Source organism: Tachypleus tridentatus, chromosome 13 (assembly GCF_004210375.1).
Source record: "Tachypleus tridentatus isolate NWPU-2018 chromosome 13, ASM421037v1, whole genome shotgun sequence".
Lineage (NCBI taxonomy): Eukaryota > Metazoa > Arthropoda > Merostomata > Xiphosura > Limulidae > Tachypleus > Tachypleus tridentatus.
In genome coordinates this window covers 240,637,199-240,781,377 of record NC_134837.1, presented here as the reverse complement: position 1 = coordinate 240,781,377, position 144,179 = coordinate 240,637,199, and the positions used below count along the sequence as shown (strand labels likewise).

The following is a 144,179-nucleotide window of genomic DNA, read 5'->3' as shown; positions in this document are numbered from 1 at the left end:
TAACTCTAACAATATACACATGCAATGAATTGTGTATTATAGTACATAGATTAACATTATTCGTGGTTCGTACGGATCCAGGTCTAGTTTTCTAGGACCATCTTTTAGAATAAAAAAGTAGAACGTTAGATTGAAAAAATTGGCTTTTATCTTTATATGTTTTTATCAAAGTGTGTGTTATATATAAATTAAGTGCAAGCACACAAACTGCATGTGAAGATAATTAATATAAATTAAATTATTTTGATACATTTTATAAAGTTCAAGTAATAAATAGTTATTCAAATGTATTTTTTGAAAAATAAAACAAAGTTATCATTGAAGTTACATCATTTTTGTTTAAGTGCTTAGAGGAATTATAACATGTTGAGAAATATTCAAATATAACTTTAGGAAAGTTTGATATGTTTGAGGCTTATGCTTTCATGGCAAGAATACTTGATGTACAATGGACTATTTGAAAATGTCTCAATTTTGTGTAAGTTTTCATACTTAAAGTTTTATTTTACCTAGATTGTCGAAATGCAAAGTTATTACCTGAGTTTACAATTTGAGTTTAAATATATTTCATGTGCATATAACCATACTCAATGTTTATTCTAAACTGCGCGTTATTAACCGCATATTAAGCAAAAAATGAATTGTTTCACACGCATTTGTTTGTTATCATTCACATTAACTGTAAAAATAGAATTTTCGAACTGGAATTATGTCATCATAAAAGGAAGCATATACAACTGTTGATTCAACCAGATAAACCTGCCCACAGGAAATGGTGTTATTAACCATATGGTTTCTCCAAAATAATTCGACAGTGCAATCTATTCACGAATATTAAATATGTATCTCTAAGTTATCCCTTTAACATATATGTAAATTAGTTGGTTAAAAAATTATTACACTAACAAACTAACTACTTTGCTTAAATTCGTATAAAATTCATTCCTTCTTACCCAGTGGCTCAGCATTGTGGTTTACAATATAAGACATATGACGTACAATTCCCTCGATGGACACAGCAAAAATAGCTCATGTGGAGTTTTCGGTAAAAAAGAAACAAACACGCTATTGTTTTCACTTCAATATTCTTTTTATTGTTGTAATTTCAAACTAAATTAAAGATGAAACATATCAGAAGTGTTTTTTGTTCAAAGGTTAACATAAAATTAATTGTAAACCTAATACTGACATGGATATGTTAATGCTTTTCGGAAATGGTACGTATGATTAATCACTTTTATGTTGTACAATAATTACACTTTAACATCTACTGTTTTTTATTGGCTGATTCTGATAACATTTACCGCATCACGTACACGTGCAGACGACGAAGATAATGCTGTGATCTGTGTAACAGACGATATTCGTTTTGGTTGAATATATTTTTTCGTTAACTGTTTCTGATCTGTTATTCTGGCAGTTTGTAATTTAGAAGAGATACGTATCTCCGCCAGCACCCGTAAAAGGATTACTGTAAAAGCTACTCTGTGTTGATTAAAAGAAAAAGAAAATACATACTCCTCGCATCCTCACTTATACGATACATTAACCTCCAGCGCAAACTATGATTTTTGGCTATAGAACAAAATATGTGATAAATTTAGATATCTTTAGTTGGATTATACTGTTGAACTAATACCAAATATTTGAAACTTATCTTCACATAAAATGGATTCACATGTGTTGTTTTTTTGCATTCAGACTGGCAACACTATGCTTTTAATATATAGTGCTCTGAAGTCTGATAGATATATCGCTTTTATGTATTTTGATTTACTTATAGAGTGATAAAGTGCTTTAACATAAGAAAGTGCTTCTCCTTTCTTTCTTTCTTTCTTCTTTCTTTTAAGGATGTTCTGCTGTCACCATTTTATTCGAGTAATCGCTTGCTTAGTGAACTGACTAGCCAGGTTATCCATTGCGGAGAAACTATGCCATGATTGCGTCATGATGAGGTCAGGCACGTGTTGTTTCTCGCAATGCGCAAACTATAAATACTTCAGTCTCCATTATTACATAATGAGGATTAGGACGTTTTTGTGTCTGGCTGGGAATTATCGAATTTCTGTAACTTGTAAACGAATTATAAGAAATTGACAAAAAAGCAAAACAAATTATTGATATAAGAATGAGATACATGTTTTTCGTTGTCTTGATAAAAATAAAACTGACCAATAAAAATATGTGTTTATATTAAAAAAATGATAAAAATGTTTTCATTGAATATAGTTACAGAATTAAAAATTTTAAAATTCTACCTCTTCATGCGTGACAGTAAAAATTGATTAGTATAATGTGTTATTTTATTAAAAGCATGATATTAGTATTAAGGCTAACATATTTTAACGCTACGTAATTTATCCAGTTATTTAATGATTTTCAAAAGGAAGAGTATACAGTATTTCAACCGTACTGTGTCCACCACATCCATCGCCAACGTCGTGTTTCGCTCAGTGCAGAGCTCATTTGGCCGATTGGGAAAAAAAAAACACAGGATTGGACTAAACACTATTTAAATGAGCCATTTGTTACAGCAAATGACTCATTTAAATAGAACTTCATCAATAGTACTGCTATGTTTATTATGTCCCAGACAGCCTGATGAGCTATTTTTTAAGCTAAACGCGTTGTCCATAATGGATATGGCAGATACAGCGTGGCTAAAATACTATTATATTCCCATTCTTGAAAACCATTAAGTGACTGGAAAATGTATGTCGTGTTAAAAATATAATAGACCTTATAGTAATAGCTCATGGCAAATATAATTAATTATAATCATGTTTCGACACTTTAGAAAAACATTCACACTACCATAATTGCTGTATTAACAATAGGCTTTAACTGACACAAATCAAGCTATCCTCTTCACACAGAAATAATAACATTTGTTTCTCAATCACAAGTAATCAACACAGAGTGTTTTCTGCTTTTCTTACGTGCGTACATGTATTTTGTATCAATTATAATCAAGTTGCCATCCGCTGTACGCCCACATTATGTACATAACATATTTTAATGTAGGTGAAGGAAGTTTCCAGGTAAGTCTTATTATCTGGTCATGCTAGTTAACCCGTATTGAGCTAACTCAAATGTTGTATGTTATGAAAACTGGAAAGAAGTAAATCATTAGAATTTATTAATTATTCGAAATTTTTAATGATTAATTATTGCACTCGTAGTAGTAATGTAAGTTTCAACCAGCTATATTTTTGTTAGCGAAACTCAAAAACTTTCAACAAAATTTTTTCATCTGTTTAAAGCTTATTTTAAAATAATTGCAAAATTTCCGTTTAAAACGCTTATTTTATTATTCTTTGTGATACAGCTGACGATGTATTTTGAACTTCATTACACTATCACGCAGACATCACGTGGATCGACGTCTCCCATGTTTAGGTCCTTTAATATAAAATAAGTATGCATCAAGCATTAATGTCACTTTCGTATCACATTACTTCTCTTTTTTACGTTAAAGAAAAACAGAACAAAACCTTATTGGCTAAGTAAGTATCCTGCCGTCCCTATGTATGATTTAAGTGAAAGGTTTCTTAAGATATCAGGTTTCGTACTCGTACTGTTTCTCCTCAGACGCGCATCTAGTACGATTATCATCCTTCTAGATCATTGGCAAAGGGTGACTCAGTAAAGTTCGACCAAAGCGCCACTTGCGGTGATTTTTTGGCATGCTCTAACTAAACAGCACGCAGAATAAGATACTACACGAAGAATCGCGGTTCTTCTCTTACATTTCACATTTTTAAAAAACAATGGGTGGTTTTTTATCCAAGTTTCGTTGGAAAAAACAGGAGTGTACTGAAGGTAAGTCTTCGCAAATGTTACATACTTATCGATAGTTGGTTTCCTTATATATATATATAAATCTTCAAATTATAATGGGTTAAGCAAAACGTATTACCAAGTGGACACCCTTTGATGAGCAATTATAAAAAAAAACATTCAGTCGTATTATTTTACTTAATTTGTCATTCAAATAGATTATTAAAAAGCGAAATACTAACAAACTGTATAACCAACGTTAGTGTTTTTTCAGATAGGTATTGATATAGTTTAGCGTGTACAGTTTGCATGTGCTTTCTTTATAAAATTATCGTAAAGAAAATATTCTATTTTTGCTATAATTTTCAAACTTGTGCTGTATTGCCTAGTATGAAGTTTTTGTAATGTCTTTCACAAAGTATCTGCCCTAGTCTAAAAGATACCGTGTCGGTTTCGTGAAACCGGTCTAGGCATAACGGTAAGAACAACAAGATTATGAGATCAAGGATTAGTGGTTCGCAGCCTGTTGCTGCAAAAATGCGTTCCGCTCTAAGAGGAACGGTCAAATTCCTGAGATCTTTCAAACAAGAGTTGGATTTAAGTGCTGTTAAAAAGCTATGTTTTATTTAGTCTATTAGGTTAAGAATGGTTAGGACTTATCTAAAGCTTCTGTTATAAATCCAATCTATAAGCCAACGCAACCTGTTTTACACGTCCAAAAGAAAGAATTTAAGCCCGCTTTCATTTTCAATCATCTTACATCAAAATAATCTTTAGTATTTTGGTCTCACATACAAGCATTGTACTGTGGAAGATGTTACGTTCCCTATTTTACGTGGTACTTTCTTTGTAAGGAGAAGTATTTGTTGAGTCACTATATGCTACATTAGTTTTAACATTTTCATGAGTTCTGTATTTGTTTGTCCCCTCGTTTATAAAGGTAATATATTAAAGGGACAGTATTTGAACGTTTCCTTTCCTATAGATGTCTTCAATAGTTACGGTTCAGTATTTATTCTCATTCTATCTCTTATAAAAATCACCATCTTTAAGATGATGTATATATGAGAATCTCTTCCCATGTTTGTCAGAGAGGTTTTCACTTGTTTAATGAACAATATTTTTCTTTCTCCTTATATAAATAGATTCTTATTTTTTTGGATAGAGTAGTTGATCATTCCCTTTTTAGCAAAGATTCTCACATTTCAAGACACAATATTTTTAATGTTAGTCGTTTCAATAACGTTTTGGGATTCGCAGGATACACGTTTATCCATCTCTTGGTCTAAAAAAGTTCTCGTTACTTTTAAGGTTCGATGTTTATATGTTTGGGACTTGAAATTCGCAAATTTTCTGACTGATTTTTATCAGGTTTAACTGGTCAACACCAGGAACATCAGCGTTAATTTCATTTTATCCATTGCAGGTGTGAATCTTTCAAAGAACACGATTGAAAATATGCATGTGTATAAACGTGTTTGTTTTGAAGTTAAGCACAAAGGTACACATAAGCTATCTGTGCTCTTCTTACCACTGGTATCGAAAACAGATTTTTAGCGTCTTAAGTCAGTAAACATTCTACTGTGCCATATACATGAGTAACATTAAACAAGCTATTTCTGAAAGCAACAACTTTCGATTATATCTCTCTTGGGATGTCTATAATATTTATATTATACAGATAAACACAAAAGAAATTGACTTGAGATTACTATTTCAGTTCCTACCAAAGGGTAAGATATTTCTCCATTGATATGTTAATATTCGTCACGCTATTTTGGATTGATTCCACCATTCACAGGTACTTTCTTTTCATTGCAGACGTAAGGATTTCTCATGATGTTTAAAAGTAGGCTTGGGATCTCCAGAAAGCTGAAATAAATATGATACTTCAACGAGATATAACATAGCTATGAGTTTTAGGAAAAATATAGAGATATAAATTTTATGATAAAATATACAGAGAAAAACGTTTAACAGGGCCCATTAGATTATTACTTTTTTGCTATTCAAATCAGCCCACGTACCTTCTGGCTGGCCAGGGTCGACTAAAGGATGCGAATTTTGGAATCAACCCAGGTTTGTGCTATCTGTACAGAGTTTCCTACTTTATAATGTTTATTATTTATCTATGTCCTTTCTTTTTCCTCATTAAAACCGCACACACGTTCACACATACACATGCTCATACAAAAAAGTGTAAAAAATAGGACTCTTTCTCAGATCCGCCCGGCATGGCGAGATGGGTTAAGGCGTTCGACTCGTAATCCGAGGGTCGCGGGTTCGAATCCCGGTCGCACCAAACATGCTTGCCCTTTAAGCCGTGGGGGTGTTATAATGTGACGGTCAATCTCACTATTTGTTGATAAAGAATAGCCCAAGAGTTGGCGGTGGGTGGTGATGACTAGCTGCCTTCCCTCTCGTCTTACATTGCTTAATTAGGTACGGCTAGCTAGCGCAGATAGCCCTAGAGTAGCTTTGCGCGAAATTAAAACAAACAAACAAATCATCAGATCCTCAACACTTTAATACAATTAAGAATACACCATTCGAGACAAATCTTAACATCTACTATCTTCAAGATGTGATGAGGTTTAAGGTAAAATTCACAATCAAGTAACACGTATAATTGATCAACGAATTTACATTTTTCATATATGTTGCGTGGGTCTTCTGAAGCAGAAAAGTTTAAATTCAGTTCTTATTTTGTAATTCCATATCTTGAAGCTGCGTCAAGAACACTTCCGCTATGTATTATCCGGTGTAGATGTACCATCCATATCCTATACAACATAATTATAAAACAAATTATTCAGTACTGTGTTCTTAGCTCATAAACGAACAATAGTTACCAAATAAATAGTGGGCTGGGTGTGCAAAAGTAGACTTGTTGATTGTGTTCTTTAGGAGTTAGAAAAGTTTTCACACCAAATGTTTGAAACAGTTTTGTTGATATTTCCATACCAGGTATGTCTCCTTCACTTATCACTGATATCTTTTCTCAAGTCACAAGAAGAAGTAAACATTTAAAACATTATTTAGTATTACTTATAACATTTAGAAATGAATTAATCATACACACCTTTATAGTTAGTTAATTAATTATACCTCTATCTTTAAAACTTTGGAAATCTCAATTATAGCTTTATTTGCTTTACAGTTGATATGACATTTTTGTAAGACTTCACCCTGTCACATAAGAATCATAAACTGGATTTGGATATTTAGTAAAACAATGTTGTTACTAAACATTCAGCTCTATGATTTTCACCAGCATCATAGACAATTTTATTCTACATTTTCCTTCAATAACAGCGAGATAAGTCTAAAATCAGGGGTTCGATTTCCCTCGGTGGACTCAGCAGATAGCCCGATGTGGCTTTGCTATAAGAAAATACACGTACACAAATAAGAAGCAAAAATACAACTTATAAAGTTTTACACTAAGGCCTGCCATCAGGTGTCTTAATTCTTAATGACGTTAGAATGTCTTTGACTGTATTAGGAGTGAAACTGTATGAAGCAAGTACGAGATATAGAGGTATATGCTGATGTAACAAAATCAAATGAGAACAGCACGTTCCAGTTTAAAGTCTAAGCTCATTTTCTTGCTTATATTTGTGAAATGTCGAACAAGCTTATCATTATTAAGTTCAGCTGCTAACAACAGTATTTTGTATAATCAGTGATGTCGAGAAACCCACTTGTTGAGAAATTTATATGCAAAAAACGGCTCGTTTGGGTTGAGAAAATATTTTACATAGAAGAGCGAACAACGTTTCGACCTTCTTCGGTCATCGTCAGGTTCACAAAGAAGGAGGTAACTGACCGGAAGCTGACCACATGTTTGAAAGGGGTTGTGTAACTGTGTGTCGAAATGTAGAGGGCGGTATTAGATGTTTGAATATATAATTTTATTTATTTTATTATATTAATATAGGTATAAAGGCGTTCCTTTATATTGGTTTATTTTGGGTTTAAGTTGTTGTATAAGTAAGGTTTCTTTAATTTTGCGTTTGTTTATGTTTGTTTCTTTATTTAGTATTTGAGTGTTTTCTATGGTTATGTTGTGTTTATTTGACTTGCAGTGTTCGAAAACGTGTGAAGGTGACTTTTTATGTTCTTTGAATCTGGTTTCCATTTTTCTACTTGTTTCTCCAATATAGAAGTCGTGGCAGTTATCACATTGTATTTTATAAATAATGTTGGTGTGGTGTTTGTCAGTGTAGTTTTTACATAGTATAGACCTCAGTTTTGTGCCTGGGTTTTGAATAAATTTGGTATTAACTGGAATGTCATATTTTGTTACTACTTTTTGCCAAACGTTGGTTATTTGTTTGCTGATGTCAGGAATATATGGTATACAGCAGTATATGGTTTTGTGGTTTTTTGATTCGTGAGCTGTATTTACTTTAGTTGGTGGTTGATTTTGCTTTTTTGTCTAGGTGTGTGCGTATAATGTTTTCTACGGTTTGTGGAGGAAACTTATTGATGTTGATGAAGTATTGTTTTATTTTGTCTAATTCATCGTTAATTTTATCTGGTGAGCATAGTTTTATGGCTGTGTTTATTTGGTTTCTTAGTATGTTGAGTTTTTGTTTTGTTTCATGTGCTGAGTCCCAAGGAATGTATAGTCCAGTATGGGTGATTTTTCGGTGGATTTCTGTTTGGAATTGTGTGTCAGTTCTTGTAATTTTGAGGTTAAGGAATGATATTTGATTGCTTTCTTCCTGTTCACATGTGAAGTTAATGTTGGGATGTATAGAGTTAATGTGATTGAAAAAATTAAGTATGTGTTCTGTAGATTTGAATCCCGCAACCGTGTCATCTACATATCTGTACCAGTATAGTGGTGGATGTAATGCTGTGTTAATTGCTTGTGTTTCAACTTGTGTCATAAAAATATTGGCTAGAACTGGTGATACTGGGTTGCCCATGCTTAGGCCATTTGTTTGTATATAGTTTTGGTTGTTGAACATGAAGTTTGTCTTTATCGTGGTGAATTCTATGAGGGTTGCTAACTGGTGACTGGGAATTTCTATAGTTGGGTTAGGGTCTCGGATATAGAGTTCTAAGGCTATCTTGCAGGCTTCAGTGGTTGGAACTTCTGTAAAGAGGGATATAACATCGAAACTGGCCATTAAGGCTTTATGATTAAGTTGATTTAGATTAGACTTGAAATTAAAAGAGTCTTTGATGAATGAGCTGGCTGATGTTACATATTTGGAGAATGCCCATGCTATGTATTTACCAAGATTGTAATTAAACGATTCATATGTGGACATTATTGGTCGTAATGGACAATCTGGTTTATGAGGTTTGGGGATGCCGTATACTTGCGGTGTGCGTGAGTCGGTTTTACGTAGGTAGGAATAAAGTGTTTGTGAAATTGTGTTGGCTTTTTTCATTTGTAGTAGTAATTTGTTCAGTTGCGTCTCGTGTGTCTTTGTTGGATTTGTGTGTATTGGTTTAAATTTGTTCGTGTCTGATAAGATGTTATTCATATTTTGGATGTATTCATTCATGTTCATTATGACTATAGCGTTACTTTTATCTGCTTTTAGAATTTTTATGTTTTTTGTCTTGTTTTAGGTTTTTAATGGAATTAATGTCTCTTTTTGTAAGGTTGTTTTTTAGTTTTCTGTTTTGTGAAATTATGTTGATGGTTTTGATTTTTTCAAAGAATTTTCTCACAAATTATGTAGACTGTGGAATAGTTGCTATTTGAAAATCAGTATTCGTAATTTTGTTCTCAAATGGTGTAATAGTTTCGGTAAATTAACCGGAATTCTTTGAAAATATAGTTGGAAATTTCTGTCAGTGTTCAAAAACTAATGAACAATACATCCTTTTATGATTATAGTGTCGGCAATGACTAGTCATCAAGCAAGGCTAGAACCAAAACTTGTAAATTTCCTTAAAAACAAGTTCTTGATATCATACGATTAGATCTAAACATCTCATATCCTATACGTTCATAGTTTATATATATATATATATTGTATATCGTAATGAATCTATCTTGTAACTGATTTAATATTATATACTTATTTTAACATATACGTTTGTTTTAGTTCAATGCACGTAATTTACAGTGTTAAATATGTGTTGCGAAAATCCAGTTTATTCTCTAAACTTATAGAAGATTCTTGAGTCTAAGAATCAACTGTGTATTTTGTGTGTATGTAAAATATTAGTTATTGGTATTATTACCAACTGAACTTTCGAAAACCTCGCCTTCAAGCCTATAAAAGATGAGCAATGCAAAGCTGAAAGACAGTTTTATATATATTGTTGGTTTGCTACAGTAGTGTAATTTAAACCTTGGAAACTATAACTGTGATTAACACCTATTACTTGGGAAACTACAGATATTTGATCAAGAACATTTATAAATTTCGAACATTACAAAGCATTTAACAGTGAAGTAACTTCGTACGTTAATATGTCTACGAGGACATTAGACATTTTCGTCGGTAATAAAACGCACATGTTAAAAACTAGCTGGCTTCCCATCCAGTGAAATATACCTGTGTTTCAACGGTAGAAGACTCGGTATTGTTTGAGGGTTTGTAAAACATTTGCATATAAATCATTATTTGTAATAATTATATGGAATAACCGTTATTATAAATTGTATTACTGTTTGTATATTAAAATATATTTGTGTTAAGAAAGAAAATTGTGTGTATCAATCTTGTTGGCAAGTACCATAAGTTTGATATATAACGATATTCAATTAACTTTCTAAGTAAAATAAAAAATTCAGGCTATTCGAGGCCGTAATATCTAAAATAATAAATCAGAAACTCGCCTGAGATAAGTTAAAATGCGTAACATAACAAACTGGAGGACGTACGGTGATTTGAATCAGAGAAACAATTCTATCTAAATTCAAATTATAATTCAATTGATATTTATCACTCCCAAAAAAATTTGATAGTGTGTGATTATTAAAATCTCTTAAATCACTCGAACAAAAATCTTAGAACTAGAGCTTAAAAAATCAATGAAAAAAATGAACTAAAAAGATATCATTGAAATACTAGTCGATGATGATTTGTTGTCTGATGAAGGGGAGTACTCTAGTGTCTCTACTAGCCAATCAGAGTTGATTGATAAAGATAACTAAGAAATGCAGTTAAAATTCAAACAAATCGATCTTGAACAAACTCGTATCAAAGCAGAAAGAGATAGTACACATATCGAAGCTGAAAAAGAAATGTGACTAAAAGAAATAGAGTTTAGACGTAATAGAGATCGACCAAGGTAAAATTACAACTTTGAACTCAGTTGACATATTTAACTACTATCGTTTAATGAAAAGTAAGTTAATAAATACGGTTAAAATTTGGAGAAAATTGCCAAAACCATGAAATGGCTCACCGAAAAATGGTTATCATTGTTACAGCGTGTTTTAACAGCTAAATCACAAGAAGCTTATGCTGTTCTTTCTTTACAAGATTTTATAGATTATGATAAGGTTAAAGCAGCTATTCTCAAAGCATACTAGTTATTACTAGAGGCTTAACGCCAAAATTTCAAGGTTATCGCAAGTAAGATAATTAAACTTATATAGAATTTGCTCAAAAATAAAAAAAAAGAGGTTTATTTTGATCGATGGTGTAATTTTATGCATATTGGCAACAGTTTCAACAAACTGTTGAAATTTCACAATACAATTATATATAATAGACGTATATAAACGTTGTGCAAGTGATGACCTCAAAACTTACTTGGGTGAAAAGAAAGTTGAAACACAACAGGAAGCAGCTGCTCTTTCCACTGATTACACTTTAACACATAAAATTACTTTTCCTGAAAAGAAATCCCTCCGACCAAGTACAAACCTATATCTGTTCAGTCCACTAAAGTTGAAGATTCTTTTAAAAGAGAAGTCCATCTCTTCTAGTTGAGAATCTTCTGATATTCAGGAGATAACTTTATCAAAACCATCAAGACCTGTCTGTCTTTTCTTGCAAAATCCTGTTCATGTTATGTCCGAATGTTGGTGTTTGAAAAGGAGAACATTTATTCCCGTAATATAGAGGCAACACCAAGTGTGTTTGTATCCACATATAGACATAGTTTCACCAGATCACCTGATGTTGTTGATTTGTCTGCTGATGAAAAGGATGATTTAGTTTGGGAGGAATATGGACCTTTTGTATTTGTTGCTTCTGTGTTTTTGACGAATGACAATGCTAGTTCCATAACTATATGTATTCTATGTGATACTGGGGTGACTCATTCTTTCTTGTTAGAAGGTATATTGTCTTTAGATTCGGATTCTGCCACTGGTGAATCTTTTATTGCTCAGGGTATTGAGAGTAGCTTTACTAATGTTGCACTTCATAATATTATTCAGTATCAGACCTAGTTTCGGTACAAGCTGTTGTTTGAGTAACACCTACTGTACTTTGGTAATAGAGGGTATATCATTATTGTTGGTAAACGATTTGGTTGGGGGAAGAGCATACATCGCTTCTTATCCAATACAAATACTAACTGAATATCAGGATTCTTTATAAAGCTTTAAGTTGTATCAGAATTCTATAGAAATATATATAGTATATAGATGATACCTAACTCGCAATCATATAATTTAAAGGGTAATAAAGAATCCCGGTATTCAGTTGATGTTTGTATTAGATTAGATATACTTGATGAAGCACAGACTTGTAATATGAAGATCGAGGATCAAAAGTTCGAATCTCCGTCATAAAACATGCTCATCCTGTATAATTGCAAGCTGGGCCAGTCACTCGAGTGTAAGCACTATCGGTTTATAATAATTCCTCTCGACCTCTAAATAGTTAGAATTAAAATAGTAAAGGAGGAAGAGGGGTGGTCACGAACATGCAATTAAAGTTCAAAAAGAACTTATTTATTTAGATAAATCTATTACAATATACAATGTACATACATAAACTGGAAATTAGATGTGAAATACCTGAATTTGAACGTTTGATATAAAGAATTTTATTTTTATCGAAAATCACAGGCTTTGGTTCTAGCGTTGCTTTATGACTGCTCATTGCTGACACATAGCTACTAAAGAAAGCATCGTTCATTAGTTTTTGAACATTAACATAAATTTTTATCTACCGAAATAATGGCTGACGTGCGTAAAAAATGGAAGAGTAGTTCATTAAATGAATTACAAAAACTAGAATTTGGATAACCTCTGCACTTTTATGGTTATTTTACTTCTAACAAAGCCACATGGGGCTACCTGCTGATCCCACCTGGGAGAATGGAACTGCTGAGTGAAGCGTTGTAAATCTGTAGACTTACCGGTGTACTAGCGAGGAGCACACTTTTTTGGAAAATACATAGAAAATATTTATACATATATGTATCAAATTAGAAAAAAACAAGGAAAACCAAGCGGTTATAAAAATTTTATAAAATGCTGAGAATTATTAATGATTCTTAGGTTGCACAATGATTTACTTCTACAAGTCAGCTTTTATTACAGTTTCTTATTTTAATAGTCACGAGCTTTAATGTCTGGTAGATTTTGAAGTGCTTAAACGTCTATCACATTATCGTATAAATTGGTAAAGAAGTTCTATTATTTCTCTTAAGAACCAATATTCACTTAGAGAATGACTGTTCTTCAGTGGCAAAGCTAGCACTTGAAATTCATTAATTATATATTGATTTGAATTGAAACGCATATTTTGAACTCAGAATTTCTTGTAATGGTTAATTTAGCTCAAGTGTGTACAGTTACTTATTAAAATGTTTCTCCAACCTAAATAAGCAATCGGCTATATAAACGAAACTTAAATTTATTACCCCGTTAGTACAGCGGTAAGTCTACGAATTTATAACGCTAAAATCAGTGGTTCGATTATCCTCAGTGAATACAGCAGATAGCCCGATGTAGCTTTGCTATAAGAAAGGACATAAACACAGTCCATAAAATTTATGTTTTGTATATAAAAAAGAATGGTTATTACTACACTTAAGAAAATATTTCTGGTTATAGGTCACTTGTTTCACACATGCGCAACAAACGCTGAAATACTTATTTTCGAACACATACACCAGTCAAGTAATAATATGGATCTGGAAATAGCCTTGTTATATATAAAGTTAATATAGCAGTAAACTAAACCCTATATGAATACTGGGATAAATGCAACCAATTTTCTCGAATAACCTAAATCTGTTTTCTACTTAACATAAAGGATTAGTTAACTTGTGTATAAGTCTACAAAATAATTTATTTGTTGAACAACCTATTTTTTGTTTGTGCAGTGTGCATACATGCATGACATGCTAACAGCTCGGGGTAACATAAGGAAGCGTATATGGGACCCACGCATGTTGATCAGGTTCCTTTCAGTGACCGCCAAACAGTGAGTCATAGTGAGAACTGTGCAGTCTTTAAAAGGTAAAGATCTGTATCCTAACTGAATATGCTTCTTACGTGAGTGTGTTCTCCTCTGGTGGCTTAGCAGTAAGCTTAGGCGCAAATAACGATAAAATTCAGATTCGATTCCTGCGGTTGGAATATCACAAATAGCTTTTGTACGATTTTGTGTTTTACAGATACACAAAAAGAGAAAACAAAAAGCATTTGTAAACTGTTTCTAATGCACAAATGGTTAAACGTTTAGCTTTTGCAGTGCGTTTATATATGTACAACACGACACATTAAATTTATAAAATTAGCAGAACTTCAAACGACTCATACTTATATCTCATATGAACAAGAGTTGTTTTATATCGTACAATTTTATTGTTGTATTTTGTGACCATAGAGACATCTGTAGAAAAGCAATAGTTAAAAAAGGCCTATTTTGAACAATACAGGGTTTTAAACAATGTGTTTACTTGTAACTGCTAATTAAGAAGCTAGTAAATCAATCAAGAAAGAATTTGTTTTATTAAAATAAGTAGTACCTCGCTGAGACAGTGGTAGGTCGACAGACTTACAACACTAAATTCTGAGCGTCGATACCCTCGCAATGGACATAACTTATAGCCAGTGTGTCTTTGGTCTAAAAGTAACAAACAAAATAACAGTATGTTTGGTTTTTCACATTTGTTTGTGAAGTCAAATCATGTTCCTGTCTGTTAAGAAACCAATTTTCATTGAAAATGTAAGAAAGTCTTAACTTTAATCAAGTTGCTTTCGGAAATTTATATGTTCATTTAGACTCAGGTTATAGTTATATTATAAGCTACTTATATATAGCCAGACATTCATGGAAACACGCAACTAACCTAGATCAAATTTCCAGGGAATGACTAATGTTTTATCCTTGAAGCGAGAACAACAACTCACTGAAAGTACAGGTGGAACGTTTTTATTCAACGATCCATAACTATTCAAACATTTCATGGAAACTAACTTGGAAAATACATTTTGATTTATTTAAGGACATTATAAAAATGGAATGTAATCTGTAACGTCATACAGTATTGGTATTAGGAAAATGCAGCGTCAAATATATTATTTTACGGACTGTTTTAAGTTAATTATCATCCGATGGGTCAGCGGTAAGTTTAAAAACTTACAAAATTAAAATTCTGGGTTCGATGCTCCGCGGCGTACATACCAGATAATATAAGGTGGCTTTGTTTGAAACGAAGAAGCAAAATATTCATGTTTGTGTATGGTATGCCCTTCACGTTTACATTTGACACAGCAGTCTGTAAAGTAAATAGCTACAGAGCCCAAACACATAATTTTGTCATTTAGTTTAAAAATACTCTATGAATTTCCTTAACCTGTTGACTGCCAAGTATTTCAGCTGCTACAATACAACTCTAATTCTTCTTCATTTTGTAAGTTTTATCGTGACGCCATTTTGGATCGAAAGTGAAACAATTTGTAAGTAAGTCAAATGCATGTATGGTGCTGACATTTAGCGTTGAAGTTAGGTATTATTGAGAACGAATTAACTCGTCCGTGGCACTGTGCTACCGATCGGCTTTGACGAGTTATCTCGTCTACGGCACTGAACAGGTTAAAAAAATTACAGGCACGGACAAGCAAAAATTTTGAAATACTTGCTTTATTTTACACATAGAAATAGTATATTAAGGAAAACACACACACACAAAACTAGTGTTTAGATATAATCGTACGTTTGTTCGAACAAGTCGCCACACCCATTACTCTAATGGTTTTATTCCACTTTGAAGTTATTACAGGGCTTAACTCTTACTCTTATGATGCATCCACACATAAATGGGGAATATGCTTAGTTTTCTTGGTTCTACTTTGTTGCCACTTTTTAATGAATATTAGAATTTGCGAAGAATATCTTTATAAAAATGAAAGCACAACAAATTATGAAAATAAGTTATTTATTCAATTAATTAACATTTTCGACTGTCTCTGAGATTATGAATAAATTAATATTACGTTTAGTTAATTCGTCATTCGTCACAAATGTGAAAAATAAAAACATGTCGTTTGTCTACATTTTATTTGAGTGTTTGAAAACCCATCTGAAACAAAGGGCTCGGAGAAGTCTCTATTTATTTTTATTTTTGACGAAAACCATTTGCAATTGAATCTTGTCATTTTTAGTTGTCACTTTTTAATTCCGAGTATATATATATATATATATATACATATAAGTAGACCAGCTTCTCTTAATGACAGTTACAACAAATGGTAACCACCAAATAATTTTATCTTCATTAAATCAATAATGCTTTGAGCCAATGAGATATTTATCCAATAAGTGACTCAGTCTTTTCTCAGTGTTTAAGAAGTTGAACAAGTTTGTTCTAGATTTTCTTTTCAGTTTATTAAAAGACAGTTCGATGACTGGTATTTGTATCTTTGTGTAAAAGGTTGATATTCTTTTTGTTTCTAAGTTCACCCACACATCTAGTTTAGGCTAGTCGTTTGAGCTTCGACATTTACCATCAGTCACACTTATTTATTTAAATAAGGATACAGTCGCGAGTGGAACACACGTCACTAACTCGAGGAGTTTACAGTTAGGATAAAGAATAACTCAGAGATGGTGATCACGTAAAACATTGATATTTAACAACACTTTCTTTAAAGCCAATTACATTAGTTGTCGACTTAACTCAATTAATTTATCAGCAATTTCTAATGGCTACTTTATTATTCTTAACAATTCTTCAACCACTGTACTAATATAAGTATACTCTGATATAGTCAGTTACTAGTGATATTATACATTTAGTTTCTTGATTACATTAATCGACTGAGAGAATTAACGTGAGTAACTCACATCAAAGTTGAAGTAGCGAACTAGCTTCCTTGAATATTAGCTACTTTCAAAATCTTGAACTTGTTACTTGTTTTCTGTTCCAAAGAACTGAACTGTGAACAACTTCTCAACAGAACTGAACTTTCGTCCTGGGAAGAACAGCTGAACAGCACGAATTTTTAAATATTTTCTCAGTGTTCTTAGGAATTTTTAAATAGTGAGCATAGCTAACCGCAGATAGTTTTCACACTTCATTGGTTAATTTCTACAATTCATCATAGTTCCCAAAAACAAAACAAAAACTCTCAAGTAATTGGTTGCCTTTTGGGAGAAGTAAATCGATGGCTTTCTAACTTAGATGACTACATCACAATATGTAATGTATACTGCTCCAAGAGTTCTGACCATGGTAGTTAACCCCGACTTTTTTATAGTTGCCACTGTACTAAGAGGTTAGCGTCATCAGTTCTTCATGGTTTATTTATATTGTGTTTTTTTAGTTGTATTAAGTGTCGTTATTATGGCTATGAATAATATTTTTTGTATTGCTAGTTGGTGAACTGTACTTTGCCGGTTTTAAGATAGATCTAGGCAATTTTTCGTACGCTATTTTCCTTGTATGACGACATGAAGACCATAATCTTTCTTTACTGTTTTTTCTCAATTTTTATTTATTTATTGGAGCAACTGTATGAAATGTCTACTATTTCCAATTGTTTCACTAATCCATCAACGTGTCTCCCATTTTCCTTACTATCATATGTTATGAAAACTCTTGAACATGTTGCCATTAAATAACATAGATGATCACTTGTTACCAGATGGACATACAGCGCTAAAGATCATGGTGGGCAGAGCACAGATAACTCATTGTGTAATTTTGCTCTTAACTTAAAACAAACAAACAAATAAACGGAGTATCCTTCAACTATTTGGTCAGCCTAAAAACATCTGTAGCTATAACATTTGCCAGTAAGAATTTTGCTTTTGCTATCTTCTTGAACCATTAGGTACCTTTTGATACTATGAGGGTTGAGGGGTTGCTTCAGTGATTCAGCAATAAGTCTAAAGGCTTGTAATGCTAAAAAGCGAGCTTTAGTACTTGTGGTTTACACAATGTAGATAGTCTATTGCTTGCTTTGTGCTTACCAACAAACAAACTTCAAGAACTTCAAAATATATTAAGGATAAATATTCTGCTGACTGATAATAGTTTTTGACAACAGAATATTCTGTGTCAAAGTAGATAAAATGTGGTTTTCTTCTTTTTAACAAAATAAAATAGAGTTTCTCAGGCTTGAAGCTTAGTGCAATTATTTTCAACGTTTATTGATGAGTTTCTTAGTTTTCTTAATGCAAAGATTCTGTAAAAATATTTATTTTTGGTTACCAACAAGAAACAGAGACGAAACTTTGGAATGGCGTGTTTCTCACTTATTATTTATCATCTAAATATTAAAAGAATAAGAAATCACAATGGATAAGTTCATTTAGTCGGTTCACTTCACTTTTAGAGTCTGTTTAACTTTAACCAGTGCTTAAGTTTTCTGTTCAAATCTCTTTCTGAAGAAGGGGTAATTACCCTTCCCTGCTTATTCTACACTAATCTACAGTATTATGCACTATTTTTATTATACGGATTCTACTGCTCTTTCAAGGTGAATACATAATTTTGAGTTTACTGTACTATACACCTGCTTGAAAGTTTCGAAATGTGTTACTGTCTCTACACTGCAAATTTACAAATGAAGTACCTTTAAATCATTGTAGGCATTTCTTTCTGGCTTTTTTTTTTACTTGATTATTTAATGAATTTTGGGCAGACTACTTTTACACTTAGCAATCGGTTACGACATTGTTACCTGAGTATCTAATGAATTTTGGGCGGACTACTTTCACACTTAACAGTCTGATACGGCATTGTTACCTGATTGTTTAATGAATTTAGGGCAGACTTCTTTCACACTTAACAATCTGTTACGACATTGACATATTGTTTCCTGCTGTAACAATTTATTTTCACTGATAGATTAAGCACGAGACCTGTAGATTGAATGTCTCGTACTCTAACCACCAGGTTGCTCCAAGCCGACAGAGGAAGAATTGTTACATTTAATAAATCTTGTATTCATACAAGATCATAAATATAAATAAAACATCCTTTAATAGAATCGGGATGAATTAATACAACAGAACAGATATTTATCTTCTATACCCTGTAAACCGGATGATGAATAAACTTACAAACGAAAGAACACGACAATAAGTTTTATTCATTTTACCATCAGATAACGAGACAAATCAATTCTTCCCGTCAAACCAAATATGCTCGCTCTTTCAGCCGTGGGGGCGTTAATACGTGACGGTCAATCCCACTATTCGTTGATAAAAGAGTAGCCCAAGAGCTGGCGATGGGTGATGATGACTAGTTGCCTTCCCTCTAGTATTACACTACTAAATTAGGACCGGCAAGCGCAGGTAGTTCTCGTGTAGCTTTGCGCGAAATTAAAAAACAAACAAATCAATCTTATACCTCCTACTTTGTCTAAAACGTTGTCGTTTGTGTTCGCCGTGCTAACAATATGTTTGTTTGTTTTGAAATTTCGCACAAAGCAACTCGAGGGCTATCTGTGTTAGCCGTCCCTAATTTAGCAGTGTAAGACTAGAGGGAAGGCAGGTAGTCATCACCACCCACCGCCAATTCTTTGGCTACTACTTTACCAACGAAAAGTGGGAGTGACCGTCACATTATACGCCCCCACGGCTGGGAGAGCGAGCTTGTTTAGCGCGATGCGGGCGCAAACCCGCGACCCTCGGATCACGAGTCGCACGCCTTACGCGCTTGGCCATGCCAGGCCCCTAACAATATGTAAATATTTGTTTATTTATGTAACTTGATAATACAAGAAAGAAGTGACAACAAATATGAATTTGAAAAGGGTTAAATATTTATAATCGGCAATTGTAAAAGCACATTTTACAAAACTAATGGCTTTCTCAAAATCAAGAAAGACCAACATCATAAATATATTTTTAACTGATTGGGATTCTGCATATGAAATGTTTATGAAAGAAAATACGTAAATCATTCCTCGTTCTACAACAGAAACAGAATTACACTGAAACCAAAATTAATATATGAGCTATCTTCATTGCCTGCAGCATTTTACTCATAATATTCATACATATATTTTTTTATGTAGTGTGAATAGCGAAGAATCAACTGAAATGCGTATTTAACAAAGACATAAAAAGTGTTCGCGTGGCACAAATGATCTTTTATTGAATTTTCCCTTTAACGTGGCCACGTGGTCAAGGCGCTCCACCCGCAATCTGATGGTTGCCGGTTTGAATCATCGTTCTACCAAACATCTTCGCTCTTTTAGCCGTGGGAACGTTATAATGTGACTGTTACTTCTACCAACTATTATTTGGTAAAAGCGTAGCATAAGAGTGACAGTAGGTGGTGATGACTAGTTGCCTTTTCTCTAGTCTTTCACTGCAAAATTAAGGACAGCTAGTACAGATAGCCCTCTTGTAATTTTGCGCAAAATTCAAAACAACCCAACCTTTTAAATAAGAGATAGATTATCAGTTATTAGTTTTGTACTGTTTAACGATTTAAGGAGGGCTAAATCTGGCGTGCCTTGTCTGTAGGTACTTACAAGATCACACATATAGCCCTTTGTGTAGTCTTGTGCTTAATTACAAACAAACAAACTGACACATCGTTAAATGGCCCAGGATAATGAGAGGTAATATGATTCCAGAGGTTGTGATATTTAGCACATTACTGTGTTTCAACTCGTTTCTGTTGTACATCTACTATTTATTTGAATTACATTTAGTAGATACTGATATCTAGTTTATCATTAACACTTTAGGGATTCTATTACTGCAATGTTTCTTTTTTTATAATATTATACCACTGGCTACTTTCTATTACTATTATAACATAGATTTTTATTAGACTTTGATGGTTGTAATTTGTTGTGCTGCTTGATCGCGTACTTACAGTTAATGTTATTTTATTGTTTGGCGTATCAATATATATTTTTGTTTTGTTTTTTTTTAAATTTCGTGCAAAGCTATACAAGGGCTGTCTGCGTTAGCAGTCCCTAATTTAGCAGTGTAAGACTAGGGCAGACAGTTATCACCATCCACAGCCAACTCTTGGGCTACTCTTTTACCAACGAATAGTGGAAATGACCGTCACATTATAACGCCTAATTATAAAGAAAAGTACTCCGTACTTTGAGAGTTATAAGAGTAAAGTCTAATCTCATTGTCTGGTGAGATAACAGAATCCAAACAATTGGTGTGGGTTTTATTTACCGGCTGCTTTTTTTCTTGCTTATCAGTTAACAATTCGAGACATCTAAGAGCAGACTGTCGTATGTGGTGGACACAGCAGATAGCCCAATGTGACTTTGCTCTAAAACAAACAAACCCAATCTTAAAACTGGTTCATGTCCAAGATTTCGTATTAGTGTTTTGTTACTGTCCTAGAGATTATTGTTTAAGAAATAATCGTATTTATAAAACCTTTAGTCACAAAATTATATTTATTTTGAAATTCACTTGAGAAACATTTGAAGTACGACATACCCTTATTGGTAGAGACAGACAAAAAATATTTACAAAAACAATGTAGTAGCAATATATTGTTCAAGTGTTTAAAGTATCCTTCTATTTTTAAAAAAATTACACTTCCCTAACAAAGCTGTAGTAGAAACAAATCGTTCGAAATGAAGTAAGTAATTTACCTTGTTCTTTCTCTCAAAGAAATTATGCAATTGAAATAGTATAACATTTCTCGCCTTCTTTGCAGTTGAAGGAAGAGTTGCTCGTAAGAATCATTGTTAAAAAATGTCTAAAGGTAAAACTTAACCGAATCACATAATTTGTTAAATTAACAGTTATAAAATATTGCATTGTAACTTAAGTTTCACTTAAAAGGCTCATTATAAAGAACAAACTTTTATTAAGTGAAATATGTAACAGATTCACCGAAACCTATCATATTGGACACAGTTTTGCATATATATGCAGAGAATAATATAGATGCTTTAAATTTGTTTTGGAGGTGAAATATGTGATTTGGAAATAAATTTGTTCTAGGAGTGAATAATGAGATTTGGATAGATCAGAAGAATAGTTCATTGGTTATTTTTATTTTTAGAATTAAGTGCAAAGGCGTATTTTGTACATTCTTAAACGATAAAAGTCAAATTGAGAAGTGTCGTGTTATTGAAGTTAAAGACCAGCTTTATAGATGTTGTTTTTAGTAGGTTTGAGTACAACAAAACATAGAAAACCAAATAACTGTTTACAAATTAGAGAATGATATATTGTGCTGTGAATAAATAGAAAATATACCTTTGTTAAGCAACAATCCTACTTCTAAAAAAAATTACCAAGGCATAAAAAGGCGAATTTAATATAGAGTATTAACGACACTTAGATGCAGAACACAATACTTTAATATCCAGTATCAAACAAAATTGTCATACACAGATATCATTTTTACTCCTTCTCAGCAAATGTATTTAACTATAACAAAATTTTATGTCCGTGTTCTTCAATAGGTTATGTGGTTGTGGAGAACAATGCACCATCTTCTTATAATACATCACATATTGCTATATTATTCAACCCATCAAACTCCAAGAAGATGAACACAAAATATGTAATATATTAATCCATTTTATTTATATATGGAATATAATTTTAAAAGTTGCATTAATGTCTATAACTTGCCACCAAGTTCATAAAAGCAGACAGATTGCACCTTCTCTGGCATGGCCAAGTGGTCAAGTCGTTCAACTCGTAATCTGAAGGTCATGAGCTCGAATTCTCGTCACACCGAACGTTCTCACTCTTTCAGCCAAAAGGGTGTAATAATGTGATGGTCAATTCTACTATTCGTTGGCAAAAGAGTAGCCCAAGAGTTGGAGGTTGGTAGTGATGAATAGCTGCCTTTTATCTAGTCTTACACTTAAGAAGCCACCCTCAAGAAATATTTTGAGCTGTGACATCACTTGTAGCCAGTTTACTTCCAGTTTTAACTGCCAGCTCTCACTCACTAATGAGACTCAGTTTATGCTGTCCCGAAATGAGTCAGCAGTAAGTTTACTGACTTACAACGTTGAAAATATGGATTTCGATTCCCTGTAACGAACAGAGTTTACATAGCTTGTTGTGTGGCTTGATCTTAAAACTACATAAACGTTTTATGCTGGTAAACAATTATAAAGAGTCTATATAATGTAGAAATATTTATGAAGGAAACAATGAATTTGTGTAATTTCGTCAAGCATCGACTATTTGAAATATTATTCCTCTATAAATAACTTATCATGCAACGGTTAAGCTGGAAAAGCTTAAACATTCAGTACTTAAGCCTTGTTCTAAATTTTGTCTCACTACAACTAATTACAAAATCTATTTACATGTATGAAAGCTACACCTACATTTCTATCTGTAAATACATTAAAGAAGTCGAAAACAAAACGAGTAGTTGATATATGTTATCACATCTCGTGTTAAATCCGTACTTCGATAAAAAATTAGTTTTGCGACCTAGAATTTATTAATGTGTGTTTTATCCATTGTTGAATGCTAATGTCAAAATAATTTCGTCTTACTTGTTACTAAAATAAAATTATAAAATATATTTATACTTTTTTATTTTACATTTTCCTCACATTCATCTAATCACATGAGCAAGGAATAAAATTATGCTAAGTCGCTTAATTCGGTTCAATTAAGCATAATATTAAGATCATAAAATTATATTTGATATAAAATATAATAACGTAAATCACGTTAATCTGTATTATACTGAAAAGACAACATTATGAATAATTATAAAAATGGTGAGGGAAAAAGTTAACACTACAGGATAACCACCACCTATTTATCGAGTAAAATTTAATTGCTTTAAAGTACAGTCACAAACTGATATTGTTTCTAGCTATCACTCAGTCAATAACAAAGTGCTACATTATTTATAATAAAACCTATAAAAGTACAGGCAACCATACTATGCCCAGTAGTAATAGTGTGATTTATTCCTATATCCCAGGCATGATGTATTGCATGAGATGCATATAAAAGCAAATGTGTTTTGCTGATTAAGGACAATCTCATAAAATATTACGTCAAGTCTCCATGTTTCAGAAGAAGCTATGTATAAGATTTTGAAAATAGTACATGAAATTGGCACATTTAATGGTAGAAGTCGTTGAGGGTAATATGGCAGATGGAACACTCACAAGTATGTTTTGCTTACGAGGTTATGTGAACAGCGAGAAGGTCAAAAGGCAGCCGAATAACTTGAATAAATTGTAGGAAGTAACACAGGACGTTTGGAACACAGTTGCACTATATTAAAACAAGATGTGTTGTAGCGAGTTAACATGAACAACCGCTATAATCAATATTCAGCAACAAAACACAATTTATTAACAATAATAATACTTAGAAATAAATTCAAGACAAGAAATAAACAAATGGTTGACCAGTATTAATACATAAAATATAATGAACAAATCAATAATAATAGAGCCAGTGAAAAAGAACCAGAAATAAAAAAATAATTCCAAATTATAATAAGTAAATAAATACAGCAATTACAATATTCAAACAGTACGTTTCAATCTTTGTCTTAGTGACACTTCTGGCATAGTAGTTATTCACTAAGTACTTCACGAGTGTACAACTTTATGGGATCACAAATGTGCATACTTTCTGCAACAATAATAGTACCTGTATGTCACCGCTAGGGAAGCTGGTATCAGTTTCATTATACACACATATATATTTGCTCAAAATAAAAAATGATTATGTAGAAGGTGAATTAGCGTTTTAATTCAATTAAAATTCATAGATAAACTAAATGATACAAGGAAATAATGAATTAATTAATAAAACAGTCATAATCGTTAAAGAAAAGAAAATATGATATCTCACAGTGATGCTCAGTGCAAAGAAACGGCTCACATAAAATATTAGAAACTTCCACAACTTGTTCGCTTTTATTCAGTATTTCTTGTAATAGTGTTTTTTGTCATTAATAAATTTGTCATATTTAACCTAGTACCCTTATTCGTTGTCTATGACTTTTTTACGTGTATCTCATATGTTTATGTAATTATTTCCATTAATGTATGTGTAATACCTTCACCAAAATTACTTGAAACTAATACTTTTAATGGAATTACGTATCATATCAGCTTTAAAAAATTCGATTCTTGTTTTTCTAAAACAATACATTTAGAGTATGCATCATCACATATTTAATTTGAAAAATATTAATACTTTTTATGTGTTTCATTCGCTGTTTATCTTTGTCAGAGCCAGACGTAGCTTAGTAATTATCGTGCTTGAACTGAGATTTCAAGGGTTCATATCTTGTGTCCCATTGCTTCAAAAAATTTCTATGTATTTTGTGGTCGTGGATTCGCATTAAGAGTAATAGTCATACTCCACAATTAAATCAGACAAGAATAACCCAAACATTGACGGTGGGTGCTGTTAACTAATTGCCCTACAGTTTAAAACTGGAAACAACGATGCATATATAATTCTTACTGTAGCTTTAGTCTTATTAAGCTTCAGTTTCTAAACCTTATTTTACTTTTGTTTTGAGCACAGTTTTTGAGAGAGTTTGACAGGCATTCTTACGTTTGTTTATTCTTTCACGTATAGTCCTTTACTCATTATTAATAACCTAAAATACTTTATATGAGGCTTAATTTGTTTATAGGCTTCGTTCTTTCAAGCAGCACTTATGAGTTGAGAATTCAGCAAAAGTGATCTACTACTGCGGAAGTAGAAAAATCAAAAAATAGGTTAGGCCTCTACGTCTTCTCTTTTATTCAGTGCTATTCACGTTTTGGAGAGGAAAAGGTATTCATAAATAAATAATTAAATGCTTCCCTCTAATTAACTTCAATTGTACATCTCCAAGCGTCCAACCACCCTCCCTTCTACTCTGTTATACTAATATATCACTGCATGATCTGCCTGATTAGATTTCATCTGAATACTTGAGATGACCTTAAGATTCAGAAGAGCTGAGAAAATACTCTTTGGTCAGTGACAAAAGTAGCACCAAATTGATTGAGTGATTGTTTTGAATTTTGCACAAAGCTGCAAGAGGGCTATCTGTGCTAGCCGTCCCTAATTTAGCAGTGTAAGACTAGAGGGAAGGCAGCTAGTCATCACCACCCACCGCCAACTCTTGGGCTACTCTTTTACCAACGAATAGTGGAAATGACCGTCACATTATAACGGCTAATTATAAAGAAAAGTACTCCGTACTTTGAGAGTTATAAGAGTAAAGTCTAATCTCATTGTCTGGTGAGATAACAGAATCCAAACAATTGGTGTGGGTTTTATTTACCGGCTGCTTTTTTTCTTGCTTATCAGTTAACAATTCGAGACATCTAAGAGCAGACTGTCGTATGTGGTGGACACAGCAGATAGCCCAATGTGACTTTGCTCTAAAACAAACAAACCCAATCTTAAAACTGGTTCATGTCCAAGATTTCGTATTAGTGTTTTGTTACTGTCCTAGAGATTATTGTTTAAGAAATAATCGTATTTATAAAACCTTTAGTCACAAAATTATATTTATTTTGAAATTCACTTGAGAAACATTTGAAGTACGACATACCCTTATTGGTAGAGACAGACAAAAAATATTTACAAAAACAATGTAGTAGCAATATATTGTTCAAGTGTTTAAAGTATCCTTCTATTTTTAAAAAAAAATTACACTTCCCTAACAAAGCTGTAGTAGAAACAAATCGTTCGAAATGAAGTAAGTAATTTACCTTGTTCTTTCTCTCAAAGAAATTATGCAATTGAAATAGTATAAAATTTCTCGCCTTCTTTGCAGTTGAAGGAAGAGTTGCTCGTAAGAATCATTGTTAAAAAAATGTCTAAAGGTAAAACTTAACCGAATCACATAATTTGTTAAATTAACAGTTATAAAATATTGCACAGTAACTTAAGTTTCACTTAAAAGGCTCATTATAAAGAACAAACTTTTATTAAGTGAAATATGTAACAGATTCACCGAAACCTATCATATTGGACACAGTTTTGCATATATATGCAGAGAATAATATAGATGCTTTAAATTTGTTTTGGAGGTGAAATATGTGATTTGGAAATAAATTTGTTCTAGGAGTGAATAATGAGATTTGGATAGATCAAAAGAATAGTTCATTGGTTAAAATTATTTTTAGAATTAAGTGCAAAGGCGTATTTTGTACGTTCTTAAACGATAAAAGTCAAATCGAGAAGTGTCGTGTTATTGAAGTTAAAGACCAGCTTTATAGATGTTGTTTTTAGTAGGTTTGAGTACAACAAAACATAGAAAACCAAATAACTGTTTACAAATTAGAGAATGATATATTGTGCTGTGAATAAATAGAAAATATACCTTTGTTAAGCAACAATCCTACTTCTAAAAAAAATTACCAAGGCATAAAAAGGCGAATTTAATATAGAGTATTAACGACACTTAGATGCAGAACACAATACTTTAATATCCAGTATCAAACAAAATTGTCATACACAGATATCATTTTTACTCCTTCTCAGCAAATGTATTTAACTATAACAAAATTTTATGTCCGTGTTCTTCAATAGGTTATGTGGTTGTGGAGAACAATGCACCATCTTCTTATAATACATCACATATTGCTATATTATTCAACCCATCAAACTCCAAGAAGATGAACACAAAATATGTAATATATTAATCCATTTTATTTATATATGGAATATAATTTTAAAAGTTGCATTAATGTCTATAACTTGCCACCAAGTTCATAAAAGCAGACAGATTGCACCTTCTCTGGCATGGCCAAGTGGTCAAGTCGTTCAACTCGTAATCTGAAGGTCATGAGCTCGAATTCTCGTCACACCGAACGTTCTCACTCTTTCAGCCAAAAGGGTGTAATAATGTGATGGTCAATTCTACTATTCGTTGGCAAAAGAGTAGCCCAAGAGTTGGAGGTTGGTAGTGATGAATAGCTGCCTTTTATCTAGTCTTACACTTAAGAAGCCACCCTCAAGAAATATTTTGAGCTGTGACATCACTTGTAGCCAGTTTACTTCCAGTTTTAACTGCCAGCTCTCACTCACTAATGAGACTCAGTTTATGCTGTCCCGAAATGAGTCAGCAGTAAGTTTACTGACTTACAACGTTGAAAATATGGATTTCGATTCCCTGTAACGAACAGAGTTTACATAGCTTGTTGTGTGGCTTGATCTTAAAACTACATAAACGTTTTATGCTGGTAAACAATTATAAAGAGTCTATATAATGTAGAAATATTTATGAAGGAAACAATGAATTTGTGTAATTTCGTCAAGCATCGACTATTTGAAATATTATTCCTCTATAAATAACTTATCATGCAACGGTTAAGCTGGAAAAGCTTAAACATTCAGTACTTAAGCCTTGTTCTAAATTTTGTCTCACTACAACTAATTACAAAATCTATTTACATGTATGAAAGCTACACCTACATTTCTATCTGTAAATACATTAAAGAAGTCGAAAACAAAACGAGTAGTTGATATATGTTATCACATCTCGTGTTAAATCCGTACTTCGATAAAAAATTAGTTTTGCGACCTAGAATTTATTAATGTGTGTTTTATCCATTGTTGAATGCTAATGTCAAAATAATTTCGTCTTACTTGTTACTAAAATAAAATTATAAAATATATTTATACTTTTTTTATTTTACATTTTCCTCACATTCATCTAATCACATGAGCAAGGAATAAAATTATGCTAAGTCGCTTAATTCGGTTCAATTAAGCATAATATTAAGATCATAAAATTATATTTGATATAAAATATAATAACGTAAATCACGTTAATCTGTATTATACTGAAAAGACAACATTATGAATAATTATAAAAATGGTGAGGGAAAAAGTTAACACTACAGGATAACCACCACCTATTTATCGAGTAAAATTTAATTGCTTTAAAGTACAGTCACAAACTGATATTGTTTCTAGCTATCACTCAGTCAATAACAAAGTGCTACATTATTTATAATAAAACCTATAAAAGTACAGGCAACCATACTATGCCCAGTAGTAATAGTGTGATTTATTCCTATATCCCAGGCATGATGTATTGCATGAGATGCATATAAAAGCAAATGTGTTTTGCTGATTAAGGACAATCTCATAAAATATTACGTCAAGTCTCCATGTTTCAGAAGAAGCTATGTATAAGATTTTGAAAATAGTACATGAAATTGGCACATTTAATGGTAGAAGTCGTTGAGGGTAATATGGCAGATGGAACACTCACAAGTATGTTTTGCTTACGAGGTTATGTGAACAGCGAGAAGGTCAAAAGGCAGCCGAATAACTTGAATAAATTGTAGGAAGTAACACAGGACGTTTGGAACACAGTTGCACTATATTAAAACAAGATGTGTTGTAGCGAGTTAACATGAACAACCGCTATAATCAATATTCAGCAACAAAACACAATTTATTAACAATAATAATACTTAGAAATAAATTCAAGACAAGAAATAAACAAATGGTTGACCAGTATTAATACATAAAATATAATGAACAAATCAATAATAATAGAGCCAGTGAAAAAGAACCAGAAATAAAAAAAATAATTCCAAATTATAATAAGTAAATAAATACAGCAATTACAATATTCAAACAGTACGTTTCAATCTTTGTCTTAGTGACACTTCTGGCATAGTAGTTATTCACTAAGTACTTCACGAGTGTACAACTTTATGGGATCACAAATGTGCATACTTTCTGCAACAATAATAGTACCTGTATGTCACCGCTAGGGAAGCTGGTATCAGTTTCATTATACACACATATATATTTGCTCAAAATAAAAAAATGATTATGTAGAAGGTGAATTAGCGTTTTAATTCAATTAAAAATTCATAGATAAACTAAATGATACAAGGAAATAATGAATTAATTAATAAAACAGTCATAATCGTTAAAGAAAAGAAAATATGATATCTCACAGTGATGCTCAGTGCAAAGAAACGGCTCACATAAAAATATTAGAAACTTCCACAACTTGTTCGCTTTTATTCAGTATTTCTTGTAATAGTGTTTTTTGTCATTAATAAATTTGTCATATTTAACCTAGTACCCTTATTCGTTGTCTATGACTTTTTTACGTGTATCTCATATGTTTATGTAATTATTTCCATTAATGTATGTGTAATACCTTCACCAAAATTACTTGAAACTAATACTTTTAATGGAATTACGTATCATATCAGCTTTAAAAAAATTCGATTCTTGTTTTTTCTAAAACAATACATTTAGAGTATGCATCATCACATATTTAATTTGAAAAATATTAATACTTTTTATGTGTTTCATTCGCTGTTTATCTTTGTCAGAGCCAGACGTAGCTTAGTAATTATCGTGCTTGAACTGAGATTTCAAGGGTTCATATCTTGTGTCCCATTGCTTCAAAAAATTTCTATGTATTTTGTGGTCGTGGATTCGCATTAAGAGTAATAGTCATACTCCACAATTAAATCAGACAAGAATAACCCAAACATTGACGGTGGGTGCTGTTAACTAATTGCCCTACAGTTTAAAACTGGAAACAACGATGCATATATAATTCTTACTGTAGCTTTAGTCTTATTAAGCTTCAGTTTCTAAACCTTATTTTACTTTTGTTTTGAGCACAGTTTTTGAGAGAGTTTGACAGGCATTCTTACGTTTGTTTATTCTTTCACGTATAGTCCTTTACTCATTATTAATAACCTAAAATACTTTATATGAGGCTTAATTTGTTTATAGGCTTCGTTCTTTCAAGCAGCACTTATGAGTTGAGAATTCAGCAAAAGTGATCTACTACTGCGGAAGTAGAAAATCAAAAAATAGGTTAGGCCTCTACGTCTTCTCTTTATTCAGTGCTATTCACGTTTTGGAGAGGAAAAGGTATTCATAAATAAATAATTAAATGCTTCCCTCTAATTAACTTCAATTGTACATCTCCAAGCGTCCAACCACCCTCCCTTCTACTCTGTTATACTAATATATCACTGCATGATCTGCCTGATTAGATTTCATCTGAATACTTGAGATGACCTTAAGATTCAGAAGAGCTGAGAAAATACTCTTTGGTCAGTGACAAAAGTAGCACCAAATTGATTGAGTGATTGTTTTGAATTTTGCACAAAGCTGCAAGAGGGCTATCTGTGCTAGCCGTCCCTAATTTAGCAGTGTAAGACTAGAGGGAAGGCAGCTAGTCATCACCACCCACCGCCAACTCTTGGGCTACTCTTTTACCAACGAATAGTGGGATTGACCGTCACATTATAACGCCCCCACGGCTGGGAGGGCGAGCATGTTTGGCACGACTAGGGCGCGAACCCGCGACCCTCAGATTACGAGTCGCACGCCTTAACACGCTTGGCCATGCTGGGCCAAGTTGCAACAATTTATGGTCTGCTTGTTGATATCACGTTGCTCTCTATTCTACCACCAAATCTGTGTTGCTTAGTTACGACTCATTGCGGGAGGGAGTTGTTAAAACTCGTTTATCGTATTCTATGTTGTCTCAAAAAAATCAAAGCTGAACTTAGCGGGACATAATATCCAATTTGGCTAATCATTATGTCGTACAAGTTTTCAGCATTAATAACATTACCGCTACGCATTGCTGTGAATAACCCCTAATTTTATCTCAGCATTACTGTTAGAGTTAATTTTATCTTTATTCATGTTGTTGGCGAATAAAAAAGAAAGTGTAGGTTTTGTTATTTTAGTTCTTTTACTGCCTAGTGTCATGCTGTAGAAATATATACATATATATATATATGTAAGTTACTGTTTAAAGAATGTGCATTCCAGACCTTCCTGTTTTAAAAACATTTTAATTTATGTATATTCACCAGAGATTTTCCTGTTTTGAAAGCTCTCTTTACAGTTCATTTGCTAGCGTACTTCAAAATGACACTTCACAAGTGAAAAAATAAACTCGTTTCTCTTGTTTAAATTTCTGCGAAATACTTGAATATTTTTATAAATAATAGAATACATTTTGTTTTGAATTTCGCGCAAAGCTACACGAGGACTATCTGCTCTAGTCGTCCCTAATTTAGCAGTGGTGACTAGAGGGAAGGCAGTTAGTCATCACCACCAACCGCCAACGAATAGTGGGATTGACCGTCACATTATAGCGTCCTCACAATTGAAAGGGCGAACATGTTTGGTGTGACAGAGATTCGAACCCGCGACCCTCGGATTACGAGTCATGTGTCTTAACTACCTGCCCATGCAGAGAACGATACATATAAGATTTTTCTATTCCATTTCGACAACGTTTACAACTTGGTAGGTGTTATTTTAGATAATATTTATGTCACACACAAATACAAATTTTTAATAAGAAACTACCACGTTTCAGTTTTTTGCTACAAGCTCCTCCCCTCCAAGTGGCGCAGCGGTATATCTGTGGACTTACAACGCTAGAAACCGAGTTTTGATACCTGTAGTGAGCATAGCATAGATAGTCCATTATGTAGTTTTGTGCTTAACTTCAACTGAATAAATAAATCTTTGCTAAAAATATTCTAAGTTATCATTAAATTATGAACATAAATAGTATGCCTAGTTTAATTAAAGATAAAATTAAATAAAATAAAAAGGTATTTGTTACTTTTAACTTCAATGCTAAGTTATGCGACACATGGACTAAGTAGCCAAGTCAAAGACTCCAAAGTTTAGGCATATTCGTTTCAAATTTAGCGATGCCAATCAAAAAAAGAACAACCAATGAGAAGCTTTTTTAGGCTATCCAACTGCATTAAAATAAATAGTGGGATTAATTGTTATCACTTTAATAGTACACTCACAGTTGAAGATGCGAACTGTGTTCAACAGTGTATCATGGCTCAACCGTTGGATCTTCTGCTCAGCAGCCCGGCACGCCAATTTATAGATTACGTCCAACCCACATAGATAAATGATACCTACCTACCTGCTGGTTAAGAAACTGATGAAGTCAGGGGCAAAAGTTTAAGGGACATGAGTATGAATGTAAAAACAACCACAAAAAACTATCATATATCATGCATGTCTTCTGTTAGCACCATTAATTATAGAGATCACAGATCTCTTTTTTAATCCCTTTTAGCTAATGAGATTCTGAACAGTAAGATTTGATATCAGTCGTTGCTTTTTCTATTTTAAGGTTCAACGTTTCAATATATCTAAATCTGGTTATTGATTTATCCAGCGAACTGCATCATAAATGTATCAAAGTTTGGGTAGAGTGAAGGTGTCATGCGTACTCTCCTATATCAAAATTATTTCTGTGTTCTTGAAACAATATAATTTGTGTGATAAGACTCAAACAAGCTTCGCGTAAGGTACTGTTCATGAGAGAATGATTACAAAGTACATTCTGTCAATGAGTTGGTAACAACTTATCAATAAACTTTATGAAAACGTCTTTTCCTTAAGGAATCATCCACATTACTAGGATTTGTTTTTGTGCAAAATTAAATAGGTAATATTACCACTTATATAAGAAAAAGTTCCACAGATAAAATTGCTAAAGAGAGAGTGCTGTGTGTAAGATAAACAGGCAGGCCTTATCATCGGTCCTCTCGTGCTAACACAAACTGAAAGAAAATTAACCAGGAATGTCAGCTGTTCTCCTACGAAGACTCATAGCTAGAACCTAAATTGTTATTTATAGCACAGTATTCGCCAGCAGTTCTCGGTTTCGCCATTGCCATCTTAGAAAGAGTAGAGTTTCGCTTCTAGTGTTTGGTATGTTGAATGTTATTCGTAGCTTGTGGTCTCGGATCTATTCACGCATACTTTCAGTAAAGAATAATTGCACTTAATCAATAGTTATATTAAAAAAAACACACGAAACGTTGAGTGTGAAACACTTAAGGATGTTTGACAGCTACACTATCAGTGTAGAACGATTTGTAAAGATTCTTTTAGCAGCGCAACCAATGACGTAACCCCCTCAACATGTTTCGGAATAACCAGTATGTATATAGTTGAAGACGGTTACTGGTAAGACTAGCCAATCTCATCATTTTCAGTTTGCGGGCAGGATGCTAAGGTCTTCATTGAAAGAAATTCCTTATGTAGCGGAAAAGAATAGTTCCTTTTATTGTATTATCTTTTCTGAAAAGTCGTTGTCCATGATTTTTGAGACAGTATTTTGCAATCGCACGCTCGTAACTAATCATCTCTAGGAATTTGATTATTTTTAGAAATTGTGTTATTACAGCCATAAAATAAAAAGTCATTGGAGCCCTTAAGATCTTACGTTGCACTTTACGATGCAAGCGTAAAAGAGGCTAGCAACTGAAGTGAAACAGCTTTCAAGTACAGGACGTGTCTTTTGAGAAGCAACTTGTTGGTTTTAGTCCAAGAGCGTCTCGAGGGACAAGTCACTCTAAGATAAACTGTCCTGATAAAAATGCCTCAGGGATATTTAAAGTGTAACCACAAGCTTCTAAATTGCCTTGATATCGTGTGGGGTTAATACTTTAAGTCCATCTGCAAAAAGTCATTACAACAATATGGAGTTATGACGCGTAATTTAGTCCATATCTTTCATCATAACCATCCTTTTTCAGAAATGGATTTTAAACAAATCACCACGAGGCAGAATATTTATTTGTCCCTTTGTGTGCTTAAAGAAATAAATATCCGTTGTGTTAAAAGAATTCAGAACTTTGTATTTCACTCATCTATAAGATCAATCATAGGTATTTTACATCGAAACAAACAAATGAAGAAAACTGCAGTATTCAGGAAGTAAAGTTAGTGTCTCAAGAGACGTGATTATAATCCGCCATAAATTTAATAAAGGCCATAAATATTGATGATTTCGTATTGCTACCGCTTCTGAATTCATCCACTGTGTATTGTGTTTTTCTGCATTATCGCAAATCTGCTTCTTCATACCCGCCCTGATCCTTCACGCTACTGGACTTGCATTTCTCCATCTTTACCGTGATTTTATATGCGTTGTCAGTGATCATACCTGTGTTTCTCCACATACAATGTAATTTCCTGCGTTACAAAATCTGTGTATTTTAAAATTAATTGTGACTCTCTGCCGTTATTGAACTATTATTTTTTATTCATTTTGAATATTACAAGACACTTCTGATTTGGATCTAAATTATTTCTTTTGGAATTCCTTTGTAACACCGATAAACTGGAAAGCATTAGCGATTGAAACATTACGAAATAATAATATGTCAGTAATAGTCCGTAGGTGATCTTACGAAAATGGGCTGCATTCAGTCACTCTTCCATTTTGGGTCCTACCTTGTAAAAGAAGGTAAGTGATAATTGAGATGATTAGACACATTTCTATTACAACTATATTTTACAATGATTTTGTTTGTTCTATTGCTCCCCAAATATGAAAGAAAAAGGATTAAATGTCAATTCTGAAATGGAATCTGGATTTTACTGGCACGAATACATTGAATACACTGGCTTTTTGTGGAGATTTTGTTTGTACGTTTGTAGTTAAGCGCAAAGCTACCTAATAAGCTATCTCTGCTTTTTCCACCGCGTGTATCAACCCCAATTTTTTTTTAGTGTTAGATTTATTTGTTTTTGAATTTCACGCAAAGCTACATGGCCATGTGGTTAAAGGGTTCGAGTCGTAATCTGAGGGTCGCGAGTTCGAATCCGAATCACACCAAACATGCTTGCCCTTTCAGCCGTGGGTGAGTTATAAAGTGATCATCAATCCCACTATTCACTGGTAAAAGCGTAGCCCAAGAATTGGCGGTAAGTGGTGATGACTAGCTGCCTTCTCTCTAGTCTTACACTGCTAAATTAGGGACGGCTAGCGCAGATAGCTCTCGTGTAGCTTTGCGCGAAATTCAAAACAAAACAAATCAATTGACAGTGGTAGGCAAAGTACAAATATCTCTTAATGAAAGTTTACGCTTAACGATAAACATGTACGAGGAATGGCTAAACGAATGCAAACGTAACATTTTTATAAAAATGACATACTCTCTTTTAATTATAATATTTGAAGTGTTGGGTAGAAGAACTCCAATGCCAATAACTGGGCCTATAAATTTACCCACTTCTTTCAAGGTTTTATATAGAATTTCATATGCTTATCATTGACATATATAATCATTACTTCTTAAAGTAATGAAAGTTTGTAATGCTTCAAGAGTATTATGAGTATATTTCATTATTGCAACATTATATTTTAGTCAGAATTTAAGAAATTAAATCAATATCTCTGTTTAGCAAACCCTTAATGGAAATGTTCAGTACAACTAAATATGTAAATATATAATAATGGAAGAAAGATGATGTTTATATAGGTCTATTTACGTAAATGCTTGTTAAAATATGGGGGTTTCGACATTTAAGTACAGTAGTGAACATACTGGTTACAAGAGATAATATTGGTTGTTTTCTTTTAAGTAAATAGCTTGAATTGTCTAAACAAATGAAAAATACTTTGTGAGTACCATACTTTTGCTGGAAATATTACATGAATGAGCTACTATTATACTACAAGGTCACATAGAGTGAAGATACAGGTCATCATAAAACATACCCAAAATCTGAATGTTCTTCCATTCGGTCACATCACTAGTGGATTAATCACAATGGTTCTTGGTTGGTTAAGAGAAGGACGTACAGCCAAGCTAAATTGATTACTTAGCATATATATATGACACTATGATCCTTATTAATTATTTTGTTTATGTATACTGCAATTATTGCAGAAAGCTGACTTTGGAAAAATATTTTATTAAAATGAACGATAGGAAAATAATAGTTCAATTAATTTCGTCGAGATTTTTTGTATTTTTTAAAAACACTATATTTGCAAAATACTCTCTCTCATGAAAATTATATTGTAAGATATAAATTTATCTCGTGGAACGAAAACAGAAAATGCATACGTCTGTAGAAATGACCTTCTGGTTAACTTATCGGACTGAAGATCAAAGGTTTCTGGGTTCGAGACTCAATGATAATAAACACATTCCAGGTTTTCAGACGTGTGCAATAAAATAAACACTTAGTCCATTTATTCGATTCAGAAATTTCTTGTGACAACGGGTGCTGCTGACCAGATGCCTTCTTTCTGGTCAATGGTGAAAATGTAGATGAATATACTTTAATCCAAAAGGTCACTAACCTCGTCCTTAGCTATGAGGTGTGCATAAGACGTTGTTCTGGCTGCAAGGTCCAATTTAGTGCTACCAACGCAGCATACATTATATATATAAACATTAGCAGTGCAACTGATACAAACGTTACCGTGAAAATAAAAATATTTACTTTAAATATATATATGTGTATGTGTACAGTGATGGATTCAAATTTGGTGGCGAAAAACGCACCTTTTAGAAAATAAAATCTGGAGACGTATTGAAAGAAACTTTATTACAAATGTACATTTATAGCAAAGATTCATTCGCAAACTATTCAAGCAATCTATGTATTTATATATATATATATTCCTCTTTGTTGTAACTCCAACTTGGTGTTTCTTCATTCTTATTGTTTCTAACACATTGCTTCTATAGACAGAAATTTCTGTGAGACACTACATAATGGTTTTGGATATTTTGACGTCATATTTATCCTTCAGTTAGATGTAACCAGCAATGTTACTTATCTTCAGCGTTCTCATCTTATTTTATCCTTTTACAAACAGAGCCGGCTATCTATGTTAACTGTTGTAGTGAGTACGTGTATTAGCTAACCATTTTCATCTAGTCTTTTACTGCTTATCGATAAGTGCATGAAAACAAGACAGCTGGCTACAATAAAGCCGTAGAGTACCATATTTTTTTTCTCTCAGCTGTTGAAATATTAGCTCTAATCTTGAAAGTGCATCCGATCTCTCAAAACTGTGTTTTTGATGAACAAGAACGTATTCTATATTTTTAGTATCAAATCTAACGACAAAACCATGTACCTCTCAACAACATAGAATGCATCGTGAAAACATAAAATCAAACAACATCGACTTAGAGCCCCTGACATGGGAAGTTTTAGCCTTCACAGCCCTGCTTGTACAGATGAAGCATTTTAAATGGTTAATTGTTCCAGTGTATTTGGACAACCTGGTGTAATTAATAACTCACGTGATCCATAAATCCATTAATATTAATATTTATTAAATAAAAGTAACCTAACTTACAAATAACCATGAATATCCATTTTCCTGGAATGTTCTGAAATATCAAAACGGAAATTCAGAATAACACATATTGCGGATATTATCACACTCGCTGTTGCACTTTTGTAACCTTACATTAAACTTGTAAGTTATCATTGTGTGTGTTAAAAGCTTCTTATTACGAAGCTATCATAAAATAATTCATTCACATTCAAAAAGACATAATAATACCAAAGTGGCTCTAAACTACGAAATAGATGGTAGTGTAAAGATAATTGTTCTATTGGGAAGAAAAATTATCATAATATTTTTACGTTAAGTTCTTCTTTTATAAAAGGCTGTTTAAATATTTTACTTTGAAAGCTGATTAATATGTATATATATGCATAATATATTGTTTCTCTATATTAAAACGTTCCCCGCTGTGACAGCGGTTAGTCTACGGATTTACAACGCTAAAATCAGGGGTTCCATTCCCCTCGGTTTACACAGCAGATAGCCCAATGTGGCTTTGTTAGAAGAAAAAGACATAAACACACTCTATATTAACACAAAAGCCAAAAAAAAAAGTCATTGCATGTATTATCAACTTTGTTGAGAAAATGGTTAATATTTGAATATTACAAGTGTTCACATGTTTGAACTACAGGCTCCGAACAACAAACTTCTGTGGATGAAGAAGAGAACGAAATTCCAATATCCGAAGAAGAGCTGACAGGTATAGAAACACCAGAAACAAAGGTATTTTAATAGACGATAAGTTTCTATTTAGCTAATAAAATATGTATATCTATTTACAAATTTGTAAAATTTGAGGTTTTCAAAACATGTTTGAGTCTCTTGTTTATTAATCCCAAAGAAGATGCAAGGCAAAACGTTGGTTTAAATAAAAATATATTATTTTATATTTATTTGTAACATAAAGATTGTTCTTTATTAGCATTTATCATATATTGATTGTTTGTTTGTTTTTTAATTTCGCGCAAAGCCACACGAGGGCTATCTGCGCTAGCCGTCCCCAAATTAGCAGTGTAAGAATAAAGGGAAGGCAGCTAGTCACCACCACCCACCGCCAACTCTTGGACTATTCTTTTACCAACGAATAATGGAATTGCCCGTCAGATTATAACGCCCCCACGGCTGAAAGAGCGAACACGATTGGTGCGACGGGCATTCAAACCCGCGACCCTCAGATTACGAGTCAAGTGCCTTAACCACCTGGCCATGCCGGGCCCATAAATTGATAACAGGCTCACTTTTACATCGACGTAAATTGAAATCCAAATTATTCTTAGATAAATTAAGAATATTTTAAAAATTGCGTCCTTTGTTAGATCTTCTATTAATCGTGTTAATCAAAAGAAATATTTAAAACAATGGATCTTAAATACTGATGATAATATTCTGGGAACTTTATTTTGATTTTGTAAGTTTTGATTTTACTTTATTATGTGTTTAACCATCACAGGACGAGTTAACTCTTTGTTGATGGTTTTATATTGTTATTTGATTTTTTGTGTCTAATTTATTGCTTAAAAAATTTATTATTTATTATTTATTATATTATTGTGTTGTGCTCATAGGTAAACATCACTCGCGGGTACGACACTTTGATTTTCTTTAATTTGGGAATACAAATTATATAAAAGTTATTTTTTAAATTTTCCTTTCAAAGAGCAATTTAATGTGATCCATGGTATTCGTTCCATGGGGCTTCTCTACTCTGATATCCGTTAAATCACAATTTACATATTACATAGCTTTAAATTGTAAATTGCCGGAACAGTTGATAGACAACTTAAGTCACGGGTTGATATAAGAAACAAACATGCATTTTGAAAGGAAAGCTTATCCTGCGTAGCATAAAACATAAATGCTTTCGTAAAAGTTCTTTCAAATGTAGAAATGCGATATGTATATATATGCGCTGTAGATAAATATGAAAAAAAAACACAAAAGTATTGCAGTAATATTACTTTGGCAGACTTGACACTGTAATATATGTCCATAAGTGAATAATGACTTGCAAAATCATAATATATATATATATATATATATATATAAAAGAAACAGTGGTACGTTTATTGTATTAATAAATGGATGCAAGTAAATTTTTATGAAGTCTTATTTAAGAAATGGTTAATGCACTTTAAAATGATATTAAAAGAAATTATTGTTATTAAGATAGAGAAGACGCGGGAAAGTGTGGTGCCAAGGCTTGTTTTTTCTGTGATCTAACTTAGATCTGTATGAACAAACCTTAAATATAATGTTCTTGATACTGCAACCACTATAAGAAGTCTAGTTGCGTTTGTTGCTTTACCCTTGTCCAGTGCTACGTATGAGGGGTGAGACTCCCATAAACGGCACACTTCAGTAAAAAATATTGAATTAATTTTTAGATCTGAATTTATATTCATTTTAGGGTCTTAAACGGTTTATTTGTTGAATAATTTATATAAAGAAATTAATAGTATCAATGTTACGTATTCGTATATAGGTTCACTGTCGTGAAAACCTTCCACTAGAAACATCGCATATAAATGCATCTTTATGTTTTTGTTAAGTAAAGTGTGTTTTTCATTCTGATTATACAAAACTTTAAATTTATTAGTAACTAGGAATGGAAATACAAAAAAAAAATATTTAGCATAAAACGAACATTTTAATTACTAAGCTTGCCCGCTAGGGCAGAAATCATATTATTGCAATAAAAATTTCTTTGTTTTTATTAAAGAAAAGTTTAAAAATATATAATTAAGTTACTAAAAGAGAACTGCGTCTGTTAAATTCTTAACGGCAATGCTCATTATTCAAAGGGCAAAAACAGTTCCTATTATATGGTCTGATTTATTTTCAGCTATACCAGCAAAATATCAATAGTTAGAATACTATAAAACTATACACGTTTATTTGCATTTTACTCTTAAAGGAACTTCTGAAGCCGGAAACAAATGTAGATACTCTTCCTGGAGTCATTGCTTCTCCAGAAACACAAGATGCTCTAAAAGGTGAAGAAAAGTCACCAGAAGTACTACAATCAACTCCTACCATCTGCTTAACTGTTCCAGATTCTGAACATGGGGAAACCCGAAAAGAAGATAACGAAAATAAAACGATTTCAATTGAAACTGACATAAATTTTGAAAATCAAGATGCATCCGGTGAGGTAGTGGAACCAACAGATACAACTGCTCCAACTGTTAGCAGTGAAACGGCTAAGGAGTCCCCTCAATCAACATCAACCCCTCTCACAAGTGATGGTATTAAACCTGAAATAACGGGGGCTCTGATAGAAGCACCACAATCAACTAGTATCCCAGAAACAGAGGAACTTACAAAAGAAATTCCACAGCAATCTGACACTCCTGTTATAACAGGCGTTATTTCTGAAACACAAGAAAAGACAGACGCGGTAGATCCTGAGACACTGTTGACAGAGCAGCAGGTAAAACACAAGTAATTAAGCACAAATAAAAAATGCAATAAGTCTAAGCACTTTGTTAACAGCAGTGGATGTGAAAACACACCTGTAAGTCTGTTAAATATCAAGCGCATTTGTTCCAGAGTATTATAGTATCCATTTATAAAACATTAAAAACACATTCAAAGTAAATTACATTAAATAATTGAAATAAATTTATTGTAACAAAAATAATTTTAGAATATATTTTTATGTGTCATGAAATAAAAGCAATTATAAAAAATATAAAACTAAGAAACTGCTTATGAATAATCAGAATTAACTTTTATAAATACCGTCAAGTTTTTTGTGTGAATCTTTAAGTATTTAGATGAATATGAAGAAATATAATAAAAGAAAGCAGTTTTCAAACCCGTTGAAATAATTCTCTTTTAAATTAGCATTCGTTCAAAATTACATACCCTAAACAAGCAATATCCTGAAGTAAGTGGTGGTACAGTAATGACTGATGTTCATAGACCGTAGCAGCTCTTCATTTCCTTCCCATTTCTTGACCATGTGATAGATGGAAACCCGGATGTTGATGCAAGAGGTGTTAAAAAGTTTTCGGGATTTTGTTTTTCATATACTTAAGTCTCCTTTGTGCGCTCTTAAACAAATTATTAATTTGCCATAATAAATGTTCTTCACCTTAGCAATATACATATAACATTGATTGCAGCATTAAAATAGTTAAAGCTGTACTTTTATATTAACTTGTTTTAAGATATTCAGTATGACACTGTGGAACCTGTGCATTCACACCTTAGTCAGTACTGTATTGTTTTCACATGTGTTTTTTTCCCATATTGTTTTTACTTCTATGTTAGTAACTACTTTATGTAAGCTTTTAAGAAATTAATTTATGTTGAATATTTCATCTAATATACTACATTTTTTATAACTATTTTGTTTAGTTGGAAATCTGTAAGGTACAAACATTAAAAGGTTCTGCATGGTTTAATGGTTAGGGTGCTCGATTTCCAACCTGTGGATTACTGTATCGAACACCATTACCAAACATACTCGGTCTTTAAGCCACAAAAAGTGTTACCATGTGAAGGTCATTCCTACTTTTCATTGGTAAAACGTAACTCAAGAATTGGCGGTGGGTGATGTTGATTAGTTGATTTCTCTCTACCTGTTATTTAAAAATTAAAAATGGCTAGCACATATATCCTTTATGCAGCTATACGCGAAATTCAATAGCACAAACAACAGATTTTATAGCTGGGAGTTTTTTTTCTGTTCTGTTTATATTTACGTTTATTTACAAACACTAGTTCTTATTATTAACAACAGAAAACATAGATTCAAAATATCAGAGTTTTCTGATAATCGTTATGTTTAATAACTCATCCTGGTAACAGACGTACGTTTTTGAATGTTGTTCTTACCTTATAATGAAGTGTCTTAATTATGCAATATCTTTACAAGGTGTGTTTTCAAAAAAGTCAAAAATACTCTGATAGTAAGATTTGTTTTAAGAAAAATATTATTAAAATTCAGGTTTATTTGTTTATTATAGGGAGAACAACTGAAATGTGAGTCTGAAACTATTAAAGAGCAAAATAAAATTCTACCAAGTGAGATAACGGATGATGAAAATGAATGGGTGGATCCACTTAGTGATCTGCCTATCAGTCAAGCCATAAGCGAGGACAAATCCCTTTCACTACAGCTTCACGAGTTGATCTTAGATGAAGGAACTCAGGTATCTGAAAGCAAGGAAACGATCCTTTCCCAGGCAGAAGAAGAAGCTAAATGTCAGCACCGGGTAGAATTAAGATCTGCTGATATTTCTAGTCCCTGTGTCGCAGAAGAAACCACGCTATCATCTTCTTTCCCCGAATCTATATCGACGACTTCAACTATCACAAGTAAAGAAATTAAAATGGATGATAAGATGAGTAATATTACTGAAAGACATATGTTAACTGAAGACCTTTCGACTTCTGATATGGAACTGCTAAATCGATCACAAGAAAAGATGGAGTTTATTGATACTTTGAAAGAGCAACAGATGGAGTTCAAGAGAGTGGAATATGAGGACAAACCCATGACTGAGGAACTGAAAGTTGACGATACTGTTGAAGCAAATCAAATAAAAAATAAAGAAATCCCATTGGCCGAGGAGAGGAAGGACTGTTATGATACTGAGATTCTGAATGAACAAAATGAAATTCCGTTGAATACGCCAACTTTTAATGTTAATGAAAGCACACACACTGTTGAACTAAAGGAGTCAACGAAGGATATGACTTTGGGTGAGTGCTAAAACTTAGGTATTAAAAGCCTGTTGGAATATAATCATTGTTCGAGATTATTACTACTCAGAATATTACTTTTCTTATTATATAATTGGTTAGCTGTTTAAAACGGACTATTTATATTTTTATGTTGCATATAAAGGCTAACACATAACCATTATTAGACATTTTATTACTGTTATTATTTCTGAGACAAATATCTTATATTGTTATCCTTAAAATCCAATGTTCTTTATTTCATTATTCTTTAGTCATTCCTAAAATAGAAGATTTACCAAACTATAGTGGACCACACACTCCAGAAGAAGAGGATGCTGCAATAAAAATCCAGTCGGCTTTTCGTGGTTTCATTGCAAGAAAGCATTACTTAGAAAATAAAGTAGACTACGACGATCCGGATTTGGCACAACACAAAGAAAATGTTTTAAGTGACACCAACATTGAACATCTACATGATTTCACAGAAGCAGAAGATATGAAAGCTGAAAAAGAACTCATAAAAGACAAAAATGAAGGAATAGCATTGAAAGCAGATGAAAGGGTTAATGTAATCAATTTAGACGAACTCGGGCCAGAATCTCAAGACGAGCCAAAGCCTGGAGATTATTCTCAACTTGAGAATTATCTAAAGTTTGTGGACAATAAAGAAAACGTACAGGATTCTTTGGAGGAAGACGAAGCCGCTATTCGTATTCAAGCTGCGTTTCGTGGCTGTAAGGTACGTCAAGAAATGATACACGAACACTCACATATTTTATTAGATAAACCTCAACAAGGTGAAGATCGGGAACCGAAGTATAAGGAAGAAGAGTTTCTAACGGAAGATAAACGTCAGCAAGAATCACCGAAACATTTTGACACTGAACATAGTATAAGGGAAAGCCAGAAGGATAACTTTGAATCAACAGAAAAATCCCTAATCAATGAGTCAGATCAGCTTTCAAGTTTTACAGAAAGTCATTCAGAGCCAGAAAAACATTTTTCTCCTATAGATGAAGACAATGAACTAGGAATAGAACAAAACAAGCAAGAGCAAACAAACACAATAAGCTATACAAAGGTAACTTCAACGCCTGGATTGGAATCGCAAGAACATGAAAATATCACTGATGTTCAACTTCCCACACAACAGGTACATGAAGTAGCTGAGACATCGCCGAAGTTTCAAGAAAACGATGCTCTGTTAGGTCATCCTACCATTCCTCCACACAAAGAAGATACAGTTGATATGACCAATTTATTGGATAAGCAATACCTAATTGATACCTCCAGTACTGAAGTGGGTGTGTTTGATACAAACAACATGAGCCAATCCCAAGTAATAAATATTGACGCATCTGAGGATATTCCTATCATTCTCTCTGAGAAAACCACAGATACAGAAAGCTTCCAGAAAGACACAGGTGATGCGCTGACCCATCAAGAACAACATTTATTATACCCTGATGTCAATCAAACTACTATTTTTTCTGAACCTCAAAAAGATAAAATAGTAGAAGCTGAACAAGATTTTACATTAATTTCTAAAGAACATAACGAAATATGTAAACCGAACTCTCTATCTGATGCATCAAGTGTTTTGAAAGATTCTACAGATATTTTGAGTAAACGGGAACCACGAGATATTTCGGACAGCTCTACAAAATTGTTAGAGTTTGCCAGTAGTGAGTGTGCTCCTTACACATTTACAACAAGTCTTGTTGGAGAAGATTCGAAATCAAAATGTAGTACTGATAATGCTACAGAGAATATAACAATTCCCTTCGAAACAGAAAAATCATTAGGAAATATAGAAACTAAACAAGTTGAACATTTTGTGCAATTACAAGAAGCAGATTGTACATCTTTAAATACAAGTGAACCACTACAGCCATTAGTAGATGAAGAGCAATTAGTTAAGCACAGCGCTTCTTGTGATAACAATGAAGCCACTGAAGAAACAGATTTTCCTGAAGTTCTTTTCGAAGAGCAAACGATTTCTAATAAGACCGTAGCTCATTCATCTGTTTTAAAAGATCTTCAGCAGTTAATTGAAGAAGTTAAAATATCTGATGCAGCGATAACAGAAGAGCTAAGTTTCTTAAAAGAGCAGAATGAGGATGAAGCTTTCCAAAATGAATCAATCGCACAAGACCAGAAAACGTTATTGGATCAATCCTCAAACACATTTTCTCATTCTGAAGAACAACCTACGGGCAAATCCATCAGTGTAAAGGAGGATAAAATGAAATCAGAACCAAAGTCTGGTACACCGGTTGTAGAAGAGCAGAATGATCCATCTTCTACAACAAGTGGCCAAACCTAGCTTTCTTTTCAGCTGTTAACAAAAGCTTTGTGTTAACCCAAACAGACACACATATATATATATATATATATATATAATCTTCCATGAACTTACTCTTTGTTTGGATTACATGTTAAGTGAAAAATGAAACAAGAACTATTAATTATACTCTTTTTTTTTCTCTTTATTTCTTGACCAGCAACAGTAATATTAAGGTACCTTTGTCAGAAAAAAATCATTTATTTTTTTTATCATTTTGTAGATGAAAAAAAAACTATATGGAATTGGTGAAATAATTTTCTTTTGTAGTTAAAATATCAAATGAGTAATTTATCTCATAAATGCTGTACTTGAATGATAAATGATATTTAGTTCCTTATCTTGTCTCTAGTTGTCCATTATTCATATAATGGTTTATAAGAGCCGTGAATATGCATACAAATGTAATTCTCATTCTGGTTTCTTTATGATTTAACGCACTGTTTTACACATTAGGATTTTGATTGATTGGGTTTTGTTATAAAAATATGTGGGAACCTTTAAATTTTACTAACGGAAATGAATCAAATTTACATTAAATCATATCAGGTAAGATATATGTTAAATCTACGACTTTTATTTTTTAACCATTAACGGTGTCGAGAGTATTTCCTCACGTTGGCATGTAAAGCCCTACCTGCCATGAAAGGCCTGAAAAATGTTTCATGGTGTACTTTTTTGTAAGAAAAATAATTTAGAACAGAGGTATATACGAGGGCTGTTCAAAAAATACGCGGACTGACGTCATAAAACAAAATGTACTTTATTTAGAAGTTACAGGTCTGGGACCCCTTCAAAGTACTCTCCTCCCCAACGCACACACTTATCCCAACGGTGTTTCCACTTGTTGAAACAGTCCTGGTACGCTTCTTTTGTAATGTCCTCCAGCTCCTTCGTCGCATTTGCCTTAATCTTGGGAATCGTCTCAAATCTTCTTCCTTTCAAGGGTCTTTTGAGTTTGGGGAACAAGAAAAATCGCAAGGAGCAAGGTCAGGTGAGTAGGGGTGGGGGGGAAGAACAGTGATCGAGTGTTTGGCCAAAAACGCACGAGTTCTGAGGGCTGAATTTCGCAGCAACGCGGAGCATCTTCAATTTTTCGGTCAAAATCTCGTAACAAGATCCAACTGCTATCCCACACTCTTCAGCAAGCTCCATGACAGTCAGACGTCGATTTGCTCGCACCAAAATGTTGATTTTGTCGACGTGTGGGTCGTCAGTTGACGTGGAAGGACGTCCAGGACGCTCATCATCTTCAATGGACTGTCGACCATCCTTAAAACGTTCATGCCACTTGAAACATGCCGTACGATTTATAGCAACATCACCGTAAGCCGTGTTAAGCATAGCAAAAGTTTCAGTCGCAGATTTTCCAAGTTTAACACAAAATTTTACAGCAAATCGTTGCTCCTTCAGGTCATTCATTCTGAAATCCGCCAAACGAAAAAATCGCACTTCACTTAAAACCGCGTAGCTAATACACAAATGAAGATATCTGCAATCGGTAAATGGCGTCGTAATCAGCTGATCGGTGCGAACCTAGCGACACCAAGCGGATTCCCCTGGAACCAACTGGAGCCGCGCAATTCAAACAGTCCACGTATTTTTTGAACAGCCCTCGTATTTACACTACGATTATACTGTTATTGTTTCTTATTAGAAAATTAATTTTATATGAAAAAAATTCACATCAATAAAAAAATGTATTAAATCATCGATTAAATTATATCGACTGTACGTATTTTGTCAGAAATAGAAAAAAACGTTCATAGTCAACATAAAATATAATACTGATGGGCTCAATGATAATGTATGAAAGTTTAAAAGGGTTTAAATGTTATTTTATTATATATAATGCATGAAAAGTAAGAAAAAAGGTTTTCCGAAAAAACAACAACATTTTATTCTATTTAGTGGGTGAATAATGACTTCCATAATCATAATTAATTTCTGTGATCAAGAGAATACACGAAAAACGTACTTATAAAAGGAGCATTACACTAAACACTACATAAAGAATTTGAAAATTATCCAAATAAAGCACATGTAAACTACTCATTATTATTGTTATTAATATATGTTACTTTGTTTTAACAGTATGAATTTTCACACACACTAATCAATGTTTGACCTAGAAACTGATAAATTAAAAGTTTCATTCGCAGTTCTTAAACATGAATCATTAACATACTAATTTATTTAAGAATATTGTTAAGCTTCTGTGAATAGTTTAGCAACCGAGTTATTGACCGAATTGAAGTATTTGTATGAATATTCTGTGAAAAGTTTTAACAGTTTGTATAGACTAATTTGATATGCCGTTTGGCTAGCCTATCTTCAAGGTATTTGTTTCAGAAACTAATTCATCAATTTCACGAATACTAAATTATAGCAGCTGCTAAATCATAGTTTTTCAATTTATATGTTCTTTACGAAACGGCCAGGAGGGTTAAGGGGTAATTCGAAGGTTGCGGATTCGAATTCTCGTCGCACCAAACATGCTTGCCCTTTAAGCCATGGGGACGTTATAATTTTACGATCAATCTCACTATTCATTGGTAAAAGAGCATCCCAAGACTTGGCGACGGGTGGTGATGACTAGCTGTCTTCCATCTAGACTTACACTAATAAGTTAAGGACGGTTAACACAGATAGCCCTCGTGTAGCGTTGCGCGAAATTCAAAAAACAAACAAATAAAAACAATCTTCACGAAACTAAAACGGAGGTGTATATAATTTGGGAGAGTTGTTTTTTGAATTAAACACAAATCTACTAAATGGGCTATCTGTGCTCTACCCACGACGGGTATCGAAACCCGGTTTTTAGTGGTATAAGTCCACAGACATGCCGCTGAGCCATGGGGGGGGGGACATTTCGGAGAGAGTCAACACATTTATTAATAAAGAAAATAGTAATACAAATTCTCGAAAATTACCCATAAGAGTAAAGAATTATAATTGTACTCTCTCTACATAGGTAATACCAAAGCACTCAGTAGCCATAATACAAATATGCACGCTAAATATCAACGATTTAGAGAATTTTACTTTAAAGAGTGGTTGCTACTTACATTTGTTTTTCTACGCAACATGCCCATAAATGAGGCAATAAACCATCACTAAGGGACCAAACTATTTGTTGGATTGTTCACTTTATGCGTTTGTGGGCAATGCACGATGTCATTGTAATAACTAGTATTAATTGTTTTACAAAATAAGTCTACTGTCAGTAACATTATCATGACCCCTTAACGTTAACTTTTTTACAGAAATACCTAGTTCCTTTAAGAGCTTAAATACAGGTTGTAACAGTAATTACCAGCAAATAATATATGAAAATTGGATGACTGGATGCTTTGTACAATATATAATTAGTGTCTTTAGAGACCGGAAGCTGACCACATGTTTGTGTAACCGAGTGTCGGAATGTAGAGGGCGTGCTTAGATGTTTAAATATATAATTTTATATTTATTTTATTATTTTTAATATAGGTATAAAGATGTTTCTTTGTATTGATTTATTTTGGGCTTGAGTTGTATAAGTAAGGCTTTTTTAATTTTGCGTTTGTTTATGTTTGTGTATTTAGTATTTGGGTGTTTTCTATGGCTATGTTGTGTTTATTTGACTTGCAATGTTCGAAAACGTGTGAAGGTGACTATGTTCTTTGAATCTGGTTTCTATTTTTCTACTTGTTTCTCCAATATAGAAGTCGTGGCAGTTATCACATTATTTATTAAATACAATGTTGGTGTGGTGTTTGTCAGTTACACAACAACCCCTTTCAAATATGTGGTCAGCTTCCTCTTTCTTTGTGCACCTGGCGATGACCAAAGAAGGTCGAAACGTTGTTCGCTCCTCTACGTAAAAAATGTTCAACCCAAACGAGCCGTTTTTTACATATATATATTTCTCTACATCACCGATTGTATTAATTTTGTCCATTACCTGTCGTTGGGTGATCCCTGTACACCCACGCATGTCAAGATAATCTCCACATTTTCATCTTTGATGATGCTATAGCGTAAGTGTGTGTGCGTACAACATGTGAGCCAGATTTTCAAAAGCTCGCCTACCATTAGCTACAGAGAACTTGTAATTTATATTCTTTTATAATTAAAACATACAGTATATTTTTTTTTCAGAATCAATCATATTTTGAATATTGTCATATATTGAATATTGAGATTTCATCGACGAAAAGAAAAAACGGAAGAACGAATATTTAGAATGAAATTGGTTTAACTTACTGATTACATCAGTGAAAAAAAGGCTAATGAAAACAAATAAAATAAGTCTATTGTAGAAAATGGAGGAACAGCAAGAAAGCAGGTGATTCAATAGACGAAAGTGTTACTTATGATAACTGATGTGTTGAGGGGTTATAAGCATATTTTAAGCCTTATAAAAACATCAGCTGTCGTGTTAATGTGTTCTAAAAAATTATACTTAAGTTACTCTTATAGATCACGTAAAACTATGTATAGTTAATTCCTTTTCGATTTTTTTTATTGTTTTTATAGTTGATCACAAAGCTACACAATGGGCTATTTGTAATATGCCCATCACAAGTATAGTTTGTTTGTTTTTGAATTTCGCACAAAGCTACTCGAGGGCTCTGTGCTAGCCGTCCTTAATTTAGCTGTGTAGGACTAGAGGGAAGGCAGCTAGTCATCACCACCCACCGCCAACTCTTTTACCAACGAATAGCGTGATTGACCGTCATATTATAACGCCCTCACGGCTGAAAGGACGAGCGTGTTTGGCGCGACGGGGATGCGAACCCGCAACCCTCAGATTACGAGTCGCACGCCTTAACACGCTTGGCCATGCAGGGCCTCACAAGTATAGAAACGCGGTTTTTAGAGTTACAAACTTTCACATTTGCCGCTGTACCACTCGAAGGCCTTTCGGAAAGGCTACAGAAAACCACTGTACGAATCACTGATCTTAGTTTGAGTGACAAACAATTTTATTACGATAGGTCCAAAAGAGTGTGTAGTTTCTTGCTACACAATGAACTGTCTGTTTGGTCCCCGCCACAGTCGTATCACTGGGAGAAAGATGTGCGAAAGTAATTGTTTTTTCTTTAATCCCCTTTAGGTCTGTGTTCCCTACTCAAAGTTTAATTTTCATCAATAGAAATAACTATATATTAACACTAGCTAGCAAAACGACAACCAGTAATTATTTGTTTAGGTACATTAAGATAATGTACGTGACAAAACTAAAGAATTAAAGAAATTACTTGTTCATAGCTCACCTTACAAGCTTACACACTTATGACTATCTAGCAGATATAGAAATGATATAGCAATACAAAGTCATAACTGTTAGGTTTAGCAGTGAAAAGTTTTACAACAGGGTACCTGCGCTGTTCCCCACGTATATGGTTCGAGCCTTAAATAATCCCTAAAATTTTCACTAAGCCAAAAGGAGACAATGATGCTTGATTTTTAATATATATTGCAGAAGCAAAACAATGGTTATATTCTAAAAGTTTTACTTAATCATAGAATCACTTTAATGTCTTGAAAATTATTGAAAATTTGAAAATGCTCTTCGGTTAGCAATTTGTTTTTCTTAGCTAAGTTTCATGATTAATAACTAATGTAAACTGTGTACGAATTACTTTTCTTAGGTTATATACTTACATAACGAAACCAAGCTGTATCAATAACAAAATCTATTACAGTCAGTGCACCTTTTTAAGACACAGTGTATAAAAATGAGTGTTGTGGAATACCCCATGTACTTCTCTCATAACGATTTTGTAAAGATGAACTTACAACCAAAATAAGTTTATTGGCTTATTTCTATAATGCCGTTTGTTTATAGCTAGTTGACTTTCTTCTGTCAAAGTTTTTGTCTCAGTAACTGATCTCAATGTTTGAGTTTCTGGGCATGCACTATCTTGTGACTGCTTTCTAATACCTGTCTGGAACATTTCACTATGAAATCAGACTCCACACCCAGTACTGTTCCAAATGGAGTAAGAATTTTGCTTATAAAAAAAGGAGTTCAAGGATTGTACGCAAAAAGAAAGTACGTAACAATTTCTTACATGCAACTACCCTTAAGACTGAAATTTCATAAATTTTCAAAGAAATTGTAAGATTAAAATTCTTCATATTTAACTTTAGAGATATGGCAAAGAACATTTTCTGTTTGGCAAAAGATATATTTAAGGCCAACTACCAGATGTTTCTGGCAAAATAAAAAAAAATTTGAAAATGAGATTGGAATCGTCACAATATTAATAAGAGAACTTTTCCACCTGACTCTCCTGGGAGTCTAAAACCCAACATATGCAAATACCCACAAAGAAGAATTTGCATCTGCAGCTTATTTCCAACTTAAAGTAGTTAAATGTTTGTTTTAATAATAAATAACAAGAACCTAGATCCTATTTCCCAGTACAAACACAGAAATTGTTTTTGCTAAACAATTAATGAGAAGCCACATTTTATGAACTAGTTGGTCAAGTGTACAAATTAAGTAATGAAACAATTTAACACACACACACATGGCAAATAATTTTATATCATTTATGATGTCATACAACTTATATATAGGATGAATATGCTGTTAACATCTCTTCCTAAATACAGAATTGATAGTGATTTGTAAAACTATGAAGTATATGAAAAGTATACTGACAATCATTTGACTGAGACCAGATAGAAAAGGTTACTTGCATGGCAGTTGAACTTTCATTTGTGCAAAACAGCTCATTAAAAAAAAAAAATTTGAATACTTGCATGGCTAACAAATTATTTATATTAAAGTTTTCAAAATTTATTGACCAAATTATCCACAATTAAGAATGAAAAACAAAATTGTATTCTATGATATCAAAAACACTTTAACAAAGAAGAGAGAAAATAACATTAAATATGGCATGAACATAAAAACGCTTTTCAAACTAAAGTAGGAAAGTTACTTTTTAAATGCAAGTGATAACAATGTTGATTACAGGAAGCTGAATTACACAAAATAAACTACTGAAATAAAGCTGAAACATTACTAAAATGTACATATAATACAATTATAGAAATAAAGGAAGTTTTGTATGTAATTAAATGCTATATAAAAGTTCAAAAATACAAGCTACCATACTTTATTTTAAACACACTATTTTAATATATATATATGTGTGATGCTTAACTTTAAAATAACAGTTAAAAACCATCAAAAACTTGATTTTGTTAGAGTATTTCAGTTTGAAGTTTCAAAAATATATTTTATATATCACAAAAAAGAAACAATAATTACATTATTTAAAAAAGATATATGTGGTTGCAGTTTACCTGACAGTTCTGATATTTTTTATTATGAAAATTTGGAAAGTTCATGTAATGTATATACTATACACAACTCCAAGGTCACATATTAAATATAATGAACAAAAATGTAAGTTGTTTTAGTAAATATGTAAGAGGTATAAAGCATTTAATAGTAACAAAACCTTGAGCACCATTTTACAGCTAAATAACAAGGGAATTGTGTTTAATACGTTTTATTCATACATGGCACAAAATCTGCTAGCCTAATGTTCTGCTAAAAAGATAAAACTGGTACAAGACCACAACCAATTCTGTGATGAAACTAGATTAGAAGCATCAATTCCAGAAACAAATCAGCACTAAATGAATATGATGAGTATCTTGTATTCAATTACTTTTGATGCATTTTGAAACTGAGTATGTGTGTGTGTGTCATTACAAAACTGAACTTTAAAGATAAAATATCAATGTAGTCATATACCATAAACAAGTATAATGACACGGTTTGAAAGTCAGTCCTGGAAAAAGTTACTTTCACACATTGTCTAGTACTATCTTACAAGTCTTATGTACACTTTTCATAAGTAAACCATCATACAGGAATGTTTATAGAAGTTTTTGAGCTTAAAATTTGTAATTTCATAGCTTATAGCTATAACAGCCTGTTGAATCCCTTTATGACACACCAACCTCATATCTTCCATGATGAACTGTTCCAGCAATAGTCTGATCACTTTTTTGCTCTACCTGGTCAGAACAATGTAAATCAACATATGTTTTCATTATGTTAGAAGTGCTTCATCAACCATGGACATTTCTACATAGCACCCTTTACTTTTTTTCAGCTTATGATTCATTCACTTATTGAAGAAGTTGATGACAGAAAAAAAACCAAAAACTTAAGTTCATTCTTAAGGCAATTCTTGTAACCACATTAATCCAGGACTAACCTTAACTTCCTTTCAATCTGCAAGTCATTAAAAAAAAAAAAAAGACTTTTGGTTTTCAAATACCATTTCAAACAATAATTTCATGCACAACCCGACGATTGCGAGAGTTAGGTGTTGAGTATCCACTTTCTAGACTTTCATCAAAACTTAAGGAGATCTGCTGAGTTTTATCATCTTCATTGATAGCATATGGATTTGGCAATCCACTAACATCATAATAGGGTGAATCTAACAAGATAAAAAGAGCAAGTATTTTATTTCAGGCTACCCTTTTTAGATAAGCCTGAAAAAGATGAACTTCGACTAACACAAACTAATTTAATCCATAACATCAGTATGTTACCCTCTTCAATAGTATGTCATAGACAAACATTTGTTTCTTTCACAAACATGTACAAGTCAAATTTCTGTAACGTTTTACAAAGTTTTCTGTTAATAAATGTTCATGGAGAGAAAACATTTGGCTACTTACATTTTATAGAAGTTACCATGGTAACTACAGAAATGGGGTTTAATCCAATAATAACTAAGTTTCAACCAAACACCTCCAATAATGTGTGGAGAGTTCACCAAATATACGTCCTTATTCTTTAAGTATCAAATATACACTATATTAGTGGTTCACAGCCTTTTTACAACTGAGAACCAGCTAGTTTCAATCTCAAAATTTCATAGGCCATTTTGTAAGATTAACTTTCTTAACGTAATTGAACATTACATCATAAAACACTATTTCAATACTCATATTTTAAAACATGCTTTATTTTTATTCATCCCGTAGATCAAAAGTAAGGAACTACTGCTTTATCTCATGAGAGTTGAGTAAACATTATATACACTTAAGTCTTCAATTACTCTTGTTTATGGCACATGGTACGTGGGCACATGCACTCTCACATTTATTATAAAGACAAAATCAACTATAAAAACATTTCCTTAGAATGACTTTTTTTTTTTTTATGAAAATTAGATTTATTTAACCAAGGTTTAACACTATTTCTTTAAATTATATTTCAGTTTCAAAACTGATATTCCAATGCAAATAAAAATCATTTAGTGCCCAGAACACACACATCTGCAGCAAGTTTCCAATAGTGATATTAAAAGTTATTAAATTTGACATCTTAGATTGGAATGAAATATGTACAAGCTTCAACAATGCCATTTCACTATTGATATTCATCATAATATCATTCAAACTCAATCAACTACACACTTTACTACTGTAGTTCTAGTATTTTATAATTTAATGCAGACAAACAAAAAAACTCATTAGTGGTTCCATACAGTTTGAACAGTTTTAGGTATTCTAATACTCATACTATTGGTTATATTCTCATTTAAAATACAAAAACACATGCTTACGCAAATGCTCCCTGTTCTTCATATTCATGACATCTTCTGTCAATGGTTGGTAATCTTCTGGGTAATAGTAACCATTAGGTATCCCACCATCATAGGTATGGTACGAACTTTCTCGAGGCAATTCCCCCTCAGATTTCATCCACAGATCAGAATGACTATCATTACCACTTGGATCTCGTTCTGGCAGGTACATCATTCCTATAGATCAGTAAAATGGTACAGAAACGCAGTCTCAAACTTAAAATACACGGAAAATTTTCAGGTATTTGTAAGTTACAAAGTATTTCACAAATTTCACATGAATTACTTTATACACTTTGTATTTGCTAGCTTAAGGGGTAAGGGTGCTCCCCAACTAAGAGAATAGTTAAAAGAATTAAACAATAGCCAAAATAATACTCAGTATTTTAGAAACTGCAAATAAAATTATTTTTCTCTAACTATAAATTACACTTCATATTTTACGTTTTTTTTAAAATCAAGTTTTATTAATAGGACAGGCAAAAACTGATAAAAGTGTTATTCCTCTTAACCATTGTGGTAAATGTCTTGATATACTTTTTGACAGTTATAGGAATTCTTTTGAGGTCACAGATTTGTTATATGTTCAGTTAATCATGTAAGCATGTAATTTGGAATTTAAGTATCTTCAGTGATGGAAGGCTTTATGAAATTAAGTTTGGTCACTATGAAAAAGTAACCATGTGCAAAACATAATAATAATAAACACTTTCAATATAAAAATCTACTTTTCAGTTACAGAGTTTAAAATCTTCAAAAATTCAGTGTACAAACTAAATATGCAGTTACTGTCACATTTCCACAAAGGGTCTTGCAATTATAAAAAAATTAAATTATTAAGACAGATTTACTCTTAAATACATTGAATTCAAAACTTATTTCAATAAATATTTTTTAAAACAATGTTGAACTCAATGTATTAAGAGTAAATCTGTTTTAATAATTTATTAAAGAAAGACCAATGTTAAAAAGGCCTACCATTAGCATGATGTTGGCTAGGCAGAAGGTGTCCATTAAGACTTTGAATGGAAGTTGTATACATGGGAGCCTTACTGATATCATCCATATTTCCTTCTACATTTTTATTACCACCATTACTGTCTGGGTAATAAGGAGGAGATATTGTCTTTGGTTGAACACTGAAATTATTAACACATTTAATTGTACAATTTCATTAGTATAAGAAGTTTAATTTGAAAAAAAATATAAAAACTTATTCATTTTATCATTACCAGAACTAAGTTTTTAAATGATATGCTACAGCTATCACTACATTATGAAGTTTAATAATTTCATGACTTAATGTACACAAACTGTTCAGTGTACAGTTGTCTGTTGAAAAACTTCTAGTCAGAAGGCCAAAACATACAAGATGATTCTTGATGACGAAAAACCCACTTGAAATGAAAATGCATCTCAGAACGGCTGTTATGGGTTTTAACACTGTTACTGATAAGAAGAGAACAACGTTTTGACCTTCCTTGGTCATCTTCAGGTTAAGAAAGAGAGAATTGACCATTGATGAACATGTCTTAGGGACAACAGTATAAACAGTTACGAGATCGTAAGAGGCATTGCAGGCATTGTTAGGTTATTAATTAGGATAGATAAAAAGGTGTTCCTTTATATTGGTTTAATTTTGGTTTTAGTTGCTGTATAAGTAAAGCTTCTTTGATTTTGCATTTGTTTATTTGTTTCTCTACTTAATATCTAGGCATTTTCTAAGGTTATGTTGTGTTTATTTGATTTACAGTATTCAAAAACATGTGAAGGTGTTTGTGTTCTTTGAATCTAGTTTCCATCTTTCAATTTGTTTCTGTAATATAAAAATCGTGACAGTTGTTGCATTGTATTTTGTAAATTAGTTTGGTGTTGTGTTTGTCAGTGTAGTTTTTACATAGTATGGTCATTAGTTTTGTACCTGGTTTTTAAATAAATTTGATATTAACTACGATGTCGTATTTTGTTGCTAGTTTTTGCCAAATGTTAGTTATTTTTCTGCTGATGTCAGGAACATATGGTATGAAGCAGTATAAGGTTTTGTAGTTTGTTCTATCTTGGGATTTATTATTTTTATTGTTGTTGATCTAGGTGTTTGCATATAATTTTTTCCATGGTTTTTTGAGGAAATTTGTTGATGTTAATGAAGTGTTTCATTTTGTTGATTTCATCGTTAATTTTATCAAGTGAGCATAGTGTTGTGGCTGTGTTTATTTGGTTTCTTAATATGTTGAGTTTTTGTTTTGCTTCATGTGCTGAGTCCCAAGAAATGTATAATCCAGTATGAATGTTTTTTCTGCGATTTTCTGTTTTGAATTGTGAATCAGTTCTAGTGATTTTGAGTTTAAGAAATGCTATTTGGTTAGTTTTTCCTGTTCCCAGGTGAACTTAACGTTGGGGTGTATTGTATTAACGTGATTAAAAAAAACTGTGTGTTCTATAGATGACTATGGAAATTGTATCATCAACATACCTGTACCAGTACAGTGGTGGGTGTAAGGCTGAATTGATCACTTGTGATTCAATCTGTGTCAAAAATATTGGCTAGAACTGGTGACAGTTCTAGGTAAGACAGTCTCAGGAAAAATTTATTCTTACCTATGAAAGACTGACTCATACACACCACAACTATATGGCACCCCCAAACCTCACAAACATGGTAGTCCACTATGACCCATAATATCGACCTATGAATCTTTTAACTACAACCTCAGTAAATATATAAATGTGGACATTTCCTAAATATGTAACATCAACTGGCTCCTTTTTCAAAGACTCTTTCAACTTTAAATCTATTCTTAATCAACTAAATCAAAGCCTTAATGGCCAGTTTTGACATAATTTCCCTCTTCACAGAAGTCCCAACAACTGAAGCCTGCAAGATAGCTTTAGACCTTTATATTCAAGACCCCAACCCATTGATACACATCCCCCAGCAACCAATTAGCAACCTTATAGAATTCACTACCACCTAAACTAACTTCATGTTCAATAACCAAAACTATCTACAAATAAATGGCCTAAGTATAGGGAATCCCATGTCACCAGTTCTAGCCAACATTTTTATGACATGAAGTGAATCGCAAGTGATCAATTCAGCCTTACACCCATCACTATACTGGTACAGGGATGTTTATGATACAATTGCAGGATTCACATCTACAGAACACACACTTAGTTTTTTCAATCATGTTAACTCGATACACCCCAACATTAAGTTCACCTGTGAACAAGAAAAAAACTAACCAAATAGCATTTCTTTAACTTCAAGATCACTAAAACTGATACACAATTCAAAATAGAATTTCACAGAAAAATCAACCATACTAAAATATACATTCCCTAAGACTCAGCACATGAAACATAAAAACTCAACATCAAGACACCAAATAAATACAGCTACAAAACTATGCTCACCTGATAAAATTATTGATGAAATCAAGAAAATAAAACACTTCATCAACATCAATAAATATCCTCAAAAATTGTGGAAAAAATTATACGCACACACGTAGACCAAACAAACAAACAACAATAAATCCTAAGATAGAACAAACTACAAAACCTTATACTGCTGCATACCATATGGTACTGATATCAGCAAAATATAACAAACATTTGGAAAAACTTAACGAAATACAACATTGCAGTAAACACCAAATTTATTCAAAAACCAGTTACAAAACTAAAGTCCATACTATGTAAAAACTACACTGACAAACTCAACACCAACATAATTTATAAAATACAATGCAACAAATGCCACAATTTTTATATTATAGAAACAAGCATAAAAATGGAAACTAAATTCAAAGAACACAAAAAAAACGCCTTCATACACGTTTGAACACTGCAAATCAAATAAACACAACATAATCATAGAAAACACCCAGATATTAAGTAGGGAAACAAACACCAAATCAAAGAAGCCCTACTTATACAGCAACTAAAACCAAAATAAAGCAAATATAAAGGAACACTTTTATACCTAAACTAATTAATAACCTAACATCTACCTGCAACGCCCCCTACAATCCCGTACCCATTTACACTCCCGTCCCTGAGACATGTCCGTCAATAGTCACATTCAAATTCTCTCTTCCTTCGCCTGAAGATGACCTGGGAAGGTCACAACGTTGTTCTCTCCTTTTAAATAACAGTGTTAATACCTATAAAAGCCATTCCAAGATACATACGTGAGATGAGAACAAGGTTTACCATTCTGAAACATTTTATTGCTATATTTTAGTATAATGCTAAAACAAATGCTATCATACATGGAACTGTTTGTAGTAGTAATTAGTAATCATAGCACTCATACTTTACTGTGAGAAATTATAAAGTAAATATTTTTTAATGAAGTACTTTTTTGTGAAATATTGCATGAAAAGAGGGTTTGAGTTGTATATGGATAAAGTGCACAACTCATTTCATCAAAATCATTGAATATACAGATCAAAATTTTCATTGATGTTACTGACATAAACTAATATTTTTATACAATAAAAGTGCTATCCTTTGTTGAAAAAACAAGTTTTTAAAAAATTCCACATTTTGAATACAACATTTAAATTTCACATCAATAAAGATATAATCAAACCCTCACATCAAACCTTGAGAAAGTTATGTTCCTGTTGTGAGGAAAATACTTTTATTTAAAATTATGTTCTCTTATATAAAAAAGGTTGTACATACCAGTTATACCAAAGTGTAAACTTTTTTTTTTTTTTATGGATATTTGTGTGTGGTTCATTCATTACATGACATTACATAACTATCAATGACCACCTTACCAATTCTAAGAATCAAAACACAAGTTTAGACATAATGAGCTTAAATATTATTAGACTTACTCTGTTCCCTTCATTTCATAATCTTTCTTGTTAGCTATAATTGAAGAGAAACATATATGTTACTATCTGAAAGTACAATTTTAAGTCCTAAATGCTATTTAACAGTAAAATTAGTTTAGAACGCAACTAAGTTTCACTATTTACGCATCTTTGTTGAGTACTAATGAAAAAAGATGTTTAGATGAGGTTTTTGATCCATGATCGAAAAAAAAAAAAAAAATCTAAGTGCATTGGAAAGTACCAACTAACTGTTAACCCTGTCCTACAGGTTTTTTTCACACAACATGATGCTAAAGTGCCCGAGTATCACGTGAAATTCTGCAATATTTGTTTGACATGCAGCTATGCTTGAGAATATGGCAATAAGAACTGGTTGTTTTAGTAGGTGATTAGAAGAGAGCTTGCTATGGGCATGAAATGTGGAGTTGAAAGTATATATGAATGATGATACATTAAGTTATAATCACTCAAGAGAAAATGTGATCCTAGGATTTTTAATTGCTAAAATTCTTTACTCCACTTTTCCAATAATATTAAAAGAATATGCTTAACTTGTACCTGTATAGGCAATTTGTTAAATAAGAGTATCCATAAAAACCATTAAATGACCTAAAACAAGGAAAGAGTTAAACCTTCTCTCCAATACAGTGTTTAATATATACACTACATGGCCAAAAATATTTGGACATCCAACCATCACACCCACATGTGCTTGTTGAGCATCTCATTCCAAAACCATGGGCATTAAAATGGATTTGCTCCCCCCTTTGCTGCCATAACAGCCTCCACTCTTCTGGGAAGGTTTTTCATTAGATTTTGGAACATGGCTGCAGGAATTTGCTCCTATTCAGCCATAAGAGCATTAGTGAGGTTGAGCAAGAAGGCCTTGCTTGCAGTCAGCATTCCAATTCATCTCAAAGGTGTTCGATGGGGTTGAGGTCAAAGCTCTGTGCAGGTCAGTCAAGTTCTTCCACACCAACCTTGGCAAACCATGTCTTTATTGACCTTGCTTTGTGTATGGGAGCATTGTCATGCTGAAACAAAAAAGGGCCTTTTCCAAACTGTTGCCACAAAGTTGGAAGCACACAATTCTCTAGAATCTCACTGTACGCTGTTACGTTAAGATTTTCCTTCAGTGGAACTAAAGAGCCTAGCCCACACCATGAAAAACAGCCCCAGACAATTATTCTTCTGCCACAAAACTTTACAGTTGGTACTATGCATTACGGAAGGTAGTGTTTTCCTGGCAACTGGCAAACCTAGATTTATCCATCAGACTGCCAGATAGTGAAGTGTGATTCATCACTCCAGAGAATGCATTTCCCCTACTCCAGAGTCCAATGGCATTGTGATCTTATGTTTGTGTGTGACTGCTCAGCCATGGAAACCCATTTCATGAAGCTCCCAATTACCAGTTCTTGTGCTGATGTTGCTTCCTGAGGCAATTTGGAACTCTGTAGTGAGCGTTGCAACTGGACAGACGATTTCTATGCATTACATGCTTCAGCACTCAGTGAACCTGTTCTTTGAGCTTCTATGGTCTACCACTTCATGGCTGACTTGTTGTTGCTCCTAGATATTTCCACTTCACAAGAACAGCATTTACAGTTGACTGGGGCAGCTCTAGCAGGGTAAAAATTTGACAAACTGACTTGTTGGATCAGTGGCAACCTACAACAATGCTACATTGAAAGTCACTGAGCTCTTCAGTATGACCCATTCTATTGCCAGTGTTTGTCTATGGAGATTGCATGGCCATATGTTTGATTTTATGCACCTGTTAGCTGAAATAGCCAAACCCACTAATTAGAATGGGTGTCCACATACTTTTGGCTGCTCACACGCATGTGTGGGTGCATATGTTGTTTTAAATCATTTAATATAAAGATTATCTTTCATTGACAGCTGAGTATGTGTATTTAAGACTAATCTAAGCTTTATAATCTACCAAGAACCTTGAGAAATTGCTAACAGCAAGGGTATCCAAGTGACAAAATAATGTATTCCAACCTTTGTAATAAAGAATTTAAAAATATATTTCATTAGCTACACTCACCATAAGGTTGACTTTAGGTTTTGCTGTAAGTATGTGAATTGCTCTGATCAGAGATTATTATCATCTCTTGTTGTTGATTTTATGTAATAGCTATAATGAAAGCCATCCCATCTCAATGCCATATAAATGTCTTAGATTTTAATAAATTAATACGCATATAGTGATATACAAAAGATACTATAACATGTAGACTATTCCATTACATGTAGTTTTAAGATGCTCTGTAATTTACCAAAACAGTGACCCAAATAGCACATTCAGACACCAATACATTTTGTAACTGATAAAAACAAAAAAACACTAAGAAATTAAAAGTTATGAAAACAACCATTGAAATATTATTTGGAAACAAATATGCTCTGCAACTGACCAGAAAGGGTCCCCTACATAGCGATTGTGAACAAAAATGCTTGGTACTTGGCATAAAAATAGTTTTAAAAAACATGCTCTGTAGTTGCCTGTAAAATGTTACCTAGACACAAGTACCAGAACTAACAGGTTTTGTGACAATCAAGATAATTTAAATAACATTTACTTTCAGAAAATAACAGGATCTCAACACTGGTTAAAATCAGCATACTCTATAACTGAACAAAAAAACTACCCAAACAATAAACACAACCAGAAACTCTGGAAATGTAGCAGTACTTACTGGGAAAACAAAGCAATAATCACAGTTTTGTTTTGTTTCCCCTACTCAGGAAAATGTACAATGGTATTTCATTGTTGTTGTTTTTTCCCAACTGTACACATTATACAATATGTATCATTAAATACACATTATTGTTATATTCTACAAAAAGAAAAGAAAAGATGAAAGTAAAATGTTGTACATGTTCATGACATCTGGTGCTTTTAAATACTTAATGTAATTAAAAAACTATGTAGCTTTCATCACAAATTAATAAACTACCTTTTTTGCCTCTTTTCTTCCAGCAACAACAGATTACAATAACCACTAATAAAAGAAAGACTCCAGCTGCAACTGCTGCAATAACAACCATAACAGCTGTAGACAGCAAAGGTTTGGTTCCAAGTACTTGAGGAACACCATCTAAGTCATATTAATAAGCACTTTTATTATAAAGTAAATAACTGTAAACACACACTCTTAAAACGTTTTTACACAAATAATTACAGGTTTAATATTTTAATTTCATTTATAAAAATATCAACAATTAACAAGTCAAATTACTAATGACACAAAGCAGTAAACTACCAACCCTTTGTTAACTTTGAACTAACCATATATAACTTAACATTGCTTAGTATTTAGTTATATGCGATGTAATGGTTCAAAGGACAAAACAATTAACATGTACAGAACATCAAATATGGAAGCATTTCATTACAAGAGTATAAAAGATTAAGTTATTAAATAAGCTTGCATGTATATACCTGTACAATGTAGGAGTAAAGGTTTATGAATGTTACATCATTTAATTGAATACTAAATCCCTCAAAATGATTGATGAGATTTGTAAACATGTTTAATAAATACGAATATAAACAAGTTTTTTTTTTTTTTTTGAAATATGATGGGGGGGTAAGTATTGAAAGTACATAAGAATAGTCATTCACATGAACAGAGTTTACTATTTAAATAATACTTTTTCAATAAGCTGACATAGAATAAAGAAAGCAGAAATACGTTTATATTAATGTTTTTATGTATTGTATCTCAAAAGTATGTATAAACAGCATGTGAAAAAAATCTCTTCAAAGATTGTCAAGATTTTAAAATGAAATGCAATTGTAGAATTGATATTTTACCAGTTATAAACTGTATTTCTGTATTTATCTAAGTATACCAGTAATGGTTAAAGTACATAGATTGTACGTATTTCCCTTTAATGAGAGAGAACTAGAAATCCCCTATTGGCCAACCCTACTAACCGATTTATATTTAGCCATCACATGAGATATGAAATCTATGAACTTGAAATGAAAATAACTTTTATCACATCCCAAATTATTCATAGTTGGGTAAACCATATTTGACAAGTCAAAATGTAAAAGCCGAGTAGGAGTTAGAGAACAAGTAACCTTCTCTTGACTTGTAGTAGTAATCATGCATAAAACCCAGATACACACCAACATATGGTTCTGCTAATTTTTCATCTCCACACCAGGATTCATTACTCAGAAGACATAACACAATTCGTACATCATAAAACTCTTCACCAGATTGATCTAAATAGATTTCCATTTCTTCGTGTTCAACAGGAATAGTTTTTTGTAAATGCCATTCATTTTCCCAACTTTGTTTAGCTTCCACCTAAAACAGAATAGAAAATTATTAATCTGAAAGAAACAATAAATATACAAGTTATAAATAGTTAAGGTAATAGTGATAATTCATTTCTTCAGTATAAAACAGTTTAAAAACCAAAATGGCATAAATAAATTTTCACTGAAATCACTGCATTTTTAATTTAAAATTTCATATCTATTTTAAAATATTTCTGAAAACTGACAAAAATTTTATTATCACTGGCATAAAGCAACCATAAAACAATATTTTAACATGACAATATTTCACATTTTTAATGCAATACAAATTTTGAAAGAACAAAACTTTGAAAAGGAAACACCAAAGTTCAAGTATGATTTTTTTTTACTGTAAATAGTTTTGTTAAAATGTGCATATTACAGCTTAATCCATAAAGAACATAACATACGATATAGTAACGAGAACTCAAATGTTGTTTAATTGCCTTACAACTTTTTTGGCAAAAGTTGTAACAAGTACTTCAACTTTAGTAAAAATAAATAAACAAAAGATGTCAAAAAACGTTACTCTTCAGTGATTAAAAGAATAAGTGAAAGAGTACATATGAGAATGAAAATTTTCTCACCTTTGCAACTAAATTAAAGACTGTAGGATCCACTCTAAAGAACACATGGTGAGATTCTCTGTCATACTGTGCAACAGTAGCTCGAGGCATATCTGCAACACAAACCACATTGAACTTGCATGTAATTATTTGATTTTTGCAATGGTATTAAAATAAATTTTATAAGCCAAAAATAAATTAGATATTTTTTAAATATCACTTGCTTATAGAAAGTATATTAAGCATAATTTTATATTTATTTGGTTTGTTTCAAGAGCAATATCTTCACATTTTAGAAAAATAAAAGTTTAGTTTTTGTTAAATATTTTGTCTCAGTATGAACATATATTATATATTAAACTTAAATAATCAGTTAACAAAACCTGTAATACTTGTTTAGTACTTCTATAAGTAGATAAAAAGATAAGCTATCAACAATACAGATACATGTAATTACTCTTACAGTTGGTTTAGATTTCATAAAGATTTGCATATTAATGAAGAGAAATTAAGTGAAAAACAAAATTTCAACTTACCTTTCATATTTACTGTAAAAAAAAAAAAACGAAAAATAAATTAGAATTTTTTCAATTGTGTTTAACAATAAAGCATTACTCTTTGAAACACACATACATGTAAATCATGAAAACTTTTACAAGCTAAAAGCATTCCATGCATACTTTGGAATATGCAAAGCAAATTTTGACGGACTCGGTATCTTTACTTATTCTTCCACTGTTTGTGTCACAATTTGAAACTAAACTTTAATACATTTAATATTAAGTGTTAATTACACTTTATACAAATTATGTTTAGTTCATATGCTGCTCCAAAATCAAACACACCCAACCCAAAAAACGTGATACTACCCAATGCTACAGTTTGCATGGTAACAACTCTTTATAAATGAAAACAAAGTCATGCCTAGACCACAAATTGGACCCAGACCCTCCACTGTGTAATAGATCAAAGACAAAAACTCCTTTGTAACAGTACTGGGGGCATAGTAACTATATGGTCAAATAAGATTTTCTTATTCTAATTTATTATACAAATTGCTCATAAAAAAACCAACAAAAAACAACAACACCCATAGATTTCAATATGTAGCTGGAAGCATTTTAGCCTTTGGCTCATAATCTTTCATCAGCTTCAAATCCTTGTTTATCATCTTAATAGTTGTACAACAAAATATGCCCAGCTTCATCATAGTGTCTTGCTTGGATATAAGATAGTCTATTTTGTGAATGAAGATGCTACCCTGAATTAGCTTAAGCTTTGGTTAAGAAATTCCCTTCTTTCCCAAATACTTTACTGAATGAGGTTTTATTTTTCAATGAAACTCCTTTTTTTAAAAATTATTTGTATTTTCACAGCCCTCCATCATTTAAAAATTTACTATAAAAATCCTCCTCCTTGGAAAGAGATATGACAATTCTCACTGATGCAAGTTTATCCACAGCAGTTTTGCACACTGAATAACTGGAAAGTTGCTTCATGTCAAATAGGAAGGTGATTTTAAATGGTGCTTTCATAATATGGCTTGCATTTGTAAAGCATGCTGCTAATAAATTGCTCTTTCTAAGTGTGGTTAACTTTAAATTATTTGTTGTGTTTAATTTTATGCAAAACTGTTTGAAGGCTATTTGCCCTAACCATTCTTAATTTTCAAGCAAAAGGCTAGAAGGAAGGCAGCAGTCAAAGTTACCCACTGCCAGCTCCTAAGCTACCTAATTAAATGGCAATATTTAGTAACTCTTATAATGCACCTATTGTTCTAAACTGTGAAGCATGATTTTGTCTTTTTTTTGTCAATATAACAGCAAAAAGCATGAATTTAATCTCCACTATCTGGTACATGCTTAAATCCACCCAAAAAAGTTTACATTAGAGGTTCCATATAAAAATATAAATGTTACCTTTTGTTGAAACAACTATATCATCAGAGTATGGACTATAACCACGTGGATTTACAGCTCTTAATTTGAATTTATAATCTGTTTTTGATTGAAGCCCTAAAAAGAAAAAAAGTTTTCTAAAAAAATAATTTAAATGGTTGTAGTATATGCTTGAATAAACTAAAAAATGTTGACTGAAAATTGGATTGGGCTATATTCTGTAAGATATACATTACATGAGTAATAACTAGAAAGTGAACTCAGAAATGTATAAATTACTTATTGAAATTATTATACAAGAAAACTTGAAAATGCTTCATTTTCTACCTTAAAATAACAATCAGCAAAGCTTGCACAATATTTCAAATGTGTGGTATTTTTACATTGTTTTGCCCATCTTAAGGGAATTAAAAATAATCAATAAAGCACTTATAAGCTTAAAAGTTTATATGAACATTTTATAAATAACAAAGCTAAATAATAATGTATGTCAATTACTGACTTGAGCTACTAAAAAAATCCTTTTATACAGAAAAGTTACATTAAAACAATTTAAGATACACAAATTTAAGATTTTGCAAGGTAGAAAAATTAACTTCTCTTACAAGTTTAAATAAAGATAGAACAGTGTTTTCAGTTTAATTTAGAATGAGGTAATAAAACACATGGGTTACCTGTAATTTGACAGGGATTTTGATCATGACAAGACACATTTTTGGTATTTCCTGTTTTTAGGTTTACATAAGTGATTAAAAATTCTGTGTTTGAGAAACCACCATTGAATCCTTCAACCCATCTTAAAGAGATTCGATCAGAATTAACATCAATTCCACTAACATTAACAGGAGTGTCTGGAGGACCTGCAAAAAGAAAAAAAAAATTCTTGGATGTCATGTTTGTTTTCACACATCAAAATATCAGCAATATCATTAACTATATTTTATATATTTCAATAACACATGTATTCATATTTTCAAACGTTTTTTAGAGTCATGTGGCTTAGTGTATTTCAACAGAAAATTTGGCATAGGAAGTTTAAGCATATTTAAAAATGTTAAGTAAAATGAAGAAATATGAAAATCTACAAAGTTTTGCATTTGAGTTAAAACAAAAGAGAAAAGAATGTTGAAAAACTTAGTTGTTGGTGGGTTTCTTTCTTTTTTTTAATACAAAGACATTTTGTTAAAAGTTTCATTACTTATAACAATTTTCATACTTTTCTTGGCAAGTTTAATAAAAGCCTTTTCATCATCTCCAACTCGATTTCGGGCTTGACAAGAATAGTCACCATAATCAGTGTCCTTCACATCCAAGATAGACAGAGTTCCTATGTAGATGTCTTCTCCAATATCTGTAACATTTGTTTTGTAAGTTCCATAGTTCTCCAATTTACGTCCCTTAAAATACCACTCAAAAGTGGGTTCAGGATAGGCCTGCATTTTGCACTGAAGAACAGCAGTTTCTCCCATATCAAAAGCTACTACACTGTAGGTATGTCGTACAACTGGAGAATCTAAGGAGTGTAAAAAAAGTTTTTTTAAATAATAAACAAAATTACAAAATTATTAGTACTAAGTGTTAGTAATAGGTGCCATACAATTTAATTAACGTTGAAGATTCTTACCTGTTTAATGTAAATTCTGAAAACCTAAAATTTTGGCTAAATACTAAAACATTAGATGTTCAACAAGTTCCATAGAAATAGAACCCATACCATCACTGTTACTACTTCTTTATATTCTTGAAATATATTACAAAAGAAAGGTTTAAATTCATCTCATTCTTATTGTAATTATTTCTAGTGCTCTTTATTTATACTATTTCAAACCAAAGATAAGTTGAGGTAAAAGGAGAAAAAATAAATTTTGCTAGTTAAAATAATGTTCAAGTAGGAAATATTTCTTTATTTGGCCAATAAAACAAATCTGTAAAATATTAATATCAAATGAAACAAACAAGTTTCTTCCATTTCAAAGTAACTGTGTGAAAAAAATCTCAAAAATGGCAAATCTATTTAATCTAAGAGTTAGTCTTCATTTATAAATTTTAAGTCAACCCACAATTTTCAGAGTAAATATTATTACTTACGTTCTATTTTGAGCAGCATTTCCGACTTTATTGGTTCTCCTAAACCATTCTCAAATTCACAAGAATATCGACCTCTGTCTTCAGGTGAAATCATTTTTTGCTGTTTTCCAGTCCCTTGAAACTTCAATGTACTTTTCACAATATAAGCATTTTTGTCTTCTATTTGCTCAGTTGTTTCAATGTAGAATAAACTATTTTCTCTCATTATTTCTTGTCCATTTTTTTGCCACTGAACTTGAGGTTTAGGTTTTCCACGAGCCTTACAAGTTACACTAAAAGTAGCATCTCCATCTTGCTTAATGACTTGTGGTCTCAAAGGCATGATGATGGAAGTAGGTACTAAAAAAGAAAAACGAAAATCAGTGAAACAAGTTTCTATATACATGACGACAACACAATTTAGGGGACAGACAAAAAAGGACCTCATGAGTCCATGGAGTTTGTCCCACTTTCTTAAACAAAAAGAATTCAATTCTAGATCTAATTTCATATGCATCTTCCCTCAAATTCTCTTTTTAAAATTAGCTGCATCCACCACATCTAATGGCAAACTATTCAAAAGGCATATCACCTTGTTAGAAAAGTAAATTGTTAAACTCAACTTGAATCAAACACTGTCAAAATGTATGTGTCTCTATCCTACTATCCTTATAATTAACTGAAAGATGATGCATCCATAATATTAATTCTCTTAATAATTTTGAATACTTCAATTAGATGCTCTATTTATTTTTCCCAAAAGATCTCATCTGTCCTTTTATGAAAATTTTTGTACCACAAGTTATCATAGAAGTAGCCTTCCAAGAATTTAGTGTTCTTCTTAAATATGAAGGCCAAGACTGAATAAACCACAACAAATGATATGTAACCAGTCACCTATCTAATAAAATTACTTTTATTAGACTGTATACAATATATCTGTAATACAACCCACATTCCTATTTCCATACCACTAGCAAAAGCACACTACTATGATTTAGAGACTTATTATAATTTATCCTGGATGAGTCCAAGATGTATTATGTATGTTAGCATGTTACAATTTCAAGTAACTAAAAATTTGAATTAAGAAGTTACTTAAGTGTTAATATGTATCAGATTTATGGTATTTGTCAAAAATAGCAATACATCATATTTTCTTATCACAAATATATTTTAATATACAAACAAAAAACAGTGCAATTTAACATAACAGTTACTAATAATAGTTATTACAAATGATGGAATATATACTATAAAAGAGTTTTACAAACTTGCAAAAAATACTAATTCTAATATCTGATTTAGAACTGAATATTTTATTGACAATCTGGGTCCATGACAAACAAATAAGTTCCGAGTTGATACTGTTACATTTTTGCTTTAACTAGCTAGATTGAATGGTTTCATACCCTTACAAACTGACATTTTCCAGTGAAGATGTTTATTGTCCTCATAGCAATACAAACATCAAGGTAACACACTGAAGTTGAACAGTTTGTAATGCTTGAAATCTATAAACATTTCTGGTCTAATTCTGTAGTTTTCCAATTAATAGACATTAATCACCATTATAGCTTCTGAAGCCTATAGAACACTGATTGTAGCTGACCCCTTATACTCTCCTTCTGTTTCTCAGCTAGTCACATTTATATACATCATACAAGTTTCTTGAAGTTTCAACAATGTTATAAAATGCTGGTGCATTTTTGTAAAACAAATATTGTTGATTCTTGCTCTCAAGAATCTTCTATAAATTTCAAGAACCAGTAAGACATGTTTCTTCTTACACATTTAAGAAGAAACATCACATGCAAAAAAAAAAGAAGAAAAAGTACTGAAACAAGTGTAGGTATTAAAATAGATATATAATGATAAATCCATTACATGACTGATAAACCATTAACCCAGAATCCTTATCTTCTATGATGTTGTAAGGTTATTCCCACTACAATTATGCTTATAATTTTAATTATGAAAACCCATGCATTACCTTACAAATGACCTAATCCTTTTTAGAAAGCAGTAGCACTTTCCAACCAAAATCTTAGTATCATTATCAAGTATAATTAAGTCATTGGCCATTCCTTTATCTATGTTGCTGACACAAAAAGAGAAAGAAGCAGCAGTGAGCTGTGGAGTATCCCGATTGAAACATTAATCCATATTAACTGAACTCCACTTACAACAACCCTCCACTTTCTTATTTCCAGTCACTTTTCAATCAAATGAGCCAACTTACATCCACAAAACCATAGAAATATTTTTTAAGAAGCCTTTCATGTGGCACCTTGTCAAATATTTTCTGAAAATCCAGATACACTAAATCTAAATCTTTACCTTCATCTACATAATGAGTAACCTCTTTAAAGAATAACAAAAGATCACTTTTACCACTCTTGATGTAATACTAATATGGTTTATAATGATCCAAGATATTTTATCACCACCCTTATAAAAGCAGATAAACATTAGCCAACTTCCAATTCTCTGGAACCTGCCCATTACTAAATCTTAAAAGTGTTAAGAAGGGACTCAGATATCTAATCAATAATCTCCTTCAAAACTCTTCAAGTGATATCATCTGTTCGGCAACGTATTGTATAAACTTCACATTAATTTTCTTAAAAAGCTTATAATTAATGTGATAATCTTGTTCTTCAGCCATACTGTCTTCTAATAGTTGTTCAAGATGAAGAAACTAGTTTAAATTTTTACTGACAAAAACTAAAGAAAATGGAATCTGTAACCAAACCATCTGAAAAATCATCATGTTTAAGCCTTCCACTATCAGTTCTTAAAAGCCATACTCTTAATTTTTTTCTTATTTGATATGTATTTAAAGAAATCCTTACTTTAAGTTTCCTACTTTTGGCTAACCTTTTTTTCAAATTTCCTTTTCACTTGCTTAATGCCCCCTCTTGATCTTCTACAGTCTTCTGATTTTACCACAAATTTGAAACTTAAATTTGTAATGCTAACATTAATTTTATTCCTTATATTCATACATGGTTGGAAATCACTTCAAAGTCTTTATTTATGGGTAGATGGAAAACAAACTGCAAGTTTTGTTCATGAAAATGTTTGTTATAATTTCACAATTTTGGGATAAAGTTTATATTCATGTTATTACTTTGAAATACATAAATGCTGTTAAACATACATTTTTGTAACAAAGTTTAAGCTTTCCCCATCAGTTGTGGCTTATTTCAGCTTATACTATATGATACACAAATACACAGAATAAAATTTGCATACCCAAGTTGCATCCTGTGAAAAGGTAGAATTATATGGTTACAAGCTTGTCAGATATTTTAAAATTCATCTTCAAATAAACAGAGATGTATATTAATTTGCCATATGATCAGTATTTTCACTAGCAACATCTGTGAAAGTCTGTAGGTCAATTGCACCCTAAGATTACTTTCTGCAGTTTAATATTTTGTGTACAAGTTAATTGTGGAGAAAAAGTTTAAATAACTTTTCATATTCAATATTATCTATGATATAGTTGTGAAGACTTCCAAAAGAAATATTTTCTAAGAGAAGTCCTCAGCACATTGCCACCCTTCAGTTTTGTGTTATGCCATAATAGTGTGCTTTTGAACAAACATTTTCTCCTTCCACAAAATTCTTGTTTTCTTTATTCCTTACCTTGAACTGTAAGATAAACAGATCCAATGTTGCCTTGACCAAGCACATTTTGGGGTTGACAGTGGTATCGACCTTCATGACTCAGATGTACAGACTTTATTGTATAATTTACTTTTCTTTCCAAATCTGTGCCTTTTTTGTCTTCTTTCCACCAGTGATACTCTGGCAGAGGCCATCCTGAAGGTTGTGCTAAACAAGTCAAAATGAAGGACTTCCCAGCTACTGCCACTGGATTTTGGGGGACAATCTCAACATTTCCTGGTTTATCTAAAAATGGAAAAGAATAATCTATAGAGGGTACAGAACACACAAAACACATGCAACACATTAAAATTTCAATAATAACACCATGCTAATGTTTTTAAGAGTTTAAATAAACAGTTCATACAATTAGAAACATCATTGGGGAAAACTATGTTAATTTTACATTTTTATACATCTGTAAAATAAGTTTTTAATGCTCACGTTGGATGAGTATAGTAACTGATGCATTGCTTGTCATTTCTTTCTCAATTACAGAACCAGCTGGTTTCAGAATGTTGATTGCTTGGCAAACATAATTCCCAGAATGTTCAGCATCAACTTCATTCAGCTGTAAGGTGTCACCACTCTGCTGGAATAAAGGATCTCCTTCCTTCAGCCATAGTAGCGAATGAGGGGGAGGGCTGGAGTCTACGTTACACTTTATGGATACAGAATCACCTACAGAAACTTCTTTGTGTTTCTCCAACATCACTCTTGGGCCATCTGTAAAGAGTAAAAGTAAACAAAGTATTACTTCCAAACTCTATAAAAATTATACAAACCTTTTTCCATCCCAGCCTTAATAATAAACGTAAAACCACTGATGAGGCTGAAAAGAAAAAAAAAATTACAAGTGTTTTAGCTTAAAATATTAGTTGAAAAGTTTTAATCCTTATGAAATTTTTTAAAAAACTGTTAAAAGTAACACTGGACTTGTTGAAGATAATACTAGAAAATATATGATAATTAAAGAAATATGTCAAAAGAGGTAATCTTTTCATCAGCTTCAAACTGACTGACTGACATCTTTGTTGGAAGGTAAGATATTACAGTTTCGTTGTTATTGTTAAAGTATAAATTGTTTTAGTAAAACTGATTTTTCTCATAATGCTGATGAAATTTATATTGACTTTCTACAAATTTTGGCTATTTAATGGTTGTTATTGGGAATATTTCAGAAAATGTCTGAAAGATTAGGAAAATATTGGTGAATTAGAAGTTTAGTAATGTTGTTCTTTTTTTTTTTTTTTTTTTTAATAAAAGAAACAAGGATTAAAAGTGGAACCAAGAAGATGCATACCTATTTAATAGGTTGCAAGAAAGTACGTAAATCTTTTGTCAAAAATAAATAAAATTTTGAAAGCTATTATTTAATAATTGATACTGGATATGGTTTTTAGATACAGATTTTTGCATATCACTAATTTCTTGAAGCTTCTTGCATGAAAAGTTTCTTGATATTTTGCATAATGATTTTCAAAAACCCTTTCATAAATTTCTGCACAAAACGTCAGTTATCAAAGATGTTACATAGAAAAACTGATTTCATGGCAAAAGAGAGGTTAACTGAGAATAGACAATTAAGATGAACAAATGTCACTTTTGGGGAGGGGAGTATTTACTATCCTTATTAATGATCTGGAAACCTACTTTAAAACTATTCCAGTTATATTATATATAGACACTTGATGGTGAAAAATTAACATCTGTGTGTGAATGGATAACTTCACTGGTTTTACTTAAAATAAATGCCAGCAAACTGAAATATGCAATACATGATAAATATATATTTTATAGTCTTAATTAAAACTCCAGGTCACAAGTCTATTTTGCTAAAGAAAACAAAAATATACTTGCATAAAACAGATAGCTCCAGATTGCCTTGACTTGCTTTCCCAACTCCATTATCAGCAATACAAGTATAAGTTCCACTGTCACCTGGAGTCACTGCTGAGATGGTGTAATTATAAGCATTAGACAACAGCTGATTGTCTTTCACCCAGCGTACAGAATGAACAGAAGGATTAGCTACAACTGAACAAGTCAGAATAGCTTCTTTATCCAAAAGTATGTTCAAGGGGTTATAGGGTCCAACTGTTACTCTTGGAAAAACTGAAATATTAAAGAATCATTTAAGGAATTAAGGAAATTTAATAATTTAAATATCACAATGAAATAAAACGCTATTTTTGTTCTTGTTTTGTTTTCAGGCTGTTTTCTTAAAGCAAAACAATATAATGTTGGAATACGCTATAAAGTTGAGGATAAAACATGTTAAATGTAAGGGCAGTTTAAACCTGATGTTTAATATAAATCACTATTGACTGACTTACAATGAACTTTTAGTGTAACACTTGCTTCAAGTTTCTGCTCTTCACGAATTGCTCGATTCCATACAGCACACCGATAGGTGGCGCCATCATCTTCCATTTTAGGAGATATTTTCAAAACACTTGAGGTAGGCTTATCCCGAGATCCTCCCTTCTGTAGCTGCCCTTGTAATGGAGTTCCTTCCCGATACCATTGGATGAGAGGATCAGGGCTACCTCCTTCGCTGGAGCACGTGAGTATGAATGGCTCACCTTCTTTCGCTGTAGGGTTTGTGGGGATGATATTTGGTGGTCCTGGCGGAACTAAACGAAAAAAAAAAAAAAGCGGAAAATTAAACTGATGAATGTTGTATGTCACAGCAGAAGTAGAAAAACAGCAAATTTTGTCTTTGCTAAAGTAAAATGAAAGAGCTTACGAGTGAAAGTAGAGACGAATGCAAAATATCAACCATGCTATTAATTTGATCTTTTTTTATTTAATGTTATTTTTTTCTTTTTCAAATCACCTACGTTCACAGAATATTATGTACTTAATATTTCTTCAAACAAGTTCCATAGGCACATTCAACAATGGAAAAGTAAGTTGTATCTAAAAAAGTATTGCAGTTTTATTTTTTGAGGAGATTAATGATATATCCAATGCGGGAACATGCAGCAAAAACACTGTTTGAAAAACGTTTTTATATAACATAACAAAAAACACAAGAATAATGTTTACAATTAAGAGATGGATACTCAATTACGATGGTAAATTCGCGATTAAAGAAACACAAATGAGCATATTAAAATTAATATACTAGTCTCATCATGTTCATACAAACATTTTAAAGCTTTCAGAATGACATGATGACCAGGCTAAACTTTGGAATGCATCTCAGAACGGCTGGTATGGGTATTCTCTGCTTATCAATAAAAGTGTTATCATCCATACCAGCCGTTCTGAGATACATTTTTATTTCAAGTGGGTTTCTCGTCATCAAGAAGAAAACGTCCTAATATTTCTTTTAAACATCGTTTCACGGATGTTTTTTAATTAAATTTCAGTTTATTGTAGAGAACACTAATGTATTTAATAAAATAATACTTCTGTATCCAGAATGGAAAATAAATAGAACCATTAGTTTTTCTGTATACAGAAGTTTGTTCATTATATATAAAATATACATATTTATTACCTTCTTCAGAGCCCCCCAGTGGATCAGCGGTATGTCTGCGGACTTACACGGGTTTCGATACCCGTGGTGGGCAGAGCACAGATAGCCCATTGTGTAGTTTGTGCTTAATTCAAAAAACAAAACAAACAAACCTTCTTCAGAGTTAAAATAGTAGATGTTTTGCCTTACCTTAAAATTTACGCACCTTTAAAATATGTATGCAAAATTCCCTAATCAATTTTGCCTACTTTTGATTCTAGAATGATGTGAACTTTCCAGAAAATTTCATGATTTTCAATACATACCTAAATTTTTTTTTCTGTGTCCATCAACGAGAAAGAAAAACAAGAGGGGGAAGAATGACGCAAGTTTTTTTTTTTCAGTGATATGAATGTGAAGGTGACAGTTTAGTGTGCATAATTTTAAGTTTGATTGTCAAAAATGTAAAATGCTTTAAAATGGTTTTCACAATAAACTATTTCGCTATTTATGAAAGGAAGTCAACAAGTAACGATCACGACCAAAAAATTATCTCGCGAAAATTTTATGACAAAAATAATATGGCTGCTAAGACTAGAACTTAAATAGAAATTTCAAACAACACCAAATACCTATCCCTTTCAACGATAGCTTCACCAAATATTAACTTTGTGTGTGCGAACTCCTAGTGCCAGCGACATGAAGTGATGAATTCAATCTACATTCGATTGAATGAGGCAGTTACCTTTTTGGTTATAAATAAAAATTTATCTTGAACGCTTGTTTGTTTGTTTTGAATTTCGAGCAAAGCTACTCGAGGGCTATCTGTGCTAGCCGTCCCTAATTTAGTAATGTAAGACCAGAGGGAAGGCAGCTTGCCATCACCAACCACCGCCAACTCTTGGGCTACTCTTTTACCAAAGAATAGTGGGATTGACCGTAACATTATAACGCTCCCACGGCTGAAAAGGCAAGCATGTTTGGTGCGACGGGGATGCGAACCCGCGACCTTCAGATTACAAGTCTTAACCCACCTGGCCACGCCGGTCCATTATCTTGAACGCAAGTCTCAACAGGGGTGAATAAATAAGAAAGAGCATAGCTTACTAAAAATATAAATACTCTAGTTATCAGAGTTCACCCAGAATAATTCAGCTACAAACGAGTGTCACATCCTGTGTCATTTCTCACAAGTTATTCTTAAAAGTAACACTTTCCACCCTCGTGTAATACCCTTCATAATGTATAACTATGTATAGCAATATTCTGAGCTGCAACTTGCATATCTGTAAAAGTTGCTTCGCTTTTAAAAGTCTAATTAAATAGTAATTATAAATATAAATTTAGCAGTGGTAGGCTGGAAGGAAAACAGGAAATTAACACCACTCACTATCAATTATTTGGCTACTATTTTACCAACAAAACTGGGATTGGCCAGTAGATAACTCCAAGGCTGAAAAGCCAAGCATGCTCGCTGACGGAGATTCGAACCCGCAATCCGCAGATTACGAGTCGATCGCCTTAACCATCAGGCACTTCTCTTTAGAGTTAACTGTAACAAGAAAAAGACATCTTGAAGCACCATACATTCAATAAGGGCAGTTCTGCGTCTCAGATTTATGTCATACATAAAAGTGCATGACGGCTAACTAAATTAACACCAGCGTTTGAATTTTATTTTATAAGTGGGATATCTAGCGCAGTTGGTGCTATAACCGCAGACTTTATCAGCTGTAAAAAACAAGTTAACAACCTGGACTGGTCACAGTAATGAGATATTCAATTCATTATTGTTTTTATAACGCTGAATCAATAGTCATAACTAATGTAATGAATATTTTGAAAGATATATACATAGAGCAAATTTCAAGAACAATAATAATATAGATTAAAAACCAACAAACCTCTACAGAATCTGGAATAACACGCCAAACACTATTTTTTGGATATCACATTCATTATCCTAACCATGATGAGTTAACTTACTGAGAACTGTGACTGTAAAGGCCATGTTGTAGATATCGGCTCCACTACCACCTTCCTTCAACTTGCACTCAAAGTGACCGTTGTCTGCATCGTATTTTGCATGCGAGATAAGTAAATCATATCTGCCTTCATTGGGAGCAAATTCAACTTGGTAATGTGGATCTAAGGCCACGCCGCTGATAGCTGCATTGTCTTTACCGTCTTTGTTTGTCCGTATCCAATAATATAGGATGTTCCCTGAAGAAAGTGCTGGGTTGAACCGACATTGGAGACGAACCATTTCTCCTTCGACTACATCTTTGTTCTTCTTCGGTAACGTACTGGCAGAGACTAAAACTGAAATAGAAAATAAATACATCAATTAATATCTAATAACTAAGTATAAATGTCCGTTTCAACGATGACTTGCCTAAATATTAACTTAATTTGTTAAGTGATTTGAATCATAGCATTGTTTTCTCCAATTAATTAACAATACCATTTCACGACATACAAGTACCTCGAAAAACATACAAATAAGCATAGGTTGCTTTTTTTTTTTTTTTTGTTTAATCAGAAGTTAGGGTAACCATTTGTTAAGAAACGAGATCCATCAAGTATGTAATGGTATCTATACAAAAGTAAGATGTCCTAACTAGACTGAATAAACTAATTCCATTAATTTTTAAACACAAAGAGCACTGACATAGGAGCCACCTTATTTGAGATGCTATAGGGTATAAAGATTTATTTAAAGCCAGCAATTTTAACCATGATGACTGGTTACTGAGGAACAAATGTCTTAAAGGTTTAAGTTTGACGCTACTTTCGTGCGAATGGCTAAACAATGAATCATACAAGTATTTATAAAATCTCAGATTAATCTGGCTTGTAAGATACATAGCGTTAGTGAAGACAGGTTAATCCTGTCCATCATACTTATTGAGAAAAACTTAATCAGCCACTTCTAATCCACACGCATACGGAGAGAGAGAGACGTTTGGTTTATTTTGGAATTTCGCGCTACACGAGGGCTGTCTACGCTAGCCATCCCTAATTTAGTCACCGCCAACCACCGCCAACTTTTGGGCTACTCTTTTGCCAACGAATAGTAGGATTGACAATCACATTATAACCCACCCACAGCTGAAAGGGCGAGCATGTTTGGTGTAACGGGATTCGTTCATAATCCGTGACCCTCTAACCTTTAAACATGAAAATCATAACACAACATTAAAATTTCGATTACGTGACTCACGTAGTTTAAAAATGAAACACCCCTTAAACATCTAATAAAATATTAACCACAGTTTCTATTTCTGTTAAACATCAAAGTTAGGATGCGAGGTAAAATCTGCACTAAGTACTTGACGTACGTGATCGAGGTACCATCTACATTAACATGTAAACAACTCTGCTACAAGACACTTATTGTTAGTTAATACACAGGCTTACCAAATGTCGTTTGGCTGAAAGGATAATCACTTTTTAAATATATTTATATAATTTTTAATGTTTTAAACATAACTACAATTGTATAGCCGATATTTGTGTGTTGTTTACTATTCTTATGTCCATATAATTGGACAATTTTAATAAATTCTCCATCCAACTTTGTGGATCTAAAAAAAAAAAATGCCTTTATGCGCAAAGCTACACAATAGTCTGTTCTGACAGCCAAGGATTTTGAATCCCGTGTTTTAGTGTTAAGAACTTTCATATGTACCGCTCAGTCAGTGGGATAGGGGGAGAGAGGTCTTTCGAAAATCACTGCACACACATACACGCGCGCGCGTACATCATTTACACGAAACATACTTTTATTCCAGATGTCGAAATTACGATTCTAATTGGTTATGTACGAACGAAACGGACTTATTTTCGTTTCTGATCATAGTTTTTAAACCTTTAGTTAGCCTTTGCAAGAACACAAGTAAACGTCTATCACTTTGTAATGTATCATTACCATCATAATCATATTTTATCTGATAAAAAAAAGTTAATGTTAACCTAAAGAGTATTTCTTTTATTCTAACTTTATTAATAGCATTTTCTATTCTACCTTAGATATTAAGAGCTTATGTCCAGAAGTGACTCTTATTCGGTTGCGGATTTCAGGAGGTGTTGCTATTGCATTATCTTATTCAAAACAAATTACAAATACCCTGTTCTTCCCAAACACACACACAATGTTTTCAAGCGCAGTAACAAACTGCCCTATGGGGCTAGTCGTTGGCTACTGCATATATTTTATTGCTAATGTGCTAAGTTAAAGCACTTATCTAGACAGCCATTCCAGGGTTTTTCGATGTCGTTGACCTGTAGAAAGCTATTAAAATTGTACCGTGCATGAATAGGTGCCAATAATAATACATTCACGTAGTTTGGTAGTAAGTGTCTTTACAGTGAGAAATAAACTACACTTGCGGGTCAGTTACCCTCTTTTGTTTAAATTTGTAAGCTATTTAATTCTACACATGTAACAACAAATTATTAAATGGTTTGTTTTGTTTGTTTTCTTAATTTCGCGCAAAGCAACTGGAGAGCTATCAGCGCTAGCCGTCCCTAAATTTGCAGTGTAAGACTAGAGAGAAGGCAGCTAGTCATCACCACCCACCTCCAACTCTTGGGACACTCTTTTACCAACGAATAGTGGGATTGACCGTAACATTATAATGCCCCCACGGCTGAGAGGGCGAGCATGTTTGGTGCGACAGCGATTTAATGGATCCAAAACTCTAGAACTGAAACATGCAACACATTGCTAGTAATTCAGTAAGAAAACTTCTGCATAAAATTAGTTTAACCAGCCCAAATATGAATCTATTGAAGAACACGCATTTAAGCAGATAAAGTTTACTATTGTAAAAGAAACACAAATTCAACACAATTATCATTTAAATTCGCGTCATTGAAGAAATTGTAAGTCATAAGTATGTAGCGCATTTGTTGTTACAATGCTAGAAGAAAGAAAAAGTCTCTAAACAACGGTTAGGTATGGCTTTTGGATTTCGTAATATTAAACAATACGAAGCTCGATTTGTTCAGATGCCAAGCATAATTTTAAAATATAGCAATTTCTATTAACTGCTTACGGAGAAATAAATAACAAGTAATTCACTATTATCTTTTGTACATTTTTAATTATCGCACTCAAACATGACACCTAAAGTGGATAATACCATCATGGAAGACTCGAAGTTTGTTATGAGCGTCAAGCAAAAGGTTGACGGACTTAGCGACGGTTAACCTTGAAATGTGCTGCAGGTTGTTTAATGCCGGAGGCGACAAGAGGTGCCGCAAAATTTTCCTAAAGACACCATGGCCAGGGTAGTAGCGAAACCGGTCTACCAGGATTATAAGATGGTTATGGAGGGGGAGAATGGAGCAGCAATAATGTTGATCAATAACAGGGAGGCAGACACGTGAAGTACGACAGGGTCAATGATGTGACTTGAAACTGCTTGGGTCCTGACCATATCTCTTCACTAACCGTGAAAGTAAGGTGTATAATAGTAAAGACACGAACTGTCTTCCGAGTTATACCTGTCAAAAGAATTACCAATATAGCACAATTAAACAAAGATTTATTAGGACCTTATAACCGTAACAAATCGAGTGTAATCAAGTTATCTACCAATCTACCATAATAGAAAAAAATTATTAGAGCCTTAACATGTTTAACTAAATTATCTAAATGCAGTTAATTGCTAAAATTCTCCTTTAACGTTTATTAAACGCAACTGAAGACATGCAAAGTGAATAAAAATAACGACTACTAATCTAAATCAGGCAGGTGGCAGCACTTTTTTTTTTTTTTTTATCTACTATATTTTATATACTATGAAATACGAACGATAAAAACCTAACGAAAAATAGAAATAATTTACAAAATACATGTAAAGTTGGATAGACTTTTATCGTTACCCCAGTCGGAAATCAATCCTTCACAATATGCCACGAACATGTTTTATGATTCTGCCAGGTTTATATTATTCGATGTATCGCCAGAAATATTAAAAACGTTTTGAAGTGCAAGATTGAGGACATTATTATGACGAGCTTCTATTCTACTGCAGGAACGTTTTCCTATTTGATATTTGTCAGTTTTATGAACTCAGATGCCCCAGTGTTTGTTAATAAGCAGAAAAGACTGAAAAAGGGCTAACAGTGCTCTCGCCACCATGGGTATCGAAACCTGGGTTTTAGCAGTACAAGTCCGTAGATGCCACTTGGAGGGGTGAACTAGTAAATAAGAAGATAACGAAGCATCAAATTATCTTGTTTTATCGAAGACGTTTAAAATTCGTAATTTGTAGCACGTTAAGATAAGTTTCACCCAATCTGTAAACACGAAAGCTCCAACTTGCTCTTTAGTGATTAGCTGATTTTTTTTAAATGAAGATTTCAACAAAATCCTTACAGAGTATAAAAACTATGCATTAAGTTCTACTCTACATTAAATTAGCCATTGTCTTTCTGTAATAAAAGAAGAGGAATACTAGATTAGCTTCATACGATAGAAAGCATATGCAACACAAAGTTACAAACAATTGACGAAAAACAAACATTTCCATTCACTGAAGAATCAGAATAGTTAGTGCCTACGTCTAAAATAGATCTCGGCTGATTTTATACACAAAAAGCACTGAGCAAAATTTGCCCCCAAGCCGTGGTTACATATAAAATACAATAATTACGAGACAATTTACAAAGAAAAGCATTAAATCATTAAAACATCTTAATATTGATACCTATTACATAAAATCTAGTATTATGTTGAGGTTCAGGTTTGCCTCCTCAGGTTTTAGTAAAAGAACATCACAGCAATATTTATACTGGTCAGTGTAATCTGGGTTCCTGCCCCACTTTCCCTACAGTTGTTCCTTAAATCTTTCTTGTTATGGACGTTACTGGCTTGGTTTGTTTTGTTTTAAATTTCGCGCAAAGCTACACAAGGGCTATCTGCGCTAGCCGTCTCTAATTTAGCAGTGTAAAACTAGAGGGAAGGCAGCTAGTTATCACCACCCACCACCGACTCTTGGGCTACTCTTACCGACGAATAATGAGATTGATGGTCACATTATAACTCACCCACGGCTGAAAGGGCAAGCATGTTTGGTGTGATTCGGATTCGAACTCGTGACCCTCAAATTACGACTCGAACGCCCTAACCATCTGGCCATGCCGGGCCTATTTTATGCATTATTCAGAAGAACAAATACATAGTTTGAAAATTTTATATCGTGTCCTCGGCCATTATTTTTAAATTTAATACTGAAGCCTGTCTTCTGTTATTCAAAACCATAAGCATTGGTTATAATACCAACAATGATCGAATTTGTTAGTTGATTATAATCACTTTTCTTTACCCTCTTATCTTTAATTAATTTTCTTTGTACATTATGCATGTAGCGTGTCTGAATTGCTCGTGTCCATGTCTTTACAGAAAAAGTGCTGTATGCGTCAATTTTCCATGCTATATCATTTTTTATATAACCCTTAAAATGTGAACGATGATGTTAAAGACATCATCACATTTGTCACATTTTAACAACACGCATGCTTTATGTGCAAATTGGCCTAACTTGTACCCTACTTCGTCAATGTCGAATATTTCTGGTTTTAAACTATTCTGTATCGATCGAATATTGCCATGGATAGAAATAATTCCGATGACAACTGTTATAGTTTGCACACGAAAATTTTAAAACTGCCTTTTTATACTGATGAGCAAATAGCTTAAATCGATAGTTTATTTCAAGATAGTTTATCATGTTTCAACTAAGAAATGTGCAAGTTTATATTTGAAAAGTAGGAAAAGGGTAAGATTGTGGGCTGCCACATATATAAGCACGAAATAATTTAAAAAATAATTTGTAAATTTGTTGCTATACTCATCTTTTCTACGTAACCAATTAAAATATGTAGACTTGTTTTTCGTGTTTAAACCTGAAATAATTATTTTACCAATGCATCATTATATTTTCATTATATATTTAGTGTTTCGAGCAGAATACTTTCCGCAATTTATTTTTGTATTTAGTATTTATGTCTACATTGCCTAAAATTTTTCTGTTGGCTCAGGTATGATTAGGCAGTGGCACATGCTTTACACTCTGCAGGATACCCGGATGAGAAGCTAAAAATTAAATCGCCGTCATACTTTTCAATCTAATTTAATTTTTTTTAAAAACAAACAAACAAGAAAACATTAAAGTTAAATTTTACAGATATTTCACATTTTTTCAATTGTTGATGTGACAGAGTTATTCTAATATTGATGTTTGTTTCAGTTAAACATATTTAGAAATGTAACTTATACTGTTATACGTGTATTGCAAAATTCTCGCCTATTCCCTAAATTTGTAAAATATTCTCGAATGTAAGAATCAACAACGTATATATGCATGTAAAAACCAGTATTATTGCCTTTTCAGAAATTTCTAGAAAATCTCCCCGTAAGCTAATAAAAGGTGATAACTAACGAAACGCGAATAGACAGTATATATTTTGTTGGTTTGCTACAGTTGTTATACTATAAACCTTGGAAGATACAACTGTGGTTAACACTAATCAGGAAAACGCATATATTTAACCAGGAACGTTTATATATTTCGGACATTTAAAACCGTGCAACTTCAGCGGATTAACATTGGACATTAGTGTTTTTTACGAATACATTATATAACTTCAGCGGTGAAAAAAATCACGTGTAATCAGCGAAAGATAATCCCGTTAAGTGAACTGTACTATCAACTCAGAATTAGTTCGCTCGTCGTAAACCCTCGATAAGTTAAAGGAAATTCTGGATCGAATAGCAGAATCAATACTGTTTGTAAAACTTGTATATAAATCATTGTTTGTAATAATTGTTATTATAAATTGTACTATTGTTTGTATATTAAAATACATTTGTGTTAAGAAAGAAAGCTGCTTATGAAGACTTGTTGGCAAATATGATAAACTTGACACGTAATATAAATTAACTTCTAAATTCAAATTTAACTCTGTTTCAGGTTATTTGAAATCGTTATAGGTAATAACAATGAATTGGAGGCTCCTCCGTGATAAATTGTGTAACATTAGCTGAATCAGTGTAGAAATATAGCTTTCCTTCACATCTAGTAGTTTTCTACAGATTAAATAAAGTTGTTTTAGTATCTATAATCTCATGTGCATTGCAAGCCGTATTCACTCACTACTTTACCGTAGAACTTCCAAACGATTTGTTTTTATGTGACACGATTCAACACAACCAAGTCTTAATGGCATGTTTTTGAACAATCAGATGCCACGGTTTCTATAAGATCACGAAATCTACTTAGTGGTTCTCTCGTTCTTCAACGATCTTTCAGCAAATAAGCTTCGTCATTTCTCGTTTTCTATTTTACGATAGCATTCTGGAGAGTATTGGACGAATATTGCTAGAATTGTAGATCGATGGATCCAAATCTGTAGCTCCACCTAGTCTTACTGTAAAGGTGTACCCCGCCCTCCACCCATCACTGATAAAACTGCTCCACCCAAAATCTGTCTCCCCGATTGCAAATACGATAGACCCGAGGCCACTGGTTTAAAATTCTAAGTCGTACGGTATCTAGATTAAAACCTGTTTGGTGGCGCCCTGGAAGCTGCAGATTAATACTAAAAGCACCATAATACAGGTAAATGTCACGCCAGTACTACTACCCAGATCTGTACGTCTTACCTGGTTATTAAATACAAAAAGCAGTCTAAATATGATTTGGGGGAAGGGGGGGGAGGCAATTTTGAATATTTGCAACCAACACGTAAAATAACGACTTGCATGTAAAAAATGTTGCTGACCGTTTTTAATGAGCAAGATATCCACATACTTCTTGAAACATTTTAAAGCGTTATGCGTTTAGGCCTAGAGTACACGGACTTCCAAGTGTTGTGCCTGTTTCTGTAAAGTGTAACTTATTGCATTAATGTTTCTAAAGAAAAATGTAATATTCTTACATATTAGTTAATAAACAATGCAGGACGTTAAATTTCTCTCTCTCACTTTATCCTGTTCCGGGTATTCCTTTCTTCCCTGACTATACGTATAAAAGTTATTCATGTCTGTCAATCTGAATACACTCGTGTGCCAGATGAAAACGAAACGAGTTTAGTGCCAATAAATCTCCTATGAAAAGCTATTTTGCGAGATACTTTCTGAAACTGTTATTCGAACTTACTCAAAGAAAACCAACTTCCCCATCCTTTAAATAATTTATTTGAGTAGATATTAGAAGCCGAAATTTACTACTGATTTAGAAAACGCTAAAGACCACCAACTTTGTTTACAACAGAGGATAAGAGACGAACCGATTTATTTCATTCTTCGAAAAAGTAACCAATATTATTATTCCAGTTTTAAAAAATAACGCTTCACAATGCTAGCTATCGACTGAAGTAATATTATTACAGTAATGAGATACTTAAGTAATGCATTACTTTAACACTGCGTGCTTGTAAAAATGAAACATGCAACATCACCATGGTTAATAAAATGTTTCATAAAATTCCATTGATAACAGCGAGAAACTTGATTTCCATACCTTCTTCCCCAAATAATTCTGCAGTATATTCGAATACTATTTATAAAATTCAGCAGCTGTCAGCATTAAGTGCAATTACACTTGCTTTTTTCAGGATTTTCGCGCAAAGCTGTTTGTACAAAGCCAACCCTAATGTGTGTGGCTTTATAGTTCAATCTGTTCAACTCTAATGACGTTTTGTTTATCCTCTTACAACTTTTACTTCTATATTCCCAATTGCTTTCTCACAACTTCACATCTCCACCTTATCACTGGTTTTCTTCTTTTTCTACTTCTCTAACTTCTTCCATACAAATGTTTTCTCCAAGAGGCGTGTCATAAAATGTCACTGTCAGTTTCTTAATGTTATCTTCGAATAATTTTCTCTATACGTGACGTCATTTATAAAGCACCAATCTATTCATTCTCAGAATATGTTCTCACCTCTCTCCTAAATAATACAGTTCAAACATTTATGTTCTCCTGTTTTGTTTTGATTCAACTTTCGTAACCCAGAAGCAGCTAGAAGGAACATAGCTGATTTTAGCAAGCGATGCGCTTGGGTTACTCATACGAAATCGAAAAGTGGGATTTGACTCTTGCGGGCCCAAAGTGTGAAGCGCATTTTTGCTGCGATGGAACGCGAAGCATAAATTGTGAGATTCACAGTCTGATCACGCAAACCACTGGGCCACACGCGGTCAAGTGCAATTAGAAATACATTATTTCTTGGCAATAATAAGCATTCTTTTGCACGTTTCGCATACAGTACAAAACTGCATGATCTACATGTATATAAAATAAATGTCTCCATAAGATAAACAACTTAGTTAGTGATAACTTTAGATTGTGATAAATGGACATCGTTTGCATGTGAATATCAATAAAACCATACATAACATTTAGTATGTCCTTATTTTGACTTACGACATTAGTAGTAATTACCAAAATATATTGAGCGGAGGATGTGAAATTTTGAGTACCTGTTGTTTGGTTTCAAGAATTTTGTAACGATTTTGCTGTATTCTATTTGTTTTTACGAACCAAAGTTTGGCCAAGTCATACGAAGTGATGGCCACCTTTAGTTATCAAAAAATGAATGCGATAAATCTGATTCAAACGAGTTCGTTCGCTTTGTCTCTTCACGTTAGTAGAATTAAAGATTTATTGTTTAGTAATTTCAATAGACTTGTCTCTGGTGACACATGTACTACTAAAACGAAAGTCAGTGCATTGCAAGTTATGAAACTTATGATCGGAATTTAAGTTAAGAGACGTAAAAACATATGTTATGAATAAACACGTACATACAATGGAAATACTTCTGAAAATTGGGAAAAAGTTATAATAAAAGCAACATAATGACATTCATGTGAAAGTTAATTATTAAAATATACATAAAGATGTCACTTTAAAATGTAAATGGAAAAACATTTATCTACTATTCAGGACTGACCAAAAACAGTCACTGAAGTGCCACTGTACTTTATCCATAGCAATTGAGTGAAAACCTTGAATGTTTAAACACGTACATTATAGAATTAAAAAAACATCCGTTTCTTATATATTCTATTCATTGGCTGATACAATCATGTACAATAAAAATTGATTACTTGAACATTATTCATGGTGACATTGTACAGTCATGGGTGCTTAGAATATCGGGCGTATCTAGAGTTACTAAATTTCCAGACTGAAAAAATGTAAGTTCGTAAACAATAAATTACAAAAAAAAACAACACTTTTCGCCATTTGCTAAATAATTTAATGTTTATTGCATCGCGTTCTGAAACCGTAGACAAAATTTCTTGAAAGCTTATCCAGTAAAAATAAAAGTTTAAAACTAAGTTTTCTTGAGCTTTATTAAAATGTTTCTTTTTCGTTTCCTTCTTTGTGGCTGGCCAAGACATTCAAACTCGATTCCAACGGCTGACCATGACAGGTTAAGAAAACATAGCGAAAAGGAATAGAACATTAATGTGTGATATGTTTTTAAGTGATTCTCCAAGAACAAATTAAAGAAGCCATATATAATTATGCAACGTACGTATTAAATACTCATAGAAATAAAAACAATTTAATACTTATTATTTCTATTCGAGTGAATAAAAAAAGGCTAAAAACTGGAACGTCTGATAACCCGAGTTATATCAGATATTATAAAATGTTGCTCAACAAACAATGTACATAACAAACTGAAAGTAATCAACTACAGATTCATCCCAAAGAAATTACGTAATTATCAGTCGAGGGCTACTTAAAACAAAAAACTTAATACATTAGAGCAAGAGAGAATCATTCGGTTGACTGTATGGTAAAAACTAGTACCATAGTTTTTTGGTACTAGTTTGTTTGATGGCCCGCTTGTTTGATGGCTCTTTGGATTGGAACTGGACTGGGTTTCTAACTTGTCCTGCCTCAAGCATAACTACGCCAACGTCCTCTAATGACAGTTAATACAGTTACTGAATAATAATAACCTTCTCTAGACTTTTCGCGGGAACTTTTTCAACCTGATTTCTAGCCACTAGTCTACTACTGTAAAGAAATGTTTAAATAACGTGCTTAATTAGCAACTTTACTGATAAACAAACATTGATGAGCAACATAGTTAAAATGTTGTTCCAACTGAAACTAGGAATTTCAAAACAACAACAACAAACAAACGAACAAATAATAAATCAATAAAACACCGATCGATAATTATATGAAAGCTACAAAAAATATTTTTAGAATTTTGGAAATTGTAAAACATTTCCGAAAATTCAATTAAACTAAGTTTTCGATGGCAAAAATGTTTCTTAGTATCACAAAAGAAACATTTCTCAATTTCAGCAGCACTTAAATTTCTCAGTTTTCCCCGATTTCAGCTTTTTTTCAACGGAACCTTAAATCTATAGTTGTTTATCTGTGAAGTACTGACAATTACTGTATGTACACACACACACACATTAATTAATCTCCTGTAGTAAGGAGCAAAACAGAAGTAACACGTTTGGAATACAATCACTGAAAACATTGAATGAAATATCGTAGGAGGTTACTGTTAAATCCTTATTAGAAAAGGCGCATCTTAAAATAACTTAAATGATACGATATCAAAAATACTTCGATAGACCAAAGTAGAGAGACTAGAGCTTTAGAACTCTAAATTTTGACAATATTTCTCAAATTATGTTAATATCAGTGCAATGGCCAATCTGGGTATTAACCTTAAAATAAAAAGTAATTAAGATGTGATGGTGATTCTAACATTAACATCTCATGTTCGTAAATGGGGCATGAGAATCTACATCTCTAAAAGGTGCGTATGTATGTGAGCAAGTCCATATGAAGAATATAAAATGTCGTCTTGTAACAGAGCTTTGTACTTCTAAAAGTGTAATTTCACATCATTTTCACTGAGAATATATAACTTATGTTTTATTGACGTGTATTCAATAATGAGTTTATCAATTAAGTTTAGATTATTACTTAGACAGAAATTCTGTGCGGAAAGATTTTTACTAAATATTGCTAAAACAATACAAGTCAACATGTCCAATATTAACAGAAATTTAACTTTAATGGTTTTAAATTTCAAGCCTTTGGAAAACTTCAAAATGTTAAAGCAGTATTTAAGAAATTTAAATTAAAAGAAGAATACTTGATGTATTGATGTTTAGTATTGAGGTAAAAACATGAAAAAATATAATTTAATTACACGTAAAATCTATTATGAGACGAAAGCAACCACTTGATGAATGCTTTTGACAGTGCATACTTCGTATAACATGTTCGTTGGATTTCACGCGAAGTTACACAAGGGCTATTTGCGCTATAGCTTCCATAATTTTTGAAGTGATAGACGAAAGAGAAGGCAGCTTAATCAACACGAAGTATCTTCGACTCCTGCGTTACGCTTGTCATGCCGAATAGTGGAATTTAACCATCACTCTTATAACGCACCAAAAGATCACTAAGTGCAGAACGCTATTTTTTTTTTGTTACCAATTACGGGACGCAAACAATGGGGCCTCAGCTTTGCAACGCGGCACGCTAACCACTGAGCCACGCTCAGACCTACAAGAAGATCTCCCATTTTACGAATTAATCTGAACAATGATATGGATAAATGCTTTACTAAAGTTTAACATAACTGTTACACACTCATTTAACATTACAAGTAAAGAACTAACTTTGCAAACAAGTCGAAATAAGCATAGCTCGTAGAGTAAACAATGCAAGACAACCTTCATAATCAACGTTTAATTCGTAGATTCAAGCTATCACGTTTTTAGGTAGGGATTCTTTACAGTATGCGAAATTATGGTGATTAATTTAAGCAATAAACAAACAGTACACAATCCATTTATTGAAAAAAAAATACATGTATTAAAACCAGTCAATTGTATTTACAAATCTTCGTTGCACAGTTAATTAGCACAGTTATATCCAGAGCTTTAAAAGTGGTCTCTTTTTGTCAGTTCCCATAAGTTGACCTAGTTGCCTTAGAACATAATTGAAAAGATGAATTATTCTTCTCTGCGGTCATTACAATACAATCTGTGATAATTCTTTAAAAATAAAATCTCACTATATGTTCTTTACAGTCTAGGTCCATCCGACGACATCTCTCTAGCTTTGTCTTTCACCTAACTTGAACTACATCTTTGACACGTATGTATGAATAGTCTAACAGTTGTCTAGCATGTATCCTAGCAGATACGATGCAACAAAACGTGATCAAAACAACGATAAAACTTGGAAAGATCTAATAAAACGATGCAATAATACAAGTGCCAAATCACAACAATGGGACTACATGTACAATTCTTAAATTGTTACGTAAACAAACCAGTAACAAACTGTCGCTTCTAAATATAACTATTTAACACGCGCTATACTTAAATTAAAACAGTCGTTATATTTAACAATTATTGCAAACATTCTCACAAACGACGGAGGGTGCTGGAAGTTATTTTCAAAGCTTCAGAGTGCTCAGAAGCACTCGTATAAGTAAATTTTGGGGCGCTTAAGCACCCATAGAATCCTACAGAATTACGCCTATGAATTCAATCAACACCCTGTTAGCGTTATACACGCTGTTCTTTGTTTACCCACGTTTATCATACTTCTTTGTAATAGCACTTTTGCCCGATTTCGTGAAGTACAAACGTTGATGAAAATATTAGTAGGCACTTTTTAAATCTATAGGTTCTTTCAGAGAAACGAAATATCAAACAGAAGCAGCAAAGTATCACAAAATCACATTACTTAATATACTGTATAGCAAAAAATAAATAAGATACTCAATGTGAACTGAAGTAGATTCATATCGGGTTTCACCCAAAGTGTGTGCAACCTGAAGAAATAAATACCATATAAACAGAGCAAAGCAGAGTTTAGTTATAGCGCATGAAATCGTTTCCAGCGAAGGAAGATATTTTTGTCTCAAAGTCCACAGATCCGACGTTCTTGAGCAACTAGACTGCTAAACTAACAAAAAACAAAGGAAAAATCAAAATCAAATAAATACAAATTCTTCTAAGGGCTGCACTATTTCCTTCCTCTTCTCACTCAAAGGGAGATACGAGCCACAGATAAAATGAGTAAGTAATTCCTAAAAGCTGTGGTAGTGACTGCAATCAAAGCTTAACGTTACACAGATGGTCGGCCTATCAGTAGTATAAAGAGGGTTAAGAAACTAAAGTAGAACTGAACAATTAGTCTGGTTTTAAATCAGATAGACCACATCCTAAGTGACAGTTTCCGTTCAAGACATACTTCTTTCAGAAAGTTGGGTTCCTCTTTCTTAATTATTATTAAAATGTCAATTAAGATAGATGAAGAACATGTTGAGCTCTTTAACCCACACATACGCTTCTCTGAATACCATAAGATAAATAATTTAATCGTCTTTAGTTGGAACAACTTAAAAACTGAAGAATCAACGTAACTGAAAAGTGGAAACCATATAACTAATGTTTCGAAAAAATGTAGGAAAGTTTCTTTAGAAATTAACAAATCTTTACCCTCTGATAATTATACACCTATCTGTCCCAATTCTGAGGACTTCAGTTAGTACAAGAAATAAAAAAAAACTTATTGCTTTCTCTCTCAAAATATACGTATAAAGGCAAAGAAAGATATAAAGTTTGGTTGTTGCTAAGAGCAAAATTGCACAAAGAAATATCCGTGTTGAGCCCATCACAGGTATAAGGTATCAAAATCCTGTTCTTAAGACTTGCCCTTTAGGGCACCGGATGGGATGGTAGCAAAATAATAGTTAATTAGTTATAAAAAGATTTCTATCCAAGAAACCCATGTTTAGTCTTCAGAAAAACAACTACTGAATGAAGTTGAGTTCTGTTTAACAAAGCCTTAATGTACTCATCACTACTGCTGGAAGTAGGAAGTTAAATTCAATAGCCTTTGTGGTGACCACGTGTTGTTAAGACTATTCACTGTACAGTTTACAAAAGGTCTTTAGAAAACCAGATTTTCATCATTTCCTTTTATACTTCCTTTCACCAAAGATATGGAGGCTTATTATGAACTAATATATTTCCAACTAGTTCCATTTTAGCTATGGTTAACAGTGAACGACTCCCTGCTGTTATGGCCTTCAATCTGTAAATCAAGCGAAACTACCATCGTCTAACGGATAATGTTATGGAAACTACAGCTGGTGACAACAATGAGAGAAGAGGAGCCCAGATATTTTGTTCAGGAGCTCTTAAGGTTCAATTGAGGGTTATTTTAATAACAGGCGATCTTCGAAGTTTGATAGAGACAAATCTGAGTAACGAAGCCTTTGTTGTGAAAGTACTTTTGTTTCACAAAACATGACCAGTCTTCTGACTGGTTTCTTAGTCAGACCGACAGACTTACTTCGAACGGCAATGTGAGCATTGTCTGTCGCTTAAAAAAAAGTAAAACATAACATGAAAAACTAATATATGGTAACTGAGTCACGAGTTTAAAAACAATTGTAATATTGTAAACGTTAGAGTTATTTATATTAAATATAAACATCATTGGTATATCAGTCACGTGCATTCGATACAAATTCTGAGATAATATACTAAAATATCGCAATGAAATTGGCTTTTATTTTTCACTATTCCACTCAAATAAATCCGCGGATAGCAATGTAATTGAAACTATCACTAGATGGCAGCACAATATCAAACTACATATGATACGCTTTGTTTTTGTTTTTTTCAGTTTCGCGCAAAGCAACAAGAGGGTTATATCTACGTTATCCAGCCCTGATTTAGCAGTGTAAAACTATAGAAGGCAGCTAGTCATCACCGCCCACCGCCAACTCTTGGGCTACTCTTTTACCAAAGAATAGTGGGATTGATGATAATATTATAACGCCCTCACGGCTGAAAGGGCGAGCATGTTTGGTATGACGAGGATTCAAACCTGCGACCCTCGGATTACGACCCGAGTGCTTTAACCACCTGGTCATACGGGGCCCATATGATAAAGTGGTCGTTTTACAGAACAATTATTAATTGTTAATAAAAATATATTTTCACATTTAGCTCATTCAGAAGACTAACTATTTCAAAAGTAATATTACTGTTACAATCTAAAACGTAACGTTTTCAAGTTTCTTTACTTTTTTCCGGTTCAAAGTATTAGGTTAAAATATATTTTTGTTATTACGATTTATTCAACTTCTAAAAAGAATAATCATTTTACAGCATTTTGGAATAAACTAGCTTATCACGATCTTCAGAAAGGATGCAAGGTAAAACGAAAGAATTGGAAAAAATTACTTCTGCAAAGTTAAATTTAAAAATAATTGAAAGGTACAGTTTAGAGATATAAACATACTTGGTGAGAAACAAGAAAGTGGTCGAAAACAATATCAAGTACCGTACGAAATTTTGTATCAAAATAAAATCTCAACGAAGGCAATTCAATTATTCGGGTTATAATTACTGGCTTTAACATTGGTTAAACATTCCCACTTGCTTGTATTCACGCACACAGATTTTTAAAAGCAAGCATCTATCAACTCGAATTTGATTTTTGTTCGATTCGCGTAGCATGTAAACTAAGATTTTATTTCAAATTATTTTTGACACTAGATTGGAAATACAGTGGAACTATAAAATACACTGAAATAAGTTAACTTCACCAGATGTCGTTTTTTTGTGTTTTTTTTACTATTTGACTATATCCAATAAGAACCATGCATTGTTAAAGTAAAACTCGTAAACAAATATAGTGGGTTAAGTATTTACAATTTAAATTAATACTACCTCTAGGAGATTTCCAGATATTCCCTCTTTTCGCGATTTTTTCATAACAAAGCCATACTGGACTATCGAATACCGGTTTTTACTAGTTGTAAGTCTCTCAATTTACTGCTCTTTCACTGTAGGACGAGGATCGTTTTAACGGCACGTGTTTTTCGACAACCACATTTGAGATATTTTCAACCATTACTTAAACTCGCTACAAAAATGAATAACTTGAAATGTATACATACTTTCCAAATGATTAATTACGATAGTGGACCATGCAGTACTAATGATACAACAAAAGCAGTTATGCTTTTCAGACTACATGTATATTTTTATAAAACGTTATATGCTGAAAAACTTAAACAGTGTAAACATCAAAAGTAACGAATAATTAGAAACCATTAGACCTAAAGTATTCTACTGGTTATGTGTGTAAGTAGCGTTACAAAGAAACTTTTGCTGTTTATTGTTCAGTCCACCTAGAGTTTTTGCAGTGTCACAATGACTTCTTGGACAACGGCTTGTGGAAGAAAAATAAGAGATCTGAAATCCTATATTTACGTGCCTCTGACTTGAATCTAAAACACAGATTAAAAGGAATGTGTAAAAACTACAGTTTGATTTTTTGACACTAGACACTGTTAATAGGCCACATTTTACTTTATATAACATAAATTGTTACATTTCATTTTTTAAAGAGCGAAAACCTCATTACAACCACCATTGTTGGCAAGAAACACACACATTCGACCACGATAACCTACTCATAAAATGTTTTTATTCGGTTAAGAAATTAATCGCATTTTGCTAATTTTCACGAGGTACAAAAGTGTGTAATATTCAAGTTATTTACACACGTTATCCTGTAACCTTATGTTCCTCAATTATCTCATAATAATACACATTTTTTTCTTCCATTCTACATTATTACAGGTACTCCTATGACAAACCAAAATCTCAGCTTACAAATATACCAGTGAATAAATGAAAATGTTGTGTGTTATTTCATATGTATTTATTCTAATAAATTTCATATACACCTTCAGGTATCACATCAATATTAAAATGTTGTACTTAATTTTTAAACTCAAAAGGGTGCCAGTACTCATAAACCGAATTTATTTTTTTCATAGGCAGGTACATACGGAGTAAAACTGATAATCTTCATAAAATATAATCGAAAAACTAGTTTTTCCTCTTTTACACTGAAAGGTTCACATTATATTTTGTCGATGATAATTAAAGTCTCATAAAAAGTTACTCATGTTCTTAGAATTTCTCTGAAAAGTTTGATTTTCATAATTCTATGTGTAGCAAGAATGTAATTGAATTGACCATGGTTTCAAGTAATAAAATAATAGAATAGGAACATAATACACGAACTCAGAAGTTAACTAATCCACTTGTTTTCACGAAATAAAAAAGACAACGAATACATCGCAACCCTAGTTATAATACAATCAGCTGTTAAGGTGAAAGACAGCGTAACAGAGACTAACTCAATGATCTCATATATACTGGATTAACCAGTTATCCATCGTGCATGAAGCGTCCGTCGTTCATTGTTTATTGATCTGTGAATATCAGACGTACGACCCTAGACCCTCTTGGACGATGAAGAATTCATTAAATATTTTGTTTGACTGGACAGTTACCAAGTTAAGATATGTTATATGCTAACGAAACGTTGAACTAAATACAAAGAAGAAAATGTAACCTTACTACAGTCTACCAGAGGTTCTGTTATACTTATATGGAACAAGAACCTACGTTTTATGAGTAATCCCCAGTCAGTTGCCTTACGTAATAACAAACTTGTTTACTATTTAAAATAAGCAGATAAAGAGGCAATTAATATTCACCAATTTAATCTGGCGTTAACCCACAACAACGATTTATTTCACAGATTCAGATATAAACAATGGCAAAGCGCGACAGTTATTTCTCGACAACTAAACCCATTTCCATACTTGCCGTCTCAAACTACGAACAGTTTAACTCTAATTTAATTTTTCCATTGATTTTAAAGTAAATTAACAGATTGATAAATACAAGCTACACGTTAAGACTAAATGATCTGTTTGTTAAATGAGAAAAAAGAATGTTTACCCTTTGTATTGCAGGATTTAAAAAAATAACGACTGGGGCGAGACCAACCAATGCCTAAATAACATTGACAGATCAGTCCATATTGAAATGGCACAGACATGCGACGCAATATTTTCAACCAATCAGTGGCATACTAAGATAGTAAATCGCTTTTTAAACGAGTACCGACTACTAGGGAGCTTTTCACATAGACGGTTACTATGTAGTGAGGTCATAGACAACAGATATTTACGTAGGCAAGAACAGGTGAGCCCTTTGTATCGATTGTTTTTACTAGGTACTACCATTGCTATAGCAACATCAATTCTAACTTCTCAAAACAAAGAAACAGTCCAGTATTGCAGACGTAAAAAAAAAAAAAAATCCTGGTCTATAATTTCAGTGTCACATAATACTGAGTTGTCAACATTTGCTTTAGCATCTATTAATTAAAAACATCACTATCTTTCCAGAAAATAAAATTATGGGGCTGGGAAGTTTAAAACTAAATACAATTATATTATTCTAAATACTGTGTTACAAAATAAAATTTATTTAAACATTTTGGCTCTCTTTAGCGACATTTTAAAGTTAATAAATTAATGTTTGTTGTACACCGAACACACCAAGACAGGCATCATGCTTATTCCTTTACAACTTTAAAGTATTCCTTTAAATACTAATAATATAGATTTTTATGAACTAATAATGTACGCCATCCATACAGTATTAACACATCTTTTGAAACCCAACTCACTTCGCTGATAGCACAAAATGCGTATTTAATAGCATCAATAAACACTGTCATGTCCAAAGACAAGCTGCACTAAACTCTGTCAAGTAACAGAAGGATGTTATAGTTACAAATAGTTACACAACATTCAAATAGACTGTAGCTATTGTCAAAATGTTGCAACTCGCGGTAGGTAGCTAATAATACACCGCACACACATCGCGTAGAGACCGATATAATTCTAATTTTATGATTGCACGAGTGCTATCCTTAACCATTTCGTTTTATATCTGCGTCAAAAATGTTCAATTACAGCTGAAGATGATACTACAGGGTTGATTTAAGTTTCCTGATCAGTTGTTTCTGGCCTATAAAAGTTAATGTGATGTAATAAGGTACGTACGCGACATTTGCACGATTAACTTTGTTCTCTTTTATCTCTTCGATAATAAAAGTTTTAATATGGAGTTTATGAAACAATATATGTCAAATGGTCATATGTTTCATGTTCACCTCAATAATCTCAAATACTGCATAGAGGTAGGTAGTCAGAAAAGCAACTTGCAGGATGCGATGGAAACAAGACATGACGAGTGCGTGCGCGCGTGCACGTGCACACTAAATGTAGTTTTAATCCATATGGCAGTCATCGAGTTAAACAACAGCCACAAATAAGTCTTGGCCACATGTGAAAAACTAGTTTGTTTTTGGTTTTGTGCAATATACCAGATTTGTGATTTAATCCCATTTCAAGACAACTCTGGCTCAAAGAAAACACCATCTGCAATCTAAGCACAGTAGATGTAACAACTCATTGCTTTAAGTACATGTGTATGCTGAGCAAATTAAGCTGAAGGACTAAACGTTCGTGTGAGAGTAAATTATACTGCAATTGCTTTCTTTGTTGAGGTGGAGTACAGGCCTGATAAGCAATTACTTGGGGTCAATGGTACCACCACAAATTATACACATTTCAACGAAGCTCGTACTGGGAGAGTTTGAACAAGTTCAGAAGCTAGAAAGAACGGTGAATGCCTATTTTAATGACGACCACTCGTAAGGTTTTACGCCTTTCTTAGAAAACTTTGTTGGTGTTCAATACGGCAGTTCAAATTTTACTACACCTTCCTTTATGCGATCAATACAGCCGGTTTCAAGTTACATTTTTCATAGTATGGACGAGGTAAAAATGTGAGAAAAAAGTATGTAGCATACTTGCGTGATAAATACAAAAAAACACTCCAAGAACTAGTTTTCTCCACACAACAAAATCTGGAAAACACAATAAAAACAGATTGTGCTGTACAACGGGTCACTCGGATGAGTATAGGTCTCTCCGCTGCCCAGGAGAACTTAGCTTGGGGAGGTCGTATAAGATGGATGCGTTTTGTGCCCGTCTCCTTCACTAATAATTTTTAATACAGTAGCAACGAAGCAGCCTGTCTCCTTCACTAACAATCTTTAACACTGTAGCAGCGAAGCAAAGTGAATGATATATATAACGCTCACGTAAGCCTAACGCCAAATCTCTTCACCAAAACAGCGGGTTAATTTATGACCTTGAGGTAACTACAAATGCTCATCTCTTCGAACACTTGACAGGATCCTTTGTTCTCAACCTTGCTTCAATGCGTCTTCCAACGTCAGATGCAACTTCATTAAAGTATAATTACAATGTAATGCAATGGCATGAACTGCAATAAAATTGGAATGATATCAAATACGCTAAAATGTCTAAAGGTTAAAATCCCAATTTTATCGATATAAGGAAAATTATTATGAACACACACGTCAACGTATATTTGATAATACACTTGTTTTAAACTACATCATTGTTAATACACAGAAGATGTATTGCTTTAATTTTATCTATTTGCCTGCTCAAAAGACGCCAAACTTTCAGTCTTTATAATTTTTTTTTTCCAGAACGACCGCTTCTCTATCCCTAACATTTTATAATGGTATTTACTCACCTGTTATTAGAAAATTTAAAACAATAAAAATCACTCTTTGTTTGTGTTCGCCTGTATTAGCTATTGAATTCTAGTCTTGTTACTTATTTAAATTATCAGATACTAAGTGAACCCGAGTTGTCAGTTAACAATCCCCATGGAAAACAATTTTCACTGGTTGACCGCACAAGTGAATTTGGAAATTGTATGTGGTTAAGGGCAATAAGTGAATTGTCAAGTAGTCGTTTAAACAATTCTGTTTGTAGTGTTTATTCTTTAACCTATTAACAATGGTCATCCTATAGCTAGCGTTTTAGGTTATACGAAAAATTGCTAATTTTTTAAAGTTGGAAAGACGTACCAGTTCATATGCATCAAACACACCAGATTATATTTTTATCATACAATACGGGTAAGACCTGCTAACAAATAATGAATTTTTGTTTCTTTAAACTGCTTGTGCAATAAGCTTAGTGTTTCAGGTTTGCAGAAGGTTAGATTTTAAACTAGTTTCATAATAATCTGATAATACATTCTTAGTTTATCCACACCAATAACGATTAAGTGGTTCTATTAGCCGAATTCCACGTTTTACAAGATAAATAAAAAACGGAGGATTTAAAAACCTGTAAACAGGGGTAGTAAAAAAAGGTAATGAAACAACATTGAAAATCTTGTAGACATTATTTATTCATATTACAAACCCCTATGCTGGCTTCATGTTGTTACCTAGAATTATTTTTATGCTCAACTATAGACAAAGGATTGCTCGATAAGACCAACTAACTTTATGCACTTTAATGACAGCAAACATAACCAGAAACTAGCCGGCACGGTTCATGATGATTTACTGTAGCTATCGACTATTTGATAGCATTAGATCGAGATGTAAAATGTTAAGCTGCATCTGGAGATTGTCAATGAGATTTGTGAGCATTTAGTTTTTGTGTAATAATTACATTGTGTATACAGACACACACACACACATTGTGGATGCTAATGAGCAATTAGACGACTAGTATAAGACAACCTCATCAAGTCCCAAAACCATTTAATCATTAGACAAGCAGCTTTTCCAAAATAAAACATACATCTAAAACATCACTTTAAATAAATCTCCATGCCTTTTAAGGTAATTATTCTATGAATGTGTGCAGTAAAATTTAATACCTTGTACTTTTTTTTTTCACTCTTTCATTTCGTACATAATATAATGGTTGGCTCTCTGAAGACACTAATTGTACTGTGTACGAGTATCTACATATTAAAGTCATCTAACGTTCATCTCTTATTAGCTGTTAATTCCACTTTATACTTAAGATTTTTAAATGTACATTAAACATTTCTAAACAAAAGGTAACTTCGGTGGGTTATAACATCGTTTGCACTATAATTATGTTTTTAACTTACGTAAAATACGGAGGATTTTTCAATACTCCTACAACTTTTAAAGTACCTTATTTATTACCCTACAAAAAATTTCGGTGCAATATACCAAGCGTTTTTGCTGTATGCTGGTAAGAGAATAATAGGCTTTATTGAGCCAATTTTATTTTCCTCGTAAGTCTAACAAGCATGCTTTTTTGTGTATTTTTTTTATACGTGTACAACCTTAGCAGTCAACAATAAAGGTTTTAAAAAATTGTTTGAACCGAATCTTTACTGTTTAAGGTATTTTTTGCCAGAACGTTCTATTAAGGTTTCATGTAATTCTTTGTGATCCCTATCATGAATCATTGTGGTGGTTCATGTTTCCCATTTGTACTTTTTTGGTATCCTGGCAAAACGATTCTACGAACTTTACTGAACAGAAATCAGTTCTTATTCTTAGGGTCTGCTATTATCGAAACTCTTGGATTAACGCATCTGATTATAATTTAAAAGTAAAGCATACTGAAATATTCAATATTTCAAACTTTTACACTTTCCCTTGCATAATACTTAAGTAAAATAAGTTCCATTTAACGTATTCGCATACTTGTATGGGCACTGATATTTCCCTATTAAGAATTTTCCTATGTTCTCATAAAGTAATAAATGAATAATCATTGACAGTCCTCTAATGATCTGATAACACTTAACATTTCAGAACTTTCGGAAAATCACTCCTCCCACAGATGAGGAAAATTATTTGATGCTTTATTTCGCAGATAATTCTAAATATAAATTTATTCTTCTATCACAGATAATAAGTGTAACGGATTTACTATTATGTAATTATTTTAAATGATTCATATTTTCAGTTAAATACGTATTAAGAAATATACAAAAGTCGTACTGTTAAACGTGCATTGCGAAATTCCTGCCTATTCACTCAAGTTGTAAAATATTTTTGTGTAAGAATCATCAATGTACTGTATGTATATGTATACAAATACCAGTAATTGTCAGTATTGTTGCCAACTGAAATTTCGAGAACCTGCCTAATGATTATAAGGTAGCTATCGCAACACTAGGAGAGACAATATATATTGTTGGTTTGCTACAGTCAGTATACTATAAATCTAGAAAGCTCTGATTATGCTTAACGCTTATTAATCGGGAAACTACAGATATTTTACCAGGAACATTTATAGGTTTCGAATATTACAAACCTTAAACTTCAGCGGATTACCATCAGACGTTAGTATTTCTACGAATATATAACTTCAGCGTAAGAAACTCAGGTGTGGTCAGTGAAAGCTAGCTAGCAACATACCCGTTAAGCGAACTATTTAGATACCAAGTCAAAATTGATTCACTGATCGTGAACTGAATCGTGATAAGATAAAGGTAGTTCCAGATCGGATAGAATACTAAATGGTTTGTAACACTTCTGTATATGAAATATAATTTGTAATAAGATATTTTAAATTGTATTATTGTTTGTATATTAAAATAATTTTATTAATAAAAGAAAACTGTTGAAAATGTAGTAAATTAGATACATATCGAAATTTAATCAACTTCTAAATCGAAATTATCATTTAACTCAGTTTTAGATTATTTGAAATTGCAATATGTAACGTGATCAATTGGAGGCTCACCGAGATTAATTATGATACGAGATTTTATATTCTATTAAAATAAAAAAAAATGCTAAAGTACTGCTCTAATATCTTGATAAACAACCTTATGGATTCCATAGAGCTTTAGTTGTATAAGTGACAACGATAATGTATTGAACCATATTTTACACTTTAGGCGAACAGGTTTGTTACAGCATTGTTCAGGTTATCGTGTGTTTGTTAATGCTTTAGTAAACCAATTTTGTAAATGATGAGTAAATACTTTGTTGGTGTACATTAAGGGGTTGACTTGTACCTGTGCAGAAACTGAGCATTTGTAGTTTAGTTTACTTCGTACTTAAAATATAATTTAACTTGAATCCTTATCATGAAAGGTCAATTTCCAGGCGATACAAGTATCCTGCAAACTTTCGTCTAAAAGGTAGCTTAAAGAGTTCCGACCCTTTCATTGTGATAAAAGAAACAGAACCACCACCACTGGTGATGAGAATTGCCTGCCACCAGAAGTACCATCTGAACAGTTTGGATTACAATGAGTTTCTTTCAATACACTGGTCTCATAGTTAAACAGAGAAATTTAAAGTAATAACCATAATTCATAGCTATGAAGAGCAAAACATTAAGCAATTTAACCCTTGTCATCACTTTCGAACTATAAACCAGTTCAGTCTCTATCCAGAGTAGAACCATTGTGCCAGCGACATGACCCTGATGCATATGATTTGTTAAAAAGAAAAATGAAAAAAGCGTACCAATAAAATAGTAAATCGAAAGAAATAATCCGTGAGGAATCAATGACAAGAATGTTGAGTTCTAACTGGTGTTACTAGTTAGTAACTCACTCAGAATTCCCCTCCTATTTTGAGGCTTAAGGTTTATTTTCTTTGTAAGCCAGAAATGGCCACTGGGAATTCATTCCCCATCACAAACATGCTCGCCCCTTCAACCGTGGGGACGTTATCACGTAACGATCAATCCCACTATTCGTTAACAACAGAGTAGCCTGAGAGTTGGCAGTGGGTGGTGATGACTAGCTGCCATTCCTCAGGTCCTCATGTAGCTTCGCGCGAAATTCAAAACGAACAAAAACTAATGTTTTTCAAAACGTATTTGTATACTCCCAGCAAGGTCTTTATGCACTCTAGGAATACACGTACCAGATGCTCGAAACCACTTGACTGTTTGCATATAACAAAACTAAGTCTCATGGTCAACAAGTTTCTAATCTCTCACTTGAAAGGTGTTCCGACAAAGACTGAGGTTTGGGATTTAGATCAAGGAAATTGCTATTCCCATTTCATTTCTACGCTAGTATTAAAATTTTGTAAGAAAACGAAAAAGAACGTCTTAAATGATTACATCTAACCAAAAAATAGCCTATAATGTGTCGAGAAAGCTTCAGAATTTCGAAAATAATCTTATGGCGTCCATAATTACAAAGCATGAACATTAAAACAAACGACACTGTAAAAATTCTGTATTTATATTCACTAGCAATAACTGAAAACTTTATACAGACGCCCCCTACTTTTTATAATGTTTGTCTTAATATTTATTTATGTGTTTGTTTATAATAGAGGGAATTTTAGCTATGAACTACTAATTGTTTTTGAATTTTGCGCAAATCTACACGAGGGCTATCTGCGCTAGTCGTCCCTAATTTAGCAGTGTAAGACTAGAGGGAAGGCAACTAGTCATTACCCATCCATCGCCAGTTCTTTCTTGGGCTACTCTTAACAAGGAATAGCGGAATTGATCGTTACATTATAACGCCCCTAAGGCTGAGAGGGTGAGCACGTTTGCTGCAACGGATTGAACTACTAATACCTCTATGTATTTGACAAATAAACGTGGTATACTGATTGATGTAATTTTCTAAATGTTTAACGGGGAACGGCAGAGGACTCGTTACACAACACGCCAGAAGAAATGTATTCAACATTTGAAAAAAAGATGAACATTAACGTTTGCTTTTAATTTTATATTTGTTCTTCAAATATCTTGACACAACTTCAAAGACAAAAGCAGTTTTCTCGGGAAAATGTTTTACATTTTGAACCTAAAAAAATAAATCAATTTAAAAAATAAAACGACCTTTCATCTTTCAATAACTACTGGAACGAATGAATTCTGAAAGAACGTTTTCTTCACTTCTGCATAAATTTTAATTTTCGAGAATAAAAATACTGTTGCTATAAAATACAATAATAATTCATTACCGAACATTTGATGTAAAGTTTTAGCACTAAACTGAAAATCTAGATGTCACAATTTGGCATCAGATCCTGGCGTGTCTTACTACAAAATTTAAGGTGCATTAATTTGCCTCGCTTTATTTACACGAAAACAGTTGATTACATTCAGTACTTGTCCGTCGGTGGCTCAGCAATAAGTCTGAAGGCTTAAAACGCTAGAATTCGGGTTTTGATACTCACGATCTGAGAATACGCAGCTTTTTGTTACTTTTCTGCTTAACAAACCTTGAATGGAATAAATCAGAAACTACCTGTTAATGAAGGACATAACGCTTCAAACACTAAAATATTAATACGCTGATAAATATATTATAAATCTATGCAGTCAATAAAAAGTTTGAAAACCGTATACATGTTTACGTTCAAGCTATAAAATATTTTCTGATGTATACTACTCAATGAACCTCCGAGCTGTAAGTACAACAAAATATATAGTTTTACCTTACGTTACGTAGTATAATTTATTATATTACGTATTATGATGTCAAATAGCCGAAAATTCGAATTTAGAAGTTAAATGACTGTTGACATGTATCAAATCTATAATATTTGCCAACAAGATTCATACACAATTTTCATTCTTAACAAATATTTTGATATACAAACAATTCAATTTATAAGAATGGTTATTACAAATAATGATTTCTATGAAAACGTTTTACCAACTCGCAAACAATACAGAGTTTTCTATCTGGTCTGGAACTGAATGTTTTTTCGACGGTTCACGATGGGCGAATTAATTTGTGTGGATACACTGGTATCTTCACTTCAGAAAAAAATATGCATTTTGCGTTGTTAGACTCAACCACATATTTGAGTAGAGCTTCGAAAGATGAAAATAGGAAAAGGGAAAATAAAAAGAAAACGTTTTAGCATTTAATGTGGAAAATGTGAACACAATGAAATTAGCCTAAATACTAGCTGGTCAAAAGTTTAAGACCATACCAAAACAGAAGTCCGAAACAGGGTGGGAAATGCCCAACAAGAGGTATCACTAGTGAGTTGCATGGCCGTCATTGCGAATAATTGCAAACATTTGCTTTGGTATGATCGATATAAGCGTTTGCAGAGGACTGGTTGGAATGTTATTCCAAATGGTGAAGATGGCTTCACGAAGATCATGCACTGTTTGGAATTCACGTTCATTTCTACATACTTCCTTTGCCATCCACCCCAAACATTTTCAATGGGTTTCAGTTCGGGCGAACACGCTGGATGGTCAAAAGAATCACGTTATTCGCCTGAAAAACGTCCTTTGTCCTGCGAGCAATGTGGATTGCAGCATTGTCCTGCTGAAAGATCCGGTCATTTCCACACAAGCGAGGACCTTCAGTCAATAAGGATGCTCTCTTCAACACGCCAAATCTAGCCAGCTACTGTTTGACGCCCTTGTATAACCTGAAGCTCCATTGTTTCATGGAAGGAGAAAGCAGCCCAGATTATGATGGAACCTTCTCCACTGTGTCGTGTAGAAAATGTCTCCGGTGGGATATCCCTATCATGCCAGCATCGTTAGAAGCCATCTGGACCATCCAGAATCGTTAGAAGCCATCTGGACCATCCAGTTTAAATTTTTCTCATCAGAGAACAAAACCTTTGTCCACTTTTCTACATCCCATGTTTGGTGCTTCTCAGCAAAGTTTAACTGAGATGTTTCGTGGTGTGGAAGGAGGTGTGGCCTTTGAAGATGTTTACGGTTTTTAAAGCCCTCTCGTAGATGCCGTCTTATTGTTCTTGAGCTGCATTCTGCGTCCGTAAGGACCTTAATCGGGTGGTGTCTTGTCGGACAACCTGTCGAACCCTGCTGCTCAACGCTGGCGAAATTTTCTTGGGCCGACCACTTGAAATTCTCGTCCCGTATTCCTCAGGGTCTTTTAAGAAATTTGCAACAGCATTTTTACTACGCCCAATCTCACTATCGAGGCACGTTGATAGAGACTTTGCTTTTGCAGCTCGACAATTCTGCCACGTTCAAACTCTGTCAACGTTTTCGCCTTTGCCATGATTTTACCCAATGCAACACAGGAGATGTCAGTGGGAGATGTTGACAACGCTCATGCTTGAACACAAATGACTAAATTTCGTTACGTGTTTACCGATTAATGCTTCGTTTCAGTATGATCCAGCTAGTATTTAGGCTAATTTTATAGTATTCACATTTTTTGTATAAATTGCTAAGAAGTGTTTTTTTATTTTCCCTTTTCTTATTTTCATCTTTCAAAGCTCTAAAATAAGTGGTTGAGTCTAATAACGCAAAATGCATATTTTTTCTTTATATTCATTGGCTTTTAGATTTTGGCCAGCAGTGTATTATTGATTCTTACACTCGAGAATTTCGCAAAACATATTTAATTAACACTAAGTTACATTTCTAAATATATAACTAAAAGAAACATCGATATTAAAATAAATACGTAACAATAAATTCATTACACTTATGTAATACTGGTTAACTGTGATAATATTAATAGTGTAAAGAAATCTCCTGCTTATTGATATGATTCACAAGTAATGTTTTTAACTTTTTGTCTTCACGTTTCAAATGACCAAGTTGTTATACGTACTACAAGCATGTAAAATCAATATAAAATGTATCTAGTTGTTAAAGATACAAGTGATTATGCGTATTAAAAAATTCATTCCAGTACATTTGGCATTTCGAAAAAACACGTTAACAGTTAATTGAAAAAAAATCTTACGACATCCTGGTTCAGAAAACTGACTCAAATTAAGCAAAATTATCTGTTAATTTTAGTTCATGAATCTGAGAAAATATTTTATTGTTTTAGAAATATAAAGTTTTTACAGTTTATACACAAGGAAAATTCTTTGTAAAATCAGAAATAAAAAATGCAATGATTTCTCGCTAGTCTTGCGTACAATATTTGCACACACACACACACACACAGATAGACAAATCACAGAAGAAACAAACCTGTTCTTACTGCACCCATATGTAGTCACAGGGTTTTTTACTAAATCACCCCACTAATACATGCAAGTAACATCTTTCTCATGGGAGCGTTTCTACTATTTGTTCTAGACAATACGAGGGATGTGATATTCATCATTGAGTGATCTAATCTCTCTTTACACGTATTGCTCACAATCCGACTGTGAAACTCGGTGAACCAGAACACGGTGATTGCCTTGTGAAGATGTACAAGAACGCGATTGCAACTTAAAAAAGTCTCACTGTCTACACTCAATGAAACGTGTTTTATAAGATTTGAGCTAACTTTAAAATAAAAAGGGCTGCGTGAATTATATTCATTATTAACCCTGTCTCTTATAACTTCGCTCCAAGTATCGTATCTGACTTGAATGTCAAAGTAACAGTGAAACACACAGCTCTTCAAACTACTAGAAATACTCTAAGTACAGTAATAATAATACTAATAACAGTGCATGGTTAAACTGTAGAAACAGGTCACCAAATATTTGTTCTACTTTTTATGCAAGTACTTTGGAAGAACAAAAGTGTCGCTTGTGTCACTTTTAATTTGTGGTAAAATACGAGTCACCTCTTCAGTAAAATATAATCGTTACTTTAAACCAATCTTGTGCGAGTACAATACAAAATAACGGTCAATGGGTACTACTATTCAGATTGTAAAATTTAACCAAAAAATTGGTTGTATATATTGTTAGCTAGATAGCTTTCCATTGCGATTCAAAATTAGGGTTGGCTCTATACACACATGGCCATCGCGTAGCTTTGCGCCAAAATTCAAATACAAACAAGTTATTTAAATTCGTACAAAAAACAAAACAAAAAATTGATGCTCTCTCAATAACCTTAAGAACATATAAGATATATGCTATAAGGTAAAGTTTATAGTGAAAACGATATTTTGAATGGAGGTATACGAAGCAATAGCAACTGACATGTCCTCTTATATTAAGGCATTTTTATGGTTAGTTAAACCATTTTATTACTGAGTATCTGGTTGGTTGGTTTGGCGTTTTATGACGCAAAGCTGCTATCTGCGCCAAACATCCGGTAAAAAATTAAAAGTAAATTATTAAAATTCATAAAAAGTAATCATGTTAAAACAAAACAAAGTCCAATGTTTGAATTAAAAACTTAAATACCGTTAACTCCAATTTTTAAATCTAGATTAGAACAGTAAAAGAGAAATTAAAGTAATACAAGTTTTAAAATACTTTCTATAGCATAATTCTAATTATAATAACTCGCCAGGATGACTAACGAGTAAGTTCAAACAGTGTTAGTCACCTGAAGTTGGCTTTTCCAGTACTGGTTTCGAGCTTTTTGACGTAATGGCAGTTTTCTAATTTCATATTGAACTAATTGTACTTTAATTCGTAAAAACATATATTAAAAATAGGTCCAATTTATGTATTAAAATCTTAAATAGCGTTACAAAGGCCAATAGCTTTTAAAAAACAAAACATTTGTAAGGTGGACAATGTCACCATCGTCAATGACACTGTCCAACTTTAGAGAAAAACCTTAGGACAAAACATGCCTAAAGTGGTGCCGTCGTTAACAGTCGTAACGACAGCAAGACAGTAAAGTGTGGCTTAGTGTGATCTGAGTGTCTCACAGACAATACATTAGTGCACGAGTCCCAGATAAAAGAAAACAATGGGTCAAAAACTGTGACCAATGCGTAGTCTAGTTAGAAAAACTTTTTTCCTATCCTTACGCAAGCAAGATGGTGAAAATTAAATATAGGATTTAATTTGGTAAAGCTTGTTTTCGTGTTGGTCACTCCTAGTTGACCGCCAGGTGGCACGGAGCCGAGCTTTGAATACAGGACCATAGTCCATGTATGAAACGGCCACAGCAGTGATAGTGCAAAAGCAGATAGACTTAGCTGCGGTATCGGCGAGCTCGTTCCCGTAAATACCAACGTGGCCTGGTATCTAGAAGAACCAGATAGAAGTAAATGTTAAAGAAAAATGGGCCAGTTGGTTCTGAATATCGCGAGAACAGAGTAAGAATTAACGTGAAGCGATTCCAAGGTCAGTAGAGAACTAAGCAAGTCAGAATAAATAGTACAGTTTGTGTACTGCTTAGCCTCTATGTGATTTAGCAAGAGAAATGAAATAAAGTTCAGCAGTGAAAACAAACTGCAGGGAGGATTCTGTGCACAATCACAGAGTCACAACAAACCATGGCAGAGCCCACAGAATCACCTGATTTTGAATCAGGTGTGTAAATGAGAATGGAGGGATGGTATGAAAGATGTTTAGTAAATAAAAGATGGTACTTCCAATTGGGAGTATCTGCTTTTCTCATATGACTTCAAGAAAGGTCACATTTGGGGATTGTAATAAGCCATGGTGGGATGGGCTGACCAGTGGATACAACAATGCTATCCAAAGACAGACCCAATTCATTCAACAGCATACGAATGCCAAAAGGAATAATGCCAAATTGTCTGTTCTGAAAAAGCATGGCCCACTGAGAAAAGAAAACACATCCCCAGGTGGGATGCTGTGGTAAGGAAAGAAGTTTTGAAGTATACAAGTATAAAGTAAAGACAGATTCAAGTGGTGGAGGTATAAAGGAGGTTTGTGAGACTGGTAACAAGCTCTGGATTGGGGAAGTGCAGAAAGCTCCAGTGCAGAGGCGAAGTTCTTGATGATGAACGGGGTCCAGTATCTTCAAGGTTGAGGTCCTGGCAGAGTCTAGATCAGAGACTCAGTCTAGTTTCAGTCGAATAAGAGAATAATACATCTTTAGCATAGTACATCGATCTGCTCCCCAAGTGGTGGAAAAGGGGACATGGAGGATGTTTAGTGCTCTTGTACATTTGATTCGTAGCTGCTTAATGTGTGGCATAAAGGTCAGCTTATGGTCAAAAATAAGCTCCAAAAACTTTGTCTCAGAAACCACCGTAAGCACAACCTCACTGACACGGAGTTCAAGATCAGGGTGAATACGACGCTGGCGGCAAAAATGCATGAAAATAGTTTTAGAGGAAGAAGTTAAAACCAGTTGCTGTGGTCCACTTTAATAAATAATTAAGGGCAGTTTGTAGCAGTTTTTAATACAAATGGGCAAATGGCCACGTAACTCATACAAGTGGAGGTCTCGCAAAATGCTATATCTCCACGTAGTATTATAAGCCTTCTCGAGCTCAAAGATTATTGATACAAGATGTTGTCGTTTGAGGAAACTTTCTCTAATTGACGTTTCAATTCAAACAAGGTCGTCCATGGTGGAGCGATGTCGTCGGAACCCACACTGGGTAGGTGAGAAGAGGTTATGTGATTAAAGAAACCAAAAAGACGAGCATTAGCAATCTTCTCTAAGGTCTTATAGAGACAGCTCGTCAAAGTAAGTGGAAGGAATCTTGGGATCCTTCCCAATCTTAGGGTAGGGTGGAGCAATAGCCTGGCGCCAGGCATCAGGAAAAACATTCTCCTGCCAGGTATGGTTAAAACATTCAGAAGAATAGCAAGCGAAGCAGAAGATAGATGGCACAGCATCTCGTAGTGTATATCATCAGGTCCGAGTGATGTATTGCCAGATCGATGAAAGGCTAGTTTGAGTTCCAATGTAAAGAAGCAATTATAGTCAGAGACAATCAGCCTGAAAGGAAAGAGGAGATTGCTGTGCTAGTCATGATGGTTAAGGTGGAGGATAAGGAAATGCTGGATACCCGGCAAAAGCTTTCACCGAGAGTATCGACGATGCCCCAGACATTAGCTACTTCCTGGCCATCAGATAGTAAGATCAAAAGGAGGACAGAATTATATTGCCCACTGACATTTCGAATCTTGTTTCACATGACTTTGGAACTGGTGGCAGAAGAGATGCTGGTTGCAAATTTAATCTAATATTCCTTCTGGCTTTGACGTCTTACCTGCTGAGCATGTGCATGGGCCTGCTGGAAAGCGATGCAGTTCGATAGTATGGAATACCTACGAAAGGTATCACACGCCCGTTTATGAGCCTTACGTACCATGTAGCAGGCAGAAAATTCTACCACGGGCAAGGATATGGTGAAAAACGTGTCGAGGACTTAAGAATAAACTGAGCAGCTGTCTGTATAATGCAGTCAGTCACTGCTGCCACGCAGTCGTCTATTGATGGCTTACAGACGATGGCAAGATCACCTTCTGCAAGAGCAATGAAAGAGGGCCAGTTGGCCTGATCTAGCTTCCACTGGGGCACGCGAGTCGGGTGACATTGACTGCAGCCAGTCTCTCAAAATGATAGGAAAATGATCACTACCTCGTTGGCTACTGTCAGTTCTCCATGAAAAGTGGGAGAATAGTAAAGAGGAGCAAATTGAGAGATCAACAGCAGTAAAATACTGACTAGTTGCATGAAAAGTATAAGAACAAGTATTGGAAAGAGAAAGGTTGTAATCTATGAAAATATGCTCAATGGAACAATCTCTCCCATCAGTATCAGCACCTTTCCAGAATGGATTATGTCCATTAACGTCCCCAAGGATTAAAAAGGGAAACGGCAACTGCTCAACGACAGTATCAAGTTGTAATTGATAGTAGGTCTCTTCAGGAGACAGAGAGAACAAACAGTGATGGTATCATCCACGGAAACACGAATGGCTATGACTTCCAAGGGTGTGTCGAGTGGCAAAGACAGGGTGAGTACATGCTGGTCGATCAACAGTGCCACCCCTCAATGCACTCGTTCATCACACAACCTGTGATTTCTGTACAAAGAATACTGACGAAAGGTGACTTCATCGACAGGTTTCAGAAATGTCTCCTGTAAGAAAAGACATACAGGATGGTAAGAAGCAATCAGTGCTTTGACATCCTATCTAGATTAGAATGTAATCCTTGACAGTTTCATTGTATTAAAGTGGCCATTTTTATTTATGGGTAGGCAAATTGAGTGAAGAGTCTGTTTTTGACTACGTATTTTTTATTTATTCGAGGGAGAATATCGACCTCCATGGATTCTACGCTGAGTCCATTGGGTAGGTCTCTTTTATTGGAAGATTCCAGCGATTGAGGACGTAAATGAATGATCGTTTTGCACCTTGGGTTGGGAGAAGAATATGTACCCGAGGAAATGCCTGTACCCGGAACCAGAGGAAGTGGATCTTTGGGTTTGCTAGAATGAATGTAAGGGACAGAGATGGGTGTTCACGTTGATTCATCAACTTTAACTATGGAAGTCAGAAAACTTTTCATATGGTCTCAATGATTATTTTGGAGACACAGAAAGCTCTGTCTGCACTTCCACTGCATAGCAATGGAACGAAGTGTAGCAGCATACGTCTGGTTTGAAGTGGTGGACAGTAACTTTCGAGCCTCAGGGTAAGTAATATTTTAAAAACCGTTTTGAAACGCTGCACCTCTGTTTCTTCCAATCATTTAGGACAAGAACAAACGTAGGATGGGTGAGAGCCGTTACGATTAACGCAACGAGTGTCTGTTTCAACTCATAGGCATCGTGGTTCTTGCTAGTGCAATCAGCACACTCAAAGGAACCACGACAAGATGTTTTCGAGTGAATGAACCGCTGACATTGGAAACATCTGAGAGTGCCCGGAATATATGGTCGTACCTTGCAATTAAGATAACCTGCCTTGATGGTAGCAGGTTGATACGGTGATGTAAATGTCAAAATGAGGATATTAGTCGACATCATGATTCCATCTTTGTGAGTGAATATCGCCTCACTGTGGAAACTCCTTGGGTGCCCAAACCAGCTAGGACTTCTGACTCGGAGATGTTCTTCAAATCTCTTTCAACAATAACTTCTCGTGACAATTCAAAGTAGCATAGGGAGTAACCTCAATGGGTATATCCCCAATCGCCTTTAAATGCAAGAGGTGTTCAATGTGTTTAGGAGAGAAGTTTTTTTACTGACTCAGGAAAGCCAGCAAGTCCCTTTAGTCCCTTCTGAATAAAAAAAAGTGAGGCATTTGCCCTAAAGGGTTGTCTGAAAGATAATGAAATATAAGAAAATGAGGTACAGATTCGGAGCAGCAATCTTCAAGACGTAGTTGTTTATCTACGGACTATTTTGTTTTACTCTTTAAGTTTTTATATTTGGGGATCTATAATAAAGAATATTTCGGTGTCCACAGACCCCACCCACCAAGCAGCCCTACGAGGGACAATGCAGCAACGCCAGAGTTTCGTGAGCACTATACCCAAACACCAGCATCAAATATAATGTCCACAACATCCACTGAGAACATCCAACAATGGCACTTGGTTGACCCCAGCCCAAGTGAACCAGCCGACTGACCCTAGGAGTGCCATCTCAAGGCCGCACGTCTACAGGAATTCAAGGCCAAATTGGTGTGTTAGGGTTAGACCCCTCAACTACCAGGATCCTCTCTCTTCACGGGTCTCCACACATGGGTAGATGTTTAGATCCCAGAGAAGGTAAACTGAAAGAACAGAACCTTCTCTGGGAGGTCTCCTCACCACGTACAGGAATTTACACCGAGGGGGATTTCTATCTATAGTCCATTCATCCATCCTTGTTAGGAGCAGTACTATTCAACAGGCTTCTGCAATGCTGGGGCAACATGTACTACTAAGTACAAACTGTACTTCCTAATGTACCTGTGAAAGAAATTACGGGTATTAGCAGAAACACTGCCGTATGGGCGGCTATTTGTGCTAGTAATTATTAGATTCATATTCATACCTTGTTGAGAAAAAAACAAACATCTTCTTTAAAAAAAAAAAAAAGTTTTTTTCCTATCTCTGGAAAGTACTGCACGGGAAGTGTGTTCGGATAGTGCTCTTTAAATCTCACGCAACTCAGTGCATCAAAATGATTTATTGCACAGAACTCAAAATGTTCATAAATATTAGTGATTATAAACTGCGATGTTTTTATATATTAAAAATACCTTTTATTTTAAAAAATAAGAACTCCACTCTCAGTACCACACGTTTAAAAATTGAGAGGGTTTGATTATATCTTTACATACAGTCCTGGTAAAATTTGTGTCCTTGTTGTGAGGATAACACTTTTATTTAGTGTTCTATTATTTAAAAAAATGGTTGTACATGCCAGTTATATTTTTTCCGACTCTCTGAACTTTGAATACCCAAAGTATGAAATTATTCATGAAATTTTGCTTGTGGTGCCACTCGACAGATGTTGCAGTAGTTTCGGTTATATACATTGATACTGACATACACGCTACTGCAACCGACATGAATGTGGGTGCTTCTGTAAAATAATTATGTTTCAAATTAGAATGTTCTGTACGAATGATTCTAGAGTTCGACAATGACATCTTGGGGTGTGGAATCAGTACATTTTTCATCCAGCCTAGTTGACACAAAATACAAATCAGGGTAAAATTGGAGAGTTGAGACTGGAAGTAAATATACTACTATAAACTGAAAGGAATGAGAAGTTATAGTCATCCTAGATCATTCTAGTTAATAAAGTCGAACACAACTCTTAGCAGCAACTATTCTGAAGAAAATTACCTTAAAAATAATTATTTCTTCTCAAATAAGCTTGATAGCTATTTTAAGACACTTTGGTCGTATCTCATAATTCCTTAGAATAATAAAAGCTGAGAAATTATAGCGATATTAGTATGCTGCGCATATTAAGGAATATCATAGTGTTATCAATAGCCACTAAAATATCATAACATAAAACATTTAAAACAATACAATAATAATACGCAATCTTTCACTTGCTCATAGAAACAAAGAAAAATATACTACACGTATTTCACATTAAGTGTCACGAGTTTAAGGTGCTGAAAAGTATTGTCTTCAGTAATGCCATATCTCGAAAATTACATGTTGTGAAGTCTTAGCCACGAACACTAGTCTTAAAATAAATTGTTTAATCATTTCACCTATGATAATATGAAAACTTCGTCTTAAATATCTAGACGTGCGTGCATTAACTTTAGTCTGGTAGCCATAAGCAAGAAGCCACTATTATTGGAAACATTTCCTAAAATAGTAGGCTTCAAGACGCAGACTACTGGGCAAGTTTTCATTATTAAACCAGTATAACCACTTCTGTCAGTAAATGGTTGAAAACTAAAACCATCAATACAAGTTGTTGTCACTTTTTTAAATGCGTAAGTTGACTCATTTGTACGTGCACACACCATTATACTGACCTAAAACGGAGCACTGGCGATTATAAAGGTGTATTTTGTATCAACCCACTTGAAACATGCATTTGCTAACAGACGACTTTACGTGCATTCATATTATTTGATCAGAATAAAAATGCTCTGCTCTTTCTTCGTAACTACATTCGCAGTATTTAAGGTGTCAACTGGTTATTCTACGTAAACGCTACCAAGTTCTAACACGAGTTCTTTGACCTTTCTACAACGCCCTACGTAAGTGTAAAGACAAACCTGAGGTAACCCAGCCTTAGTCTAGTCTCTAGAGAGATCATTGTATTTATTGGGCAATCGTATACAAACTCAAAATGCCCACTGAAGGCTGTTTCCTTCAAATTAATAAGGTGAAAACTTAAAGTTGCTGCATTAGAAACCAGTCAGCTTAGTTGGTTAAAACTTGTAAATTTGTTTGTATAAATAACACCTTAAGCACACAATGAGCTAAATAAACAGGTTAGCCACCCTGATAGCTTATGACTAGCTAACTCTAATATAAAGCTGCAGACAAGAGGGAAGGGAACCGGTCAGCATCATCCACTACCCGAAGCAGTTTCCCTAGCTTATGTAGGACTGACTGCCACTCTTATAAATGCTCCCACAGCTGAGAGTGCTAACCGTGTTTATTAGTCCGAAAAGCTGATCACTGAGTCACGCCCGAGTAGTTGTTTAAAACAAGTGTTCAGCAGACAGATTCACGTGTTTAACCTTTAAACGGCAGCCATCATCAATTAAGGCTGATACCTACAACATAACCATTGTCTTATGCGTTCTTATTTTCTATATATTACATTTGTGGTAACATATATTAATGTGGTAAACCTCTTACAAACTAAAAGCATTTTCACAACCAACTATATTTCCAAGATGCATACAAACGTCTCGTTGAACATTTCTTAGGTAGCTATGAAAGACACCTTACATAGGATATCCCAAACAATAATTTTGATATTTAAAAACTCCAGCCCATGTATCGTGAAGGTCTTTTACTACCAGTTTTACGACTTAAACGAGCTAATATCCAGTCGCTATTATATACTCATTCAAGAGATAGCCAGCTGAGACCTGAATTTTTCTGTACATGGTAAGCAGTTGGCATTTAACTACAAATGACCTATGTCGTTTTCAGATACACTAGAGAAACTTGATCATTCGTGGCGTGCATCTTAAATGGACAATTCCAAATCTCAATGTTGAACACTTGCCAAATCTTAAAAGAAGAAAACTCGAGCATTTACAATGAAACCGAAAATTGTTACAGGTTTTATCCATAAATCTGAACATATAATGCTAAATAAGATACACAAACTTGATACTACTTTTATGTACTAATCCCAGAAAAGAACCGTCTACAAGACTTTGTGAATTCAATTTGAACTTTAAATCAGTACAGCGACTAGTTTGGTTTGTTTGTTTTTGAATTGGGCGTATAGGTACATGAAGGCTATCTGCGCTAGACGCACTTAATTTTGCAGTGAAAGTGTGTGCGTTTTCTTATAACAAAGCCACATCAGACTACCTGCTGAGCCCACCGAGGGGAATCAACCCCTAATTTTAGCATTGTAAATACGTAGACATACCGCTGTGCTAGCGGGGTCCTGCAGTAAAACACTAGTCATCACCATTCACCGCCAACTCTTGAGCCACTCTGACCAACGAATAGTGGAGACTGACCGTCACATTATAACGCCACCACGGTTGAAAGAGAGAGCATGTTTTGTGGCGTTGGATTCAAGTCCGCGACCCTCTGATTTGATATCGAGCGCCTTAACCACCTAGCTATGCAGGAGCCGATTAGTTTGAGAAAGTTAAGAAATGTTTATACAACCAGTCAATAATTAACCAAATTATATTTTTCTTTACACGTTTTAAAGAGAACCAGAATGCAAAATGCAGTTAAAAAGAGCTTTGAAATGCTGTTGTGTTTATTGTTACAAAACTCTTCACCAATCTTATTTTCGTAATAAAAGTTAGTCCCTGAACAAAACTCGCATATAAAAACACCAATAAAACCCGTTCCTAATGATAAATCTTACTCTATAACAAAAAACGTATTAACTAGTCCTTTTTCCTGTAAAACAACGAAACCAGCTTTTTCGTAAAGAATACTAATGACAGTGTATTTCAGACTAACAGCTATGGTTAAGCCCTGGAGGCAAAATCATATCCAAATCAGTGAATGCCAACCGAGTTTAGGGAAGTATCCAAAATTTTCTTTATTTAGGTCTCTTGGCGTAGCTCCTGTCCAGTTTCTCACTGCACCCTTAAGCCCTGCCATCAAAAAGACCTGTTATAAAGGCAGACCAACAGTAACCTCGAAAATTCCGGTTTTCGCTTTGTAGCATTCTAGCTTGGGGAATTAAGTTTTTGAAAAGCTGAACTCGCTATTCAAAACTAATTGAAGGAGACTTGGACGATGGAGTTTTGAAATTTTTACGAAATGCGTTTTCACTTACCCTTTGGGTACAGCACTAGGGAATATTACATCATTCTCTGGATTTATTAGTTTTATAATTTAAACTAAGTGTTAAACTTTGCCCACTTTCAATATTTTTACTTGAACAGATATACAACAAAACATGTAGACATTGTAGCAAGTCTTTCAAAGCGTCAAAACTCATCCCAAAACTAACTTATTTAATATGGCTGAAAACGAATAAAGAAGACTTGTGACAAAAACACGTTGATCTAAGGTCCATATATTAAAGTATTAAAACAAAATAATGAATATCGCCGATAACTGAAAAATAAAGAATTTAGAAAGCAGACAATGTGTTTATTAAAGTTTTTTTTTAAAGAAAGATGTCGAGTGCCCCATAGCAAACAAAATAACTATTGCTACTAAACCTCTAAAACTCAAACATTCTTCCACAAAAGAATTCATCATTTACACTGTATTAAGACATAATTCATAAGTACACTTTTTAACTAATATATTATCTTCAATTTAGTCGTAACCTTCGAATGTTTTTGTTCTGTGGTTAATTACAATTAACTATTTATAACGATTATTAGAAATACCTACATATAAGATATTTCTTTATTTTAGACTTTCATGCGCAAAAAATAAATAGTTTCTCCCCTACTTATTGATTTCCGAGTACAACAGGTCGACTTGTAATAATAACATGCCTTGAGCTACGCGCTACTAAATAACAGTTATTCAAGTGTCATACGGACGAAAGCCTGCGTTCATCGAATGTTATTTTCCTCATTACACCAAAAACTTATGGATATTCAGTATAGTACACATGGTAAGCAAAACGCCTGTGTCTAAAAACAAAAACTGCAATTCACATACAAGTTTCCAGCGTATATAGAAGAAAAATACTGATTTTCATGCTAGTGAAATGAAACTAGATAATAGGTACAATATTTTTTGTAGCATGAGCACTTGTTCAAATATAAATAAAACTGACAATTTTTAAAACTTAGACTCGTGTGCATAAGGGTAAAAACAAACCAGTAACTTATTTTTCCAGGAAACACAAAGGCAGCTGCACTGATGCGGTTAGCTAGTGGTTTGCATACAGAAAGTTCAACATTCCAACAAGCAATATGCTGCTAGACTCACACTACTTCCAGCTATGAACGGTCTATAAAAAAATGACAGTCAATACCATTGCATAGTTAAAAGTAGTAACGTAGGTGATGGATGCAGTTAACTGGAAGCTGTTGTAAATGAGGGATAATTTGCCCGAATGTTGTAGGTTCACAATCAAACCGTTAAACCCTTGCACAATGAATCATTAGGGTTAAAATACCAAATACTAGACCAGCGTTTCTCAAACGATGGGTCGCTACCCAATGTCTAAGTGCACATATCATCTTTGTTATGAACTATGAACTGGGCCAATAATTTTTTTTCATATTTGTAGAGATGATGGGGGTCGCAATGACCAAAGCTTGGACATAGGGTCGTCTGGCAAATTCGATGGAGAAAACACTGAAATACTAAGAGAACTAAGCAGTAAATTGACTCTGTGGCTGCCATAATGGAGCAGCAGTTAACTGATTTAGAAATGAATTCCTTCTGCCTTAAGACTTAATATATTATGAAAAATAAAGCAATTCAAAAGAGACGTTTCTAAGCAAACATTACAGGATGATCTCGATGTAATCCTATTTCTTCAGCTCATCAACAGTACATTATCCGTTGATAAAAATAACTTATTATTTCAACTACAGGGATTGTTTGTTGTTTACTGCATTTTAAATCTTTTTCTGGATGTTGCAAACACAATGGAACACAATTGCTAACGTCTACAAGAGACTATTTATCTTTTTTTTTTTTCATTTTGGTGATTCCGAACTGCAAATTAATCTGGAATACATATTTTGTAATGGGTAACTACTAACATTTTGTTTATGCAACAAAATTTTCCATAAGCAAAGCTAAATTTCATCTAAATATCATTTGGCTTGCGAATTAATTTTACTTTTAAATGTTAAGTATTTGTAAATGACTTGCATAAATATACAACATCCATACACACACGAGCCAATATTACTATAACACAATGTTCGCTGTTACAACTTCAAATAACAGTAAAATCAAAAGCCTCTTGTATTCAAGAATTAAAAGTTTCTTACAGTAAACACACACACACACACACACACACGTCAAAATATTCGTTGTTGCGGTCGTCTAGTTGTTCGTTATTAAACTTCCAGAATTTCCCTAAAACACTTGTTTTATACAGTGAAGGGTGGAGGAAAAGAGTGGAAAATCACAAGAAATAGAAAATTTACTGTAGTACTTTTCGAAATATCACCAGGGGTTAATAAAATAACTTCGATAAAGCAAGGAAAGTGAATTTTGATTAAAAGGTGTATATAAAATACGTACCAATACAGTTGACCTTGTGACGTTAGAATTACTATAGTAAAGGCAGGCGATTCATCAAAACACACACAACAATCATAACATTTAGTTGTCACATTGTTCATTGTATTAAAATGGTACTGTCAATGTTCATCTGTCAGTAAAGTGTATAAAGATGGCGTTGTTTTTTAAGCAGTTATTTTCGTTGTTAGCAGTGCGAGCACTTGTATTCAATGTAATACGTTACTACATTGAATGTACAAGCAGTTCTTATAATTACTATTTAAACGTGTGTTTTGTCAAATAAATGGATGAATATAATTATGAAGCAACTAAAAAAATCAGCGGTATTTCTAACACTAGAAATAAAACAAATTACGAATAAAAATCAGGGTTCCTTTACCACGAAAAGACACTTGAAATTAACGTTTTATATAATATACGGAAATCGTGACTAGAATGTTGGGATTGTGTATTGTACCGTAACTACAAAACATGTTGACATAAAGAAAAGCACTTTACTTTTTAGAAAATACAAACAGTAAAATATGACAAGTGTTGATGTCTTATCTAGAACATTAAATGTAATTAATGAAAGAAAACAAGATGGAATCCTCAACAACAGCATCACTTGAAATTTTTCAAATGGGATTAGTTTAAATTAATCTGAGGCTCCTTCCTATTGTTAGCTATATTTTAGTGCGTCAGTTTACCAAGCGTGGCGTGTCTATTCCTAATTCAGGACCTCTATCAGCCTACCTTCAAATTAAAATTATTTTAGGCAGGATTAGAATAAATTAATCTATCGGACGTTCGGCGCAATAAAAAATATCATTCGAAATGGCTTGACCTCCTGAGTCAAAAAATTTTTATCAGTTCTCAAATTGGTCACGATATGCAGGAGCTATGAACTAAAAGTTTGTACTTAAAAATAAACACCGAGCCATTCTATATGTCGCTGTGCTGCAGGGAATAAGATACAAACTTCTTTGTTCATCTTGATTATATTAACATCCATACACACACACATTTATTCCTTTGTTCGTATTAAATAATATAATTTAAAAATATCCCGTTATACAACTTTTTACTTTACATTGTTTATAAAGACTATATAGATAAGTTGTGTACAAATATTGGTTTAAGGAGGTGCTATTTTCTTTGCGTAACATGATTAAGAGCATTTAAATATCACTTCTTAACAGAAGACGTAAATTTAAAAGTGATTTACTTTAACCATATTCATACACAACTGAAAACAAATGGAAAAGCTTTTCATACTCCATTTTTTCCGGTACTTGTTGCGTAATATAATAAATTATCAACACGAACGAGTCCCCAGTTCATTACGTTACGTAGTATGATTTCAAGTTGCCTGAAACAGAATTAAATTATAATTTAGATTTAGAAGTTAAATGTCGATATGTGTTAAATTTATATTTGCCAGCAAGATTGATAAACAGTTCTCTCTCTTAATACAAATGTATTTTAATATACATTCAATAATATAGTTTACAATAACAGTTATTACAAATAATTTGTACACAAAACCTTTTACAAACTTATAAACAATATTGAGTCTTCTATTTGGGCTGGAACTGAATATTTTATCCATAGTTCACGAGTAGCGAATTAATTTCGAGTTGATATCGGTATAGTTCACTTAACAGGTAACTAACTAGCTCTTCACTGATCACACGAGAGTTTTTCAGAGCTGAAGTCATATAATGTTTTTACAAAATACTAGCGTGCGATGATAAATGCTGAAGTTAAACGTTTTATAATATTCGAAATCTATAAAAGTTCCTGGTAAAATATCTGTAGTTTTCCGATTAATAAGCGTTAATTCGAGGTTTATTGTATATACCAACTGTAGGAAACCGACAATATATACCGTCTCTCCGCGTGTTGCCATGGTGACCTTTTATTTTATAATCATTAGGCGAGGTTCTCGATATTTCAATTCACAACAATACTGGCAATCAATAAATTGTTGGCCCGACATGGCCAAGCGTGTTAAGGCGTGCTACTCGTAATCTGAGGGTCGCGGGTTCGAATCCGCGTCGCGCCAAACATGCTCACCCTTTCAGTGATGATCAATCCCACTATTCGTTGGTAGAAGAGTAGCCCAAGAGTTGGCGGTGGGTGGTGATGACTAGCTGCCTTCCCTCGAGTTTTACACAAATAAATTAGTGACGGCTAGCACAGATAGCCCTCGAGTAGCTTTATGCGAAATTAAAAAACAAACAAAAAAACAAACAATAAATTGTTGATTCTTACACTCGAGAATCGTCTACAAAGTTAGTGAATAAGCAGGGCTTTCACAATAGAGATTTAACAATATAAGTTACGTGCATTTTTAAATATATATCTAACTAAAGCAAACATCGATATTAAAAGAAATTAACCTCGTGCCAAAGATTTTGTAAAGAAAAAGTTTAAGTTATCGATACTAAAAGTATACCAAGTATATATTTCGTTGTACAAGTAATTCTGTACACCATAAAAAAAAAAAAAAACATTGGGAGACTTGTTTAGGTTTGGATATTCAAATACGAAATTTATAAGTATTTTTGTTTGAAACTAAGCACAAAACTACACAGTGGTCTATCTGTGCTCTGTCCAACAATGATATCGAAACCTGGGCCACTGAAGGCTTAAAAGTGAGAAGAAACTACAGGAGTCACGTAAAATCTTATACCGTGATTTTTGTCGGTAAACATTAAACTATTATACGATATTCATGTTTAATAGTTTAATACTTTTGTACTCCACTTTCAACTTGTTTTTAAATGTTAAAGACCGCGAAATAGTCATTTCAATGGAAGATTTACCATGCTTTCTATTTCAACTGGAAACTACAGGAATCAAAATGCCAAAATTATTTATATTACAAAAAAAACAGCATAATAGTGAAGTTATGGAACTTTAAAATTACTTGTTTTTCTTTTCAATAGATGCATGAGCGAAAGAATAGGAGTCATGGTAAGGAAAAAAAAAACATTTATAAAATAAGTGTTACTCGTTTCATATTTTCTCAGTTCTCGAGAAAACCTGGCTAATGTGTATCAAAATATTAGATTTAATTTATCTGGCAATAAAACAGCAACATAATTTTACTCAAACAATGTTGTTTTTTATGCGTAAAATATATATTTTTTTATTTCTTTCCTGCATCCTTCCCTATACACCTCAATATCCCTTGAACGTGAGGGTGGAAAACATTACCTGTATCACGTGAGTAACCCCACTCAGCTTATCCTACCTCAGGCAAGTTCAACAAAGTACACACCGCAGAATACTTGAGGTCATTGACTGAACACCAAGAGTTTAGGGCAGTTTTACTACATTAAATATTGAACCTTGCTTTAGGTTTAGCTCATTGGAAAACACGTTATTGACACACCCAATCCGAGTGCAGTGACAGTACATACGTAAGATACTTTAAACAAAGGACTGTATACTTTAAACACTGATCGATTACGTCTATTAACGTCTCAAGAACGTATTAATACAAACAATTCGCAAGCACCCAAAAATAAAATATCTTATTTTGAGACGTTAATGTTCCGTGATAATTTTCTTGCACAACTACAGATCTCTGGTTAATATAATTTGTTGTTTAAGTAACGTTTCACAAAATTGAATCCTCGGCCCCCCTTGTCCGAAAACAAAGACGTTGAATTAATTTCAATTTTAAATAAACAATATGACTGTTGACAATTGTTTTGGATTAACCAAACGATACAGTATATTGAAAGAAGATAGTTTTTAATACGGCGCTGTTTTTCTCAATCATCATCCCAAAGTAATAGGTTGGGAGGGGAACTTCAACGTTTTTATTCACATCAAGGGAGCCTCAAGGTGTTGATAGAAGTTAGTAGGGACAAGTAGAGAAATCTAGGCATAAAAAATTCTGTTTACCACTAACGACAACCGATAAAATAATTACATTATAACAAATAGGTCCTGAAACCTTTTCTAGTCGTTCCATTATGTCGTGCCTTATTAATTGGTCAGGTTTCTATCCGTTCGTCAACACGATCACAAGCGTACTTTTGATGAAAAACACCCTTCATGAGTTTTATGTTATGGTCTGAAGGTACAGTGGCTTTTCACATTTTATAAATTTTGAACCTTAAAGTACAGTTTTCTACTGATTTTCTCAACATAGAAGAATTTTCCACTCCTATATCTACACAATCGATTTTTGGGATGTCATAAATGTTAAGTTTAATGTATAATTACAATATTATTTCAAAGAGATATACAATTTTTAATAAAAAGCTTTATGACAGCAGAGAAAAACATGAAAACTCCTATAAAGCGGACAAAAAAGATTTGTATTCTCATCGCACTAACTTCATAAACGAGGGCTGTACCAAAAGGGTGAATTAATTGGAGTATGAGAGGCCTTGGAATGTTTCTCTGTTTACTGGTAAGCTAAAAATATTCAAATATAGATGAAAGTATTATGAACGATAAATGGTAAAGCCTTTAACTGTAGTATAAGAGCTTTAAACACACCATCGTTAAGTTAAACATTCATAACATGTTCGTAAATCATTCAAAAGATAAATTGCTCATGTTGTGAGAACTGGTGAAAGTTCTTGTTTTATATAACTCTTGCATTTACAGGTACAGACATTAACTCTTTAACAAAGTTACTTTTTAATCTTGTTAATATGCCTACACGTTAACTAACGGTAAGTTATCTTTTAAAAAATGTTTTCATTGCTTTAGTTAATATTAAATAAAAATTATTGTAATTAATACATCTGTCGAAAACACATTAATGAAAACATGTTTGTATACTATTATACGAATTTGGATACATAGGCCCAACGTAGCATTAATCATATGTAATTTTAATAAATCTTTTTTTCAGAAGGTGACAAAGTTGAGTTCAAGTCGCAGACTAATCTAAAATGATATAGATGCTAGTCGCACTTTATAAGCGCGTCTTTGTAAAGGAGCTGAGATATATAAAAACAAAGTGTAGAAACAAACGTGTGTGTGTGTGTGTGTATACACAAGCACGTGCTTACATTTTGTATACACACTTACGTACACAAATCAAAATTAAATCTAGTTTGAAGACAAAACTTAAGAGTTCTGCTCCACTTTCTCATTCAACAATGGACAATTTTAAGGAGTTGGATTCTAGAGGAAAAGGGCGAATTAGTGGAATTACAGTCGTTTAAGTTATAACTTAGGTTCCAATAGTCAGATGCAAATAATAAAATATGTTAGTTCGAAACGAAGTGTAATATTTTAACAATTGATTTTTTTTTTTTTACACACGCTTATTCCTTTGATTTATTGTATTTTGATGCTTTACAGCGTGTAAAGGAAAAAAAAAAACTTCACGGAAATGATTCCATACAGAAATTTCGACCCTCAGGTTAAAACTCGAAAACGCAACATTGAACTAAAATTTAAAACCACAATAAAAAATAAAGTGCAAAAGTTAGAGAGTTCTAATCTGCATAAAGCTGAGAAATTAACTTAAAAATCTGAAAATACTAACTGCATCACTGATCCGACTTGTGATTAATGTAACCCACCATCCACAGACAATCTCTGTATAGGAAGAAGCCCTTGACGAAGTTTCAGGTTAAGCCAAGCGGGTCACAGCGCTCCAAGGGTATATCTCGGAAGAATTACTTCCGCCTGCTATCGGATCTCAACTACCTCCTCATATCCAAACCACGAATGGCTCGAATGCTCGTAAGATCAGAAAGAATTATACGCATGTTTTGATAATTCAAAATAAACGAAAACAGTTGGTTATTTAATAGAATGTTCTTTTTATTTCAGTAGTTAAAAAAATGTAACTAATTAACAACTGCTTGTTTATAATACTGTGCAGAAAAAATATTGTTCGTTATTAATATTTTCATTATCAATTACAAATGATAATTTTAAAGCAGCTCACATATTAACGTAACTTAAAGCAGTTTCAAATTTCAATACAGCTAATTCAACGGGCAAGCGTAAAACACTCGTTACCCTAAAACACCTCAATAATTTCTAACGTTCAACGTCACTTCCAAATCCAATCTCGAACATCTCGCAAAAAATAGTTTAGGAATCCATTGATATTATTAAAACTAAACACATGTGAAGTTGAAAAAGATCACAGAATGACATCTTAACATATAATGCTAAATTTACATAATAAACAATAAAGATATCTAAATCGTGTTTTAGGTGATATAATACCATTCCCCCCCCCCGCCTATTACCAATAATAATGTTGTTGTTATAAACAAAACACACACACGTTTCTATTCGTAAATTCAGGTCAACTTATAAATAAAATAAAACTTCCGATTCTTCCTTTTCTTTTAATTAAATGTTTGATCCTTCTATAAGTTTAACTGATTACTTAAGATCAAGGACTTTACTATTAGGAGTTAACTTAAGTTGTGCGTAATTTAATATACAAACTAGCTTGTTCTTCTCTGTGTCAAATTTAAAAGATATAAAAAGCAAATAACCTTAAATTAACATCAATCGAGTGAGTGTTCTTATCTTTTCACTTTTACACACCAGAGTGGAAGCCCCCAGATTATCATTCATTTCAAAAGGCACTACAGAAATAGTCCCTTCAACTGATTCTTGAATTTTCGCTTTCATACTGTTTACTGTTTCTCCAGCAGTCTGAAATAGTACAGACACATGCCTCCCCCTTGGGAATACTCAAGTACAATTAAAAACAAATTGTATTTGAAAACACACATATGAAAATTAAGTTCTAAAAACGAACGTACAAACATTACCACTATTAAGCAATTAATATTGGCATATAGCACATACACGGCATATACAAAATAAGTTATGCGTGATGCGAAGGCGTAATAAAACTCGTGTTTAGAAAGAAAGAGGAAGTACCATAAAGAAATATTGTGCATTACTAGTGCGGACTAAGTACCAATATCTTTGCCAATATAAAACACAAACATCATACGGTGAAAAACAGTCTTAAGATTGGACATGCCTTCCGTCCCTTGCAGTTTGAACTTGAATTTGTCATTGAATCCAATTACATTTTGCCATAGAGTATACAATACTTACTTAACAGCTAACGTGGAAAATTTCTGCAATTTTACTCTAACTTCTAAAACGTGTTAACATCCGTCTTTAAATTAATTAAGTGTTCTCACGATAAGCTGTTATTCCTACTCTCGACGTACAAAGTTTTCCATTTCCAAAGTAGTAGCACAATTGTAAAACAGTATAGAGCTCCTTAATTTAGAAATGTTTGAAGAACCATATGGAGCAACCATTAATAACATGAAGTCTACTCAACCCTAAAAGAGTTTGTTTAAAATATGGTTTCAGCACTTACAGAAGAATAAGAAAACCATCATAACATTCTCCCAAATATTTTAATATGAGAGATGATAGATGTTACTTTATGCTAAATTATGTACGACTTTAATATTAAACTTGTACTACAAGTTGTATTCAGTATTTACTGGTTAGTTGACCTCGATCTGAAACTTAGTATCTGAAAACAAATAATTAAACAGCACGTATACTTAATTCTGTGACTTTTAAGTTATAACGACAAACTAGAGTAATATTATTGTTAATTTTAAACAATACTCAAAAGTTATAATTAATAATAACAAAGCGCTTCATAATCATCGAGTCATCTTTAAAATGAAAATTTCTCTAAGTAATATTAACTCGTATTTATTGTTGATAAATCGAAGACTTCTTGAAAACCCACCTATAAGAATCAGCGATGTCCAAATGCAAAGTTGTTCATCCAACAAGTTCTTCATCTTGAAAATGTCTTGTCTTCTGTTTGGTACTCACTACTTATAATTCAGTTTCTTGACTTGCGATATTAATATCATATCTTTGTATGTGCCGAAAAAATATTTATTTAACCTTCAGTAATATACGCGGGTGATTTAAACGGTAAAAAATATACCATCAACGCAAACACGTCTCTGACTAAACACTTTCTGACGAACGACCTACGTTACAGCAACTATAGACCTAAGTTAAGAGGCAGACGAAGAATAATGTATTACTGCGCCAAAATAAAGTAGTTCTACAAATAAATAATATCTATCAATCATAATACATAAAATGTACCTCCAATTTTATCATTTTTCAATATCAAAAACTATTCAAAATTGTATTAGAAACCTTGTTAACGTATATTATAATATAATATACGTATATTTGATTTTGCGAATGCAAAAATCGTTGTGACGTTTTACACTTAAGAAATATGATTCAACCTAAAAAGTTGGAGCACAGAATCAGCATGTTAGACAAGATGTTAAATGTAAACGTGCGAAAAAGAGAGAAGTAACTTTACGTTTATTGTTTATTCTGAACTAGATTTAATGCAAGTAAAAAGAACCAGGTAAAACTACTTACAAGTATTAAGAAGAAAACAATAAACAGGTTTGATATAAGTTCTCGGTAACAGATGAAATTATTATATGTGCTGTATACAACACGATAATCCTCTTATTTACTCTATTTATGTTGCCGAGAGTAAATTAACTAACTAACTTTCTGTGAAGTGTAGCAAAGGTTCCCCGAAAAATAAGGGTTTAATCTAAGTGATAAGAGAAAGGGTTTTTGAGATGTTTTGAAAATAACGTAACCGTTTGTGTTCAGTGTTCCCACTTTCTGACAGGATTTTTACATTTGAAATAATTTTATTCGCAACATTACCACCGTATAACAGCTCAACTTTATAAGCAAACTAAACATGTGTAAAGTTTTAGTTCAGAACCAAAATATAATAGTTATGTAATATCTCATTCGTATTCGTTACTTCGATATGGGTTTTGGCAACGTTACAAGTTTGGCGTGTCTAGTTGGAGGTCAAAAGACCAAGGTTCGAGCTGTAATATGTCACTGAATACGTTCACATTTTCTGTGGTTAGGTTTTATAATAGGACAGTCAGTTGTGCTAATCGTAGCTGCAAAGGGTGGGTACTGCTTACTATGCGTCATTATAAAAATAACTTTTTCAAATTAGGGTTGGCTAAAGCTAAACTCCCGGGTCTCTGTCCAGGTTCTATTTGGAATAAAAACATCAAGCAATATTTGGATACTGGAAGCAAGATTTCTGACGGTCGTTTTATTACGTTCACCACTCGTAATTTTTGATATTTAGCTATGATTCTTCTAAAAACCTTTTCACTTTCAATTATCACGTATTATAATTTATCTCGGACAATTCTTCAATTTATTATCCAACGTACGTTACGTCTTACAATTTTAATTAGTTGGAAATTTGAATTCAGAAGTTAATTGAATGTCAGTATATATAAAATTTATGATATTTGCCAACAAGATTGATACACTATCTTCTTTCCTAACACATATATATTTTGATATACTAACAGGAATACAATTTATAATAACGGATATTACAAATAATTATTTATATACAAAAATTTTACAAATTGAGAAACAATACCGAGGCTCCTATCTAATCTAGAACTGAATATTTTTTTCGACGATTGAAGTTCACGACGAACAAATTAATTCCGAGTTGATATGGTTATACCTCGCTTAAGCTAGCTAGCGTCTTCACATGCCTGGCCTCACACCGTTTACAAGTTGACTTTTTACCAACGAAGATATTTCATGTTCTCGAAGAAATACAAACGCCCGATGTTAATTCAGATAAGTTGACCGGTTTGTAATACCCAAAATATATAAACTTTCCTTGTCAAATATCTGTACTATTAATAATCATTAATCACGATTACAGCTTTCGAGACTTACGGTGTACTGACTATAACGACCAAACAATACTTTGTTACTGTCTATCGGCATCTTAGCGATAGCTAATTTTATATACTCATTAGATGAGATTCTCAAAATATCAACAATATTCGAAGACACGCTAGTGTTTTTTAGAAAAACAAATATTACTGATTCTTGCACTCGAGAATCTTCTACAATTTTTGCTTCTTTTACAGAACATTATTTGCAGTCTGTTATCTTGTTTTTGATCAAGTTAGTTTTCATTATGGAAAAGTGACAATCTCTTGAAACTTATTCAGTTTTCATGGAGTAAACAATTGAAACTGAGAATGAATACTTGCTTTTGTTCACTTATCAAATAGGCGACTGAAAGGGTAATGAACATTAGTTATGTACATGTATGCTTCACGGGTATAATACTAAATGGTATACATTTAACGGATAATAAACATCAGTAATGACCAAGTATATTTTATGGATATAATACTAAAGAACATTCATTTAAACAGCTAGTAGTTAAAATTAGGCTTGGTAGAAAAAATAATTTTAATTATCTCTGTTTCTGTTGCATATTGTTATAGTATATATATATATACACTGGATTATAATTAGCTAGCAAAGAGAATTAATGAAGCTAGAAAAATATCGATTAATTTTGCTTATTCACAAGGGTAACTATTTAGTGGTTAATTACTGTGCAAGAACCGTAATTTCTGATAATTCCTAATTTGAAATACTTATACATTTCTGTCATACTGTATGTTTGGTTGACGTGAATGAAATCATGGCCATTAGTTACGACCAAGTAAACTTCTTGACTACTGTATTCTTGAGGACACTGCTTAACATCGTCGAAGTTAAATTATTTTCTCAGCTCCAAGACCAAGATTACAATTATTTATGTATTTGAATATATATTTTTTTTTTCAGATGTATCCCTGTGTTATATTCAACAAAATATACTTTTCTTTTTAAATCATCAGTATGATTTTTTCCAAACTTTCTGCCCATGTAGACGCTGATACGTGAAAAGTTGATTTTAACATTTCAAAACTTCCTGTGAACACATACTATTTGATACATCACACGTTAAACTTAACGTAGCTGCTACTGAGAAAACTACGCGTAAGTCATTAGTTCTGACACCTTTTGCTGTTTTTAGTATTTGTAAGAATTTAAATTCTCTTGAAGACTTTACCTGCCGTTCTTAATTTTCTAACAACTTCCAGATTCTTCCGGAATAATAATTACCACTTTTGAATTCTCTTCTACATGGACTGCGTTAAAAGATATGATTTATCGCTCTTCTTATTCTCTGTTACATGTACTCACTCATTTAACATCTAACCTAAATTTTCTGTAACTTGTACACGCTGCTGCAAAACGTGACCCATCGTTTCTTAAACTTTCTCATGTCAGAGGTTTATAGGATAAATGACGTGTTGTGTCTTTTCTTTCTGTCACTTGAATAACCTGCTGAAAGATAGGTATGGAAAGATGGGTAAGACGGCCACCTTTTAACAATTAAGATGTAGGTAATGAAAATGCTTAAGGCTGGGAATGAAATCTTGTTTTTATAAAATGTAATTTCTGGTTACAACAAGTATTAACATCTACTTTTTAAATAATAATAAAAAAAGAATCAACATCTGATTGTGAATAGTTTTGGTTATACTTCTTGATGACGAGAAACCCACTTAAAATAAAAATATCTCAGAACGGCTGATAAGGGTATTAACACTTTTACTAATAAAGCAGAAAACAACATTTCGACCTTCCTTAGGACAACCTGAAGATGACCTAGGAAGGTCGAAATATTGTTCTCTGCTGTATTGGTGAAAGTGTTAACATCCATACCAGCCGTTCTAAGATACAATTCAATTTTTTAAGGCTGCATAAAACAGATCCTCCAAATAGTGTAAACTTACTCCCATCTAACTTACAAAAGTAATGTAAAGTGAATGCTGTATTTAGCAACTGTATTTAAATAAATGTATTCATCATTTCAATGCTACCGGTACGGATTAGGAATGCCATGTGCCATGCGCAAGATGGGTTCTACCTTGGAAAATGGATAAAACCAAAAAGCATCCGTCCACCAGTGTGTTAATACATGTGAACAAAGGTTGTATGTACTTCTAGACTGTAGCACGATATAACTGAAGATAAGGAGGGCTGGCTGTTTTACAGAAAGAGGACCGTCCTTCCCCACTTTCTCTGCTGTTGTTCTTTAAAATGTATTTTAATTATGGACGATACTGGTTTGGTTTGTTTTGAATTTCGCGCAAAGCTACTCGAGGGTTATCTGCGCTAGCCATCCCTAATTTAGCAGTGTAAGACTAGAGGGAAGACAACTAGTCATCACCACCCACCGCCAACTCTTGGGCTACTCTTTTACCAACGAATAGTGGGATTGACCGTCACATTATAACGCCCCAAGGCAAAAGGGCAAGCATGTTTAGCGCGACGGGGATGCGAACCCGCGACCCTCAGATTACGAGTCGCACGCCTTAACACGCATGGGCATGCCGGGCCTATGAGCGGATGCTCAGTCAGTCAATACTTATCTGGTGTTAAACATTTCTCTATCATTGATGTATTATTACCACAGTTCCTATGGGTGTTAAAAGTTCCTCTATCATTGATGTATTATTACCACAGTTCCAACGGGGAACTTTCCCTCATCATGTATTTAGTTCTGGCCAAGTATTTTGCGTTTTCCTTCTTTATTTCATCAAAGAATGTTTACTAAAACAGCAATTCCAGACAATGATATTTCTTGAAGCAACTGTTTGAAAATTGGTTCATAACAGCTCACCTCAAGGCCGGATTAAGGGTTTTATTGGCTGTAGACTTTCAAACTTATAAAGGCCCCCTCCAGACGGGACCTCTACGTGCAATATATTTATAGTCATAACTTCAGGCTCTCTAATTAATGTGAGACCCTGAGCTTCAACCCGGTAAGCCTATGCCTTAATCCGAGGTTGTCTCGCATACTATATATGGTTTTTAAAGCAACTGTTTGAATGTGGGTTCATAAAGCCTAACCTACATTTTACCAAAATGATATGACGAAACTTACGCAAAAGTATAGATAGATTACATGTACGTAACTTAAACTATGACAAACGTTATGCATGGTGCCACATCTTCACGCTGATGTATGTTTGTTGACTTGAATATAAGATGTCTGGTTTACAGAATGTCTTTTTGTTTCTGTACTATTATACTTAACATTTAGTTAACATGGGTAGTTAACATTTTACCCATCAAATAGTTAAAATGCGTAGAAAGTAACGATATGACCTACTTTTTATAAATGAATTAGTTGAAAATGTTGTTACTACGTAAAAGTAGACGTATAAAATTGAAAACAACAAGTCAATCACTCGGTAACGTCTAGCCCAGCATGGCTAAGTGATTAAGGCATTCGGCTCTTAATCTGACGGTCGCGAGTTCGAGTCCTCGTCGCACCAAACATGCTCGCCCTTTCAGCCGTGGGGGCATTATAATGTAACGATCAATCCCACTATTCGTTGGTAAAAAAGTAGCCCGAGAATTGGCGGGGGGTGGTGATGACTAGCTGCCTTCCCTCGAGTTTTACACTGCTAAATTAGTGACGGCTAGCACAGATAGCTCTCAAGTAGCTTTGCGCGAAATTAAAAACAAACAAACAAAACAAAGCATTCGCTTACAGCGTATGTTAGCAGTTATTAAAAAAATAATTACCATAAAATCTAATAAATATCTTTAAAACATTTCGTGTAATATTTTTTTATTTGCGACCTACACAATCAGTTCTATCAAGTCTCACATTAGGAGTTATTCGTAAGAAATATGTGTGTGAACAAATTTATAGTTATTTACATATTTAGCTTACTTTGGAATAGATTGAATATCTGAGGTAGTTTCAGTAAAAATGTTTACTGCTGATACATCTTATTAAAGCCTAAAGCCGAACAACAAGCAAACATATTTCATATGTAAGCTATGCCGTACCCATCACGACGACCGAAACCCATCTTTTAGCGCTATAAGCTTTCAAGGTTACGGCTGAACCGCTGGTAGGGAAGGGCTGGCATGGCCAGGTGGTTAGGGCGCTTGACTTGCAATCTGAGGGTCACGGGTTCGAATTCCCGTCACACTAGACTGTTCGCCCTTTCAGTCGTGTGGGCGTTATAATGGAACAATCAATTCCACGTTTCGGTGGTAAAAGAGTAGCCCAAGAGATGACGGTGGGTGATGACGACTAGCTTTCTTCCCTCTTGTCTTACACTGCTAAATTAGGGATAGCTGGAGCACATAGCCCTCATGTAGCTTTGCGCGAAATAAAATAACCAACAACAAACAAACAAAAATAAACTACTCGGAGAGCACATATAAAAGAAAGCACAATTATTAAGAGATGTTATTGGTAGATGACTTCAGTTTAAAAAAAACAAAAACCGTTGTATAGACAGTTTGTTCTAGAAGATATCCTGAAGTTAGCATTACCAAGAAGTAGTAATAAATTTATACTTGAAAAAGACAAAAGGAACGCGAAGCAGCAAGCTGTTCGGTTTTTAAAGTTTTGTTCACCCAACGGCTGGTATCTTGTCTGCCCTGTAACCGTTACGACGGTAGTTTTCAACGTACCAGTTGCAGAAAGTTAGTCGGCAGCTGGTATTCAGAACCTGTTTGTCACGTGGCACACTAGCGCGCGTCGCTTCGTTCCATTTAAAAGTTAAATACCACCCTTTACTCAACGGACACAATGAAGAAAAAAGCGGCACATGGCGACCCGTTATGAGACTTATCCCTCAAAGAATCGCACTCTCAAAGCAATTCTTTAGATAAGGCGCACTTCCAACACACAATACGTTTTTTTCTTTTCGCGCCTTTAACAAAAGTCTAATAATACATTACACTCGAGAATATTGATGTTCCCTCGTCAAATATTGTACTAGCTTACTTTGTCAGAGAAGTGAACGGAGTATCAGCTGTTATATCACTCTATGTACTGGATTCAGTCAATTCTTCTTTAAACCTGAGAACCGAACTGTGGGACTGCCGAATGCAAGACACCATACCTTATTATCCTTAAGAACATATAGATACAGGTTCATACATTATAGAGGGAACAATAAACTAAACGTTTGGAGCTTCTATCGTACACCTCCAACCACGTGTCACGTAAGTCGTAATTGGGTTTCCGTAGTATTGTTGAGACGTTTTATTAACTACGTCTAACCGTTTTGCTTTTATCATCGAAGGCTGAGCACGTGTCTGTGAATTTCAACGGATAAGAGAAATGCTTTACCAACTACATAACGCAGTTTGTTTTTTATATACAGGATGTGGACAAAAAAGTGGCCCCCTCCACCCCGAAAACGTTGTGAATTTGTTATATCTTTTATTAGAGAACAGAAAAATATATAAAACCACATATTTTTAGAAGGCACGTGACGAGATATGCTTAAATATGATCTCAAATCGTAATGTTAACACTGGCTTTCGTAAATACCAGAACTTTTCAAGATTTTAATTATATTTTCTCTTAAAAAGTATTGTACTCCTACAGTAGTTTCTTAGAACTTCTTATTCCAGTTATTATACAAATTAATCAAACAAGTTTCTCTGCAATAATCAAATGTAAGAACGAAACTCATAATAAGAGAAACCACTTTCATAATCTCTTATATTTTAGCACTACATCACACCGATGTGGCATGTTTTCAGTGAGTTTATATGGATATTCCTGAGTGATTGACTGTCTTCCTTCTTTGAGTACTTTTAAAAGTTCTTATTCTGTGTTTGGCTTGCAATATTTTGTTAATTGGTATAATTCAGCCAATTACTTCAATCGAATTGATATCAGGTGATTGACCTGGTTGTTTCATAACGTAAAACCTTCTTATTTTTAAGATATCTTTTAACGACTCCATAATTGTAGAGAAACTTGTTTGATATTTTGAAGGCTAATTCGAACAAGATCTAAGAAACTACAGCAGGTGCACTACACGTTTTATGAGAAAATGTAACTAAAATCATAAAAATTTTATGTATCTACAAAACGCCAGTGTTAAAATTAGGATTTGAAATCATATCTGAACAGATCTCGTCGAGTGGTTCTAAAAACATATAGTTTTCATATTTTTCTTTTCTCTAATAAAATATATAACAAATTAACAATATTTTCAATGGAGACAACTTTTTTTTTGGCCACTATCTGTAAAAATCGTGAACCGTAGTATTGGCTCGTAACACAGATCGTCCATTTGTTTTTCTGTCAGCCCACATAAAACGTAGTTGTATTGTAACAAAACCTGTGCAATAATACTAAACGCATCATCTCGCATCGTGTAGCGTAGCTTTTTACTTTATTTAACTATCTATCAAATAACAGCGGCTGTATAACCGTTGGTACCCAATCGTTTTAATGTAATCTGTGGTTTATATAAGCGATAGCCACTCCTTTCTTCTTATCAAACAGCAGAATCTGAGTATTACTCTTATAGTAAATACACGGCCCTAACGTGCAGAACACATTTTCGTATCGATGGATTGCGAACGTTGAATCTTCAGATCTAAAGTTCGGATATCTTAATGAATAGGCCATATTTGGCTTGACAATTTAAAGACATACACAAACTATTAAATTTGATAGCACACTATCTGTTATAATTGTGGCTTTTTGAAAATAAGAAAATCCAAATTTTAGTATTTGGACCGATGCTTCCAGTTACCGAGTAGAGGAATGTGGGGTAAAACGGCCACTTCTCTATATTGTCAGTTATGAGGTACTTGTTTAATATTCTTAACGCAGACAAATAAATATATACGATTACACAAGGACCTTTCTCTATGGTAAGAGGGCCGAAAGCTTGCGAATAAAAGTATTTAAGCGTAGAGATTTTTTTGTTTGTTTAGAATTAAGCACAAAACTATACTAGAGACTATAAGTCCATAGAGATGCCACTTTGCCAGTGAGAGATAGCGTTGAGAAAAGTACTTGTATAATTTTACAGTTATGAGAAGCGACCATATACAGTGAATCATATGTAATTATTTCTGAGACCTTATGCATGAAAGTAAATAATAATTAATATTAATAAACGGCAATATGTATGTGTATCTGTTTCTTACACATTTCTTGACCAATCAGGACCAAATTTGAACAGTAATATAGGGTGACATAAGGAAGGTCATGAGATGGATTGGATCAGGGATTCGACCACCTATCTAATTCCATATTTAATTTTAAAAAAACTACTAGGTCAGCATAACTTCACACAGTGACACGGAATGACAAGAGAAAAGCCATGAGGGGAGTTAGACCTCTCCCCCCATCTAATTTCACATTGATAGAATTTTTGAAAACAATATGTCTTTCAGAACGGCTGGTATAGGTATTAACATTTTTACTTTTTGTTAAACTGAAGATAAACTAGGAAGATCTAAACGTTGTTCTCTGCTTTATTAGTAAAAGTATTTTTAATGTCTTTTTAATGTGCAATATTTTTAGAAAAATAAACAATTAAAACAATTTTTTTATCCTTTGTTACAAACGAGTTTTTATTTCTCACGCCCAAGGAACGGGTACTCAGCTAGAGTATGATAATATTTCAACAACAATGTTCCCTGCTGGGATAGCAGTAAGTCTTTGGATTTACAACGCTAAAATCAGATGTTCGATTCCCCTTGGTGAACACAACAGATAGCCCGATGTGGCATTTCTATAAAAAAACACAAACACATACAACCACATATTTTCTATATCGTTTGTTTCTTGGTTTTGAATTTCGCGTAAAGCTACACGAGGGTTATCTGCGCTAGCCGTCCCTAATTTAGCAGTGTAAGACTAGAGGGAAGGAAGCTAACTAGTCATCACCACCCACCGCCAACTTTTGGACTACTCTTTTGCCAAAGAATAGTGGGATTGACCTTCACATTATAATGCCACCACGGCTAAAATGGCGAGCATGTTTAGTGTGACGGGGATTCGAGCCCACGAACCTCAGATTACGAGTCGAGCCATGCTGGGCCCTTCTATGTCAACTACCCATGAAGCTTTTCACCAAATACAAGAACTCATCACATCTGCTCTGATATAATAGAAACAAGAGTGGTTGAGCCACTATACATAACTAAACTGCGTGAACAGCTGTTATAGTCTGAAGTAGATTAATGTTGTGAAGTGCAATTTTTATCAATGTTGTGTGAGACATTTGCAAATTAGAAATAGGAAAAGAAATAATTGTACAATACTATTAATTTATTTACCATCAATGACTGATTAGTATGATTATTTATTTTGAATTGAATTAACTTTATTTACCTTTCAGACTCTAGTCTCATATCTGGGTCCAGTTTGAAGCGTAATTGGTTGAAAAAACAACAACAAAACCCAACAGGAAACAAGTCTCCAAGTCACTTAAGTAATACACATGATCATCATAGCAGTGAAAACAAGCTATGGATTAAAGTAATACACACTATTTGCTGTCTGATATAAAAAATAAACTTAAGAAACCTGTTCATGATAACTGATGTATTGTGTTGTCATCCTGTTCGTCATCTTGGCCTTTTATTTAGATGAGAATCTGAAATCGCAAGTTTAGTTGGTATATTCTCAAATAAACGAAATAGCATCTTTATTGCGACGTTATTGGAAATGATGTACCTTCCAAGGCTAATAAAAATGTTGGTTTAGAAATGAGACCACATATCACTTACTGCTTTTTTTCTGAAACTTGCAAACATGCTACAACGAAATGATATTTTAACTGGTTTCGTTGGGAAGCTGGAATATTTTTGTTTTCATTTCTATAGACAACTTATTTATCATCTGGCACTTGTTTTATATAAAATTAACTGTGCTTAACTTTAAAGAAACAAAAAAAAATTATTGTGTAAGTTTTGTAAATAAATAAAAACAGTTTGTTTTCGAATTTTGCGTAAAGCAACAGGAAAGTTATATGCGCTAGCCGTCCCTAATTTAGCAGTGCAATACTAGAGAGAAGACAGCTATTCATCAGCACCCACCGCCAACTCTTGGGCTACTCTTTTACCATCGAATAGTGGGATCGACCGTCGCATTATAATGCCTTCACGGATGAAAGAGCGATCATGTTTGGTGTAACGGGGATTCGAACCCGCAAACCTCGGATTACGAGTCGAACGCCTTAACGACCTGGTCATGCCGGTTCAATTAAAAACATATTAATATATTTTCCTACAACCATTTAGAATCATTGAATTAGCTCCTGCGTCCACTGTGGGAAATCAATTTCCGAATTTTAACGTTTGAAAATCATAAATGTTTCCGCTTTTTCACCAGTTGAACGTTTGTGTAAATAAACATGATAGGTGTTAATAATATGGGTCACACAGAAATGTGCTCAAAATTCTGAAATAACGTTCAGACAAAAACCATCTTAAAAATTGACAATATTCAGAACCTTCCTTTTACATAGTTAAGACTGTCCAAACAATGAAAATAATAAAAATAAGTGGTTTCACAATTGTAGACAAAATCAAAATTTCTCCATTTATTTATATTATTTTTAATTTTATTATTTCACAAGCCAATACCAGAATTGGCTGAGTAGTTTGCATCAAAACCTAGACAGATATACTATATGAACCTCTGCAAATGCTCGTCACCTATTTAAACATTCATTAGTTTTCATTGAAAGTTGTTTATGTTGTTATAAGCACATAATAGATGTGATGTTATGAGTGGCTATTTTCTTACTCGACGCAGGTTAAACACATGTTTACACGAAATCTCAGGCACAAAGCCACCTGAGCCATAAATAATTACTTTAAAATACACGATGCCTTATATAAAGCAATGCTTTAGATGTACTTTCCACTGGTAACATTTTATGCGCGCTTAGTGGGGGTTGTGTCTTTTTCTAGGCATATAATTAACCCTTGCTGTGTCTCATAAAAACCAATCGACAAGATAATTAAAAATTGAAAATTTTGAACCTATAAATATGGATTGCAAAAAGTAAAAGAAAACAAGATTAGCAGTTTCCCCAAGCTATAATTCTCTATTATGGCTTCACTATTACATTATTGTAAATGATATCTACTGTAATGTGGAATTGCACAACAATTTTGCAAAAAGAGAGAGTAGTTTTAAACTTAAATTTTGTCGTTCTGTGAAATTTTCTAAGTTATTCATTTTCCACCATGAAAAAATCTATTGTTTTCATAGTGTGCGTGTTAGTTGGAAACTACAAATCGTTCATTTTTAGGCACATTAATTGGAAACTGTCACGTGAAAGGTTCCAGATTTTGCTGTTGCATGTTGTTACTCGATTTGCTATTGCTCACCTACTCTCCAGTTTGCTGTTTCTACGTGGATTTGTACGACTATTTCAGCAAGTTTTTGACAGTGGACGGTTATCACGGAAGATTTTCCTACCCACCTGATGGTGGTGATTATTTCTACTGTTTATATTTAGCTGAAATCGTAAGTGCATATTAGGTATTTGTTACCACTGTATATAGCTATTCATATTTTTAAATAGGCCCTCGGTAGGACAACACTAAAACTCGGAGTTCGATTCCTCGCGGTGGATACGGTGGATAGAATATTGTGCTTTTTTTTCCGAAAAACACTTCCTCTCACAATTTTTGAATAATTGGTGTTAAGGTAGCTGTTGTAAATATTGTCGATAATTGGCCACTCACGCTAAATGTGTCTTTGTTGTCCACTTTGCATACATTATCTGTATTGCCTTATTCTAACCAACAATTCAACTGGCTGATGAAGAACATGCCTGTCCTCCAGTGGCACAGCGATTTGTCTGCGGAATTACAAAGCTAGAAACCGAGTTTTGATACTCGCGGTTAGATGAGTAAATAGAGCCCATTGTGTGGTTTTGCACTTAATTACAAACAAACAAACAAACAAGAACATGTGTCATGTAGACCTAACAAGGTAAGCATGCTATTACGTCTGTTTATATTATGCAAATATATGTGTTTTATTATACTATTCCGTTCTGATGAGACTGTTTTATTGCTGCTCGTCTTTCTTTACATTGTGACACTGATGGAAACCGCTTATATATTGATACAATTTTTGCTTTCAAGATGGTCCTTTGAGAATAACTTTACATTTTGTTTGTTATAGTTCTATACCAGTCCACGTGTTTATTCTTAGTTGTACCTTTGTTATTTATTTTAATAAGATTAGTGTAGTTGTTAGGTGGAAGAAAGCCAACGCAACAGAAAACTGCTGAAAAACATAACATTCAACTGAACGTACATACACCTATGCAGCTTGAAGTTTATTCTCCGTAAATGGACGTAAAAAAACTTTAAAAAGAAGATTAATAAAAATCGTTAATTTAAAAAGAGGAAATAAGTTGAACTAATGTGCAAAGTTTATATTTTCAAGCCTCCGGATGGGGGGCTCTTCAAACAATATTGGTAATGTTTTGTTTTTGAATTTCGCGCAAACCTACTCGAGGGCTATCTGCGCTAGCCGTCCCTAATTTAGCAGTGTAAGACTAGAGAGAAGGCAGCTAGTCATCACCACCCACCGCCAATTTTGGACTTTTCTTTTACTAACGAATAGTGAGATTAACTGTCACATTATAACGCTCCCACGGCTGAAAAGGCGAGCATGTTTGGTGCGAAGGGGATGCGAACCCGCGCCCCTCAGATTACAAGTCGCACGCCTTAACCCACCTGGCCATGCCGGGCCTATATTGGAAATAGTGTCTACATTATTTTCTCCAGCTACAAATTCTATTTTGACGCCTCTAAAGTTGATAAGAACTGTAGCCTTGTTTGTTGTAATTGTTCACGGTCCATAAATATACACTTTAAAATATAATCTTTGCATTTTTATTCAACTTGTTTATATACTTTTTTTGGCAATTCCTGTCTCCCCCTTTAAATTAACAATTTTTACCAATCATGTAAAATTATACATAACTATTCTCGTGCTACAGTTCATGGTAAAAAGATTGTTCATGTTCACAACTGCAGTTACTTGGTATTGCGTATATTATTCCCTTAAGCGTCGTAAAAGTCCAGCTAGTTTCATCTTTCACTGAAAGTCAAATAGTTATAACGAGGTAATTAATCGTCCGCTGACCTTGCAGTAAAATAAAATAATAATGATATGGACAAAAAATTGTTTTCCCAAATACAAAATGGATCCCAGGAGGCAACGAACTTTAAACCAATAATACACTTCTGTATGTGAGCGTTTTTTTCTGTCACTTCACGTTTTTGACCTATCTTACAGCCATTATTTGTTTTAGATTTTTTAAGAAATAAAAAATAAATTATTTGTAAGTATTCATTTTATAAATAACAATAATTAAGACATTGGAACCCTGTAGAGAATAGGAATATATGCAAACGTTCTTCTTGAATATACTTTAGATTTTAGAACACTTTAATAAATCTTGGAACAGCGTTTTTCAAACTCTAAATAACAGCTCCCCCAAACTCAAAGTTTTCGTTGCGTCTCCCCTTAATAACAAAACTTAACATTTTCTTCAGCTGTTTATACTTCCTTTTTAAAGAAGTGAGGCCATACAGTGGCACAGCGGAATGTCTGCGGATTTCCAACGCTAGAATCCGGGTTTTGATACCCGTGGTAGGCAGAGCATTGGCAGCCCATTGCGCAGCTTTGTGCTTAACTTTAAAAACAAATAAACAAAAGATGGAGTAATTGGGAAAAAAAGTTTTGAGAGGAAAGAGATAATTTTACGAGATTACCTTTATCCCTAACTTATCTGTACCTTCCGTAGCTATTTTGTTCCGTTTCTGAAAATGTTTTAATGTTAAATTATTATTGTTTTCCTGTACAAAAGCTATAAGATAAGCCTAGATAAGTTTCGAGAGTACGGCAGGCGAGGAAAACGTATTGTGATGTCTCAAGTGTGACACAAATTATTATTTATTTAATATTATTGTATTCTTACAACTTACATAAATGAAATAACTTATATTTTATAGG

At 33.3% G+C, this 144,179-nt stretch overlaps 2 protein-coding genes across 11 annotated transcripts in view; one reads left to right on the top strand and one right to left on the bottom strand.

The window, feature by feature from the left end:
* LOC143240891 (uncharacterized) overlaps nucleotides 1-46,610 on the top strand; it is a 56,236-nt gene extending 9,626 nt beyond the window's left edge. For 3 of the 7 annotated variants that reach the window (XM_076484121.1, XM_076484122.1, XM_076484123.1), the window contains exons 3-6: nucleotides 38,864-38,955; nucleotides 41,147-41,662; nucleotides 43,206-43,944; nucleotides 44,199-46,610. In XM_076484121.1, the coding sequence (XP_076340236.1) occupies nucleotides 38,864-38,955; nucleotides 41,147-41,662; nucleotides 43,206-43,944; nucleotides 44,199-46,252 (3,401 nt within the window). In that variant the 3' untranslated portion in view covers nucleotides 46,253-46,610. Of the gene's footprint in view, nucleotides 1-3,561; nucleotides 3,823-33,782; nucleotides 35,377-38,863; nucleotides 38,956-41,146; nucleotides 41,663-43,205; nucleotides 43,945-44,198 lie in introns of those variants that run through there. The other 4 variants (XM_076484124.1, XM_076484126.1, XM_076484128.1 and 1 more) reach the window with 4 other exon arrangements.
* A 6,178-nt stretch (nucleotides 46,611-52,788) lies between these two features.
* LOC143240892 (neural cell adhesion molecule 1-like) lies at nucleotides 52,789-129,431 on the bottom strand. 4 transcript variants are annotated; one of them, XM_076484129.1, is made up of 18 exons: nucleotides 129,189-129,431; nucleotides 78,726-79,061; nucleotides 75,610-75,909; nucleotides 75,134-75,388; nucleotides 73,718-73,999; nucleotides 73,253-73,519; nucleotides 69,620-69,958; nucleotides 68,748-69,044; nucleotides 68,206-68,391; nucleotides 67,553-67,648; nucleotides 66,170-66,181; nucleotides 65,655-65,746; nucleotides 64,891-65,074; nucleotides 63,710-63,850; nucleotides 60,741-60,774; nucleotides 56,866-57,026; nucleotides 55,867-56,064; nucleotides 52,789-54,729 (listed from the first exon to the last, which is right to left on the bottom strand). In XM_076484129.1, exons 1-18 carry the CDS (start codon nucleotides 129,241-129,243, stop codon nucleotides 54,569-54,571), a joined length of 3,396 nt encoding a protein of 1,131 aa, XP_076340244.1. In that variant the 5' UTR covers nucleotides 129,244-129,431; the 3' UTR covers nucleotides 52,789-54,568. The 4 variants fall into 4 exon arrangements, with proteins under 4 accessions (XP_076340244.1, XP_076340246.1, XP_076340245.1 ...); XM_076484131.1 differs by lacking the exon at nucleotides 129,189-129,431 and adding an exon at nucleotides 126,978-126,997; XM_076484130.1 differs by lacking the exon at nucleotides 66,170-66,181.
* Between the last annotated feature and the right edge of the window lie 14,748 nt (nucleotides 129,432-144,179).

Coding starts and splice junctions, on each gene's coding strand:
- LOC143240892 (XM_076484129.1), bottom strand. CDS start 129,243: ATGAAGAACTTGTTGGATGAACAACTTTGCATTTGGACATCGCTGATT. Junction 75,910..78,725: donor CTTTACAGTCACAGTTCTCA/GTAAGTTAACTC, acceptor TTTTTCGTTTAG/TTCCGCCAGGACCACCAAAT. Junction 56,065..56,865: donor TAGCCAACATCATGCTAATG/GTAGGCCTTTTT, acceptor ACTGATCTATAG/GAATGATGTACCTGCCAGAA.